Here is a 142,473-nt window from a genome sequence, read left to right as displayed (position 1 = left end):
CCGCAGATTTACTGTGGGGTTTTTTTTTGCATTTTTTTGTGCGGATTCCACCTGCGGTTTCACACCTGCACATTCCTATTATAGAGCCGGTGTAAATCGCTGCGGAATCCGCACAAAGAATTGACATGCTGCGGAATAAACAACGCAGCGTTTCCGCAGTTTTTTTGCGCAGCATGTACACAGCGGATTTTGTTTTCCATAAGTTTACATGGTACTGTAAACGCATGGAAAACTGCTGCGAATCTGCAGCGGCCAATCCGCTGCGGATCCGCAGGGTGTGCACATACCCTCACACTGTGACCATAAACGATCTAAAGTAAAAAAAAAAAAAAAGGTAGATACTCTGGAGTAAGTAAATAATTAGTAACACGTATAAAAAAAAATAGGTTACTAAGTAGCCATATTTATCAAAATTAGATAAACAAAATCGCACAAGACAATTGGGTGATGGCCTTTTAGGTACAAGGAAAGTAAAAGGGAGGTGCTCACCTGAGCAGGTTGGGTGCTCACCTGAGCAGGTTGGGTGCAGGCACAACTCCTATGAACGCCCGATGGTGTCAGTTGCTGCAGACTTGTGGCGGAGGGGGGGGGAGATGGGATGATCTCTTCTGGGTAGTTGCCCAATTTGGACGATAAAACTATATCCGGCTGCCATCAGATTATATAACAATCTGGTTACAGATGGTCTTTGGTTATACATATGCTAAAAAAAAATGGCCACCTGACCTTGGCCGTGGCTTGGTTCACATAGATTGCTAGATTTATTGCAGTGGCTCATGTGGTGAGATCAATCTGTCATACTTCTTTAACGTCCAATGACTGATGTATCCGACATTGGACGCCTCCCGCTGTTTGGTGCGGGCTCCGGCGATGAGTCCGTACCTTTTCCGGCACCATCTGATCAGCTGTCATGTGCCCCTAACAGCCACGGGTGGAATCACGATCAGTTAACATGTTAAATGCTGCTGTCCAACTCTGACAAGCGACATTGAACATGCATGCCCAGGAAGCGCGTCTTTTAACCCCACCCATCGGCACCTGTGTCACATGACCGCGGGTCGCCGATGGGTTGGCATGCAACCCAGGGTCTGCAGGAGACTCCTGTGGTGGTCATTGCTGGATCGCTATGAGCTACGCACAATGGTCGGCGCTCCTAGTTGATGAGCATTTCTGCTATATAAATATATATAAATGTTTTACTTTGAATTTGATTTGAACAAAAAAAATACACATATTTGGTATCGCCGCGTTCAAAATCTCCCAATCTATTAATCTATATATATAATTGTCTAAGGGTTTTTCCGTCCGTCTGTCTGTCTGTCTGCCCTGGAAATCCCGCGTCTCTGATTGGTCGAGGCCGCCGGCACAGCATCGACGTAGAAATCCCGCGTCTCTGATTGGTCGAGGGCAATCAGCAACAGGCACAGCGACGATGATGTCATAAAGGACGTAGACATCTCACGTTTCTGATTCAGCGACGGGAACAGTATCGACGTAGATGTCATAATGGTTGCCATGGCGACGATGATGTCATAAAGGTTGCCTCAATCAATCAGCGACGGGCACAGTCTGCCGCGAATTCTGGGATCATCATTGTCCATATACTACGGGGACATGCATATTCTAGAATACCCGATGCGTTAGAATCGGGCCACAATCTAGTATATAAAAAGAATCCAATCAGTAAACGGCATAGAGAAAAAAAATGAAAACGTCAGAATTACATTTTCCTATCGCCACGACAGCACCTACGAGAGAGGGGATCCGCCCACCTTCCGGACAGGAACCTACAGGATTTAAAGGGGCGGTCCCCCTCACCAATCCAGTTTGGGTTCCTGTCCGGACGGCGGGAGCCTGCAGCAGCAGTCTTACCCGGGCCTCCATGCCTCTGTGCGGTATCTTCAAAGAACGGCAGAATCGGGGGCTCGGAAGCAGCGTCGGGGGTGTCCTGCGCGCAGACCCCCCCTCGTCTGGCCATGTGGAGCGCGTCCCAGGAGTCAGGCAGTGCCGTCCTGGTCCGCAGTTGAGCGCGGTGTGCAGCATCCACACCGGCGCTGGTGAACCCGGAAGTAGTTAGTACACTTCCGGGGTAAGCCGGGGGAGGAGCGCTGCAGCGCTGTAAAAGAGCGGCGCCTATGGAATGAGTTGTGCAGCCATGTCCTCAGTAGGGGACGCCGAGCACCCTCATGGAGAGGGAACGGAGCAGCGCAGTAAGAGTGGTAGCAGCCGCTCAAGGAGAAGCAGCAGCAGCGTGGTACGGGGGCAGCAGCGTCACATTTGGATCCCACTCCTCCAGAACCGGTATTCACAGAGTCAGCCTTAATGGTGAGTGTCAACTAAACACCTGGTGCTGATATGGTCTGTTATTTGTGCTTTGTTTTAGGGGAAAAAAAACAACTAAATCTAAGCACAAGCAATGTGCTCTATGCATGACTCCAATGCCTGACAGTTATACCAAGAGGCTGTGTCAGGCTTGCATCTGTCAGACCTTAGAAGAGGAAGCTCCCCTTCGGTCATCAGACCTTAGAGCGGTCATCAGGGAGCAACGAAGTTATTCCCTTAGAGGCAGCCGCCAGGAAAGGTCGGGCAGGGACTTATCTCCAGGATCTAGTCTGTCCCTGCAAGAAGGGGAATGTTCCCGCTCCTCATCTCCATCCTCCTCAGATGAAGAGGGAAGGCCTTGTTTCTCGGTGGAGAACATCGACATGTTAGTTAAAGGAGTCCGAGCTACCATGGGTGTTGCAGAGAGCAAGGAACCAAGGTCCGCACAGGACATAATGTTTGCGGGCTTGTGCCAGAGGAGTCGTAAGGCATTCCCGGTTGTGGATACAGTTAAGTCCCTTATAAAGCGGGAATGGGATAAGCAGGATAAAGGTTTCCTGCCGTCATCAGCCAAGAGAAGATATCCCTTTGACGACGATGATCTGGCAGAATGGATGAAAGTTCCAAAAGTGGATGCAGCGGTGGCTTCTACGTCTAAAGCCGGTGCTTTGCCGCTGGAGGACGTGGGCCTTCTGAAAGATCTGTCAGATAGGAAGGCGGATATGTATTTGAAAAAAGTATGGGAGTCATCTGCAGGGGCGTTCAAACCTGCCGTCTCTAGCACGTGTACGGCTAGATCCGCCATGGTGTGGATATCTCAGCTGGAGGAACAGCTAAAATCCAAGGTGCCCAGAGACAAGATGCTGAACTCCCTTTCGCAAATACGGGAAGGGGTGGCGTATTTAGCGGATGCATCAGTGGATTCTTTAAAACTAGCTGCAAGATCAGCAGGCCTCTCAAACGCTGCTCGCCGAGCCTTATGGCTTAAGACCTGGAAAGGAGATGCCCAGGCGAGAGCTAAACTGTGTACAATACCGTCTAGGGGTGAGTACCTGTTTGGCCCGGTATTGGATGATATCCTAGCTAAGGCGGAAGATAGGAAGAAAGGTTTTCCTAAAGCTTTCAATCCTACCTTTAGGAATACCTTCAGGAGACGCTTCCAATACCGAAGACCTTACCACAACCGAGACTGGGAATTAACAGACCCGAAAAAGAAAGGTTCGGACTTTAATGCCTCATCATCTTCCTCAAGAAGAAGAAATTATCGCTAGTAAAGATCTTCCAGTAGGGGGCAGGTTAAAATATTTCTATGCGCAGTGGGCTAAAATAACTGCGAGTAATTGGGTTTTAGGTATAATTGATTCAGGGTTAAAATTAGCGTTTCGGGAAAAACCTTCTGATTTTTATACCTTAACTGCCTTTGATTCCTTAGACCAACAAAAGGCCCTTGAAAAAGAGGTACATATGTTAAGACGGAAGAAAGTTATAGTGGAGGTTCCAAAACATCAGCAGGGGAAAGGGTTCTATTCCCCTTTATTTTTAATCTCCAAGCCAGATGGATCCTTTCGAACCATCATAAATTTACGGAGATTGAACAAACATCTAGAGTATCATGCCTTTAAGATGGAATCTATTAAAACGGCAACTAAACTTCTTTTTCCCAGATGTTATATGACAGTCCTGGATTTAAAAGATGCGTATTACCATCTGCCCATTCACCAGGATCATCAACAATTCCTCAGAATGGCGGTGCGCTTAAACGACCAGGTCAGACACTTTCAGTTTACTGCAATGCCATTTGGTCTATCTATGGCACCGAGGGTGTTTACTAAAGTCATGGCGGAAGTAATGGCCCATGTCAGAGAACAGGATACATTAATTGTACCCTACTTGGATGACTTCCTAGTAGTGGGAAATTCGTTTTTTCAGTGTAGTACTCGCCTAAATCATGTAATATCTTCCTTACCGGACTTGGGGTGGATAGTCAATATGGAAAAATCGAGATTGGAACCTTCAACAACTCAGACCTTCCTGGGTATTCTGCTAAATTCGGAAGAGCAACAATGTTTCCTTCCGGAAGACAAAAAGCAGAAGATTGTGCACAAAGTCAGTACGGTAACAAGGAAGCCAGATCTGACTTTAAGAGACGCTATGTCCCTTCTGGGATCCCTAACGTCTTGCATACCAGCCGTCCAGTGGGCTCAATTCCACACTCGGGTGTTGCAGGCCCAAGTCTTGGATGCAGAGAGGAGTCTTCAAGGGCAATTAGGCGGAAGACTCAGGCTGTCCACCGCCACTCTACACGGTCTGAGATGGTGGTTAAACAGGAGGCATTTAGAAAAAGGAGTACGCTGGAGTGTAGTACCAGACAACACGGTCACAACCGATGCCAGTCCAATAGGTTGGGGAGCTCATATAGGAGATGTTTGGACTCAAGGGCAATGGTCTCTCTTAGAGGCTCAAGAGTCCTCAAATTGGAAAGAGCTCACAGCAGTAAAGAAGGCCTTACTCAGGTTGCTTCCATCTCTGCAGGATTCACATGTAAGAGTCCAGACAGACAACACAACAGTAGTGGCGTATCTCAACCATCAAGGGGGTACAAGGTCAAGATCCCTAATGAACACCGCCACAGACATACTCAAAGTAGCCGAAGCCCACTTTCGCTCTCTATCAGCTGTTCACATTCGGGGAGAGCTCAACACAGAGGCAGACTACCTCAGCCGTCATTCTCTACGTCAGGGAGAATGGGTTCTGAATCGACGGGTGTTCAATCAGATAGTAGACCTATGGGGGTTGCCCGTTATCGATCTATTTGCAACGAGAGAGAACAGACAGACCAGGAAGTTCGCTTCTCTTCAGGTGGCGGACAAGCCCTGTATAATAGACTCCCTTCAAATACACTGGGATTTCTCTCTGGCTTATGCGTTCCCCCCCATGTGTCTGATCCCTATAGTCCTCAGGAAGATCAGGGAGGAGAGAGCGAGAGTGATCCTGATTGCCCCCTTTTGGCCCAGGAGGGCATGGTTCTCGTTACTCAGGGCAATGTCTGTGTCCGACCCCTGGGTACTGCCGACCAGCCCGGAGCTTCTTTCTCAGGGTCCATTCCGTTACCCCAATGTGGAATCCCTGCATCTGACGGCGTGGAATTTGAGAGGGAGTTACTGAGGAGAAGAGGGTTTTCAGAGGCTCTCATATCTACCCTTTTAAATAGCCGGAAAGAAGTTACCACTAAAATCTATGCTAAAACTTGGAAAAAGTTCCTTGCCTTCTACCAAAATCCCTTTTCTGGCAAGGTCCCAATTCCGGCTATTCTGGAGTTTTTACAGAAAGGCCGAGAATTGGGCTTGGCGGTAAATACCCTTAGAGTCCAAGTATCAGCTTTGGGAACTCTATTAGAGTACCTACACAAGAGAAAAACCAAAATAACAATAGCCAAAGTCTATTATTCAACAGAAAAAAACAAAAAACTGACACAAGACCTAAAACAATGAATTTTAATTTTTTGAATTTTAATTAGATAATTAAAAATATCAAGAAAAAAATATAAAAAATATCAAATAGACCAGTAAGAGGGATCTTACGGGAGAGCAGGGTCTCTGGTATATATCAAAAAATGCCAGAAAAAATATATGCAAATATATATGAAAAGACCAGGGAAGATAGATGTGCCTATCCCTAAAAAAATTCCCTTCCTGACAGCGGAGGTTGGCACCCTGGGATACGATGTGGCGCCCCCGCTCAACAAAGACTGACCCTGAAGTCCCTAAAAAGGAATCCCTCAAAAAGAAGCCACCACCAATAATAACACCACAAAAAAAACAAAACAAGTGAAAATAAAAGTAGAATACCTGTGCTGCTATAGGCTGACTATAGAAACAATAATATAAAGCTGATTATACAGACTGGCATGTATTGTGAGCTAAAGATGTACTCTAGGGAGAGGGAGGAGAAAAAAAAAAAAGGGGGGAGACAGTGTTATAAAAGATGTTTAAACACTGTAGCACCTCTCAAAACAATATAGTAATGATACTGAAAAGATAGCAATAACGTAGGGAAATAAAACATAGATCCCTCAGCAAATACAGGGTACACAAATAGGGAATCCCTGCAATGCAGTAGGACAGTATCATTAGAGTACCGGACACCCCAAATAGAGGGTCACAAACATAGCCACAAAATAGAGGGTCACAAAAATAACCAAACATAGAGGGTCACAAAAATACCCACTGAGGGTATTGATATCGATATCGTGCCCTCTACGTTCCTTTTTAGAGCGTGTTAGATGATACAGTAGCTCTTATTGACTTAGTTTAGTCACAGTAGGTGCTAAGGGTAGATATGCTCTAGTAGCATATTAAGGAACGCACCTAGTGGTGAATTGACTCTTATCAGCCTATAATCAATAGTGCTGTGTATTCAGAAGAATATCGATAGAAGAGGGTTACAGATATGGTTATAATATCCTCATGGCATCACTGCCAGAGGAGGCAAGTTGATATTATTCTTGTGTCTCTAAGGTTCAGTAAGGCAAGTCTTGTGGTACACTCACTCTCATCAAGCTCATTTCAGTAGTGTCACGTACTTAAATAGATAAAAGAGTAGAGTAACCTGTACATAATTAGTGACCTAATAGTGTCACCGCCAGACAGGACATTTAATGAGTACAGGATGTAGCCAGAAACTCAAAACAAACGCCAGAGATATATAAAGCGTTAATACTCAATAGCCCATGTCCAGTTTAAATATCAAAAAGAGTAAACACTCCATAAGCCTCGCAGCATGCAGGTATAAATGAAAAATCACTTATCTCGTGGAGACAAATGTCTCTTCCCTACGCGTTTCGCCCCACATGGCAATACAGGGGGGCTCATCAGGGGAATTGCCGTTAATGGGCGCGGAAGCCGCAGATAATGAGAGCGCCGCACGCAGTCCGGAAAAAAGCCCTACACAAGACAGAACCATGGAGGCAGAGTAGGGCTCTGTTTGTCTCCTTTCAGAATCCAAGGAAAGGGGCGAGTGTAACTAAAGCGTCTATCGCCAGATGGATAAGAGATGCCTTATATCTTGCTTATACTGCTAAAGGCCAGACACCACCAGATGGCATCAGGGCCCACTCCACTCGAGCCATGGCCTCATCCTGGGCGGAAAGAGCAGACGTCTCCATAGATGTAATATGTAAGGCGGCAACGTGGTCATCTCCTTCCACCTTTTATAGACATTATCGTCTTGACTTATCTTCAGAGGCCAATTTAGTTTTTGGCCGTACAGTACTTAGTGCTGTAGTCCCTCCCAGGTGATTGATCTTTGAAAATCTCTCGTAGGGGTGCTGTCGTGGCGATAGGAAAACCGGTTTTTACGTACCGGTAATAGGATTTTACGGAGCCACGACAGCACCCGCACATTCCCCCCCGTAGTTATTCACTGGTTTCTGCACCCTTTGGGGAAAGTGTGCTTGTTAAAAAATCACTCTTTAGAAGGTGATGGTATTTAGTAATGTTTAAGTATATATGTTATGTACTAACTCAATGGCGGTGTCCCTTATACTCTGAAACACAAACTGGAGTGGTGAGGGGGACCGCCCCTTTAAATCCTGTAGGTTCCTGTCCGGAAGGTGGGTGGATCCCCTCTCTCGTAGGGGTGCTGTCGTGGCTCCGTAAAATCCTATTACCGGTACGTAAAAACCGGTTTTTGGTCGCTACAACATAGCAATAACAGGCAATCTAAAAAAAAATCGTATGTACACCTAAATGGTAGCAATAAAAATGTCAGATCGACATGCAAAGAATAAGCCCTCACCCGGACCCAGATCCCGAAAAATGGAGATGGTACGGGTCTCGAAAAATAGCGCCTTTTTTCTTTTGAAACTTTGGATTTTTTGTTACCACTTAAATAAAATATATATATAATTTGTTAGCTCACTGTTTGTCTTAGTCCCAGGGAAGACAGGCAGTTTAACCCCGAAGGTGGTTTGCGCGTTAATGACCGGGCCAATTTTTACAATTCTGACCACTGTGCCTTTGAGGTAATCACTCTGGAACGCTTCAACGGATTCCGGTGATCCTGAGATTTTTTCGTGACATACTGTACTTAATGATGGTGGTAAAATTTCTTTGATATGACTTGCGTTTATTTGTGAAAAAAATCGGAAATTTGGCAAAAAAAATTAAAATTTCGCCATTTTCAAACTTTGTGTTACATAGCTCTGTGATTTAAGGGCATAAAAATACAAAGTAGTTAATAAATAACATTTCCCACCTGTCTACTTAACATTAGCACAATTTTGGAACAAATGTTTTTTTTAGGAAGTAATAAGGGTTAAAAGTTGACCAGCGATTTTTAATTTTTCCATCAAAATTTACAAAACCATTTTTTTTAGGGACCACATCACATTTGAAGTCACTTTGAGGGGTCTATATGATATAAAATACTCAAAAGTGACACCATTCTTAAAACTGCACCCCTGCACATTCAAGAAGTTGCTTCACAGGAATTTTTGGAATGTGTGAAAAAATGAACATTTAACTTTTTTTCACAAAAAATTTACTTCAGATCCATTAAAAAAAAAAAAAAAAACAGGTTAAAATTAACCCCAAAATTTGTTGTGTAATTTCTCCTGAGCATACAGTTACGAAATGTGAGGGAGAAAACCACGGTTTGGGTGCACTGCAGGGCTCAGCAGGGAAGGAGCGCCATTTGACTTTTTGAATGCAAAATTTGCTGGAACAATTGGAGGACGCCATGTCACATTTGGAGAGCCCCTGATGTGTCTAAACAGTGAAAAAAAAAAACCCCAAGTGACACCATTTTGGAAACTAGACCCCTCAGGGAACTGATCCTAAATCTGTGGTGAGCACATTGAACCCTCTGGTACTTCACAGAAGTTTATAACTTTGAGCTGTGAAAATGAAAAAAAAATCCCATTTTCCCCACAAAAATGTTATTTTAGCCCCAAATTTTGCATTTTCATAAGGGTAACAGGAGAAAGTGCGTCATACAATTTGTTGTGCAATTTCTCCTGAGTACGCCAATACTCAATATGTGGAGGAACACTTTTGTGAGGCACAGCGCAGAGCTCAGAAGGGAAGAGGCGCCACATTGAAGTTCAGATTTTGCTGGAATGGTTTGAGGGAGCCATATCGCATTGGCAGAGCCCCTGAGGTACCAGAACAACAGAACCCCCATAAGTGACCCCATTTTACAAACTACACCTCTTAATGAATTCATCTAGAGCTGCAGAGATCATATTGACACCACATGTGCCTCAGAGTTTTATACCATTGAGCGGTGAAGAAAAAATAAATGACATTTTTACCACTATAATGTTGTTTTAGCCCCAAGTTTTTAATTTTTCTAAGGGTTAATAGGAATTTTTCCTGAGTGCGCCAATACCCTACATGTAATCGGGAAATATTTTTCAGGCACAGTGCAAAGCTCAGAAGGGAAGGAGCTCCATATTATAGTGCAGATTTTACTGTTATTGTTTGTGGGTGCCAGGACCCACTGGGAGAGCCCATGAGGTGCCAGAACAGCAGAATGCCCCATTTTAAGTGACCCCATTTTACACATTACACCTCTCAATGAACTCATCTAGGGGCGCAGTGATCATATTGACGCTATAGGTGTCACCAAATTTTATACCATTTGTCAGTGAAGAAAAATAGCTAAGTTTTTACAACCAAAATTTTGTTCTAGCCCCAAATTTTACATTTTCACACAAGTGGATAAAAATGGCACCATAATGTGTCCTGCAATTTCTACTGAATGTGGCAATACCCCATATGTGGTTGTACAGTACTACTTAGCCATAGAATGGTAGGGTTGGAAGGGACCTCCTGGGTCATCTGGACCAATCCCCTGCTCAATGCAGGATTCACTAAATCATCCCAGACAGATGTCTTTCCAGCCTCTGTTTGAAGACTTCCATCGAAGAACTCTCCACCTCTCATGGCAGCCTGTTCCATTCATTGATCACCCTGTCAAAAAGTTTTTTCTAATATCTAATGTCTCCTCCCATTCAGTTTGATCCCATTTCTTCTAGTCTTTCCTTGTGCAAATGAGAATAAAGATGATCCTTCTACAGTATGACAGCCCTTGAGATATTTGTAGACGGCTATTAAGTCTCCTCCTAGTCTTCTTTTTTGCAAGCTAAATATTCCCAAATCTTGTAACCGTTCCTCATAGGACATGGTTTGCAGACCAGTAACCATTCTGGTCGCTCTTCTCTGAACTTGCTCCATTTTTTTGATGTCTTTTTTAAAATGTGGTGCCCAAAACTGCACACAGTATTCCAGATGAGGTCTGACCAAAGAGGAGTAGAGGGCAATAATGACTTCGCATGATCTAGATTGTATGCTTCTGTTAATACATCCCAGAATTGTATTTGCCTTTATTTTGCTGCTGCTGCAAAGTACTACATCTGGGCAATAAAAATGAAAAAAGCATTTACAGAATGGGAGGCATAGGGCTAAACAACAGCACATGTGAAAAAGACGGGTATACTAATAGATCATAAACTGAACATGAGTCAACCGATGTTTGACTCATGTTCAGTTTATGATCTGTTAGCAATAATGACTTCACGTGATCTAAACTGTATGCTTCTGTTAATGCATCCCAGAATTGTATTTGCCTTTTTTGCTGCTGCATCACACTGTTGACTCATGTTCAGTCTGTGATCTATTAGTATACCCAAGTCTTCTTCACATGTGCTGTTGCTTAGCCCTATTCCTCCCATTCAGTATATGCCTTTTTCATTTTTATTGCCCAGATGTAGTACTTTGCATTTTTCCTTGTTAAAAACCATTGTTAGTTGCTGCCCACTGCTCCAGTTTATATCTTTTTGAATCCTCTCTTCTCTAGTATTAGCTATCCCTCCTAGCTTTGTGTCATCAGCAAATTTAATCAGTGTACCCTCAATTCCTTCATTTAAATCATTGATAAAGATGTTGAACAATACAGGGTCCAGGACAGAACCCTGTGGTACCCCACTTGAGACATTCTTCCAACTGGATGTGCAGCCATTTACGACCACTCTTTGGGTCCGATCAATAAGCCGTTATGAATCCACCTAACGGATGCCTTGTCCATTCCATACTTAGTCATTTTTTCAATAAGACTGTGTGATCCTTTGTCAAATGCTTTGCTGAAGTCAAGATAAACTATATCTACAGCATTTCCCTGATCCACCCAGTCAGTGATTCTGTCATAGAAGGAAATTAAGTTAGTCTGACATGACTTATTAGTTACAAACCCATGCTGACTCTGGTTAATCACTTCATTCTAATCCAGGTACTTACATACATGTTGTTTAATAATTTGTTCAAGGATCTTTCCTGGTATAGACGTCAGACTTACTGGCCTATAGTTCCCTGGGTCCACCACCTTCCCCTTTTTTGAAGATAGGAGAGTCCCAGGAGGAATGGGGCGCTATTTGCCTCCTGGAGCGCAGCTTTTCTTAGAACAGTTTGCGTACTCCATATACAGAGTCCTCAATTGCTAGAAGAGCAGAATCCCCATTCAGGTGGCCCCATTTTGGAAATTATACCGCTTTGGGAATTTATCTACAGGTGTAGTGCCAATTTGGGCTCCATACGTATTTTCCAGAAACAAGCAGCAATGAATGTTGCAGAGTGAAAATTGCAAACTGCCACTGTAGTGACCAGTACATTGTAGTCACCAGTACATTATGCACAGCCAGTACTTCTGGAGACATGCCACTGTAGGTTAGGTGGGCTCTCATCACTTCAAAAATGCCAAACGTGGACGCTATATGTGGTTTAGGTACACTGTGGGGCTCAAAACGAAGGGGGCATTTGGATTTGGGAGCTGAGAATTTGCTGAATTTCTTTTGGAGGGTGAGGAGCCATTTCACTTTTCCAGAGCCTTTGTACTATCAGTAACGTGGAAGCCCCCTATGTTGCCACTAATGACAGACCTGAGTGGGGACTTGCTTTTTTGTGTGGATTGAGTTGAATCTTTTATTGGGAACATTTTAACCCCATTCTGCCTTCGGATGGAATAGTACGTCCAATGGCAGTACCCCCGCTTTGATGTGGGCTCCGGCAGTGAGCCCGCATCAAAGCCCGGACATGTCAGCTGTCGTGCCCGCAATAGGCACGGGCGGAATCGTGATCTGCCTGCACATATTAACAAGTGCTTCTGGCCATCGGGCTGGAAATGCGCACATCGGAGACCTCCGTCATGTGATCGGAGGTCAACGGTGTGTCTGAATAACAACCAGAGGTCTCCAGCAGACCTCTATGGATGTGGATGCCAAATTGCTATGAGCGCCACCCAGTGGTCGGCGATCTGAGCATCTCCCCTATGTAGCAGAGCCAATCGGGCTATGCCAGCTTCTAGCCTCCCGTGGAGGCTATTGAAGCATGGCAAAAATTTTAAAAAATGTTTTTAAAAATATGAAAAATAAAAATATAAAAGTTCAAATCACCCCCTTTAAAATAAAACAATTAAAAAAAATCAAACATGCACATATTTGGTATTGCTGCGTTCAGAATTGCCCGAACTATTTTTTTTTTTTTTAGCAAACTTTGGAATTATTTTCATCACTTAGGGTACCGTCACACAGTGGCACTTTGATCACTAGGACGGCATGATCCGTGACATTCCAGCGATATCGTTACGATCTCGCTGTGTCTGACACGCTACTGCGATCAGGGACCCCGCTGAGAATCGTACGTCATAGCAGATCGTCTGAAACTTTCTTTCGTCGCTGGATCTCCCGCTGACATCGCTGAATCAGCGTGTGTGACGCCGATTCAGCGATGTCTTCACTGGTAACCAGGGTAAACATCGGGTTACTAAGCGCAGGGCCGCGCTTAGTAACCCGATGTTTACCCAGGTTACCAGCGTAAACGTAAAAAAAACAAACACTACTTACCTTCAGCTGTCTGTCCCCGGCGCTCTGCTTCTCTGCACTCCTCCTGCATCCTGTGTCAGCGCCGGCCAGCCGGAAAGCACAGCGGTGACGTCACCGCTCTGCTTTACGGCTGACCGGCGCTGACAGTGCAGAGGAAAGCAGAGCGCCGGAGGACAGACACGGAATGTAAGTATGTAGTGGTTTTTTTTTTTTTACGTTTACGCTGGTAACCAGGGTAAACATCGGGTTACTAAGCGTGGCCCTGCGCTTAGTAACCCGATTTTTACCCTGGTTACCGGGGACCTCGGGATCGTTGGTCGCTGGAGAACTGTCTGTGTGACAGCTCTCCAGCGACCAAACAGCGACGCTACAGCGATCGACATCGTTGTCGTATTGCTGCAGCGTCGTTTCAGTGTGACTGTACCCTTAGACACCAATGATGTCTAGGTTCTTTTTTATCTATGGACACGTAATGACCTGGTGAATCATCATGGCAGGTCCGTTTTAGCATTTAGTGAACCTAGCAAAAAAAGCCAAACAAAAAAACAAGTGTGGGATTGCACTTTTTTTTTGCAATTTCACCGCACTTGGAATTTTTTTCCTGTTTTCTAGTACTCTATATGGTAAAACCAATGTTGTCGTTCAATAGTACAACTCATCCCGCAAAAAATAAGCCCTCACATGGCCATATTGACAAAAAAATAAAAAAGATATGGCTCTGGGAAAGAGGGGAGAAAAAAAGGAAAAAACAAAACTGAAAAAAAGCTCTGATCATGAAGGCTATGTGCACACGTATATTGGTCCACTGCAGATTTTTCTACAGCGGATTGGATAAATCTGCAGGGCCAAAACGCTGCGTTTTTGCTGCAGATTTATCGCGGATTCACTGGTTTTTCTGCGGATTTCACTGCGGTTTTCTATAGGAGCAGCTGTAAAACCGCTGCAGAATCCGAAGGAAGTGACATGCTGCGGAATGTAAACCGCTGTGTTTCCGCACGTTTTTTTCCGCAGCATGTGCACAGCGTTTTTTGTTTCTCATAGGTTTACATTGTAATGTGAACTCATGAGAAACTGCTGCGGACCCGCAAATTCGGAAATGCTGCGGATCCGCAGCGTTTTCCACATCGTGTGCACATAACCCAAGGTGTTAAATAACGTTTGGGATCACATTTATCCATTGCTCTATGCTGAGCACTTACGTTGGGGTCTCCATCTAAATTTCTGAGTTATGTGATTCAGATGACACCCCCGAGGTATGTATAGTATAGTTACTCTGGACTCCATCTGATCTCTGTTCAGCGGTGTACTACTTTACAGAACTGCACAAAACTGTGGCCGATGGCTTTTATGCAGTCCTAAAAAGACGGACACCGTCGGATCACAGGTCAGACAACGTCCACAGGGGGTCCATGTGCCTCACTATAGGGAATCTTCCGTTGAAAGTTCCGTCTGAATCATGTATTTGAGATTTACACGGAAATCCCGGTGCAGAATGCAGGATAAGTGTGCACCGAGCCTAAGGCTGCCGTCACACTATCAGTATTTGGTCAGTATTTTACATCAGTATTTGTAGCCAAAACCAGGAGTGGAACAATTAGAGGAAAAGTATAATAGAAACAAGTCACCACTTCTGCATTTATCACCCACTCCTAGTTTTGGCTTACAAATACTGATGTAAAATACTGACCAAATCCTGATAGTGTGACTGCAGCCTTACTGCGATCATTGGAAAGCAGAATGAAAAATCAATAGGTGAAAAATTTGTTTATTTTTTTATGCTGTTTCTTGTGTGGTATAAGTGATTACGTAATATTCTTCGGGTCGGTGCAATTACAGCGATACCAGATTTATATCGGGTTTTTATATTCGGCTGCGGTGACACACTAACAGACGCTTTTTTTATTGCGTAATTTTTTTTTTTTTTTTGCATCACCACATTTTGTTATAATTATTCCATATTTTGGCCCACAGTTATGTGAGGGCTTGTTTTTTGTGGGATGAGTTGACATTTTTGTTGGTACCATTTTTAGACACGTGACATTTTTTGTCCACTTCTATACCAATTTTTGGGCAGCAGAATGAACAAAAACCAGCAATTCAGGATTTTTTTTCTGTGTGTGTGTGTGGGGGTTATAACATTCTGCGTGTGGCAAAATTGATAAGGCAGCTTTATTTGGGTCAGTACTACTACAGCGATATTGCATTGATATTGTTTTTTTTATGTTTTTGCATCACTTTATTCTGAGAGCTATAAGGGTATGTGCACACGCTGTGGGTCCGCAGCAGTTTCCCATGTGTTTACAGTACAATGTAAACCTATGAGAAAAGCAATCCGCAATGCACATGCGTAAAAAACGCACAGAAACACAGCGGTTTACATTCCGTAGCATGTCAATTCTTTGTGCGGATTCCGCAGCAGTTTTACACCTGCTCCATATAGAAAACCGCAGGTGTAAAACCGCAGTGGAATCTGCACAAAAACAGCTGTAAATCTGCAGGAAAAAAAGCAGTGCTTTTACCCTGCGGATTTATCTAATCCCTAGTGGACCTTTCTACGTGTGCACATAACCTAAATTTATTATTCCACTGATGGAGCTGTATATGGCAGATTGTTTTTTGCTGGACAAGATGATGTTTTTTAGAGGTGATTATTTATATCCGTCTTTTTGATTGTGTTTTATTCCACTTTTGGTTCAGGGGTATGATAAATCATTGATTTCTCCTGTACCGTGCCCAGCACACCCCTGTGTAGGTAATTGCTCCCTGTACCGCCCATGTAGGTGATTGCTCCCTGTACTGCCACCCCCCCCCCCCCCCCCCGTGTAGGTGATTGCTCCCTGTAACGCCCCCGTGTAGGTGATTGCTCCCCGTACCGCCCCCCGTGTAGGTGATTGCCCCCTGTACGGCCCCCGTGTAGGTGATTGCCCCCTGTACCGGCCCCCGTGTAGGTGATTGCTCCCCGTACCGGCCCCCGTGTAGGTGATTGCTCCCCGTACCGGCCCCCGTGTAGGTGATTGCTCCCCGTACCGGCCCCCGTGTAGGTGATTGCCCCCTGTACGGCCCCCGTGTAGGTGATTGCCCCCTGTACGGCCCCCGTGTAGGTGATTGCTCCCTGTACCGCCCCCCGTGTAGGTGATTGCCCCCCGTGTAGGTGATTGCCCCCTGCCCGTACCGCCCCCCCCGTGTAGGTGATTGCTCCCCATACTGCCCCCGTGTAGGTGATTGCTCCCCGTACTACCCCCGTGTAGATGATTGCTCCCCGTACTGCCCCCGTGTAGGTGATTGCTCCCCGTACCGCCCCCGTATAGGTGATTGCTCCCCGTGTAGGTGATTGCTCCCCGTACCGCCCCCCGTGTAGGTGATTGCCCCCCGTACCGCCCCCCGTGTAGGTGATTGCTCTCCGTACGGCCTCCCGTGTAGGTGATTGCCCCCCGTACCGCCCCCCGTGTAGGTGATTGCCCCCCGTACCGCCCTCCGTGTAGGTGATTGCTCTCCGTACCGCTTCCCGTGTAGGTGATTGCCCCCCGTACCGCCCCCCGTGTAGGTGATTGCCCCCCGTACCGCCCCCCGTGTAGGTGATTGCTCCCCGTACCGCCCCCCGTGTAGGTGATTGCCCCCGGTACCGCCCCCCGTGTAGGTGATTGCCCTCCGTACCGCCCCCCGTGTAGGTGATTGCCCCCCGTACCGCCCCCCCCGTGTAGGTGATTGCCCCCCGTGTAGGGGATTGCCCCCCCGTACCGCCCCCCGTGTAGGTGATTGCTCCCCGTACCGCCCCCCATGTAGGTGATTGCCCCCTGTACGGCCCCCGTGTAGGTGATTGCCCCCCGTACCACCCCCCGTGTAGGTGATTGCTCTCCGTACGGCCTCCCGTGTAGGTGATTGCTCTCTGTACGGCCTCCCGTGTAGGTGATTGCTCTCCGTACCGCCCCCCGTGTAGGTGATTGCTCCCTGTACGGCCCCCGTGTAGGTGATTGTCCCCCGTACCGCCCCCCGTGTAGGTGATTGCTCTCCGTACCGCCCCCCGTGTAGGTGATTGCCCCCCATACCGCCCCCCGTGTAGGTGATTGCCCCCCGTACCGCCCCCCGTGTAGGTGATTGCCCCCCGTACGGCCCCCGTGTAGGTGATTGCTCCCCGTACCGCCCCCCGTGTAGGTGATTGCCCCCCGTACCGCCCCCCGTGTAGGTGATTGCCCCCCCGTACCGCCCCCCGTGTAGGTGATTGCCCCCCGTACCGCCCCCCGTGTAGGTGATTGCTCTCCGTACGGCCTCCCGTGTAGGTGATTGCCCCCCGTACCGCCCCCCGTGTAGGTGATTGCCCCCCGTACCGCCCCCCGTGTAGGTGATTGCCCCCCGTACAGGTGATTGCTCCCCGTACCGCCCCCCGTGTAGGTGATTGCCCCCCGTACCGCCCCCCGTGTAGGTGATTGCCCCCCGTACCGCCCCCCGTGTAGGTGATCGCCCCCCGTGTAGGTGATTGCCCCCCGTACCGCCCCCAGTGTAGGTGATTGCCCCCCGTACGGCCCCCGTGTAGGTGATTGCCCCCCGTACCGCCCCCGTGTAGGTGATTGCTCCCCGTACCGCCCCCCGTGTACGTGATTGCTCCCCGTACCGGCCCCCGTGTAGGTGATTGCCCCCCGTACCGCCCCCCATGTAGGTGATTGCTCTCCGTACCGCCCCTCGTGTAGGTGATTGCCCCCCGTACCGCCCCCGTGTAGGTGATTGCCCCCTGTGTAGGTGATTGCTCCCCGTACCGCCCCCCCCCCCACCGTGTAGGTGATTGCTCCCCGTACCGCCCCCCGTGTAGGTGATTGCTCCCCGTACCGCCCCCCGTATAGGTGATTGCTCCCAGTACCGCCCCCCCCCACCGTGTAGGTGATTGCTCCCCGTACCGCCCCCCGTGTAGGTGATTGCTCCCTGTACCGCCCCCCCGTGTAGGTGATTGCTCCCAGTACCGCCCCCCCCCACCGTGTAGGTGACTGCTCTCCGTACCGCCCCCCGTGTAGGTGATTTCTCCCCGTACCACCCCCCCCCCCGTGTAGGTGATTTCTCACCGTACCGCCCCCCCCCCCCCCGTGTAGGTGATTGCTCCCCGTACCGCCCCCCGTGTAGGTGATTGCTCCCCGTACCGCCCCCGTATAGGTGATTGCTCCCCGTACCGCCCCCCGTGTAGGTGATTGCCCCCCGTACCGCCCCCCGTGTAGCTGATTGCTCCCCGTACCGCCCCCCGTGTAGGTGATTGCCCCCGGTACCGCCCCCCGTGTAGGTGATTGCCCCCCGTACCGCCCCCCGTGTAGGTGATTGCCCCCCGTACCGCCCCCCCGTGTAGGTGATTGCCCCCCGTGTAGGGGATTGCCCCCCGTACCGCCCCCCGTGTAGGTGATTGCTCCCCGTACCGCCCCCCGTGTAGGTGATTGCCCCCTGTACGGCCCCCGTGTAGGTGATTGCTCTCCGTACAGCCTCCCGTGTAGGTGATTGCTCTCCGTACGGCCTCCCGTGTAGGTGATTGCTCCCCGTACCGCCCCCCGTGTGATTGCTCCCCGTACCGCCCCCCGTGTAGGTGATTGCTCCCCGTACCGCCCCCCGTGTAGGTGATTGCCCCCCGTACCGCCCCCGTGTAGGTGATTGCCCCCCGTACCGACCCCGTGTAGGTGATTGCCCCCCGTGTAGGTGATTGCTCCCCATACCGCCCCCCGTGTAGGTGATTGCCCCCTGTACGGCCCCCGTGTAGGTGATTGCCCCCCGTACCGCCCCCGTGTAGGTGATTTCCCCCCGTACCGCCCCCCGTGTAGGTGATTGCTCTCCGTACGGCCACCCGTGTAGGTGATTGCCCCCCGTACCGCCCCCCGTGTAGGTGATTGCCCCCCGTACCGCCCCCCGTGTAGGTGATTGCTCTCCGTACCGCCCCCCGTGTAGGTGATTGCTCCCCGTACCGCCCCCGTATAGGTGATTGCTCCCCGTACCGCCCCCCGTGTAGGTGATTGCCCCCCATGTAGGTGATTGCTCTCCGTACCTCCCCCCGTGTAGGTGATTGCCCCCCGTACCGCCCCCCGTGTAGGTGATTGCTCGCCGTACCACCCCCCGTGTAGGTGATTGCCCCCCGTACCACCCCCCCCCGTGTAGGTGATTGCCCCCCGTGTAGGTGATTGCCCCCCGTACCGCCCCCCGTGTAGGTGATTGCCCCCCGTGTAGGTGATTGCCCCCCGTACCGCCCCCCGTGTAGGTGATTGCCCCCCGTACGGCCCCCGTGTAGGTGACTGCCCCCTGTACGGCCCCCGTGTAGGTGATTGTCCCCCGTACCGCCCCCCGTGTAGGTGATTGCTCTCCGTACCGCCCCCCGTGTAGGTGATTGCCCCCCGTACCGCCCCCCGTGTAGGGGATTGCCCCCCCGTACCGCCCCCCGTGTAGGTGATTGCCCCCCATACCGCCCCCGTGTAGGTGATTGCTCTCCGTACGGCCTCCCGTGTAGGTGATTGCCCCCCCGTACCGCCCCCCGTGTAGGTGATTGCCCCCCGTACCGCCCCCCGTGTAGGTGATTGCCCCCCGTACAGGTGATTGCTCCCCGTACCGCCCCCCGTGTAGGTGATTGCCCCCCGTACCGCCCCCCGTGTAGGTGATTGCCCCCCGTACCGCCCCCCGTGTAGGTGATCGACCCCCGTGTAGGTGATTGCCCCCCGTACCGCCCCCAGTGTAGGTGATTGCCCCCCGTACGGCCCCCGTGTAGGTGATTGCCCCCCGTACGGCCCCCGTGTAGGTGATTGCTCCCCGTACCGCCCCCGTGTAGGTGATTGCTCCCCGTACCGCCCCCCGTGTACGTGATTGCTCCCCGTACCGGCCCCCGTGTAGGTGATTGCCCCCCGTACCGCCCCCCGTGTAGGTGATTGCCCCCCGTATCGCCCCCCCATGTAGGTGATTGCTCTCCGTACCGCCCCTCGTGTAGGTGATTGCTCCTCGTACCGCCCCCGTGTAGGTGATTGCCCCCCGTGTAGGTGATTGCTCCCCGTACCGCCCCCCCGTGTAGATGATTGCCCCCCGTACCGCCCCCCGTGTAGGTGATTGCCCCCTGTACCGCCCCCCGTGTAGGTGATTGCCCCCCGTACCGCCCCCCGTGTAGGTGATTGCTCCCAGTACCGCCCCCCTCCCCACCACCGTGTAGGTGATTGCTCCCCGTACCGCCCCCCCCCCCCGTGTAGGTGATTGCTCCCAGTACCGCCCCCCCCCCACCGTGTAGGTGACTGCTCTCCGTTCCGCCCCCCGTGTAGGTGATTGCTCCCAGTACCGCCCCCCCCCCACCGTGTAGGTGACTGCTCTCCGTACCGCGCCCCGTGTAGGTGATTGCCCCCTGTACCGCCCCCCCCCCGTGTAGGTGATTGCCCCCCGTACCGCCCCCCGTGTAGGTGATTGCTCCCAGTACCGCGCCCCCCCCACCGTGTAGGTGATTGCTCCCCGTACCGCCCCCCCCGTGTAGGTGATTGCTCCCAGTACCGCCCCCCCCCCCCCCGTGTAGGTGACTGCTCTCCGTACCGCCCCCCGTGTAGGTGATTGCTCCCCGTACGGCCCCCCGTGTAGGTGATTGCTCCCAGTACCGCCCCCCCCCCCACCGTGTAGGTGATTGCTCCCCGTACCGCCCCCCGTGTAGGTGATTGCTCCCCGTACCGCCCCCCCGTATAGGTGATTGCTCCCCGTACCGCCCCCCCGTATAGGTGATTGCTCCCAGTACCGCCCCCCCCCCACCGTGTAGGTGACTGCTCTCCGTACCGCCCCCCGTGTAGGTGATTTCTCCCCGTACCGCCCCCCCCGTGTAGGTGATTGCTCCCAGTACCGCCCCCCCCACCGTGTAGGTGACTGCTATCCGTACCGCCCCCCGTGTAGGTGATTGCTCCCCGTACCGCCCCCCCCCACCGTGTAGGTGATTGCTCCCCGTACCGCCCCCCGTGTAGGTGATTGCTCCCCGTACCGCCCCCCCGTGTAGGTGATTGCTCCCAGTACCGCCCCCCCCCCCCCACCGTGTAGGTGACTGCTCTCCGTACCGCCCCCCGTGTAGGTGATTTCTCCCCGTACCACCCCCCCCCCCCCCGTGTAGGTGATTTCTCCCCGTACCGCCCCCCCCCCCCCGTGTAGGTGATTGCTCCCCGTACCGCCCCCCGTGTAGGTGATTGCTCCCCGTACCGCCCCCGTATAGGTGATTGCTCCCCGTACCGCCCCCCGTGTAGGTGATTGCTCCCCGTACCGGCCCCCGTGTAGGTGATTGCTCCCCGTACTGCCCCCCGTGTAGGTGATTGCTCCCAGTACCGCCCCCCGTGTAGGTGATTGCCCCCCGTACCGCCCCCGTGTAGATGATTGCCCCCTGTGTAGGTGATTGCTCCCCGTACCGCCCCCCGTGTAGGTGATTGCTCCCCGTACCGCCCCCCCGTGTAGGTGATTGCTCCCAGTACCGCCCCCCCCACCGTGTAGGTGACTGCTATCCGTACCGCCCCCCGTGTAGGTGATTGCTCCCCGTACCGCCCCCCCCCCACCGTGTAGGTGATTGCTCCCCGTACCGCCCCCCGTGTAGGTGATTGCTCCCCGTACCGCCCCCCCGTGTAGGTGATTGCTCCCAGTACCGCCCCCCCCCACCGTGTAGGTGACTGCTCTCCGTACCGCCCCCCGTGTAGGTGATTTCTCCCCGTACCACCCCCCCCCCCCCCGTGTAGTTGATTTCTCCCCGTACCGCCCCCCCCCCGTGTAGGTGATTGCTCCCCGTACCGCCCCCCGTGTAGGTGATTGCTCCCCGTACCGCCCCCGTATAGGTGATTGCTCCCCGTACCGCCCCCCGTGTAGGTGATTGCTCCCCGTACCGGCCCCCGTGTAGGTGATTGCTCCCCGTACCGCCCCCCGTGTAGGTGATTGCTCCCAGTACCGCCCGTGTAGGTGATTGACCCCCCGTACCGCCCCCGTGTAGATGATTGCCCCCCGTGTAGGTGATTGCCCCCCGTACAGCCCCCCCGTGTAGATGATTGCCCCCCGTACCGCCCCCCGTGTAGGTGATTGCCCCCCGTGTAGGTGATTGCCCCCCGTACCGCCCCCCGTCTAGGTGATTGCTCCCAGTACCGCCCCCCCCGTGTAGTTGATTGCTCCCAGTACCGTCCCCCCCCCACCGTGTAGGTGACTGCTCTCCGTACCGCCCCTCGTGTAGGTGATTGCTCCCAGTACCGCCCCCCCCCCACCGCGTAGGTGACTGCTCTCTGTACCGCCCCCCGTGTAGGTGATTGCCCCCCGTACCGCCCCCCGTGTAGGTGATTGCCCCCCGTACCGCCCGTGTAGGTGATTGCTCCCAGTACCGCCCCCCACCGTGTAGGTGATTGCTCCCCGTACCGCCCCCCCCCCCGTGTAGGTGATTGCTCCCAGTACCGCCCCATCACCGTGTAGGTGACTGCTCTCCGTACCGCCCCCCGTGTAGGTGATTGCTCCCCGTACCGCCCCCGTGTAGGTGATTGCTCCCCGTACCGCCCCCCGTGTAGGTGATTGCTCCCAGTACCGCCCCCCCCACCGTGTAGGTGATTGCTCCCCGTACCGCCCCCCGTGTAGGTGATTGCTCCCCGTACCGCCCCCCCCCCCCGTGTAGGTGATTGCTCCTAGTACCGCCCCCCCCACCGTGTAGGTGACTGCTCTCCGTACCGCCCCCCGTGTAGGTGATTGCCCCCTGTACCGGCCCCCGTGTAGGTGATTGCTCCCCGTACCGGCCCCCGTGTAGGTGATTGCTCCCCGTACCGGCCCCCGTGTAGGTGATTGCTCCCCGTACCGGCCCCCGTGTAGGTGATTGCCCCCTGTACGGCCCCCGTGTAGGTGATTGCCCCCTGTACGGCCCCCGTGTAGGTGATTGCTCCCTGTACCGCCCCCCGTGTAGGTGATTGCCCCCCGTGTAGGTGATTGCCCCCTGCCCGTACCGCCCCCCCCGTGTAGGTGATTGCTCCCCATACTGCCCCCGTGTAGGTGATTGCTCCCCGTACTACCCCCGTGTAGATGATTGCTCCCCGTACTGCCCCCGTGTAGGTGATTGCTCCCCGTACCGCCCCCGTATAGGTGATTGCTCCCCGTGTAGGTGATTGCTCCCCGTACCGCCCCCCGTGTAGGTGATTGCCCCCCGTACCGCCCCCCGTGTAGGTGATTGCTCTCCGTACGGCCTCCCGTGTAGGTGATTGCCCCCCGTACCGCCCCCCGTGTAGGTGATTGCCCCCCGTACCGCCCTCCGTGTAGGTGATTGCTCTCCGTACCGCTTCCCGTGTAGGTGATTGCCCCCCGTACCGCCCCCCGTGTAGGTGATTGCCCCCCGTACCGCCCCCCGTGTAGGTGATTGCTCCCCGTACCGCCCCCCGTGTAGGTGATTGCCCCCGGTACCGCCCCCCGTGTAGGTGATTGCCCTCCGTACCGCCCCCCGTGTAGGTGATTGCCCCCCGTACCGCCCCCCCGTGTAGGTGATTGCCCCCCGTGTAGGGGATTGCCCCCCCGTACCGCCCCCCGTGTAGGTGATTGCTCCCCGTACCGCCCCCCATGTAGGTGATTGCCCCCTGTACGGCCCCCGTGTAGGTGATTGCCCCCTGTACCACCCCCCGTGTAGGTGATTGCTCTCCGTACGGCCTCCCGTGTAGGTGATTGCTCTCTGTACGGCCTCCCGTGTAGGTGATTGCTCTCCGTACCGCCCCCCGTGTAGGTGATTGCTCCCTGTACGGCCCCCGTGTAGGTGATTGTCCCCCGTACCGCCCCCCGTGTAGGTGATTGCTCTCCGTACCGCCCCCCGTGTAGGTGATTGCCCCCCATACCGCCCCCCGTGTAGGTGATTGCCCCCCGTACCGCCCCCCGTGTAGGTGATTGCTCCCCGTACCGCCCCCCGTGTAGGTGATTGCCCCCCGTACCGCCCCCCGTGTAGGTGATTGCCCCCCCGTACCGCCCCCCGTGTAGGTGATTGCCCCCCGTACCGCCCCCCGTGTAGGTGATTGCTCTCCGTACGGCCTCCCGTGTAGGTGATTGCCCCCCGTACCGCCCCCCGTGTAGGTGATTGCCCCCCGTACCGCCCCCCGTGTAGGTGATTGCCCCCCGTACAGGTGATTGCTCCCCGTACCGCCCCCCGTGTAGGTGATTGCCCCCCGTGTAGGTGATTGCCCCCCGTACCGCCCCCCGTGTAGGTGATCGCCCCCCGTGTAGGTGATTGCCCCCCGTACCGCCCCCAGTGTAGGTGATTGCCCCCCGTACGGCCCCCGTGTAGGTGATTGCCCCCCGTACCGCCCCGTGTAGGTGATTGCTCCCCGTACCGCCCCCGTGTAGGTGATTGCTCCCCGTACCGCCCCCCGTGTACGTGATTGCTCCCCGTACCGGCCCCCGTGTAGGTGATTGCCCCCCGTACCGCCCCCCATGTAGGTGATTGCTCTCCGTACCGCCCCTTGTGTAGGTGATTGCCCCCCGTACCGCCCCCGTGTAGGTGATTGCCCCCTGTGTAGGTGATTGCTCCCCGTACCGCCCCCCCCCCCACCGTGTAGGTGATTGCTCCCCGTACCGCCCCCCGTGTAGGTGATTGCTCCCCGTACCGCCCCCCGTATAGGTGATTGCTCCCAGTACCGCCCCCCCCACCGTGTAGGTGATTGCTCCCCGTACCGCCCCCCGTGTAGGTGATTGCTCCCTGTACCGCCCCCCCGTGTAGGTGATTGCTCCCAGTACCGCCCCCCCCCACTGTGTAGGTGACTGCTCTCCGTACCGCCCCCCGTGTAGGTGATTTCTCCCCGTACCACCCCCCCCCCCCCCGTGTAGGTGATTTCTCACCGTACCGCCCCCCCCCCCCCCGTGTAGGTGATTGCTCCCCGTACCGCCCCCCGTGTAGGTGATTGCTCCCCGTACCGCCCCCGTATAGGTGATTGCTCCCCGTACCGCCCCCCGTGTAGGTGATTGCCCCCCGTGCCGCCCCCCGTGTAGGTGATTGCTCCCCGTACCGCCCCCCGTGTAGGTGATTGCCCCCGGTACCGCCCCCCGTGTAGGTGATTGCCCCCCGTACCGCCCCCCGTGTAGGTGATTGCCCCCCGTACCGCCCCCCCGTGTAGGTGATTGCCCCCCGTGTAGGGGATTGCCCCCCGTACCGCCCCCCGTGTAGGTGATTGCTCCCCGTACCGCCCCCCGTGTAGGTGATTGCCCCCTGTACGGCCCCCGTGTAGGTGATTGCTCCCCATACTGCCCCCGTGTAGGTGATTGCTCCCCGTACTACCCCCGTGTAGATGATTGCTCCCCGTACTGCCCCCGTGTAGGTGATTGCTCCCCGTACCGCCCCCGTATAGGTGATTGCTCCCCGTGTAGGTGATTGCTCCCCGTACCGCCCCCCGTGTAGGTGATTGCCCCCCGTACCGCCCCCCGTGTAGGTGATTGCTCTCCGTACGGCCTCCCGTGTAGGTGATTGCCCCCCGTACCGCCCCCCGTGTAGGTGATTGCCCCCCGTACCGCCCTCCGTGTAGGTGATTGCTCTCCGTACCGCTTCCCGTGTAGGTGATTGCCCCCCGTACCGCCCCCCGTGTAGGTGATTGCCCCCCGTACCGCCCCCCGTGTAGGTGATTGCTCCCCGTACCGCCCCCCGTGTAGGTGATTGCCCCCGGTACCCGCCCCCCCGTGTAGGTGATTGCCCTCCGTACCGCCCCCCGTGTAGGTGATTGCCCCCCGTACCGCCCCCCCGTGTAGGTGATTGCCCCCCGTGTAGGGGATTGCCCCCCCGTACCGCCCCCCGTGTAGGTGATTGCTCCCCGTACCGCCCCCCATGTAGGTGATTGCCCCCTGTACGGCCCCCGTGTAGGTGATTGCCCCCTGTACCACCCCCCGTGTAGGTGATTGCTCTCCGTACGGCCTCCCGTGTAGGTGATTGCTCTCTGTACGGCCTCCCGTGTAGGTGATTGCTCTCCGTACCGCCCCCCGTGTAGGTGATTGCTCCCTGTACGGCCCCCGTGTAGGTGATTGTCCCCCGTACCGCCCCCCGTGTAGGTGATTGCTCTCCGTACCGCCCCCCGTGTAGGTGATTGCCCCCCATACCGCCCCCCGTGTAGGTGATTGCCCCCCGTACCGCCCCCCGTGTAGGTGATTGCTCCCCGTACCGCCCCCCGTGTAGGTGATTGCCCCCCGTACCGCCCCCCGTGTAGGTGATTGCCCCCCCGTACCGCCCCCCGTGTAGGTGATTGCCCCCCGTACCGCCCCCCGTGTAGGTGATTGCTCTCCGTACGGCCTCCCGTGTAGGTGATTGCCCCCCGTACCGCCCCCCGTGTAGGTGATTGCCCCCCGTACCGCCCCCCGTGTAGGTGATTGCCCCCCGTACAGGTGATTGCTCCCCGTACCGCCCCCCGTGTAGGTGATTGCCCCCCGTACCGCCCCCCGTGTAGGTGATTGCCCCCCGTACCGCCCCCCGTGTAGGTGATCGCCCCCCGTGTAGGTGATTGCCCCCCGTACCGCCCCCAGTGTAGGTGATTGCCCCCCGTACGGCCCCCGTGTAGGTGATTGCCCCCCGTACCGCCCCGTGTAGGTGATTGCTCCCCGTACCGCCCCCGTGTAGGTGATTGCTCCCCGTACCGCCCCCCGTGTACGTGATTGCTCCCCGTACCGGCCCCCGTGTAGGTGATTGCCCCCCGTACCGCCCCCCATGTAGGTGATTGCTCTCCGTACCGCCCCTCGTGTAGGTGATTGCCCCCCGTACCGCCCCCGTGTAGGTGATTGCCCCCTGTGTAGGTGATTGCTCCCCGTACCGCCCCCCCCCCCACCGTGTAGGTGATTGCTCCCCGTACCGCCCCCCGTGTAGGTGATTGCTCCCCGTACCGCCCCCCGTATAGGTGATTGCTCCCAGTACCGCCCCCCCCCACCGTGTAGGTGATTGCTCCCCGTACCGCCCCCCGTGTAGGTGATTGCTCCCTGTACCGCCCCCCCGTGTAGGTGATTGCTCCCAGTACCGCCCCCCCCCACTGTGTAGGTGACTGCTCTCCGTACCGCCCCCCGTGTAGGTGATTTCTCCCCGTACCACCCCCCCCCCCGTGTAGGTGATTTCTCACCGTACCGCCCCCCCCCCCCCCCCCGTGTAGGTGATTGCTCCCCGTACCGCCCCCCGTGTAGGTGATTGCTCCCCGTACCGCCCCCGTATAGGTGATTGCTCCCCGTACCGCCCCCCGTGTAGGTGATTGCCCCCCGTGCCGCCCCCCGTGTAGGTGATTGCTCCCCGTACCGCCCCCCGTGTAGGTGATTGCCCCCGGTACCGCCCCCCGTGTAGGTGATTGCCCCCCGTACCGCCCCCCGTGTAGGTGATTGCCCCCCGTACCACCCCCCCGTGTAGGTGATTGCCCCCCGTGTAGGGGATTGCCCCCCGTACCGCCCCCCGTGTAGGTGATTGCTCCCCGTACCGCCCCCCGTGTAGGTGATTGCCCCCTGTACGGCCCCCGTGTAGGTGATTGCTCTCCGTACAGCCTCCCGTGTAGGTGATTGCTCTCCGTACGGCCTCCCGTGTAGGTGATTGCTCCCCGTACCGCCCCCCGTGTGATTGCTCCCCGTACCGCCCCCCGTGTAGGTGATTGCTCCCCGTACCGCCCCCCGTGTAGGTGATTGCCCCCCGTACCGCCCCCGTGTAGGTGATTGCCCCCCGTACCGACCCCGTGTAGGTGATTGCCCCCCGTGTAGGTGATTGCTCCCCATACCGCCCCCCGTGTAGGTGATTGCCCCCTGTACGGCCCCCGTGTAGGTGATTGCCCCCCGTACCGCCCCCGTGTAGGTGATTGCCCCCCGTACCGCCCCCCGTGTAGGTGATTGCTCTCCGTACGGCCACCCGTGTAGGTGATTGCCCCCCGTACCGCCCCCCGTGTAGGTGATTGCCCCCCGTACCGCCCCCCGTGTAGGTGATTGCTCTCCGTACCGCCCCCCGTGTAGGTGATTGCTCCCCGTACCGCCCCCGTATAGGTGATTGCTCCCCGTACCGCCCCCCGTGTAGGTGATTGCCCCCCATGTAGGTGATTGCTCTCCGTACCTCCCCCCGTGTAGGTGATTGCCCCCCGTACCGCCCCCCGTGTAGGTGATTGCTCGCCGTACCACCCCCCGTGTAGGTGATTGCCCCCCGTACCACCCCCCCCGTGTAGGTGATTGCCCCCCGTGTAGGTGATTGCCCCCCGTACCGCCCCCCGTGTAGGTGATTGCCCCCCGTGTAGGTGATTGCCCCCCGTACCGCCCCCCGTGTAGGTGATTGCCCCCCGTACGGCCCCCGTGTAGGTGACTGCCCCCTGTACGGCCCCCGTGTAGGTGATTGTCCCCCGTACCGCCCCCCGTGTAGGTGATTGCTCTCCGTACCGCCCCCCGTGTAGGTGATTGCCCCCCGTACCGCCCCCCGTGTAGGTGATTGCCCCCCGTACCGCCCCCCGTGTAGGTGATTGCCCCCCCGTACCGCCCCCCGTGTAGGTGATTGCCCCCCATACCGCCCCCGTGTAGGTGATTGCTCTCCGTACGGCCTCCCGTGTAGGTGATTGCCCCCCCGTACCGCCCCCCGTGTAGGTGATTGCCCCCCGTACCGCCCCCCGTGTAGGTGATTGCCCCCCGTACAGGTGATTGCTCCCCGTACCGCCCCCCGTGTAGGTGATTGCCCCCCGTACCGCCCCCCGTGTAGGTGATTGCCCCCCGTACCGCCCCCCGTGTAGGTGATCGACCCCCGTGTAGGTGATTGCCCCCCGTACCGCCCCCAGTGTAGGTGATTGCCCCCCGTACGGCCCCCGTGTAGGTGATTGCCCCCCGTACGGCCCCCGTGTAGGTGATTGCTCCCCGTACCGCCCCCGTGTAGGTGATTGCTCCCCGTACCGCCCCCCGTGTACGTGATTGCTCCCCGTACCGGCCCCCGTGTAGGTGATTGCCCCCCGTACCGCCCCCCGTGTAGGTGATTGCCCCCCGTATCGCCCCCCCATGTAGGTGATTGCTCTCCGTACCGCCCCTCGTGTAGGTGATTGCTCCTCGTACCGCCCCCGTGTAGGTGATTGCCCCCCGTGTAGGTGATTGCTCCCCGTACCGCCCCCCCGTGTAGATGATTGCCCCCCGTACCGCCCCCCGTGTAGGTGATTGCCCCCTGTACCGCCCCCCGTGTAGGTGATTGCCCCCCGTACCGCCCCCCGTGTAGGTGATTGCTCCCAGTACCGCCCCCCTCCCCACCACCGTGTAGGTGATTGCTCCCCGTACCGCCCCCCCCCCCCCCGTGTAGGTGATTGCTCCCAGTACCGCCCCCCCCCCACCGTGTAGGTGACTGCTCTCCGTTCCGCCCCCCGTGTAGGTGATTGCTCCCAGTACCGCCCCCCCCCACCGTGTAGGTGACTGCTCTCCGTACCGCGCCCCGTGTAGGTGATTGCCCCCTGTACCGCCCCCCCCGTGTAGGTGATTGCCCCCCGTACCGCCCCCCGTGTAGGTGATTGCTCCCAGTACCGCGCCCCCCCCCACCGTGTAGGTGATTGCTCCCCGTACCGCCCCCCCCCGTGTAGGTGATTGCTCCCAGTACCGCCCCCCCCCCCCCCCCGTGTAGGTGACTGCTCTCCGTACCGCCCCCCGTGTAGGTGATTGCTCCCCGTACGGCCCCCCGTGTAGGTGATTGCTCCCAGTACCGCCCCCCCCCCCCACCGTGTAGGTGATTGCTCCCCGTACCGCCCCCCGTGTAGGTGATTGCTCCCCGTACCGCCCCCCCGTATAGGTGATTGCTCCCCGTACCGCCCCCCCCCCACCGTGTAGGTGACTGCTCTCCGTACCGCCCCCCGTGTAGGTGATTTCTCCCCGTACCGCCCCCCCCCGTGTAGGTGATTGCTCCCAGTACCGCCCCCCCCCACCGTGTAGGTGACTGCTATCCGTACCGCCCCCCGTGTAGGTGATTGCTCCCCGTACCGCCCCCCCCCACCGTGTAGGTGATTGCTCCCCGTACCGCCCCCCGTGTAGGTGATTGCTCCCCGTACCGCCCCCCCGTGTAGGTGATTGCTCCTAGTACCGCCCCCCCCCCCACCGTGTAGGTGACTGCTCTCCGTACCGCCCCCCGTGTAGGTGATTTCTCCCCGTACCACCCCCCCCCCCCCCGTGTAGGTGATTTCTCCCCGTACCGCCCCCCCCCCCCCGTGTAGGTGATTGCTCCCCGTACCGCCCCCCGTGTAGGTGATTGCTCCCCGTACCGCCCCCGTATAGGTGATTGCTCCCCGTACCGCCCCCCGTGTAGGTGATTGCTCCCCGTACCGGCCCCCGTGTAGGTGATTGCTCCCCGTACTGCCCCCCGTGTAGGTGATTGATCCCAGTACCGCCCCCCGTGTAGGTGATTGCCCCCCGTACCGCCCCCGTGTAGATGATTGCCCCCTGTGTAGGTGATTGCTCCCCGTACCGCCCCCCGTGTAGGTGATTGCTCCCCGTACCGCCCCCCCGTGTAGGTGATTGCTCCCAGTACCGCCCCCCCCCCCACCGTGTAGGTGACTGCTATCCGTACCGCCCCCCGTGTAGGTGATTGCTCCCCGTACCGCCCCCCCCCACCGTGTAGGTGATTGCTCCCCGTACCGCCCCCCGTGTAGGTGATTGCTCCCCGTACCGCCCCCCCGTGTAGGTGATTGCTCCCAGTACCGCCCCCCCCACCGTGTAGGTGACTGCTCTCCGTACCGCCCCCCGTGTAGGTGATTTCTCCCCGTACCACCCCCCCCCCCCCCGTGTAGTTGATTTCTCCCCGTACCGCCCCCCCCCCCGTGTAGGTGATTGCTCCCCGTACCGCCCCCCGTGTAGGTGATTGCTCCCCGTACCGCCCCCGTATAGGTGATTGCTCCCCGTACCGCCCCCCGTGTAGGTGATTGCTCCCCGTACCGGCCCCCGTGTAGGTGATTGCTCCCCGTACCGCCCCCCGTGTAGGTGATTGCTCCCAGTACCGCCCGTGTAGGTGATTGCCCCCCCGTACCGCCCCCGTGTAGATGATTGCCCCCCGTGTAGGTGATTGCCCCCCGTACAGCCCCCCCGTGTAGATGATTGCCCCCCGTACCGCCCCCCGTGTAGGTGATTGCCCCCCGTGTAGGTGATTGCCCCCCGTACCGCCCCCCGTCTAGGTGATTGCTCCCAGTACCGCCCCCCCCCGTGTAGTTGATTGCTCCCAGTACCGTCCCCCCCCCACCGTGTAGGTGACTGCTCTCCGTACCGCCCCTCGTGTAGGTGATTGCTCCCAGTACCGCCCCCCCCCCACCGCGTAGGTGACTGCTCTCTGTACCGCCCCCCGTGTAGGTGATTGCCCCCCGTACCGCCCCCCGTGTAGGTGATTGCCCCCCGTACCGCCCGTGTAGGTGATTGCTCCCAGTACCGCCCCCCACCGTGTAGGTGATTGCTCCCCGTACCGCCCCCCCCCCCCCCGTGTAGGTGATTGCTCCCAGTACCGCCCCCTCACCGTGTAGGTGACTGCTCTCCGTACCGCCCCCCGTGTAGGTGATTGCTCCCCGTACCGCCCCCGTGTAGGTGATTGCTCCCCGTACCGCCCCCCGTGTAGGTGATTGCTCCCAGTACCGCCCCCCCCACCGTGTAGGTGATTGCTCCCCGTACCGCCCCCCGTGTAGGTGATTGCTCCCCGTACCGCCCCCCCCCGTGTAGGTGATTGCTCCTAGTACCGCCCCCCCCACCGTGTAGGTGACTGCTCTCCGTACCGCCCCCCGTGTAGGTGATTTCTCCCCGTACCGCCCCCCCCCCGTGTAGGTGATTGCTACCAGTACCGCCCCCCCCCACCGTGTAGGTGACTGCTCTCCGTACCGCCCCCCGTGTAGGTGATTGCTCCCCGTACCGCCCCCGTGCAGGTGATTGCTCCCCGTACCGCCCCCCGTGTAGGTGATTGCCCCCGTACCGCCCCCCCGTGTAGGTGATTGCCCCCCGTACCGCCCCCCGTGTAGGTGATTGCTCCCAGTACCCGCCCCCCACCGTGTAGGTGATTGCACCCCGTACTGCCCCTCCCCCCCCGTGTAGGTGATTGCTCCCAGTACCACCCCCCCCACCGTGTAGGTGACTGCTCTCCGTACCGCCCCCTGTGTAGGTGATTGCTCCCCGTACCGCCCCCGTGTAGGTGATTGCTCCCCGTACGGCCCCCCGTGTAGGTGATTGCTCCCAGTACCCCCCCCCCCCACCGTGTAGGTGATTGCTCCCCGTACCGCCCCCCCCCCCCCCCCCCGTGTAGGTGATTGCTCCCAGTACCGCCCCCCCCCCCACCGTGTAGGTGACTGCTCTCCGTACCGCCCCCCTCCCCCGTGTAGGTGATTTCTCACCGTACCGCCCCCCTCCCCCGTGTAGGTGATTGCTCCCAGTACCGCCCCCCCCCCGTGTAGGTGACTGCTCTCCGTACCGCCCCCCGTGTAGGTGATTGCTCGCCGTACCGCCCCCGTGTAGGTGATTGCTCCCCGTACGGCCCCCCGTGTAGGTGATTGCTCCCAGTACCGCCCCCCCCAACCCCCCCGTGTAGGTGATTGCTCCCCGTACCGCCCCCCGTGTAGGTGATTGCTTCCCTTACCGCCCCCGTCTAGGTGTTTGCTCCCCGTACGGCCCCCCGTGTAGGTGATTGCTCCCAGTACCGCCCCCCCCAACCCCCCCGTGTAAGTGATTGCTCCCCGTACCTCCCCCCCCACCGTGTAGGTGACTGCTCTCCGTACCGCCCCCCGTGTAGGTGATTGCTCCCCGTACCGCCCCCCCCCCCACCGTGTAGGTGACTGCTCTCCGTACCGCCCCCCGTGTAGGTGAATGCTCCCAGTACCGCCCCCCCCCCCCCACCGTGTAGGTGACTGCTCTCCGTACCGCCCCCCGTGTAGGTGATTGCTCCCCGTACCGCCCCGTGTAGGTGATTGCTCCCCGTACGGCCCCCCGTGTAGGTGATTGCTCCCCGTACCGCCCCCGTGTAGGTGATTGCTCCCCGTACGGCCCCCCGTGTAGGTGATTGCTCCCCGTACCGCCCCCCCCCCCCCCCCGTGTAGGTGATTGCACCCAGTAACGCCCCCCCCCACCGTGTAGGTGACTGCTCCCCGTACGGCCCCCCGTGTAGGTGATTGCTCCCAGTACCGCCCCCCGTGTAGGTGATTGCTCCCCGTACCGCCCCCCCCGTGTAGGTGATTGCTCCCAGTACCTCCCCCCCCCCCGTGTAGGTGATTGCTCCCAGTACCGCCCCCCCCCCACCGTGTAGGTGCCTGCTCTCCGTACCGCCCCCCGTGTAGGTGATTGCTCCCAGTACCGCCCCCCCCCACCGTGTAGGTGACTGCTCCCCGTACCGCCCCCCGTGTAGGTGATTGCTCCCCGTACCGCCCCCCCCACCGTGTAGGTGATTGCTCCCAGTACCGCCCCCCCCCCACCGTGTAGGTGACTGCTCTCCGTACCGCCCCCCGTGTAGGTGATTGCTCCCCGTACCGCCCCCGTGTAGGTGATTGCTCCCCGTACGGCCCCCCGTGTAGGTGATTGCTCCCAGTACCGCCCCCCCCCCCACCGTGTAGGTGATTGCTCCCCGTACCGCCCCCCGTGTAGGTGATTGCTCCCCGTACCGCCCCCCCGTATAGGTGATTGCTCCCAGTACCGCCCCCCCCCCCCACCGTGTAGGTGACTGCTCTCCGTACCGCCCCCCGTGTAGGTGATTTCTCCCCGTACCGCCCCCCCCCCCGTGTAGGTGATTGCTCCCAGTACCGCCCCCCCCCCCACACCGTGTAGGTGACTGTTCTCCGTACCGCCCCCCGTGTAGGTGATTGCTCCCTGTACCGCCCCCCCCCCCACCGTGTAGGTGATTGCTCCCCGTACCGCCCCCCGTGTAGGTGATTGCTCCCCGTACCGCCCCCCCGTGTAGGTGATTGCTCCCAGTACCGCCCCCCCCCCCCCCGTGTAGGTGACTGCTCCCCGTACCGCCCCCCGTGTAGGTGATTTCTCCCCGTACCGCCCCCACCCCCCCCGTGTAGGTGATTGCTCCCTGTACCGCCCCCCGTGTAGGTGATTGCTCCCCATACCGCCCCCGTATAGGTGATTGCTCCCCGTACCGCCCTCCGTGTAGGTGATTGCCCCCCGTACCGCCCCCCGTGTAGGTGATTGCTCCCCGTACCGCCCCCCGTGTAGGTGATTGCCCCCGGTACCGCCCCCCCGTGTAGGTGATTGCCCCCCCGTACCGCCCCCCGTGTAGGTGATTGCCCCCCGTACCGCCCCCCCGTGTAGGTGATTGCCCCCCGTGTAGGGGATTGCCCCCCGTACCGCCCCCCGTGTAGGTGATTGCTCCCCGTACCGCCCCCCGTGTAGGTGATTGCCCCCTGTATGGCCCCCGTGTAGGTGATTGCCCCCCGTACCACCCCCCGTGTAGGTGATTGCTCTCCGTACAGCCTCCCGTGTAGGTGATTGCTCTCCGTACGGCCTCCCGTGTAGGTGATTGCTCTCTGTACGGCCTCCCGTGTAGGTGATTGCTCTCCGTACCGCCCCCCGTGTAGGTGATTGCTCCCCGTACCGCCCCCGTGTGATTGCTCCCCGTACCGCCCCCCGTGTGATTGCTCCCCGTACCGCCCCCCGTGTAGGTGATTGCTCCCCGTACCGCCCCCCGTGTAGGTGATTGCCCCCCGTACCGACCCCGTGTAGGTGATGGCCCCCCGTGTAGGTGATTGCTCCCCATACCGCCCCCCGTGTAGGTGATTGCCCCCTGTACGGCCCCCGTGTAGGTGATTGCCCCCCGTACCGCCCCCGTGTAGGTGATTGCCCCCCATACCGCCCCCCGTGTAGGTGATTGCTCTCCGTACGGCCTCCCGTGTAGGTGATTGCCCCCCCGTACCGCCCCCCGTGTAGGTGATTGCCCCCCGTACCGCCCCCCGTGTAGGTGATTGCCCCCCGTACAGGTGATTGCCCCCCGTACCGCCCCCCGTGTAGGTGATTGCCCCCCGTACCGCCCCCCGTGTAGGTGATCGACCCCCGTGTAGGTGATTGCCCCCCGTACCGCCCCCAGTGTAGGTGATTGCCCCCCGTACGGCCCCCGTGTAGGTGATTGGCCCCCGTGTAGGTGATTGCTCCCCGTACCGCCCCCGTGTAGGTGATTGCTCCCCGTACCGCCCCCCGTGTACGTGATTGCTCCCCGTACCGGCCCCCGTGTAGGTGATTGCCCCCCGTACCGCCCCCCGTGTAGGTGATTGCCCCCCGTATCGCCCCCCATGTAGGTGATTGCTCTCCGTACCGCCCCTCGTGTAGGTGATTGCCCCTCGTACCGCCCCCGTGTAGGTGATTGCCCCCCGTGTAGGTGATTGCTCCCCGTACCGCCCCCCCGTGTAGATGATTGCCCCCCGTACCGCCCCCCGTGTAGGTGATTGCCCCCTGTACCGCCCCCCGTGTAGGTGATTGCCCCCCGTACCGCCCCCCGTGTAGGTGATTGCTCCCAGTACCGCCCCCCTCCCCACCACCGTGTAGGTGATTGCTCCCCGTACCGCCCCCCCCCCCCCGTGTAGGTGATTGCTCCCAGTACCGCCCCCCCCACCGTGTAGGTGACTGCTCTCCGTTCCGCCCCCCGTGTAGGTGATTGCTCCCAGTACCGCCCCCCCCCCACCGTGTAGGTGACTGCTCTCCGTACCGCGCCCCGTGTAGGTGATTGCCCCCTGTACCGCCCCCCCGTGTAGGTGATTGCCCCCCGTACCGCCCCCCGTGTAGGTGATTGCTCCCAGTACCGCGCCCCCCCCCCCACCGTGTAGGTGATTGCTCCCCGTACCGCCCCCCCCCCCGTGTAGGTGATTGCTCCCAGTACCGCCCCCCCCCCCCGTGTAGGTGACTGCTCTCCGTACCGCCCCCCGTGTAGGTGATTGCTCCCCGTACCGCCCCCGTGTAGGTGATTGCTCCCCGTACGGCCCCCCGTGTAGGTGATTGCTCCCAGTACCGCCCCCCCCCCCCACCGTGTAGGTGATTGCTCCCCGTACCGCCCCCCGTGTAGGTGATTGCTCCCCGTACCGCCCCCCCGTATAGGTGATTGCTCCCCGTACCGCCCCCCCGTATAGGTGATTGCTCCCAGTACCGCCCCCCCCCCCACCGTGTAGGTGACTGCTCTCCGTACCGCCCCCCGTGTAGGTGATTTCTCCCCGTACCGCCCCCCCCCCGTGTAGGTGATTGCTCGCAGTACCGCCCCCCCCCCCCACCGTGTAGGTGACTGCTATCCGTACCGCCCCCCGTGTAGGTGATTGCTCACCGTACCGCCCCCCCCCCCACCGTGTAGGTGATTGCTCCCCGTACCGCCCCCCGTGTAGGTGATTGCTCCCCGTACCGCCCCCCCGTGTAGGTGATTGCTCCCAGTACCGCCCCCCCCCCCCCACCGTGTAGGTGACTGCTCTCCGTACCGCCCCCCGTGTAGGTGATTTCTCCCCGTACCACCCCCCCCCCCCGTGTAGGTGATTTCTCCCCGTACCACCCCCCCCCCGTGTAGGTGATTGCTCCCCGTACCGCCCCCCGTGTAGGTGATTGCTCCCCGTACCGCCCCCGTATAGGTGATTGCTCCCCGTACCGCCCCCCGTGTAGGTGATTGCTCCCCGTACCGCCCCCCGTGTAGGTGATTGCTCCCCGTACCGGCCCCCGTGTAGGTGATTGCTCCCCGTACCGCCCCCCGTGTAGGTGATTGCTCCCAGTACCGCCCCCTGTGTAGGTGATTGCCCCCCCGTACCGCCCCCGTGTAGATGATTGCCCCCCGTACAGCCCCCCCGTGTAGATGATTGCCCCCCGTACCGCCCCCCGTGTAGGTGATTGCCCCCCGTGTAGATGATTGCCCCCCGTCTAGGTGATTGCTCCCAGTACCGCCCCCCCCCCCCGTGTAGGTGATTGCTCCCAGTACCGTCCCCCCCCCCACCGTGTAGGTGACTGCTCTCCGTACCGCCCCTCGTGTAGGTGATTGCTCCCAGTACCGCCCTCCCCCCACCGCGTAGGTGACTGCTCTCTGTACCGCCCCCCGTGTAGGTGATTGCCCCCCGTACCGCCCCCCGTGTAGGTGATTGCCCCCCGTACCGCCCCCCGTGTAGGTGATTGCTCCCAGTACCCGCCCCCCACCGTGTAGGTGATTGCTCCCCGTACCGCCCCCCCCCCCCCGTGTAGGTGATTGCTCCCAGTACCGCCCCCCTCACCGTGTAGGTGACTGCTCTCCGTACCGCCCCCCGTGTAGGTGATTGCTCCCCGTACCGCCCCCGTGTAGGTGATTGCTCCCCGTACGGCCCCCCGTGTAGGTGATTGCTCCCAGTACCGCCCCCCCCCACCGTGTAGGTGATTGCTCCCCGTACCGCCCCCCGTGTAGGTGATTGCTCCCCGTACCGCCCCCCCGTGTAGGTGATTGCTCCTAGTACCGCCCCCCCCACCGTGTAGGTGACTGCTCTCCGTACCGCCCCCCCGTGTAGGTGATTTCTCCCCGTACCGCCCCCCCCCCCCCGTGTAGGTGATTGCTACCAGTACCGCCCCCCCCCACCGTGTAGGTGACTGCTCTCCGTACCGCCCCCCGTGTAGGTGATTGCTCCCCGTACCGCCCCCCGTGTAGGTGATTGCCCCCCGTACCGCCCCCCGTGTAGGTGATTGCCCCCCGTACCGCCCCCCCCGTGTAGGTGATTGCCCTCCGTACCGCCCCCCGTGTAGGTGATTGCTCCCAGTACCGCCCCCCACCGTGTAGGTGATTGCTCCCCGTACTGCCCCTCCCCCCCCCCCGTGTAGGTGATTGCTCCCAGCACCACCCCCCCCACCGTGTAGGTGACTGCTCTCCGTACCGCCCCCCGTGTAGGTGATTGCTCCCCGTACCGCCCCCGTGTAGGTGATTGCTCCCCGTACGGCCCCCCGTGTAGGTGATTGCTCCCAGTACCGCCCCCCCCCACCGTGTAGGTGATTGCTCCCCGTACCGCCCCCCGTGTAGGTGATTGCTCCCCGTACCGCCCCCCCGTGTAGGTGATTGCTCCTAGTACCGCCCCCCCACCGTGTAGGTGACTGCTCTCCGTACCGCCCCCCGTGTAGGTGATTTCTCCCCGTACCGCCCCCCCCCCCGTGTAGGTGATTGCTACCAGTACCGCCCCCCCCCACCGTGTAGGTGACTGCTCTCCGTACCGCCCCCCGTGTAGGTGATTGCTCCCCGTACCGCCCCCCGTGTAGGTGATTGCCCCCCGTACCGCCCCCCGTGTAGGTGATTGCCCCCCGTACCGCCCCCCCGTGTAGGTGATTGCCCTCCGTACCGCCCCCCGTGTAGGTGATTGCTCCCAGTACCGCCCCCCACCGTGTAGGTGATTGCTCCCCGTACTGCCCCTCCCCCCCCCCCCCCGTGTAGGTGATTGCTCCCAGCACCACCACCCCCACCGTGTAGGTGACTGCTCTCCGTACCGCCCCCCGTGTAGGTGATTGCTCCCCGTACCGCCCCCGTGTAGGTGATTGCTCGCCGTACGGCCCCCCGTGTAGGTGATTGCTCCCAGTACCCCCCCCCCACCGTGTAGGTGATTGCTCCCCGTACCGCCCCCCCCCCCCCGTGTAGGTGATTGCTCCCAGTACCGCCCCCCCCCACCGTGTAGGTGACTGCTCTCCGTACCGCCCCCCGTGTAGGTGATTTCTCACCGTACCGCCCCCCTCCCCCGTGTAGGTGATTGCTCCCAGTACCGCCCCCCCCCCCCCCCCGTGTAGGTGACTGCTCTCCGTACCGCCCCCTGTGTAGGTGATTGCTCCCCGTACCGCCCCCGTGTAGGTGATTGCTCCCCGTACGGCCCCCCGTGTAGGTGATTGCTCTCAGTACCGCCCCCCCAACCCCCCCGTGTAGGTGATTGCTCCCCGTACCGCCCCCCGTGTAGGTGATTGCTCCCCTTACCGCCCCCGTCTAGGTGTTTGCTCCCCGTACGGCCCCCCGTGTAGGTGATTGCTCACAGTACCGCCCCCCCAACCCCCCCGTGTAGGTGATTGCTCCCCGTACCTCCCCCCCCCCACCGTGTAGGTGACTGCTCTCCGTACCGCCCCCCGTGTAGGTGATTGCTCCCCGTACCGCCCCCCCCCCACCGTGTAGGTGACTGCTCTCCGTACCGCCCCCCGTGTAGGTGAATGCTCCCAGTACCGCCCCCCCCACCGTGTAGGTGACTGCTCTCCGTACCGCCCCCCGTGTAGGTGATTGCTCCCCGTACCGCCCCCGTGTAGGTGATTGCTCCCCGTACCGCCCCCGTGTAGGTGATTGCTCCCCGTACGGCCCCCCGTGTAGGTGATTGCTCCCCGTACCGCCCCCGTGTAGGTGATTGCTCCCCGTACGGCCCCCCGTGTAGGTGATTGCTCCCCGTACCGCCCCCCCCCCCCCGTGTAGGTGATTGCACCCAGTAACGCCCCCCCCCCCCACCGTGTAGGTGACTGCTCCCCGTACGGCCCCCCGTGTAGGTGATTGCTCCCAGTACCGCCCCCCGTGTAGGTGATTGCTCCCCGTACCGCCCCTCCCCCCCGTGTAGGTGATTGCTCCATGTACCGCCCCCCCTCCCCACCACCGTGTAGGTGATTGCTCCCCGTACCCCCCCCCCCCCCCCCCCGTGTAGGTGATTGCTCCCAGTACCGCCCCCCCCCCACCGTGTAGGTGACTGCTCTCCGTACCGCCCCCCGTGTAGGTGATTGCTCCCAGTACCGCCCCCCCCCCACCGTGTAGGTGACTGCTCCCCGTACCGCCCCCCGTGTAGGTGATTGCTCCCCGTACGGCCCCCCCCCCACCGTGTAGGTGATTGCTCCCAGTACCGCCCCCCCCCCCACCGTGTAGGTGACTGCTCTCCGTACCGCCCCCCGTGTAGGTGATTGCTCCCCGTACCGCCCCCGTGTAGGTGATTGCTCCCCGTACGGCCCCCCGTGTAGGTGATTGCTCCCAGTACCGCCCCCCCCCCCCACCGTGTAGGTGATTGCTCCCCGTACCGCCCCCCCGTATAGGTGATTGCTCCCAGTACCGCCCCCCCCCCCACCGTGTAGGTGACTGCTCTCCGTACCGCCCCCCGTGTAGGTGATTTCTCCCCGTACCGCCCCCCCCCCCCCGTGTAGGTGATTGCTCCCAGTACCGTCCCCCCCCCACACCGTGTAGGTGACTGCTCTCCGTACCGCCCCCCGTGTAGGTGATTGCTCCCTGTACCGCCCCCCCCCTCACCGTGTAGGTGATTGCTCCCCGTACCGCCCCCCGTGTAGGTGATTGCTCCCCGTACCGCCCCCCCGTGTAGGTGATTGCTCCCAGTACCGCCCCCCCCCCCCCCCCGTGTAGGTGACTGCTCTCCGTACCGCCCCCCGTGTAGGTGATTTCTCCCCGTACCACCCCCCCCCCCCCCCGTGTAGGTGATTTCTCCCCGTACCGCCCCCACCCCCCCGTGTAGGTGATTGCTCCCCGTACCGCCCCCCGTGTAGGTGATTACTCCCCGTACCGCCCCCCCCCACCGTGTAGGTGACTGCTCTCCGTACCGCCCCCCGTGTAGGTGATTGCTCCCCGTACCGCCCCCGTGTAGGTGATTGCTCCCCGTACCGCCCCCGTGTAGGTGATTGCTCCCCGTACGGCCCCCCGTGTAGGTGATTGCTCCCCGTACCGCCCCCGTGTAGGTGATTGCTCCCCGTACGGCCCCCCGTGTAGGTGATTGCTCCCCGTACCGCCCCCCCCCCCCGTGTAGGTGATTGCACCCAGTAACGCCCCCCCCCCCCCCACCGTGTAGGTGACTGCTCCCCGTACGGCCCCCCGTGTAGGTGATTGCTCCCAGTACCGCCCCCCCGTGTAGGTGATTGCTCCCCGTACCGCCCCTCCCCCCCGTGTAGGTGATTGCTCCATGTACCGCCCCCCTCCCCACCACCGTGTAGGTGATTGCTCCCCGTACCCCCCCCCCCCCGTGTAGGTGATTGCTCCCAGTACCGCCCCCCCCCCCACCGTGTAGGTGACTGCTCTCCGTACCGCCCCCCGTGTAGGTGATTGCTCCCAGTACCGCCCCCCCCCCACCGTGTAGGTGACTGCTCCCCGTACCGCCCCCCGTGTAGGTGATTGCTCCCCGTACGGCCCCCCCCCCCACCGTGTAGGTGATTGCTCCCAGTACCGCCCCCCCCCACCGTGTAGGTGACTGCTCTCCGTACCGCCCCCCGTGTAGGTGATTGCTCCCCGTACCGCCCCCGTGTAGGTGATTGCTCCCCGTACGGCCCCCCGTGTAGGTGATTGCTCCCAGTACCGCCCCCCCCCCCACCGTGTAGGTGATTGCTCCCCGTACCGCCCCCCGTGTAGGTGATTGCTCCCCGTACCGCCCCCCCCGTATAGGTGATTGCTCCCAGTACCGCCCCCCCCCCCCACCGTGTAGGTGACTGCTCTCCGTACCGCCCCCCGTGTAGGTGATTTCTCCCCGTACCGCCCCCCCCCCCGTGTAGGTGATTGCTCCCAGTACCGTCCCCCCCCACACCGTGTAGGTGACTGCTCTCCGTACCGCCCCCCGTGTAGGTGATTGCTCCCTGTACCGCCCCCCCCTCACCGTGTAGGTGATTGCTCCCCGTACCGCCCCCCGTGTAGGTGATTGCTCCCCGTACCGCCCCCCCGTGTAGGTGATTGCTCCCAGTACCGCCCCCCCCCCCCCCGTGTAGGTGACTGCTCTCCGTACCGCCCCCCGTGTAGGTGATTTCTCCCCGTACCACCCCCCCCCCCCCGTGTAGGTGATTTCTCCCCGTACCGCCCCCACCCCCCCGTGTAGGTGATTGCTCCCCGTACCGCCCCCCGTGTAGGTGATTACTCCCCGTACCGCCCCCGTATAGGTGTTTGCTCCCCGTACCGCCCTCCGTGTAGGTGATTGCCCCCCGTACCGCCCCCCGTGTAGGTGATTGCTCCCCGTACCGCCCCCCGTGTAGGTGATTGCCCCCGGTACCGCCCCCCCGTGTAGGTGATTGCCCCCCCGTACCGCCCCCCGTGTAGGTGATTGCCCCCCGTACCGCCCCCCCGTGTAGGTGATTGCTCCCAGTACCGCCCCCCCCCCCCCCCGTGTAGGTGACTGCTCTCCGTACCGCCCCCCGTGTAGGTGATTGCTCCCCGTACCGCCCCCGTGTAGGTGATTGCTCCCCATACGGCCCCCCGTGTAGGTGATTGCTCTCAGTACCGCCCCCCCCAACCCCCCCGTGTAGGTGATTGCTCCCCGTACCGCCCCCCGTGTAGGTGATTGCTCCCCTTACCGCCCCCGTCTAGGTGTTTGCTCCCCGTACGGCCCCCCGTGTAGGTGATTGCTCCCAGTACCGCCCCCCCAACCCCCCCGTGTAGGTGATTGCTCCCCGTACCTCCCCCCCCCACCGTGTAGGTGACTGCTCTCCGTACCGCCCCCCGTGTAGGTGATTGCTCCCCGTACCGCCCCCCCCCCCACCGTATAGGTGACTGCTCTCCGTACCGCCCCCCGTGTAGGTGAATGCTCCCAGTACCGCCCCCCCCCACCGTGTAGGTGATTGCTCCCCGTACCGCCCCGTGTAGGTGATTGCTCCTCTTACCGCCCCCGTGTAGGTGATTGCTCCCCGTACCGCCCCCGTGTAGGTGATTGCTCCCCGTACGGCCCCCCGTGTAGGTGATTGGTCTCAGTACCCGCCCCCCCAACCCCCCCGTGTAGGTGATTGCTCCCCGTACCGCCCCCCGTGTAGGTGATTGCTCCCCTTACCGCCCCCGTCTAGGTGTTTGCTCCCCGTACGGCCCCCCGTGTAGGTGATTGCTCCCAGTACCGCCCCCCCAACCCCCCCGTGTAGGTGATTGCTCCCCGTACCTCCCCCCCCCACCGTGTAGGTGACTGCTCTCCGTACCGCCCCCCGTGTAGGTGATTGCTCCCCGTACCGCCCCCCCCCCCCCCCACCGTGTAGGTGACTGCTCTCCGTACCGCCCCCCGTGTAGGTGAATGCTCCCAGTACCGCCCCCCCCACCGTGTAGGTGACTGCTCTCCGTACCGCCCCCCGTGTAGGTGATTGCTCCCCGTACCGCCCCGTGTAGGTGATTGCTCCTCTTACCGCCCCCGTGTAGGTGATTGCTCCCCGTACCGCCCCCCGTGTACGTGATTGCTCCCCGTACCGGCCCCCGTGTAGGTGATTGCCCCCCGTACCGCCCCCCGTGTAGGTGATTGCCCCCCGTACCGCCCCCCATGTAGGTGATTGCTCTCTGTACCGCCCCTCGTGTAGGTGATTGCCCCCCGTACCGCCCCCGTGTAGGTGATTGCCCCCCGTGTAGGTGATTGCTCCCCGTACCGCCCCCCCGTGTAGATGATTGCCCCCGTACCGCCCCCCGTGTAGGTGATTGCCCCCTGTACAGCCCCCCGTGTAGGTGATTGCCCCCCGTACCGCCCCCCGTGTAGGTGATTGCTCCCAGTACCGCCCCCCTCCCCACCACCGTGTAGGTGATTGCTCCCCGTACCGCCCCCCCCCCCCCCCGTGTAGGTGATTGCTCCCAGTACCGCCCCCCCCCCCCACCGTGTAGGTGACTGCTCTCCGTACCGCCCCCCGTGTAGGTGATTGCTCCCAGTACCGCCCCCCCCCCACCGTGTAGGTGACTGCTCTCCGTACCGCCCCCCGTGTAGGTGATTGCCCCCTGTACCGCCCCCCCGTGTAGGTGATTGCCCCCCGTACCGCCCCCCGTGTAGGTGATTGCTCCCAGTACCGCGCCCCCCCCCCACCACCGTGTAGGAGATTGCTCCCCGTACCGCCCCCCGTGTAGGTGATTGCTCCCCGTACCGCCCCCCCGTGTAGGTGATTGCTCCCAGTACCGCCCCCCCCCCCCCGTGTAGGTGACTGCTCTCCGTACCGCCCCCCGTGTAGGTGATTGCTCCCCGTACCGCCCCCGTGTAGGTGATTGCTCCCCGTACGGCCCCCCGTGTAGGTGATTACTCCCAGTACCGCCCCCCCCCCCACCGTGTAGGTGATTGCTCCCCGTTCCGCCCCCCCGTATAGGTGATTGCTCCCCGTACCGCCCCCCCGTATAGGTGATTGCTCCCAGTACCGCCCCCCCCCCCCACCGTGTAGGTGACTGCTCTCCGTACCGCCCCCCGTGTAGGTGATTGCTCCCCGTACCGCCCCCCCCCCCACCGTGTAGGTGATTGCTCCCCGTACCGCCCCCCGTGTAGGTGATTGCTCCCCGTACCGCCCCCCCGTGTAGGTGAATGCTCCCAGTACCGCCCCCCCCCCCACCGTGTAGGTGACTGCTCTCCGTACCGCCCCCCGTGTAGGTGATTTCTCCCCGTACCACCCCCCCCCCGTGTAGGTGATTTCTCCCCGTACCGCCCCCCCCCCCCGTGTAGGTGATTGCTCCCCGTACCGCCCCCGTATAGGTGATTGCTCCCCGTACCGCCCCCCGTGTAGGTGATTGCTCCCCGTACCGGCCCCCGTGTAGGTGATTGCTCCCCGTACCGCCCCCCGTGTAGGTGATTGCTCCCCGTAGCAGCCCCCGTGTAGGTGATTGCCCCCCGTACCGCCCCCCATGTAGGTGATTGCTCTCCGTACCGCCCCCCGTGTAGGTGATTGCCCCCGTACCGCCCCCGTGTAGGTGATTGCCCCCCGTGTAGGTGATTGCCCCCCGTACAGCCCCCCCGAGTAGATGATTGCCCCCCGTACCGCCCCCCGTGTAGGTGATTGCCCCCCGTGTAGGTGATTGCTCCCAGTACCGCCCCCCCCCCCCGTGTAGGTGATTGCTCCCAGTACCGTCTCCCCCCCTCCCCCCGGGGAAGGTGACTGCTCTCCGTACCGCCCCCCGTGTAGGTGATTGCTCCCAGTACGGCCCCCTCCCCACCGCGTAGGTGACTGCTCTCCGTACCGCCCCCCGTGTAGGTGATTGCCCCCCGTACCGCCCCCCGTGTAGGTGATTGCCCCCCGTACCGCCCCCCGTGTAGGTGATTGCTCCCAGTACCGCCCCCCCCCCCCCCGTGTAGGTGATTGCTCCCAGTACCGCCCCCCTCACCGTGTAGGTGACTGCTCTCCGTACCGCCCCCCGTGTAGGTGATTGCTCCCCGTACCGCCCCCGTGTAGGTGATTGCTCCCTGTACGGCCCCCCGTGTAGGTGATTGCTCCCAGTACCGCCCCCCCCCCCCCACCGTGTAGGTGATTGCTTCCCGTACCGCCCCCCGTGTAGGTGATTGCTCCCCGTACCGCCCCCCCGTGTAGGTGATTGCTCCCAGTACCGCCCCCCCCCACCGTGTAGGTGACTGCTCTCCGTACCGCCCCCCGTGTAGGTGATTTCTCCCCGTACCGCCCCCCCCGTGTAGGTGATTGCTCCCAGTACCGCCCCCCCCCCACCGTGTAGGTGACTGCTCTCCGTACCGCCCCCCGTGTAGGTGATTGCTCCCCGTACCGCCCCCGTGTAGGTGATTGCCCCCCGTACCGCCCCCCGTGTAGGTGATTGCCCCCCGTACCGCCCCCCGTGTAGGTGATTGCCCCCCGTACCGCCCCCCCCGTGTAGGTGATTGCCCCCCGTACTGCCCCTCCCCTCTCCCCCCCCGTGTAGGTGATTGCTCCCAGCACCACCCCCCCCACCGTGTAGGTGACTGCTCTCCGTACCGCCCCCGTGTAGGTGATTGCTCCCCGTACCGCCCCCGTGTAGGTGATTGCTCCCCGTACGGCCCCCCGTGTAGGTGATTGCTCCCAGTACCCCCCCCCCACCGTGTAGGTGATTGCTCCCCGTACCGCCCCCCCGTGTAGGTGATTGCTCCCCCTACCGCCCCCGTGTAGGTGATTGCCCCCCGCACAGCCCCCCCGTGTAGATGATTGCCCCCCGTGTAGGTGATTGCCCCCCGTGTAGGTGATTGCCCCCCGTACCGCCCCCCGTGTAGGTGATTGCTCCCAGTACCGCCCCCCCCCCCCGTGTAGGTGATTGCTCCCAGTACCGTCCCCCCCCCCCCACCGTGTAGGTGACTGCTCTCCGTACCGCCCCCCGTGTAGGTGATTGCTCCCAGTACCGCCCCCCCCCCACCGCGTAGGTGATTGCTCCCCGTACCGCCCCCCAGTGTAGGTGATTGCTCCCCCTACCGCCCCCGTGTAGGTGATTGCCCCCCGCACAGCCCCCCCGTGTAGATGATTGCCCCCCGTGTAGGTGATTGCCCCCCGTGTAGGTGATTGCCCCCCGTACCGCCCCCCGTGTAGGTGATTGCTCCCAGTACCGCCCCCCCCGTGTAGGTGATTGCTCCCAGTACCGTCCCCCCCCCCACCGTGTAGGTGACTGCTCTCCGTACCGCCCCCCGTGTAGGTGATTGCTCCCAGTACCGCCCCCCCCCCCCCCCCCCCGTGTAGGTGATTGCTCCCAGTACCGTCCCCCCCCCCACCGTGTAGGTGACTGCTCTCCGTACCGCCCCCGTGTAGGTGATTGCTCCCCGTACGGCCCCCCGTGTAGGTGATTGCTCCCAGTACCGCCCCCCCAACCCCCCCGTGTAGGTGATTGCTCCCCGTACCGCCCCCCGTGTAGGTGATTGCTCCCCGTACCGCCCCCCGTGTAGGTGATTGCTCCCCGTACCGCCCCCGTGTAGGTGATTGCTCCCCGTACGGCCCCCCGTGTAGGTGATTGCTCCCAGTACCGCCCCCCCAACCCCCCCGTGTAGGTGATTGCTCCCCGTACCGCCCCCCCCCCCCACCGTGTAGGTGACTGCTCTCCGTACCGCCCCCCCCCCCCCCCGTGTAGGTGAATGCTCCCAGTACCGCCCCCCCCCCCACCGTGTAGGTGACTGCTCTCCGTACCGCCCCCCGTGTAGGTGATTGCTCCCCGTACCGCCCCCGTGTAGGTGATTGCTCCCCGTACCACCCCCCGTGTAGGTGATTGCTCCCCGTACGGCCCCCCGTGTAGGTGATTGCTCCCCGTACGGCCCCCCGTGTAGGTGATTGCTCCCCGTACGGCCCCCCGTGTAGGTGATTGCTCCCCGTACCGCCCCCGTGTAGGTGATTGCTCCCCGTACGGCCCCCCGTGTAGGTGATTGCTCCCCGTACCGCCCCCCCCCCCCACCGTGTAGGTGACTGCTCCCCGTACGGCCCCCCGTGTAGGTGATTGCTCCCAGTACCGCCCCCCGTGTAGGTGATTGCTCCCCGTACCGCCCCCCCCCCCCCCCCCGTGTAGGTGATTGCTCCCAGTACCGCCCCCCACCGTGTAGGTGACTGCTCCCCGTACGGCCCCCCGTGTAGGTGATTGCTCCCAGTACCGCCCCCCCCCCCCCGTGTAGGTGACTGCTCTCCGTACCGCCCCCCGTGTAGGTGATTGCTCCCCGTACCGCCCCCGTGTAGGTGATTGCTCCCCGTACGGCCCCCCGTGTAGGTGATTGCTCCCAGTACCGCCTCCCCAACCCCCCCGTGTAGGTGATTGCTCCCCGTACGGCCCCCCGTGTAGGTGATTGCTCCCAGTACCGCCCCCCCAACCCCCCGTGTAGGTGATTGCTCCCCGTACGGCCCCCCGTGTAGGTGATTGCTCCCAGTACCCGCCCCCCCCCCCCCGTGTAGGTGACTGCTCTCCGTACTGCCCCCCGTGTAGGTGATTGCTCCCCGTACCGCCCCCCGTGTAGGTGATTGCTCCCCAAACCGCCCCCCCCCCCCGTGTAGGTGATTCCTCCCAGTACCGCCCCCCCCCACCACCGTGTAGGTGACTGCTCCCTGTACGGCCCCCGTGTAGGTGATTGCCCCCCGTACCGCCCCCCGTGTAGGTGATTGCTCCCAGTACCGCCCCCCCCCCCACCACCGTGTAGGTGACTGCTCCCTGTACGGCCCCCGTGTAGGTGATTGCCCCCCGTACCGCCCCCCGTGTAGGTGATTGCTCCCCGTACCGCCCCCCTCCCCCCCCCCCCGTGTAGGTGATTGCTCTCCGTACCGCCCCCCCGTGTAGGTGATTGCTCCCCGTACCGCCCCCCGTATAGGTGATTGCTCCCCGTACCGCCCCCGTGTAGGTGATTGCTCCCCGTACGGCCCCCCGTGTAGGTGACTGCTCCCCGTACCGCCCCCCGTATAGGTGATTGCTCCCCGTACCGCCCCCGTGTAGGTGACTGCTCCCCGTACCGCCCCCCGTATAGGTGATTGCTCCCCGTACCGCCCCCCGTGTAGGTGATTGCTCCCCGTACCGCCCCCGTATAGGTGATTGCTCCCCGTACCGCCCCGTGTAGGTGATTGCTCCCCGTACCGCCCCCCGTATAGGTGATTGCTCCCCGTACCGCCCCGTGTAGGCGATTGCTCCCCGTACCGCCCCCCGTGTAGGTGATTGCTCCCCGTACCGCCCCGTGTAGGTGATTGCTCCCCGTACCGCCCCCCGTGTAGGTGATTGCTCCCCGTACCGCCCCCCGTATAGGTGATTGCTCCCCGTACCGCCCCCCGTGTAGGTGACTGCTCCCCGTACCGCCCCCCGTGTAGGTGACTGCTCCCCGTACCGCCCCCGTGTAGGTGATTGCTCCCCGTACGGCCCCCCGTGTAGGTGATTGCTCCCAGTACCGCCCCCCCAACCCCCCCGTGTAGGTGATTGCTCCCCGTACCGCCCCCCGTGTAGGTGATTGCTCCCCGTACCGCCCCCCGTGTAGGTGATTGCTCCCCGTACCGCCCCCGTGTAGGTGATTGCTCCCCGTACGGCCCCCCGTGTAGGTGATTGCTCCCCGTACCGCCCCCCCAACCCCCCCGTGTAGGTGATTGCTCCCCGTACCGCCCCCCCCCCCCACCGTGTAGGTGACTGCTCTCCGTACCGCCCCCCCCCGTGTAGGTGAATGCTCCCAGTACCGCCCCCCCCACCGTGTAGGTGACTGCTCTCCGTACCGCCCCCCGTGTAGGTGATTGCTCCCCGTACCGCCCCCGTGTAGGTGATTGCTCCCCGTACGGCCCCCCGTGTAGGTGATTGCTCCCCGTACCACCCCCGTGTAGGTGATTGCTCCCCGTACGGCCCCCCGTGTAGGTGATTGCTCCCCGTACGGCCCCCCGTGTAGGTGATTGCTCCCCGTACGGCCCCCCGTGTAGGTGATTGCTCCCCGTACCGCCCCCGTGTAGGTGATTGCTCCCCGTACGGCCCCCCGTGTAGGTGATTGCTCCCCGTACGGCCCCCCGTGTAGGTGATTGCTCCCCGTACCACCCCCGTGTAGGTGATTGCTCCCCGTACGGCCCCCCGTGTAGGTGATTGCTCCCCGTACGGCCCCCTGTGTAGGTGATTGCTCCCCGTACGGCCCCCCGTGTAGGTGATTGCTCCCCGTACGGCCCCCCGTGTAGGTGATTGCTCCCCGTACCGCCCCCGTGTAGGTGACTGCTCCCCGTACGGCCCCCCGTGTAGGTGATTGCTCCCAGTACCGCCCCCCGTGTAGGTGATTGCTCCCCGTACCGCCCCCCCCCCCCCCGTGTAGGTGATTGCTCCCAGTACCGCCCCCCACCGTGTAGGTGACTGCTCCCCGTACGGCCCCCCGTGTAGGTGATTGCTCCCCGTACCGCCCCCCGTGTAGGTGATTGCTCCCCGTACCGCCCCCGTGTAGGTGATTGCTCCCCGTACGGCCCCCCGTGTAGGTGATTGCTCCCAGTACCGCCCCCCCAACCCCCCCGTGTAGGTGATTGCTCCCCGTACCGCCCCCCCCCCCCCACCGTGTAGGTGACTGCTCTCCGTACCGCCCCCCCCCCGTGTAGGTGAATGCTCCCAGTACCCGCCCCCCCCCACCGTGTAGGTGACTGCTCTCCGTACCGCCCCCCGTGTAGGTGATTGCTCCCCGTACCGCCCCCGTGTAGGTGATTGCTCCCCGTACGGCCCCCCGTGTAGGTGATTGCTCCCCGTACCACCCCCGTGTAGGTGATTGCTCCCCGTACGGCCCCCCGTGTAGGTGATTGCTCCCCGTACGGCCCCCCGTGTAGGTGATTGCTCCCCGTACGGCCCCCCGTGTAGGTGATTGCTCCCCGTACCGCCCCCGTGTAGGTGATTGCTCCCCGTACGGCCCCCCGTGTAGGTGATTGCTCCCCGTACCGCCCCCCCCCCCCACCGTGTAGGTGACTGCTCCCCGTACGGCCCCCCGTGTAGGTGATTGCTCCCAGTACCGCCCCCCGTGTAGGTGATTGCTCCCCGTACCGCCCCCCCCCCCCCCGTGTAGGTGATTGCTCCCAGTACCGCCCCCCACCGTGTAGGTGACTGCTCCCCGTACGGCCCCCCGTGTAGGTGATTGCTCCCAGTACCGCCCCCCCCCCCCCGTGTAGGTGACTGCTCTCCGTACCGCCCCCCGTGTAGGTGATTGCTCCCCGTACCGCCCCCGTGTAGGTGATTGCCCCCCGTACCGCCCCCCGTGTAGGTGATTGCTCCCAGTACCGCCCCCCCCCCACCACCGTGTAGGTGACTGCTCCCTGTACGGCCCCCGTGTAGGTGATTGCCCCCGTACCGCCCCCCGTGTAGGTGATTGCTCCCCGTACCGCCCCCCCCCCCCCCGTGTAGGTGATTGCTCTCCGTACCGCCCCCCCGTGTAGGTGATTGCTCCCCGTACCGCCCCCCGTATAGGTGATTGCTCCCCGTACCGCCCCCGTGTAGGTGATTGCTCCCCGTACGGCCCCCCGTGTAGGTGACTGCTCCCCGTACCGCCCCCCGTATAGGTGATTGCTCCCCGTACCGCCCCCGTGTAGGTGACTGCTCCCCGTACCGCCCCCCGTATAGGTGATTGCTCCCCGTACCGCCCCCCGTGTAGGTGATTGCTCCCCGTACCGCCCCCGTATAGGTGATTGCTCCCCGTACCGCCCCGTGTAGGTGATTGCTCCCCGTACCGCCCCCCGTATAGGTGATTGCTCCCCGTACCGCCCCGTGTAGGTGATTGCTCCCCGTACCGCCCCCCGTGTAGGTGATTGCTCCCCGTACCGCCCCGTGTAGGTGATTGCTCCCCGTACCGCCCCCCGTGTAGGTGATTGCTCCCCGTACCGCCCCCCGTATAGGTGATTGCTCCCCGTACCGCCCCCCGTGTAGGTGATTGCTCCCCGTACCGCCCCCCGTATAGGTGATTGCTCCCCGTACCGCCCCCCGTGTAGGTGACTGCTCCCCGTACCGCCCCCCGTGTAGGTGACTGCTCCCCGTACCGCCCCCCGTGTAGGTGACTGCTCCCCGTACCGCCCCCCGTGTAGGTGATTGCTCCCCGTACCGCCCCCCGTATAGGTGATTGCTCCCCGTACCGCCCCCCGTGTAGGTGACTGCTCCCCGTACCGCCCCCCGTGTAGGTGACTGCTCCCCGTACCGCCCCCCGTGTAGGTGATTGCTCCCCGTACCGCCCCCCGTATAGGTGATTGCTCTCTGTACCGCCCCCCGTGTAGGTGACTGCTCCCCGTACCGCCCCCCCGTATAGGTGATTGCTCCCCGTGTAGGTGACTGCTCCCCGTACCGCCCCCCGTATAGGTGATTGCTCCCCGTACCGCCCCCCGTGTAGGTGATTGCCCCCCGTACCGCCCCCCGTGTAGGTGATTGCCCCCCGTACCGCCCAAGTGTAGGTGACTGCTCCCTGTACCGCCCCTAGCGGCCCCCCGGTCACGTCCAGCAGATAATCGCTTCTCTGCCCTTTCCTAGCTGGCGGTAATGCCCGGCACTGGCCCGCTCCTCGCCGCCACACTGAGGTGTCTCCCTGCCTCTTTAAATGACCGCCACATCCGCAGATCTATATGTCACGTGACATGCCGCTGCCTCAACACAAAAGATGGAGATTTCTCCACAGTAACCGCATAACCAGCTCGCGGCCAAACAACGCGAGATCTCCCGGCGGTTCGGCGCTATGACGACGCCCCTGTGTAGAACAGCTCGAGTCCGCCACGGTAACTGCCGGTTGCTCTCTGTGCGCCCCGGTATCTGCGGCCCGCACAGTCCCGTCACTGTGAAGCCCCAGAAGGGACTTTCGTGGTCGCAATCCTCTCACAACCGCCTCCTCGTAACCCTTGACCCCTCCCACACACTGCAGCATCTCCCATCGTCCCTTACGCACTCTGGACTACATTTCCCAGTGAGCCTCGGGCCGTTGTGTGACGTCACAATGCCTATAAGTGGACGCATTGTAACGTTCTCAGCCCATTGTTACCGATGTACGGAGCCGGGGCGGATAGGGCAGAACGTGGCCGCTTTCCCCGGATTCTCTACTTTTGAGGTGAACCTGGGACGTGGGAAAAAAAGCCCGTCATCTCCTGAGCAGCAGCAGAAATAAACCAATAAACGCCCTTTCTTTGTGACTGATCTGCTCAGCAGGACTGTCCCCATCCTCCGTGTACAGGACACCGACGAGGAGATGACATTCGTGCGGTCTGCAGCAGCTCCGGCCCCCGCCGCTTATTACGCGATTTAATGCACCGACCCTTCCGCCCCGGCTTCGCCTGAACTCCCCAATAACCAATGCTGTTGTCATCCAGTCACTGTCACCCCCGATCTGCCACACACCCTTCTATCAGATCGGGTCGTGATTCGTGTGCTGCATAAACCCCCTAAAGGGACACATCCCCACCCCCTCCTCCACAATCACTAGGACTTGCCCTTTAGAAAAAGAGGAAAATAAACATCATCAGATCACCAAGCGGACCCGGCGATCACCAGACTAGAAGGAAGCTCGCCTAAAAAGTAGGTAATGTCCATGTGTTGTGTGATCTGCTGCTCCCGGGAGGACTGGGCTTTAAATCCCAGTGTGGAATGCGGGGCTGGGCTGCAGCTTGTGGTGTGTGATGCCTGAGTGTGTGATGGTTGTGGTGTGATGCTTGAACTGTTTGATGGTTGTGTTGTGGTTTATGGTTGTGGTGTGTTGGTTGTTGTGTGATTGATGTCCAGAAAGAAGGAAAAATGAATGGCACTGAGATTAAATGTAATGAGTTACTTACTGGTATGGAGGGGTACACTCTGAATCATTGGCACATTGTGGGAGTGGAGTCACTTGGTGGAGGGTGCTTGCCAGAAATAAAACATGTAGGTAAATCCAAAGGAAGAAGAAAGCAGCAACACTTCCGTTATGTGACAACGAAACCTTAGTCCTTTATTTCCAATATAAATTCATGGACAAGGTAATAAGAGCAGGGACAGTGCAAGTAAAAGGACGACGGCTGTTTCGCGTTATACAGGTCCAGATAAGATTGTGATTGATGGTTGGTTGTTGTGTGATTGATGCTTGGGTGTGGTGTGTGATGGTTGTGGTGTGATGCTTTGTTGTGTGATGGTTGTTGGCTCTGGTGTGTGATGGTTGTGATGTGATGCTTGGCTGTGGTGTGTGATGGTTGTGGTGTGTGATGGTTGTGATGCTTGGCTGTGGTGTGTGATGGTTCTGGTGTGTGATGGATGTGATGCTTGGCTGTGGTGTGTGATGGTTGTGGTGTGTGATGGTTGTGATGCTTGGCTGTGGTGTGTGATGGTTGTGGTGTGTGATGGTTGTGGTGTGATGCTTGGCTCTGGTATGTGATGGTTGTGGTGTGATGCTTGACTGGTGTGTGATGGTTGTGATGTGATGCTTGGTTGTGATGTGATGGTTGTGGTGTGTGATGGTTGTGGTGTGATGGCTGTGGTGTGTGGTGGTTGTGGTGTGTGATGGTTGTGGTGTGTGATGGTTGTGATGTGATGCTTGGTTGTGATGTGATGGTTGTGGTGTGTGATGGTTGTGGTGTGATGGCTGTGGTGTGTGATGGTTGTGGTGTGTGATGGTTGTGGTGTGATGGCTGTGGTGTGTGATGGTTGTGGTGTGTGATGGTTGTGGTGTGTGATGGCTGTGGTGTGTGATGGCTGTGGTGTGTGATGGTTGTGGTGTGTGATGGTTGTGGTGTGTGATGGTTGTGGTGTGATGGCTGTGGTGTGTGATGCTTGGTTTTGTGCAGCTTCTCTGGATGACATATCAGGATTGTACATCTGCTATTTCTGCCACAACATCCCATCTAGTGATAATATATCTTCTGCCCGGTCAGATCTTGTGCGTTGCTCATGTATGACATTTCATATTGTGATTTCATGAAGAGACGTAAGATCATATTGGTGCAATGTGGTTATATATCAGCTGCTGCAGAACTTCTTGAGCAATGGCCTGCCTCTTGTAAGTGAAGTCGTTGATCGAAATGATTACTTTGCAATGGTTACCTCATTGATGAAATCCTGTAATGTTGACCAGGCCTATTCTGGGGAATGAAGCCCTCCGGGTTATATGACCGGTTTCTGACCTCCCCCTGTATTACTACAGTTCTGCGTAACCAGGACCACAGGGGGACCCTTTTAATTGTAAGACTGACACGGTGACACACAGGATGTGGTAGGAGCTTCCTACAAATGTCATTTTTATTGTCTGGAGCATTCAGTGTTTTCTTCTGTTGGTCGTTTGAGATGTAGGGGTCCGACACGTCCCTTTTATGAATCTTCTAGGTGATAGTAATACGTTAAATGTGGGAAATATTTTCTCTTGATGGAATACTAGATCCAGAGAGGGCGATTATCTCTTACAGAATACATCTCCTTGTCACCAACACATCTTGGCTTTTTTGCTCTGTAAGGGCCACCAAGGCCGAGCGTCTACACAGCACAAATCCTCATTTTAGTATTTATTTTTTACTAAGAAAATGGACTTCTAGGAATTCCTCATCAGCGTTACCATATTTGTAGGATTTGGGGGTCTATTTTAAGCTTCAGTTCTCCTCTTCTGGCATTGGGAGCAGCAATTGTTACCGATTTCTGCTTGACCAGTGGTCCTTGTAAGATGTGGCCTCAAATCCTATTCATCTGGAATGTGAGATATGTCTGGGAAGCTTGCCAAGGATTAGATGTATAGGATGTGAGCGGACATTTTCACTACCACCATGTGATGTGCGTCCCTCCTCCCAGAATATATGGATTGTGCCGATTCCTGTTCCTTGACCACTTCTAGGTATGGCACATCCCAGTAAGTAATAACTTCTACCTGCACGTCATTTACGACATGTCCCTTCTCTGTGGAGATAATAAATCCTCATTACAGAAGCCTCAGTGCCTGCTGAATGGTTGGTATGATGCCATGTGCGCCACTTCATAGGATTTTTGATTAATTGACTATGCTGAGGCCTTCTCATCAGTTCTGTTGGTATTGGTTTTGGATAGATAATTCGGCATTGCAGATTGATTACCGCTGAATCTGTCAGTGCCATGGGAAACGATTAGGTCACTACATGTCTGGTGCCAGTACAAGGCTGGTAATAGTGGGCGAAGAACATGTTGTACAATATGGTAAAGAATATATAAGCTGAATATTTTGTAAAATATATATTATCAAATTTGCATGTATTTATCAAAGACCGACCGAAACAAGACAGGAGACTATAACCAGTGCACAGTTGCCTATACCAACCAATTCTCCACAAAGACGTCTTGGCTTTTTAAGGTCTTCCAAGGCCGAGTGTCTTCACAGCACAGTCCTCTTTTGTAGCAAGTTCAATGGAAATTTTGTCTTTCTCATATTTAACTTTACTAAGAAAAGATACTTCTTGGAATCCCATATCAGATTTACCATCTGATGCATTTACATTTGTTCTCCGTTTTTGCTTCACCATTGGTCCGTGTAGGATGTGACCTCAAATTATATTCTTCTGGAATTGAACTGAACTGCTCCCCTGCTGTCTGCTGGCATTGTGCGTTCCAGGGCCGAGTCCACATGTTGGGCCTCATTCATTATTTCATGTTTTGAACAGATGCAGCACATACTTGTTGTAGGGCATGTTCACACCTTCCTTTTTTTGCAGAGGAAGTGAGCACAAATTTTTGATGCGCCAGTTCAAGTGAAAGTTGACAGTTCTCGGATTCCATCCTCTTGGCTCTCGAGTACTGTAGTTTTTTTCCTCGTATAATGGGTTGGAGAGGCTTGGAATTGTTTTTTTTGCATATGAGAAAATGCCATACTTATAAAACCAGACACACAGACTAAAAATGAATGAAAATTTGGATCCATCACACAGTAAGACATTACTGCAAATTTAAGGTTAATTTGATGCCAATTTGAAAAGTTGGAATTTTATTAACTTTATTGTAACAGTCAAAATGAATGGTTTCTCCGATTTCCTCCAACACTCCAAATACATACTGATAGAGAAACTATATTGTGAGCCCCGATGGGGTCAGTGATCGTCTGGAAAGCGCTGTGGAATATGATGGTGCTATATAAGTGAGTAAAAGATATGTGAAGTAGTATATACACACTTGTAGATTGTGAGCCCTGGCGGGCAGGATCTTCCCTTCTGTACTAGTTGATGACTCGTCTTGTTTAAGATTATTGTACTTGTTTTCTATGTATACCCCTTCGCACATGTAATGTAAAGCACCACGGAATAAATGACGCTATAATAATAATACAATGCATTTTCATGACACCTGACTGGCAGTGATTATGGAGCAAGATGTGTATTATCACATCGGAACTCGATCCTGAAGCCATTGATCTTTTTCTATGAGAAACCACACAATTTGTTTACGTTTGGTGAAAGGTCTGCAAAACTGGCATCGACAAGGCTTGTTCTGCATAATATAGGCTTGTTTGCGCAGTGGCTTGACAATACGTCTGTGTCCACACAGGTTGGATATGGTGCAGATTTTCTAGAAATGGTGCAAACTCTGGCGCTGTTGGTCTCTGCATGGCAAAGGGGAAATCACTCAAAAAAAAACAGGAAAAGGAAGGACTATAGGGGGCCAAGATGACTAAACTGCGAAAAATAAGCCCCATTAAAAGCTGAATCTTTATTGGCTATACATTAAAGGGAGCCTGTCATGTCCTTTTTGTGTTTTATAATGCCCCCAGTGTGTGTTCTTACAGGAAAGCTCCCAGTATATACAGTGCCTACAAGTAGTATTCAACCCCCTGCAGATTTAGCAGGTTTACACATTTGGAATTAACTTGGCATTGTGACATTTGGACTGTAGATCAGCCTGGAAGTGTGAAATGCACTGCAGCAAAAAAGAATGTTATTTCTTTGCTTATTTTTTTTTAAATTGTGAAAAGTCTTTTCAGAGGGTCAATTACTATTCAACCCCTCAACCCACCAGAATTCTGTTTGGTTCCCCTAAAGTATTAAGAAGTAGTTCAGGCACAAAGAACAATGAGCTTCACATGTTTGGATTAATTATCTCTTTTTCCAGCCTTTTCTGACTATTTAAGACCCTCCCCAAACTTGTGAACAGCACTCATACATGGTCAACATGGGAAAGACAAAGGAGCATTCCAAGGCCATCAGAGACAAGATCGTGGAGGGTCACAAGGCTGGCAAGGGGTACAAAACCCTTTCCAAGGAGTTGGGCCTACCTGTCTCCACTGTTGGGAGCATCATCCGGAAGTGGAAGGCTTATGGAACTACTGTTAGCCTTCCACGGCCTGGACAGCCTTTGAAAGTTTCCTACCGTGCCAAGGCCTGGCTTGTCCAAAGAGTCAAGGCTAACCCAAGGACAACAAGGAAGGAGCTCCGGGAAGATCTCATGGCAGTGGGGACATTGGTTTCAGTCAATACCATAAGTAACGTACTCCACCGCAATGGTCTCCGTTCCAGACGAGCCCGTAAGGTACCTTTACTTTCAAAGCGTCATGTCAAGGCTCGTCTACAGTTTGCTCATGATCACTTGGAGGACTCTGAGACTGACTGGTTCAAGGTTCTCTGGTCTGATGAGACCAAGATCGAGATCTTTGGTGCCAACCACACACGTGACATTTGGAGACTGGATGGCACTGCATACGACCCCAAGAATACCATCCCTACAGTCAAGCATGGTGGTGGCAGCATCATGCTGTGGGGCTGTTTCTCAGCCAAGGGGCCTGGCCATCTGGTCCGCATCCATGGGAAGATGGATAGCACGGCCTACCTGGAGATTTTGGCCAAGAACCTCCGCTCCTCCATCAAGGATCTTAAGATGGGTCGTCATTTCATCTTCCAACAAGACAACGACCCAAAACACACAGCCAAGAAAACCACAAGGCCTGGTTCAAGTGGCAAAAAATCAAGGTGTTGCAGTGGCCTAGTCAGTCTCCTGACCTTAACCCAATTGAAAACTTGTGGAAGGAGCTCACGATTAAAGTCCACATGAGACACCCAAAGAACCTAGATAACTTGGAGAAGATCTGCATGGAGGAGTGGGCCAAGATAACTCCAGAGACCTGTGCCGGCTTGATCAGGTCTTATAAAAGACGATTATTAGCTGTAATTGCAAACAAAGGTTATTCCACAAAATATTAAACCTAGGGGTTGAATAATAATTGACCCACACTTTTATGTTTAAAATTTATAAAAATTTAACTGAGCAACAAAACTTTTTGGTTTGTAAGATTTATGCATCTGTTAATAAATCCTGCTCTTGTTTGAAGTTTGAAGGCTCTAACTTATTTGCATCTTATTAAACCTGCTAAATCTGCAGAGGGTTGAATACTACTTGTAGGCACTGTACATGCAAAACCACTGTATATCATTAGTAGATTGCATCACATACCTTTCGTTTCTGGCATTGGGAAGGAACTATTTACTGCTTCAATCACGGTCAGTCATGGTCCTGTTCAAAATCATTCACGCCCGCCGCATTGTGATTGATTGCCGTGACAGGTCGGACGTTACGGCAACAGTGTCAGAAATCCCGCGATGGCGCACTGCCCATCGGTTCCCTGGCATGCACACTGAATCTGGGTGTTTTCTTGTCACATGTGCGCATGCTCTAGAGCCGCTTTGAGGCAATAGCCACATGATAGGTTGTGAGATTGCCTTGTGCAGGCATGTACTACGGAGGACAGAGAATGAACTTCAGTCCAATATTGCAGCCAGCATGCAGCCAGCGGGTAAGGAAAGGGTGAATCAAACACCCAAAAACCCCGCCTCCATGGCTGAAGATTGTTCCCTCCAAATTCAGGTGACAGTGTCCCTTTAATTTCAAATGCCAGGGCTGAATTTCAGCTCCCGTCTGTACCTGATGGGTGCCAGTGTCTTTCTCCTAACCACCACGGAGCATGCCCATGAGTGAAAACAAGCTGGGGACGTACACCCAGATTCAGTGAGCATGCCCGGGGAGCCGATGGGCAGTGCACAATCGCAGGATTTCCAAGGACTTTACCGTAACCCATAAGAAAAAGATAATTATATGAGGATATATAATTGTAATATAAACCTAATTCCAAATGAAAAATGTTAAAGTCCATTATTCCAATAGATAATGGGCATTATGTCATGAAAAAAACCATTTTGATATGGTCCTTTACACTGTGCAAAAAGTACTTGGCTGTAAGAGATTTTTGGGGTTCATCAGGGGACTTGTTTGTAAAAATACAGAGGGAGCTGCGCTGTCAGTGAGCACTAGGAAGAACCCTTGGCTGTGAGGTCTAGAGGTGAAGTGCAGATTAGTATTTTTCATTTGTGTTTAGTTATTTATTGGACACTATGGTTTACTTTGAGGCAGTGATCCAATTGACGGTTGTTGTATTTATGGTATTTCAGATTATTTCTGTATATTCCCTATGTGGCATTCACTTGCATGCTATTTTTTGGGGCATATTATTCATTTGAAAAAATGGTCCTATTGTTTTAATGGATGTTGTGCTCAGTTTTGGGATCTACTATATCTGTAAATGAGGGACAGTGATTAATTGTGGCTATACTCTAGGTCTGTTTATATGGCTCTGCTTTCACTCCTTCATAATTACACGAGTTCTCTATATATCAGCAGTTAACTGACACCTTTTTGTCCAATACACTGCTCAAAAAATAAAGAGAACACATAGACAACACAATGTAACTCCAAGTCAATCACACTTCTGTAAATCAACCTGTCAAGTTATGAAGCAACACTGATTGTGAATCCATTTCTCCTGCTGTTGTGCAAATTGAGCAGACAACAGGTAGAAATGATAGGCAATTAGCAATACAATCCCTATAAAGTAGTGGTTCTGCAGAGGGTGACACATACCATTTCTCTGTTCTCATCCTTTTTGGCTGTTGTTTTGGTCACTTTTGCATTTTGTCGTTTTTCTCACCCCTAGAGGTACAGTAGCCATCCCGCAGAAGTTGCTCATGTAGTGCAGCTCATCCAGGTTGGCACATCAATGCAAGCTGTGGCAAGAAGGGTAGCTGTGTCTGTCAGCAGTGTCCAGAGCAAGGAGCAGATACCAGTAGACAGGCCTGTACACCAGGAGACGTGGAGGGGATCATAGGTCAACAACCTAGTAGCAGAACCTCTACCTCCTCCTTTGTGCAAGGAGGAACAGAAGGAGCAGTGCCAGAGCCCTGCAAAATGACTTCCAGGAGGCCACTAACATCCATGTGTCTGCACAAACTGTCAGAAACGGAGTCCATGAGGTTGGTATGAGGGCTCGCCTTCCACAAGTGGGTATTGTGCTTCGAGCTCACAATGCGAATGGCATTTGCCAGAGAACACCAAGATTGGCCAATTCGACATTGGCACCCTATGCTCTTCACGGATGAGAGCAGGTTCACAACTGAGCACATGTGACATTCTGCTGTCTGCAACATTCTCCAGCATGACCGGTTTGGCAGTTGGTCAGTAGTGGTGTGGGGAGGCATTTCTTTGGAGGGCTGCACAGCACTCCATGTTCTAGCCAGACGTACCCTGACTGTCATTAGGTACCGGGACGAGATCCTCGGACCCATTGTGAGACCATATGCAGGTGCAGTGGGCCCTGGGTTCTTTCTCATGCATGATAACGCTAGGCCTCATGTGGCTGAAGTGTGTCAGCAGTTCCTGCATGATGTAGGCATTGATGATATGGACTGGCTTTCCTGTTCCCCAGACCTGAGTCCAATTTAGCAAATCTGGTGCATCATGTCTCATTCCACCCACTCACGCCACATTTCACCACAGACTGTCCAGGAGTTGACTGATGATTTAATCCAGGTCTGGGAGGAGATCCCTCATGAGAACATCCACTGCCTCATCAGGACCATGCCCAGGCATTGTAGGGAGGCCACACACACTACTGAGCATCACTTCCTTGTCTGGAGCAGGGGTGTCAAACTGCATTCCTCGAGGGCTGCAAACAGGTCATGTTTTCAGGATTTCCTTGTACTGCACAGGTGATAATTTAATCACCAACTCATTATTTGTGTAGGTGATTAAAGTATCACCTGTGCAGTACAAGGAAATCCTGAAAACATGACCTGTTTGCAGCCCTCGAGGAATGCAGTTTGACACCCCTGATCTGGAGGCATTTCCACTGAAGTTGGATCAGCCTGTAGTTTGATTTTCCACTTTGATTTTGAGTATCATTCCAAATCCAGACCTTCATGGGATATTAATTTTGAGTTACTTTGATCATTTTTATGTTTTATTGTTCTCAACACATTCCACTATGCAATGAATACAGATTTGCAACTGGAATATTTCATTCAGTGATATCTAGGATGTGATATTTTAGTGTTCTCTTTATTTTTTTGAGCAGTGTGGTTTGAAAATATTTTAAAATATTGATGCTATGTTAGCTACCTTAGGGCCAGTCCACAATTGTTTTTAGTATAGAAAGGTAGGAGACAAAAAAAGCGCAAATAGGGTCTTATCCCCAGGATTGTTTCCAATCAATTATGAGAGAACTGCTCACCTGGTGGTACACAATAAAGGCATGTAGTTGTCAGCTGCTGCAGAGCCACAGGTCGGCGATGTGACCTCTCAGAACCGTTATAATAGATGAATGTGGATAAAATCCGGGCTGCTGCAACAAATGATGGATCCAGATATAGTTATAAGATATTCGGGTGGTTTATTCAACGCGTTTCGAAGCTCATGACTTCTTCTTCAGGAAGTTTCCACAGAAAGATATCATGAGCTTCGAAACGCGTTGAATAAACCACCCGAATATCTTACAACTATATCTGGATCCATCATTTGTTGCAGCAGCGCGGATTTTATCCACATTCATCTTTTATAACACAATTGTTTTTAGTGATTTGATACTTTTAGCATATACCTAATAAAGATTCATCTTGTTAGTGGGGTTTATTATTCATAGTCTGGTCAGAGGTGAAATCCACATTGAAAAACCGCAGCAAAATGACAGGACAGGTTGTGAATGTCTAATCTGCAACGCTGTTCAATTTCCCATACACATTTTCTTCACATGGTGCAGATTAGATTTCATAATAATCTTTTCTACGACTCTAGAACAGTAAGGCCACGTGCACACATTGAGTATTGGGTGAGTTTTTTTACCTCAGTATTTGTAATTCAAAACCAGGAGTGGGTGAAATATACAGATGTGGTATCGTGTTTCTATTTTACTTTTCCTCTGATTGTTCTTTTCTTGGTTTTGACTTGCAAATACTGAGGTAAAAAAACGTACCGAATACTCAACATGTGCACGTGTCCTTACATTAATACCTCAGCTAAGCGGCTCAGCAGGCCACGTTCACATGTTGAGTATTTGATGATTTTTTTTTTACCTCAGTATTTGTAAATCAAAACCAGGAATGGAACAATCAGAGGAAAAGTGAAATAGAAACACATCACTACTTCTGCATGTATCACCCACTCCTGATTTTGGCTTACAAATACTGAGGTAAAAACTCACCAAATACTCACATGTGCACGGGGCCTCATACAGAGCAGATTCTGGAAAGTCTGCTACATATGTGACAAGCGTGAGCATATCATAAACTGTGCCTCAGTTTTGTAGCCTTAATATCAAGTAGATTGAAAGAGAAAAAAGACAGAGGCACCATTGTATTCCCATGTCATTTTTGCTCCTTTTTTTACTTATTGCTAGTCTGCACCACTGTCAGTATTCAACTTACCTGTGCGTCTGCAGAATTATTCCTTCATTGAAAATTATTTTTGCACACAGAATAATTCACAGTATATCTGATAACGATCACAATGCAGATTTGCATGAAGGAGTCCTTTTGATTATAATTCTCTATGTAAGCACCAACATACTCCGCAGCACTTTACAATTGAGCGGGACATAGACTCATAGAATGGTAGAGTTGGAAGGGACCTCCTGGGTCATCTGGTCCAACCCCCTGCTCAATGCAGGATTCACTAAATCATCCCAGACAGATGCCTGTCCAGCCTCTGTTTGAAAACTTCCATGGAAGGAGAACTCACCACCTCTCGTGGCAGCCTGTTCCACTCATTAATCACCCTAACTGTCAAAAAGTTTTGTCTAATATCTAATGTGTCTCCTCCCATTCAGTTTCATCCCATTGCTTCTAGTCTTTCCTTGTGCAAATGAGAATAAAGACGATCCTTCTACATTGTGACAGCCCTTGAGATATTTGTAGACAGCTATTAAGTCTCCTCTCAGTCTTCTTTTTTGCAAGCTAAACATTCCCAAATCCTGCAACCGTTCCTCATAGGACATGGTTTGCAGACCGGTCACCATTCTGGTGGCTCTTCTCTGAATTTGCTCCAGTTTGTTGATGTCTTTTTTAAAATGTGGTGCCCAAAACTGGACACAGTATTCCAGATGAGATCTGACCAAAGAGGAGTAGAGAGCAATAATGACTTTGCGTGATCTAGACTGTATGCTTCTGTTAATACATCCCAGAATTGTATTTGCCTTTTTTGCTGCTGCATCACACTGTTGACTCATGTTCAGTTTATCTATTAGTACACCCAAGCCTTTTTCACATGTGCTGTTGCTTAACCCTATGCCTCCCATTCTGTAAATGCTTTTTTCATTTTTATTGCCCAGATGTAGTACTTTGCATTTTTCCTCTCTCTCTCTCTTTAGTATTAGCTATCCCTCCTAGCTTTGTGTCATCAGCAAATTTAATTAGTGTACCCTCAATTTCTTCATCTAAATCATTGATAAAGATGTTGAACAATACAGGGCCCAGGACACAGCCCTGTGGTACCCCACTTGAGACATTCTTCCAACTGGATGTGCTGCCATTCACGACCATTCTTTGGGTCCAATCACTAAGCCAGTTCTGAATCCACCTAACAGTTGCCTTGTCCATTCCATACTTAGTCATTTTTTCAGTAAGGATTGTGAGATACTTTGTCAAATGCTTTGCTAAAGTCAAGATATACTATATCTACAGCATTTCCTTGATCCACCCAGTCAGTGATTCTGTCATAGAAGGAAATTAAGTCAGTCTGACATGACATATAAAGGCAATGTCCAACACATTGTTCAACAGTTACAGGAGTGAGGACCCTGCTTACATTCTATAGAGATGGGGGCAGACACAATACATAGAACGTATTTGTCATATATGATATAAAGCTGCAGGATCCAGTCATCAGCCGGTATCTGTGTAAGTGCAGTAACCAAGTGCTATTCGGTGCATGGAATGATGTGGAGACAGATGAATAAGGGAGGAGATTCTTACTAAAAATTACAAGGTAGAACAGAGGATAAGTAAGTGAAGTGAGGTGATGGGTCTGTCCAAAGAGATGTGTTTTTAAATCACACTTAAAAATGTTGGGGATAGGTACTAATAGGATTTTCTGTGCTAGTGCATTCCCCAAAAACTGGCGCAACACACAGAAGTCTTTGGTGAAAGAAGTGGGAGGTTCAGATTATGGAGGATGTTAGTCTAAAGGTACCTTCACACTCAGCGACGCTGCAGCGATACCGACAACGATGTCGATCGCTGCAGCGTCGCTGTTTGGTCGCTGGAGAGCTGTCACACAGACAGCTCTCCAGCGACCAACGATGCCGGTAACCAGGGTAAACATCGGGTTACTAAGCGCAGGGCCGCGCTTAGTAACCCGATGTTTACCCTGGTTACCATTGTAAAAGTAAAAAAAAAAACACTACATACTTACCTTCCGCTGTCTGTCCCCGGCGCTGTGCTTTCCTGCACTGACTGTGAGCACAGCGGCCGGAAAGCAGAGCGGTGACGTCACCGCTGTGCTTTCCGGCTGGCCGGCGCTCACAGCCAGTGCAGAGAAGCAGAGCGCCGGGGACAGACAGCGGTAGGTAAGTATGTAGTGGTTTTTTTTTTTTACTTTTACGATGGTAACCAGGGTAAACATCGGGTTACTAAGCGCGGCCATGCGCTTAGTAACCCGATGTTTACCCTGGTTAAGAGTGAAGACATCGCTGAATCGGCGTCACACACGCCGATTCAGCGATGTCTGCAGGGAGTCCAGCGACTAAATAAAGTGCTGGACTTTCTGCAGTGACCAACGACATCACAGCAGGATCCTGATCGCTGCTGCGTGTCAAACTGAACGATATCGCTAGCCAGGACGCTGCAACGTCACAGATCGCTAGCGATATCGTTCAGTGTGACGGTACCTTTAGATCAGTTGAAGAACACAGGGCACATGTAGGAGGATATAGATGAGGGAGGAGATTTATGTGGATTGCTAACTAGTCTAATGGCTGGCACAGGTTGGATGCATTGGTGTAGGGGCTGGACAAATACTATTATGAGTGCCGCATTCAGGACTAATTGGAGAGGAGAAAGTTTGGTAAGGGGAGACCTATCAGAGTTGCAGTAGTTAAGACAAGAATTAATAAGAGGCTCAGTAAGAGTTTTTCCTATTTAAAGGTGAGAAAAGGAAAAGGTCCGATTCTGGAGATTTATTTTTTTTTTTTTATTGGAGAGACCACAATTAATAAACAAGAATTTTCCATGAAGGACCTGTTTTGAAACCAAGAAAACGCCTAATTATTGTTTTGTATTTTTCTTTGTGAAGCCAGTTTTTCTGTGAGGTATATATATCCTGACTCCCATAGACTGTCATTTCTGACTATGTAGTCTGCATTTCATCACTTATGGGACGTGCTTGCAGCCTCTGTTCCTAGCCCTTCAAGGCTGTCAGGTTAGTTGTAATGTAGCCAGTTTTACTCTATGGGGCTGTTATAAGTTAACTTTCAACATCCATAAACATAGATTACTTATATTGTTTTATTTCACTTGCTGCATCACATTTGAACATGCTGTTAAGGAGGCTTTCCACAGCCTAGATTCTAGAACATAACTCTTTTTAGAAGTTCAATGAAGTGGCATGTGCCATGTAGCCATGCCAGCTCTAAGATTTCTAATATGGTACCTCTTCCTGGACTTTTTCATGTAAACTCAGTACTTCCACCAATTTCTGCTGCTCCACTCCAATAATTCTGGAACAGTGTTATTTTTCTCCTGTAGTGATGCTGGCCAATCAAATTATGGCTGCGTCATATAGAGGGGGGAAAGCAAACGCCCACTGAGGTGATAGCTGCAGCCTGGCTCAGTGTGTTTTCTTGAGATGAGTTTTTCTTGCATGAAAATGATCCTTTCCTTCTATTGCAACACAGGAGAGCAAGAGCACAGGAGAGTGCATAGCCGTGGCCCTGTACCAAATCGTGTTACAGGTGATGCGCTGCTGCTCTCCTGTGCTACGATAGCAAGAAGGGACGTGGCGATTTGAGTTCTCACTGTGATCACATGATACAAATCTCTTTGTCAGGAGAGTCACTGAGTCAGGCTGCAGCTGTGATCTCAGTGGGTATTTGCTTTTTCCCCTCTATGATGTTTTGATTGGCCTGTGTTATAAGGGTGAAAAAGCAAAGTTCCACAGAGAAGTTCTGTGGTATATGCCCAGTTGGTTGAAGTGAAAATTTGGGCACTCTTTATTACTGGGGGCTTAACTTTGGAATGGAGGGGCATAGATAAACTGTTCCCAAACCAGTGGAACAGCAGCAATTGAAGGAGCTACTAAAAGGTTTTTTTTTTTTTTAAATCCAGTGAAAGGTCTTCTGTGATTAATTTCTGGTTGTAACAGAATCTAATATAAATAACTCTCCATTTCTCCACAGACTTTTTAGTGATCGGCTCATCCATAGGGATTACGAAATGCTAACCGTGTCATCATGTGGGCAGAACAGGGCAGAGGAGTCACCAGTTTCTACTGAGCCGCCTCCTAGACAGTGACACATTTACCTTTCAGCATGGTTGTTTGTTAGTAAGTGGCTGTGTATGTCTTGTAGTGTAGTGTCTTTGGGAGTATCAGGGTTGTGGCTCTGCTCTACCCATGACACACATTATAAGTGCTAAATCCTTTATATATCAATTAATAAATGTGCATAAAAGGTTTCTTTTTGCGGTATTTTACAGATGCAGCAGAGCAGCGTTTGATATTTTGCTCACCTTGTGGTGATGCGTTTTGCATCTCTGGTTTTATTCAAAGAGTTTATTAGCAAAGATGTGAGTATATCAGGTAAAGCCAATGTAATAATAAAAACATCTGACATAATATCCTGCGGCAGATATAAGCTAGTCCATATAATGCAAGTTTTTTTTTTTTGCTACACACCAATACAGTAGATCAGACAAAGATATACAAGGACTACAAGTTTCTAAGCAGAGCGAGGGCCATCACAGCACGTTACACCCCGGTGCCTGATTTCATTTTGCTGAACCTATTATTTTGCCCCCACCATTTCTACAAGTGGTGTCATTCTGTAATTGAGTACTAGGGCTTGTTCACACATTACAGGTTTCCTGTGGATTTTTTAATCAACAAGAAGTTCTAATCCTAGGGCCATGATGGGCACCGAGACAACAAATACAACCAAGACAAAAAAAAAGTGCCAGTACAAAATGTTGTAATGCAAATTACCATAAAATATATACCGTACTTTATTAAATACGAATATTTAAAACCTTGCAGACAAAATGTGAGAAGTGGGTGAGCAGCAGTGGGGAACCCCAATAATAAAGTAGTTATTTTATGGTAATTTGCATTATTGACACTTGCAAAGGATTTTTAAATCCATAGCAAGTTAATTCTTTCTCCAAATTTTGCAATTTAGGCTGTGTGCACTCGATGCAGATTTAGTGTGGATCCGCAGTGGTTTTTTCCGCGCAGAAAAAATGCTGTGCTAATGGTGCGGAAAATTCGTCATGAAAAACGCTGCGGAACAAAAGTAGTAGCATATCACGTCTTTTGTGCGGATCTGCAGTGTTTCTGCACCCTTCCATTATAGAAATCCGCACTGGTAAAAAATGCATGAAATCCGCATAAAAACGCATCAAATCTGCACCTGCGTTTTCTATCAGGAGATGCTGATTTTGTGCAGAAAATTCTGTATCCCAATCCGCAACGTGTGCACATAGCCTAAGAATGTAAAATCCGCAATAGAATTTGCAACAGTTTTTTTTCTCTCATATGATGTGGAGATATTACTCTCACTGGAGCAGACTGCAGTAGTTTGAGTTGCAGTTTTACAATTTTTAAAGTAAAGATTGATTATGTACAGGTTATTGATCCATAATAAAGTGGCTATATAATTATCAGCTAATTGTGTACTTTCATTTACATTGAACCTGATGTGTGGTAGTAACATCTGCTGCGTGTTGTAACACCAGCATCCCTGCATGCCGCTGCTCCTCCCAGCCGGCAGGGATGCCGACTTACTCACCGCCCAGGCCATCCTGCTGCATCTCCTGCTTCGCCTTCCATGTCCCAGGGTCTGGCAGAGTGCTTAGGGCACACGTGCACTTCTGTCTCTTATAGAGACAGTGCACACACTCCTAATGTGTCCTCAGTTCATAGATTGGAGGCACTTAATACTTAAAGCCCCTCCACCTGTTGGAGATGCCTGAGCAACAAGTGTAGTTAGTCATCACGTGGAACAAATGTAGCAAAAAAGGGAAAATCCAGCTTCCAAAAAAATGCCAAATTTATTGTGAATAAAACATGAAGTCCGGTAGGATGAATTCACATGATAGTGAGTAACAGATTATGCATTTCGAACAACAGCTTCTTCTTTCTCAAAGCTCAAGTAGTTAATCAGTCTGCCAGTTTGTTACTAGGTTCCTGTACCAGTCCAGTTAAACATGCATCCGTACCAGTTCTTCTTTCCAGCATTCGTCTGAGACAATCCTGAAACCGCTCCTGTGGTACCTGGAATCCACGCTGCCTATACCAGTAACTTCTGAACCAGTGTCTACTTCATTACCATCTCTATCCTGTCCTGTCTTGGACTCAGTCAATTTCTGCTATTCTGACCCTTGGAGTCAGCTTCTGCAGTATCGGGGCCTGCCCTAGGAGTGGTACCTGGCGGCTACTTGCAGCTCAAGCCTAACTCCACCATTAGGCGCTTTAGTGAATACTAGATAGCTGCAGGTAACTAGCGTAACTACAGGTAAGGAAAGCCCATGGCACATTAGGTCCGCAATCCACCAGCGTGACACTTGCATTAGAATAATGATGGTCAACTTGGCACTTGAAGAGGTTGTCCTCTACTTTTTCTTTGATGACTGCAAGCGAGTATTTCTGATCAGCGGCCCCCGACACCGAGAACAGCTGATTGGCCCAGGTGTCGGACCCCAATTGATCAGACATTGATGACCTATCCTTTTGGATAGATCATCAATGAAAAAGTAGTGGACAACCTCTTTAATAAAGGGCTCAAATGCAAACCTTGACCCTGTCGAAGAGATGATAAACACATGTACAGCAATTATGCGCATCTTAAAGGGATTATCGAGGCATACTGTGCTGCTCATTGTGGCTTCTGTTGTAAATTGGCTGCACAGTTGCGTAGGCAGTCATTCCATACCCAATAAGTACCATGCACTGGTGTTGGATTAGACCCACTCACTGAGCGTTGGCTGATTTGTCTTGGCAACTGTACCATCCAATGTGCCCCTTGATAATGACCCCAAAAATAAGTATACTGTGTGCACTAAACAAAAATATATTTGCAACATTATGGTATATTTAGGGTATGTGCACACGTTCAGGATTTCTGATGTTTTTTCTGCGTTTTTTCTCGATAAAAAAGCATAAAAAACACATACATATGTATCGTATGATTTAGAATGCATTCCGCAATTTTTGTGCACATTGCGGTAAAAAAAAGCAGCATGTTCAATAATTTTGCGGATTTTTCGCGGTTTTCCCGCTATTTAATGCATTGGGAAAGCTCCGGAAAAAACGCGCAAAAAAACGCACGCGGATTTCTGGCAGAAATGTCCGTTTTTTGTCAGGAAATTTCTGCAAGAAATCCTGAACGTGTGCACATACCCTTAAAGAGAAAAAAAAAATATTTGGGGAGGAATAAAATAAGGGACAAGCAAGATACTTTTGAGCTGCTGACAGGGCCTCTATAAAGAGCAATATGGCGTCTGAACATTAGGAAAAAATGAGACGCTTTGCACATAATTTGGCCAATTCATGCCTGCCCTCTATAAAGCAATTGGCAATTAATAATTTGCATTCCCACCCAAATTTTATCTGTAATTACCGTCCTTTGTGTAGCGATCATTACATGTGTTTTGTATCATTGCTTTTCTTATGTAAATTCAGTTTATGGCAATGAGGCAACGAAGGAACGTGCGGTAGTGCAGAGGTGTAATGGGATTCCCATGCAATATCTGGGCATGTGTGGCTCTAACTACAGGGCAATTGGGCTTTCTCCGGGACCTCTTTGTGTTAAAAGTAGATTTGAAGAGTAGTTTCCTGAAGTAAATGTTTACTAAAATTGGTACAGCTAAAAAGGCAATAGGCGCACAAGTAAAGGTACCTTCACACATAACGATATCGTTAACGATATCGTTGCTTTTTGTGACGTAGCAACGATATCGTTAAGGAAATCGTTATGTGTGACAGCGACCAACGATCAGGCCCCTGCTGGGAGATCGTTGGTCGCTGAATAAAGTCCAGAACTTTATTTCGTCGCTGGATCTCCCGCTGACATCGCTGGATCGGCGTGTGTGACGCCGATCCAGCGATGTCTTCACTGGTAACCAGGGTAAACATCGGGTTACTGAGCGCAGGGCCGCGCTTAGTAACCCGATGTTTACCCTGGTTACCAGCTTAAACGTTAAAAAAACAAACACTACATACTTACCTTCTGCTGTCTGTCCCCGGCGCTGTGCTTCTCTGCACTCCTCCTGCATCCTGTGTCAGCGCCGGCCAGCCGGAAAGCACAGCGGTGACGTCACCGCTCTGCTTTCCGGCTGACCGGCTCTGACAGTGCAGAGGAAAGCAGAGCGCCGGAGGACAGACAGCTGAAGGTAAGTATGTAGTGTTTTGTTTTTTTAACGTTTACGCTGGTAACCATGGTAAACATCGGGTTACTAAGCGCGGCCCTGCGCTTAGTAACCCGATGTTTACCCTGGTTACCGGGGACCTTGGGATCGTTGGTCGCTGGAGAGCTGTCTGTGTGACAGCTCTCCAGCGACCAAAAAGCGACGCTGCAGCGATCGACGTCGTTGTCGGTATCGCTGCAGCGCTGCTTAGTGTGAAGGTACCTTAAGGCTATGTGCACACGTTGGAAAAGAGGTACAGAATTTTTGTGCACAAAATCCGCATCTCCTGGCAGAATCCGCAGATTTGATGCGGATTTTGCTACTTCGGATTTTTAACATGGGTGCAGAAACGCTGCAGATCCGCACAAAAGAAGTGACATGCACCTCTTTGAAATCCGCAGCAATTCCGCACTGATTTTTCTGCACAGCTATTTTTTTTCCCCATTGAATAACATTGTACTGTACATCACAGTGCGGATCTGCAGCGTCTCTGCGCACATAGCCTAATAGTGCACCATAAGGACAAGGATGATGCAAGGATAACCTATTTTTTTCTCTCTTTTTTTAGAAAGGCAGCATTTATACTTACAGATTTGAGAATGAATTCTGTTATTCATAATGTTGTTACCTAAAAAAGGACGAAAAAAAACTTCCAAAAATATTAAAACTTCAGAAGTTGCAATATTAAAGCTCCCCCATTTGTGCAATGGATGTGATTTTGCTTCTGACCTACAATCAGTTGTCAACATCACAGGCGCAGAGCTTGGAAAGCTGGAGAAAATGAGAAGTTATGTGTCATGGAGGCCATGAAAGGGATGAAAAGACAGGATGTTATTGAGTCAGGAGTGAAACTTTATCCTCGGCTGTGGGATACCGGAGCGTATTTCTACAGCAGGTTATTGCGCACATGTCCTTGGTTAACCCTTACTCTTAAAAGTTCCCTGCACTCTTCTCATAAAATTCATGATTGGTGTTGTAATTTAACCCTTTACAAGCCTCGGTTGACAATATTGCAAAACTGCATTGCTCAAATCTAACATTGTTTCTAGTGGAGATTAATACATTTTATTCAGCTGGACCCCCTGAGAAAGCAGACGGTGAAACTGTGAAATATGCACCAGCTCTGTGTTGGTTACGCTTTTCTGACTCTGAGCATGGGGTTTGTATAAATGTTGCTGTGAATATATACACACACAGTCTACTTGGTTATAATATACATCTATAGTTGACTGCTTAGTCACCTCTTTCTTGGATTATAATGCCTTTAAAATTGAAGGTTTGAACTTTAAATATATACATTTTATTTAGTTGTATTGAACCCTGACCATCACCTATAAGATCTTGATGGTCATTTGTTTTGTGATTTATGAATAAAGCTATTGAATTGCATTTGTCTGCGTACGTTTTGGATAGTGTGCAGCCAAATGCTATTGCTCGTGCTGTCAAGCATTAGATACTAGACCAGGGGTCCCCAACTCCAGGCCTCGAGGGCCGCTAACAGTGCAGGTTTTCAGGATTTCTTTAGTATTGCATCGGTGGTAATGTGATCATCTGCACAGGTGATGATTCCAACCCCTGTGCAATACTAAGGAAATCCTGAAAACCTGCACTGTTGGCGGCCCTCGAGGCCTGGAGTTGGGGACCACTGTACTAGACGGTTAGGCTAGATTCACACACAAGTTCTCTCTTCTGAGCACTTACAGTTGTTTTTCCATCAGAATTCCTGAAAAACAGGATTATGATGGAACCATTTACTTATGAGCCCTGCAGAGTCACTGTGGACGCTGTCCAGGAACAGTCACGGCAGTGTTAGTCTTTTTCAGGCCTGCACAAAATTGTGGTAGACCATGGTTTTGTGCATGTTGTATACACTGCCAGACAGCATCCAAAGTGACACCGTTTGCTGTGTAACAGTGAATGGTCCTGTTGGAATCTTTGTTTTTTGGGGGATTCCGATGGAAACCCTGAAGATGTTCAGCAGAGAGCCCTGTATGTGTGTGACTGAGCGTAGCCTTATAGGTCATACAGGTCATGGAGGCTTTTAGTTGGGAGATCATTGGCACCCCATTGGTTGCACTCAATAACTTCAAATGTATAGATTTTATACAGTCAATCAATTGCAATCACACATTGTGACTCTGAGACCTTTATTGATTTATTTAGATAGTTTAGAACTGGAAATGTTGGTCCCACCTTCTGATCTGAATCAATTCTGCAGGTATTAGTGCATACACAAGGCTGTATGTCAGTAATTCGTAGGGGGGAAAATAATCCCATGGGAAAGTGGGATTGTCCACTATCAAACCTAATGGGTCTCATTGTTCCATTGACATATGGAAACCTTGCCCTACCGGAGGCCAGCCCAACCATGGGTGATCCATTTGCTGCCGCTCCGCTAAAACCATATGAATGTTTTATGTAGCAGCATTAATCTTTACAGTTTGGTCTTTTATCATTTGAGATCAGAGTTTACCCACTTTCGCCCCACTTACCGTTCATTGATGGCTACTTCTATTTGTCGACTGTGTTTTAGCTCATCAATCTGCCGTCATTCTGTGCTGCTCTACAGGAGGATTTGGCATCAGTTCTGACATGTCAATCTTTAGTAAAAAAAAAAAAAAGAATTGTTTTGGTACCTTATTAGTCAGTTAAAAAAAAAAAAAAAGATAGATTACTTTCAGTTAGGGATCGTTCACACAACTATGTTTTTGGTCCAAGTGACATCCGTGGAAAATGGACCAGTGTGAATCAGTGGGGCAGAATGCATTGGCTACTGTCGTGTGTCGTATGAGTCTTGTCTATTCAAGTCTATGGGTGCGTAAGAAAGAATGATTCCTTATGGAGTATTGGTATGACATCTGATTTTTTTTTTAGATGTATTGCTATTCTTTAACATGGGAAATTGTATTTGGTCTTGTACATTTTTTAATTGTTGCTTTATAAAACCAAAAGCCATACAGATGACAAATGAGTTATCTGGATGAAACTGCATATTTTTTATTTTGCGCTAGTGTGACCCTAGCCTCAGAAATGGGAAAATAATAAGTTTGTCCATAAACCTTTTAATGGCTAACAAAAATAAAATAAATTGTTAACAAGCAAGTTTTGAAGAGTACTTACAAATATGACAGTCTTTGTTTGATGCACTCCACACAGGACTACATCTGTCACAAGGATTTACGGTATGTCTTACTACAACGTCTGAGGAACCTGGCTCAGAGATAGTGGGGGCATCATGTCTCTGATCTTAAGTCAATTTTGGAACAGTAAAACTTTCACACCACTTATCTTAACTAATTAAAGATATAGGACCGGATTCATCAAAGCTTCTGGCATAAAAAGATTGGAAAAGTGGCAACATTTCTGGAACAACTCAAGTCTGCGCTAAAGACTGTCCGGAGTGATGACTTGGACCTTATTCTCCAAGCTCATTTTTGTTTTTTTAAATGAACATTTATTATGCCATATGTCTGCTCTTTGTTATTCCATGTCTGATGAAGAGCCCTAAGTTGTCAGGAAAGCTTGCTTTGGTATATCATTTATCATTTTATTATTGTTAATAAACGGTATAAATTGGTAATAAAAGGTATATTTACGAGATGGTTTTTGTTTCTCTTACTGGGAGCAATCAATTATGTTCAGTAAATACTTATATTTCCCTTTAAATAACAATTTGTATATATTTTCATAAAGCTTTTGCTATTCTACTATTATTCCTCCTGAAAGTGTTTGAATAAATGTAAAACTTGGGGTTGCCATTACCTATTCAATGGGATATATCATTAGACATTCGATCATTCTACAATGGGAAAGGTGATGGTCAGTTGCCTGTTTTAAACACACATTTTCTTAGAATAATGGCTAAAGATAGTTTTCTTAAGCATATTCTAGGATTGATAAGTCATATAACCCCTTCACGACCTTGGCATTTTGCGTTTTGTTTTGTTTTATCGTACAGTGCACTGGGAAACAGAAGAAAACATTCCAAATGCTGTGAAACTGCAAAAAAGTGCAATGCTACAAATTTTTTTTTTTTTACCATGTTCATTAAATGCTAAAACTGACCTACCATTATGATTCTCCGGGTCATTACAAGTTTATAGACACCAAACATGTCCAGGTTCTTTTTATTTAAGTGGTTAAAAAAAAAGGTTGTAAAATAAAATTTTAAAAAAAGCGCCATTTTTCAAGACCTGTACCATTTCCATTTTTAGGGATCTGGGACTGGATGAGGGCTTATTTTTGTTGCACGATGAGTTGATATTTGTATTGATACCATTTTTGGGGTAGGTATGAGGATTTGGTCGCCTGATATTGTATTTTAGTACAATGCTGCCGTGGCCAAATACCGTAAGGCTACTTTCACACTAGCGTCGTACGACGCACGTCGCAATGCGTCGTTTTGGAGAAAAAACACATCCTGCAAAGTTGTCTGCAGGATGCGTTTTTTCCCCATAGACTAACATTAGCGACGCATTGCCACACGTCACAACCGTTGTGCGACGGTTGCGTCGTGTTGTGGCGGACCGTCGGAACAAAAAAACGTTACATGTAACTTTTTTTTATGCGTCGTGTCCGCCATTTCCAACCGCGCATGCGCAGCCGGAACTCCGCCCCCTCATGCGCGGCCGGAACTCCGCCCCCTCCTCCCCGCAACTCGCATTGGGGCAGTGGATGCGTTCTAAAACTGCATCCGCTGCCCCCGTTGTGCTGCGTTGTCACAGGATGTATCAGTACATCGGCCTTATTATAGCATTTTTATTATTTTTCTCATGCCATTGACTGTTTTTATATTTTGATTGTACGTTTCTGTTCAATATCAGATGTGTATTTTTGATTTTTTTTTTTTTTTAATTGCTTTACTTTGAATGGAGCAAAAGGGAGGTGATTTGAATGTTTACATTTTTAACATTTTTTGGGGAAATATTTTTAAGCTTTTTTTTTTTCTACTTTTTAATTGCTACAATAGTCCCCTTAGGAGTCTTGAAGCTGCAATCTTTTGATCACTTGTGCTACACATAGCAAGGCTCCAGCCCTGTCATGTGTGGCAAAAATCATCTATGAATGCCGGCCATAGGCTGCCTGTGAAGGATTACCCCTTCCTCCCACGTCACCAATCCGTGACGTCACTACACAGGCCCAGCTCTCCGGCGCCCCCTTGGTCTCTCAGGTCAGTAAAGGAACTGCACCTAGAGACAAATGGCCGCCGGGGAGACTGCCCTGTTACCCACACTGGGTATTCTAGGATTCGCAATCAGAGTAAAAGGATCAGCCCAAAATTAATCTATGATTTAATTGCCTTAAGGGCGCACTAGATAATTACAAGAAATATACAATCACAATATATCAAGAGTTACAGTCAGAGTACAATATAACAATAATAATACAAGGCTTAAAAGTATAAAGCTGGGGGTCAATTTACCAGGGTGAAGGTCGCTTGTGGAAGCCGGGGGGGCATAGCATTCCGCAGGTCCAAAAACTTAGTTGCCGGGCAGCCCCCAGAAAGCATGTGCTTGCTCCCCTCTGTCTGGCATACCCTGTTCCTTAAGATGTCATCATCATCATCTTCTGTGGAGTGAGTCCCTCCCAGTGACCTCAGCTTCTTCTTATACCTGGCTGAGCCCCCCTGCCTGCAGCTGGGTGGGCTTAGCAATCTCCACCCCCTCTGCCTCCCTGCAAGATTTATTCCCATATCTAATAAATGGGATAACTTCTCTCAGGATGATCGGATCAGCACACGGGCAGTACCAGCGCCTGTGGTTTGTTCTGCCGGTCGTACTGGGATCAAACCTGGACCCATTCGGTCCCTGTGGGAGGCTGATCCCTATATCTCGGGTTTCAGACCTTCCACCGTCACGGGAGTCACACTGTTGGATGCACAATTTCTTTAGGGCAAGGAGAATATTTTTTATGAGCCTGTACCTCGGACGATGCGTCCATAATTCACAATTCCATGTTGGAGACGGTTCGGCTGGGCTGCCATAATAGATGTGTACCCAGTGGCCACTTGGCATGCGTGTTTTAATTAAGTCCCCAAGCATTTCCAAGCCCCCTGGTGGCGTGGTTTCCTCATGGAGCTTTGAAATGCCGTCTACAGTTTACACTGAGCTCAGCCCGTTAGCATACTAATAGGAACTCTATTCATTGCAAAGGTGGGGGCCAGGGGCCAGGAGCACTCCTGTGACCAGGAGACAAAATGGAGTCACGCCAATCTGTAAGTATGCCTGTTCCAAGATGGCGGCTGTTCCCTCATCACACCTCCCTGCTTTAGAGGGCGCTAGGGGGCATCACATTCCTGTGTTCCCCCATGCGCCCTTCCACACCTTCTCCTTGCCGGGACAACCCATCAGCATTACCATGGTTTCTGCCACTTCTGTGGCGGATGCTGAAGTGATACTGCTGGAGAGCCAGGCTCCAGCGTAGCAACCTCCCATTCGTCCCAGAGACCGAGTGTAACCAGCTGAGGGGGTTGTGGTCTGTTTCCACGGTGAAGTAGCGTCCGTACAAGTATGGCTGCAGACGTTGCAGGGCCCATACAATTGCCAGACATTCCTTCTCCATCGTGGAATAGGCCACTTCCCTCGGCAGGAGCTTCCGGCTCAGGTACAAAACGGGGTGTTCATGTCCCGTAGTGTCGACCTGGCTGAGCACAGCACCGAGGCCAAAGTCACTGGCGTCGGTCTGTACTACGAACGGCCGCGTGAAGTCGGCTGCCTGTAGTACAGGAGAGCTAGACAAGGCGGTTTTGAGCGCCTGGAAAGCTGTCTCGCAGGCGACTGTCCAGTCGACTGCGACGGGCAGCTTCTTCTTGGTGAGGTCTGTCAGGGGCTTGGCCAGGGTGCTATAGTGTGGAACAAACCTCCTATAGTACCCGGCCGTCCCCAAGAAGGACATCACCTGCTTCTTGGTCCTGGGGGAGGGCCAGGAGGTGATGGCATCCACCTTCCCGGGCTCTGGCTTCAGAGCTCCCCCACCTACCCGGTGTCCCAGGTACTGGACCTCACTCATACCCAGCTGGCACTTTTCCGGCTTAATGGTCAACCCTGCCCTCTGGATCCTCCCCAACACCTGCGCCAGGTGCTGTAGGTGATCTTCCCAGGTGGGACTGAAGATGGCAATGTCATCCAGGTACGCAGTCGCATACCCTTCCAGTCCCTTGAGCAGCGTGTTGACCATCCGCTGAAAAGTGGCAGGGGCATTCTTCATGCCGAAGGGCATCACCGTGGACTCGTACTGTCCAAATGGGGTGATAAAGGCAGAGCGTTCCCGTGCCTTAGGGGTCAGGGGAATCTGCCAATATCCCCTGCTCAGATCCATGATGGTCAGGTACTTGGCCCCGGCCAGCTGATCGAGCAGGTCATCGATGCGCGGCATTTGGTACGCATCGGTGACCGTCACAGCGTTGAGCCCCCGGTAGTCCACGCAGAACCGCGTAGTCCGGTCCTTTTTGGGGACAAGGACTACCGGTGAAGCCCACGCGCTGTTGGATGCTTGGATCACCCCCAGCTTCAGCATCTCGTCTATCTCTTGGCGCATGTGCTGCTGCACCTCGAGAGAGACCCGATATGCTGAACGCCGGATCGGGGGGTGATTGCCGGTATCCACATCGTGGACGGCTGCCTCAGTCCTTCCGGGCAGGCTGCTAAACAGCTCCCGGAAGGGGTGTAGGGTGACCCCCAGCTGGGAACGTTGGTCCTCCGAAAGCTGGTGGCCAACCTCCACATCCTCGATGGATCCACCCGCCTTGACTTGGGTAAGCAGATCCAGGAGGGTTTCTACCTCCCCTTCCTCCGGGAGGTTGCACACTGGGTGGGCACAAGCCTCCCGCTCATGATGTGCTTTCATCATGTTCACGTGGAAGGCCTTCCTCCTTCCACGGGCGTGGTCCAGGGTGACCAGATAGGTGACGGCGTTGAGCTGCTGGTGCACGAGGTATGGACCCTCCCAGGCTGCCTGAAGCTTGTTTTGTGGGACGGGGACCAGTACCCACACCTTTTGACCCACCTGGTAGGTCCTTTCACAAGCATTCTGGTCGTACCACCGCTTCTGGTCAGCTTGGGCCTGGGCCATATTGTCATGCACCAGCCGCGTCAAGGCCGTCATTCTGTCCCGGAAGCGCACAACATACTCAATGGCCGACACTCCAGGGGTGGCCAAATCTCCTTCCCACGCTTCCTTCACTAGAGCAAGGGGCCCCCGTACTCGTCGCCCATACAGGAGCTCAAAGGGGGAGAACCCCGTTGAGGCCTGTGGAACCTCCCGGTAGGCAAATAGAAGGTGTGGGAGATACCGCTCCCAATCTCTCCCGTGGGAGTCGACCAACATCTTAAGCATCTGTTTTAAGGTGCCGTTGAACCGCTCACACAGGCCATTGGTCTGTGGGTGATACGGGCTGGCTACCAGATGTTGCACCTGGATCTGCTTACAGAGAGACTCCATCAGCTGGGACATGAACTGGGTCCCTCGGTCGATGAGCATTTCCTGGGGAAACCCCACTCTGGAGAAGATCTCCAGTAAGGCAGTGGCCACTTTGTCAGCCCGAATGGATGACAAAGCGACCGCCTCCGGGTACCGAGTGGCATAGTCCACTACCGTTAATATGAAGCATTTCCCGGAGCGACTGGGAGTGGACAGAGGTCCAATGAGATCCACAGCCACCCTCGAGAAAGGCTCTTCAATGATGGGCAGAGTTACCAGTGGGGCTTTGGGGCGCCGCCCCGCCTTCCCCACCCTCTGACAGGTGTCACACGAACGGCAGTAGGCAATTACCTCGGTCCTCATTCCAGGCCAGTAGAAATGCTGCGCTAGCCTGGCCCTGGTCTTAGCGATCCCTAGGTGTCCGGCCATGGGAATCTCGTGGGCTATCCGCAACAATTCCGCCCTGAACGGATAGGGTACCACTAACTGTCGGTCCCTGGGCCACGCCTCCGGTGAACCCTGCTGGACCGATACCCGGTACAGCCGTCCCTGGTCCCAGACCACCCGCTCGAGGTCTGACTCCCCAGGAGGCTGTGCCGCCTGCTCCTTGAGAGCTATCAGGCTAGCGTCGGCTTCCAACGCTGCCTGAAATCCCTGACTCGATGTGGCGAGAATGGACGACACCGCCACATCCGCTGTCAGCTCCCCGGGATCTGTCTCCTGGCCGCTGTCTGACTCGGCAGCCACTTGGTCAGAGAGGGGGAATCCGTCGGACCTCTGCAAGGCTCCTTGGGCTCCGGCGCTCCCACTCCGGGTGACAGCGGCCACGACCGCTGTGCCCACGGGTAGCGCCTGCTTCCCCCCAGCTCCTGACCAAGTCGCCGGGTCAGGCAGACTTCCCTGCCCTCCTGACATCCCGGGTGTGGGGAACTCCTGCCCTGGGGTCTTACCTGGTGGCTCCTCTCCCGGGACGCCCCCTCCCCCCATGGCCTGTTCCTCTTCCTGCAGGGGCCCTAGACTCAGCCGGCTGGATTCACTTAGGGGCCCTACACTGCCCATAGCAGCCCCTCCCTCCACCTCTGAGCTCTCCCCTACAGTCTCCTCACCTGTCCTCCCCGTGAGCCCGGTGTGTGTGGTGTCAGTGTATGGAGTACCCTCAGGTTTCACTCCCTTCCCCACTGTTGGAGGCACATTCAACACATTCAAAATTAATTTCGGGCTGATCCTTTTACTCTGATTGCGAATCCTAGAATACCCAGTGTGGGTAACAGGGCAGTCTCCCCGGCGGCCATTTGTCTCTAGGTGCAGTTCCTTTACTGACCTGAGAGACCAAGGGGGCGCCGGAGAGCTGGGCCTGTGTAGTGACGTCACGGATTGGTGACGTGGGAGGAAGGGGTAATCCTTCACACTGCCGTCCAAAGGAGATCTGAAATAGCAAGCACCGGGAGTCTTCTGCAGACATCCGGTTGTCATGCCAACCAATCGGTGCCCCGCAATCATGTGACAGGGGTGCCAATGGGCAGGATTGGTGACATGGTTCCTGTAAGCATGAATTAAATGCCGCTGTCAGAAATCGACAGCGACAATTAACATGGTAACAGCCGCGGGTGGACTTTGATTCCAATTGCGGCCGTTAGTCACATGACAACTAGTCAAATCGGCTGTAATGTGCCTGAAAAGATGCGGGCTCAACACCAGAGTCCGCATCAAATACCGGGACACAACCTATGACGTATCTATAGGTTGTGGAGGGGTTAAAAAAAAATGTTTCAAGGCGGTATAATGCTTAGGATATGCTTCATATAAAATTGCAAAATTTTTATTGACTGTGAAAATGTAAAAAATATTGGCAAGATATTTTTCATTGACCTAAAGATACCGTGCAGAGACAATGATTTCTTCTCCGTGGTCACTGGCTGCTGATGTCATACTTGGCACAGCGCACTGATGAGCAGCCCTGCAGAGTCATCCCCTTGGCAGATAATTTCCTGGTCACAATGAGTATCCGGATCAAAGAGTTGGATGCGCTTGCTTAGAATAAATGAGGAGATGGGTAATTAAATGGGCTTTGGCTCAGAGGAAGCTGTTGATGCGTTTACAAGCCAACACTATGCAAAGTAGTTATGAGCGGATGTTCTGGAATGTTCCTACAAGTAATAAATCAGAGCTGTATGAAATGTAACTTGTAAAAAGTGATGACTATTTCTGACAAGGGTTTAATATATCATGAGACGATAGTTAATTAGCAGTGGGTTAATGACATCTAGGCACAACGGTCTTCAGTCTTGCCCTTAGTCTATGTGCACACGATGCGGATTTAGTGCGGATCCACAGTGGATTTTTCCGCACAGAAACGCTGCTGATCCGCACTGTGATTTACAGTACCATGTAAATCAATGAGAAAAAAAAAGATGGTGCGGAAAAATCCCCGCTGAAACGCTGCGGATTTAAAAGAAGGGCATGTCACTTCTTTTGTGCGGATCTGCAGTGTTTCTGCACCTTTCCATTATAGAAATCCGCAGTGGTAAAATGTCCATTACTCTGCATACCTGTGTCTTCTCTCACTGTGCTGTCAGGATCTTCTCTGTGTTGCTGTTATCGGCTTCACATGAATTGAGACACAGTCCATTGCATCTTTTAACTGAACAACTTTACTGACTTCAGGACACCGCACATTCATTGCCATAATGGCATTAATACCATGTTTCACTCTTCTTCCATTTCTTCCACTTTCCCTGCTCTCTTCCCTTTGCACTAAGCACGTTCCCTGGTCGGTCCGTATCATACGGCTCCTCAGTGTCTTTCCTGTTCAGCCCTACTCCTATTGGGAGTTTCCTTTTCTGTTTAGCCCCGGATTCGAGGGCATCAACTCACAAAGTATTACTCAACATGAGTGTTCTGCCCATCTGTTCTGCTGTGACCACACTGAAGCTCCAGCTTATTCACTCCCTGTCAATGTTATTACTGTTGCCACTGTTGTAGTCTTCCCGACTGGCCCTGGATGGCTGCACTTACATTTGTATGTTGCGGTGTCACTACGTCATCCCCAGGGCTATAAGCCCTTCTAGTTGGTACGTGCTCCCTGGCCCCAACTGACTATAATCAGGAAGTCCTCCTGTCTTAACCATAGTGACCCCTCCTATATTAACTATTTACAGTGCTATATCTAAAACTATACCCCATCTTGTGGTAAAACTTGGGTACTACACTTTTCCTATCACAACACTGAACATCCTCATACAAAGGAGTATTAAATATGTACATTATGAAACATACACAATAGCAGTAGTCAAAGGTAAGACATACCATTATACAATAACATATATTATAACATACGGTACCAGGACGGACAAGAAAAATACAAGGACGTAATGCACCCCCTTACACATACTTCTTTCCCCTCATTGTTTGGGTGCACTCAGACATCTGTATAAATCGGCCCGATATCGTTTCTCATTGCATAAGCTAGCTGCTGGTCTCCCGACCTGAACGTGACGGGTTCATATATTTTTTATGGAGATATTACACTCAGGTCAGGAGACCCTCAGCCAGTCCGTGCATTGCGGTCCGATCTCAGACTGATTTATATCTACGCCTGAATACTCCCTTCTTGTAAGTAGTCATTGATTCAGAAAGGTTTTCCACTACCCCAATATGATCTGCTCTGCACACGCTAGAAGCCTGTTTTTGTTGGCTACTTTACATTTTAAGAGGTTAATCAGTGGAGACAATTATACTCACTATTTTTGTGTTATTAGAGAGCAGTATGTAAAGAAGCTCACTGATAACAGGTTTTTTTTTGTTTTTTTTTAAACGTCTTAATCAAATTGCAGTAAATTGACTGAGGTCCTTTTGCTTCTTTTCTGACTGAACAATACATCGTATTATGCACTAATAATTAATTGCTGTGGCAGTATACAATAAAACTGGATAATTTTTTGGGTGCAGACTAAATGTATGCCTTAATGGGTTCTTCAGTGTAGTTATGTAAAGTCGGTCAGGTGATTTCTGCTTGGAAGACATTTTGTTTATTCATATAGAGTGACTTTAAGGGAATTTGACAGCTGATACAAGCTGTCCTATCCACGGGAAGCATGTATCTGGCACACTGCGGCAATGCAGAGAAAAACATTTTAAGGCCAGTCTCACACGTTCAGATTATTCCGGTACCGGAATCATCCGTGTCCGTGTGCCCATGCGTTTGTGGCACATCAGTGTGGCACACATGCGGCACACGTGTGCCGACTGGGTACCACATGGAGCGTGCAGGAGACAGCGCTAGAGATAAGCGCTGTCCCCTGCATCTGGTGCTGAAGCCGCCATTCATATCTTCTCTCCAGCAGCGTTCGCTGGAGAGAAGATATGAATAATCCTTTTTTTTTTTTTCTCGTGTTTAAAATAAAGATCCTTGTCCCCAAAACCCCCCCTGTGGGAGGTGGAGCCGCATATTCATGACTGTAATCAGCGGCACCACGTGACCACTCATACAGGAGAAGCTGCGGCGAGGACAGGACACTGCGAGGGAGCCGGGTGAGTATCTTATTAAGGCTACGTTCACATTTGCATTGTGCGATGTTGCGTCGGAGACGCAACGCAAAACGCACGCGTCCTTTTTTGCCGAATTTTGGACGCAAAAAAAATGCAACTTGCTGCGTTTTCTGCGCCCTACGCTTGCAGCAAAAAAACCGCATGCGTCGCAAAACGCAGCACAACGCATGTCCATGCACCCCCCATGTTAAATATAGGGGCGCAAGACGCATTCGTCGCCGCGGCTGCGCCCGACGCAGCCCGGCAGAACGCAAATGTAAACGTAGCCTAACAGCGGGCAGGCGCACAGGGCGTGGGAGGGGGGTGGGGACAGAGATCTTTATTTTAAACACGAGAAAAAAAAAAAAAGGATTATTCACATCTTCTCTCCAGCGAACGCTGCTGGAGAGAAGATATGAATGGCGGCTTCAGCACCATGTGAGGGGGACAGCGCTTACTGTAGCGCTGTCTCCTGCACTGCACACGGACAGCGTCCGTGTGCGGTACGTGTTTTACACGGACCCATTGACTTTAATGGGTCCGTGTAATCCGTGCGCTCCCACGAACACTGACATGTCTCCGTGTTTTGCACACGGACTCACGGTCCGTGAAAACACGCTGACATGTGCAGAGACACATTGATTTCAATGTGTCTACGTGAGTCAGTGTCTCCGGTATGTGAGGAAACTGTCACCTCACGTACCGGAGCCACTGACTTGTGAAACCGGCCTAAAAGCTACCGGGGACCAATAAACTTGGTTGACTTTTTGGACAGTGCGTCCCCGGCTACTTCTCCCCACCCGCTACCCTGGAATGACAGGTCTCACCTTTATACAGGTCCTTCTCAAAAAATTAGCATATAGTGTTAAATTTCATTATTTACCATAATGTAATGATTACAATTAAACTTTCATATATTATAGATTCATTATCCACCAACTGAAATTTGTCAGGTCTTTTATTGTTTTAATACTGATGATTTTGGCATACAACTCCTGATAACCCAAAAAACCTGTCTCAATAAATTAGCATATCAAGAAAAGGTTCTCTAAACGACCTATTACCCTAATCTTCTGAATCAACTAATTAACTCTAAACACATGCAAAAGATACCTGAGGCTTTTATAAACTCCCTGCCTGGTTCATTACTCAAAACCCCCATCATGGGTAAGACTAGCGACCTGACAGATGTCAAGAAGGCCATCATTGACACCCTCAAGCAAGAGGGTAAGACCCAGAAAGAAATTTCTCAACAAATAGGCTGTTCCCAGAGTGCTGTATCAAGGCACCTCAATGGTAAGTCTGTTGGAAGGAAACAATGTGGCAGAAAACGCTGTACAACGAGAAGAGGAGACCGGACCCTGAGGAAGATTGTGGAGAAGGACCGATTCCAGACCTTGGGGAACCTGAGGAAGCAGTGGACTGAGTCTGGTGTGGAAACATCCAGAGCCACCGTGCACAGGCGTGTGCAGGAAATGGGCTACAGAGAAGCAGCACTGGACTGTTGCTAAGTGGTCTCAAGTACTTTTTTCTGATGAAAGCAAATTTTGCATGTCATTCGGAAATCAAGGTGCCAGAGTCTGGAGGAAGACTGGGGAGAAGGAAATGCCAAAATGCCTGAAGTCCAGTGTCAAGTACCCACAGTCTGTGATGGTGTGGGGTGCCATGTCAGCTGCTGGTGTTGGTCCACTGTGTTTCATCAAGGGCAGGGTCAATGCAGCTAGCTATCAGGAGATTTTGGAGCACTTCATGCTTCCATCGGCTGAAATGCTTTATGGAGATGAAGATTTCATTTTTCAGCACGACCTGGCACCTGCTCACAGTGCCAAAACCACTGGTAAATGGTTTACTGACCATGGTATTACTGTGCTCAATTGGCCTGCCAACTCTCCTGACCTGAACCCCATAGAGAATCTGTGGGATATTGTGAAGAGAAAGTTGAGAGATGCAAGACCCAACACTCTGGATGAGCTTAAGGCCGCTATTGAAGCATCCTGGGCCTCCATAACATCTCAGCAGTGTCACAGGCTGATTGCCTCCATGCCACGCCGCATTGAAGCAGTCATTTCTGCCAAAGGATTCCCGACCAAGTATTGAGTGCATAACTGAACATTATTATTTGTTGGTTTTTTTGTTTGATATTAAAAAACACTTTTATTTGATTGGATGGGTGAAATATGCTAATTTATTGAGACAGGTTTTTTGGGTTATCAGGAGTTGTATGCCAAAATCATCAGTATTAAAACAATAAAAGACCTGACAAATTTCAGTTGGTGGATAATGAATCTATAATATATGAAAGTTTAATTGTAATCATTACATTATGGTAAATAATGAAATTTAACACTATATGCTAATTTTTTGAGAAGGACCTGTACATGCAGGACGACCTGTCACTCCAGAGGAGCTGGCGGGGAGAAGTGGCGGCTTTTAAAATGTTTCTCCCTGAAACACAGCAGTGTCTCGGTCAAACATACCTGGCTGAAATTATACAGCCGGGGTCTGGTACCTACATGCTGCCCGATCCTGGCAGGTTCCCTTTAGTGAGGACCTTTCACCAGTTTGAGCATATTAAACTGGACACCTCATAGAATAGTGGCTGCAGAGCTGAGTAAAACATAGTTCTTCGTTAATTTCTCATCTTCTTTGCAGCGATATTGTCTTATAAAGATTAGATTATAATTTGGAAATCAAGGGCAGTTACCACAGATCCATCTCTGGTGGCGTGTACTTTGCCCCTGCATTACACTAACCAAGGATAAGCAGGAGGTGTTATGCAGTTGGAAAAACACTTACAGAATATCAGAACTACATTACTTATCCTGTGAGATGATACACAGCCCTGCTCTCGGCCCCGATCTATACAACTACTATATAAAAGCTAAGTATAATTACAAACACGTCTATGAGCCCACAACAGTCAGTGTGGGTGGGGTGGTTGACGGTAGAGCAAAGCGGAGAGTGATTACCAACACTGCCATCTCAAGTCAGTGCTCCACTCCATCCCATTCCCCACACTGTCAATAGAGCTGGATGCTTTTATATAAGCACACTTAGCACTGCTACAAGTGCTTCTGTAGAGATCACATAGGAGAAAGGGCTATTTTGTCATCACATCTCACACAGGAGAAAGCCTGCTCTAAGCTTATCTACGGACATGCTTTCTGCATGACGCCACCTGCTTATGATTGGTTGGCATCAGGCAAAGGGAACAGTACACACTCTCAGAAAAGAATCTCTGTGTAACTCTTTCTTGGGCTTATAAATTTTAACCTAGGCTTTACAAGCCAATATCTCCACAGTGGAGATGATAAATGTAAAAAATATACGTTTTACTCAATTCTGCAGACACTATTCCATAAGGCGGCCAGTTTAGCATGCTCCAACTGGTGAAAGGTCTTCTATATGACGTTACAAAGACGTTCTTAAAAGTACAACAACTAGAACGTGCTTCCTGGTGCTGCATTTTTGCAGTAACTGATCCTGATCCTCACATGACCATGACAGAACATTTCAAAGCTTCCCTGTCCTAGACTGAAACTTGTTCCTGAGAACTCTTCTTTTGCTCACATAAGTAGCATTTCATAATATGTGTATTACGCACTGTTTTTCATACATTGCTCTGGCCTTGTGAGATCATTCAATTGTTAAGCTTCCATGTTAACCCATTCCTACAGAAGGACCTTGTATTCATTTATTGGGAAGGGGCCCTCTGGTGTAAAGAGGGATCCGGAGCGGAGCTTCCTGCTCATGAGGCAACAAAAGCAACAAATGTACCATATAGGAAATACGGCAGCTCTCAGTCACATGACCTGTCTATTATGTGTATGTGTGAGCTAATATATACTGCCAGGGGGGAGGGCTTCCTGTTGGCTGGGGATTTATCAGGCTGCCAATTTAGCTTACAAATACTGAGGTAAAAATACTGACCGAATAACGTGTGAACGCGGTCTAATACAGGAGGAGATGACATACAGATATATACTATATACAGGGGAGATGACACACAGGTATATACTATATACAGGAGGAGATGACACACAGGTATATACTATATACAGGAGGAGATGACACAGGTAAATACAATATACAGGAGGAGATGACATACAGCAGGTATATACTATTTACAGGGAAGATGACATACAGGTATATACTATATACAGGAGGAGATGACATACAGGTATATACTATATACAGGATTAGATGAAACACATGTATATAGTATATACAGGAGGAGATGACACACAGGTATATACTATATACAGGAGCAGATGACACACAGGTATATACTATATACAGGAGGAGATGACTTACATGTATATACTATATATACGAGGAGATGACATACAGGTATATAGTATATACAGAAGAGATGACATACAGGTATATACTATATACAGGAGGAGATGACACATAGGTAAATACAATATACAGGAGGAGATGACATACAGCAGGTATATACTATTTACAGGGGAGATGACATACAGGTATATACTATATACAGGAGATGACATACGGGTGTATACTATATAGACCAAAAGTTTGGACACACCTTCTCAATTAAAGATTTTTCTGTATTTTCATGAATGACTATGAAAATTGTAAATTCACACTGAAGGCATCAAAACTATAAATTCACACGTGGAATTATATACTTAACAAAAAAGTGTGAAACAACTGAAAATATGTCTTATGTTCTAGGTTCTTCAAAGTAGTCACCTTTTGCTTTGATGAATGCTTTGCACACTCTTGGCATTCTCGTAGAAAATCGCAGCATGCTGGGTTTGTCAGTGTATTGCACAAAAAATCCGACAATGAAAGTCTATGGGGGCGAGAAAAATACGGATTACACACAGACCATCAGTGTGACTTGCGAGAAATACACATCGGTGTTCTATATAAAATCACACTGACAGGTTAGAATAGAATAGATAAAATGAATGTCTACACATAGAATAGGTATAAATATATATATATATATATATATATATATATATATATATATATGTGTCATTGAGATATATATTTAATACAGCCCTAGATAGCATAAAGCCGGTAATTCAATTGCCGGCTTTTGCTATCTCCTTATCAATCTCGACAGGATATGAGACATGGTTCATATACAGTAAACCATTTCATATCCCTTATTTTTTTTTTACATATTCCTCACTACTAATGTTAGAAGTGTCTCTGTGTAAAATTTGGGGGCTCTAGCTGTTAAAATAAAGGGTTAAATCACGGGAAAAACTGTTGTGGGCTCCCGCGCAATTTTCTCCGCCAGAGAGGGAAAGCCAGTGACTCAGGGCAGATATTAATAGCCTAGAGAGGGACCATGGTTTTTGCCCCCCCCCCCCCCCCTTCCTGGCTAAAAACATCTGCCCCCAGCCACCCCAGAAAAGGCACATCTGGAAGATGCGCCTATTCTGGCACTTAGCCTCTCTCTTCCCACTTCCAAGTAGCGGTGGAATATGGGGTAATAAAGGGTTAATGTCACCTTGCTAATGTAAGGTGACATTAAGCCTGGTTAGTAATGTAGAGATGTCAATAAGACACCTATCCATTATTAATCCAATAGTAGTAAAGGGTTAATAACACACACACATTATGAATAAAGTATTTTAATTAAATAAATACACACATGGGGTTGTAAAATCTTTATTATACGCTTAATCCACCTGAAGACCCTCGTTCTGTAAAAGAAAAAAAACAACAATATCCCATACCTCTCTGGCGTTCAGTCATGTCCCACGCTGTAAATCCATCTGAAGGGGTTAAATAATTTTACAACCAGGAGCCTGCTAATGCAGCTGTTGCTCCTGGTTGTAAAAACTGGGGAATTAATGGAATGCAGGGGACCATAGCATCATAGACTTGTGGTGATACGCCCCATGCTGGCATAAACTCATATGAACTCTGGCGTGGGAATTTTTCAGAATATTTTCTTGGGTGACTGGGGGCAGATGTTTTTAGCCAGGGGGGGCAATAACCATGGTCTCTCTCTAGGCTATTAATATCTGCCCTCAGTCACTAGCTTTCCCACTCTGGCAGAGAAAATTGCGCAGGAGCCCACGGCAGTTTTTTCCGTAATTTAACCCTTTATTAACAGCTAGAGCCCCCAAATTTTATACACAGACACTTCTAACATTATTAGTGAGGAATATGTAAAAAAAATAACGGATATGAAATGGTTTAATGTATGTAAACCATTTCTCATATCCTGTCGGGTTTGATAAGGAGATAGCAAAAGCTGGCAATTGGATTACCAACTTTTATGCTATCTAGCTCTGTATTAAATATACTTATATGTCTCACTGATATATATATACACACACACACACACACACACACACACACACACACACACACACACACTAGATGGTGGCCCGATTCTAACGCATCAGGTATTCTAGAATATGCATGGCCACGTAGTATATTGCCAACCACGTAGTATATTGCCCAGCCACGTAGTATATTGCCCAGTCACGTAGTATATTGCACAGCCCACGTAGTATATTGCCCAGTCACGTAGTATACAGTACAGAGCCACGTAGTATATTGCACAGCGACGTAGTATACAGCACAGAGCCACGTAGTATACTGCCCAGTCACGTAGTATATTGCCAAGCTACGTATGTCACAGGTTAAAAAATAAACATATACTCACCTTCCGAGGGAGCCCTTGAAGTCATGTCGCCTGTGTGTGCAGTGCGCTCGGCAGCTTCCGGTCCCAGGGTTGGTAGCGCAGGACCCGTGATGACGTCGCAGTCACATGACCGTGACGTCATGGCAGGTCCTTCTCACGCAGGACCTGTGATGAGGTCGCGGTCACATGACTGTGACGTCATGGCAGGTCCTTGTCACATACCATCCTTGCCACCGGAACCTGCCACTTGCATGGAGCGGTTACCGGAGCGTAGCGAGGAGCAGGAAAGGCGGCGGAAGGTGAGTATATAATGATTTTTTATTTTTTTTTTATTATTTTTAACATTAGATCCTTTTACTATTGACACTGCAGAGGCAGCATCAATAGTAAAAACTTGGTCACACAGGGTTAATAGCGGCGGTAACGGAGTGAGTTACCCGCGGCATAACGCGGTCCTTTACCGCTGGCATTAACCCTGTGAGCGGTGACTGCGGGGAGTATGGAGCGGGCGCCGGGCACTGACTACAGGGGAGTAGGGAGGGACTAATCGGACTGTGGCCGTCGCTGATTGGTCGCGGCAGCCATGACAGGCAGCTGGCGAGACCAATCAGTGACTTGAATTCCATGACAGACAGAGGCCGCGACTGTATATATGTTTTCACGAATATTTGAGCCCATGGATTCATTATATGTCAATTTTGCAAGCCGGGGAGAAAATCTTGCTGTCCGGATGCCATACGGATTACATACCGAGGTTTACATGCGCATAATACTCAGCCACACCCTGCCTACGAATGACATACGGATCACTGTTTTGGGATTATTTCTGCGTATTACGCCTGTGAAAAATGGACCATATTTCCCTACGCTAAGTGTGATGCCGGCCTCATATTTCCAGGTAATTTTTACCGCACAATGAATACCGTGAAAACAAAACCAAAAGAACAATGGTGGAATATCATTTATTCCTTCTAGTGATGAGCGAGTATACTCGTTGCTCGGGTTTTCCAGAGCACGCTCGGGTGATCTCCGAGTATTTGTAACTGCTCGGAGATTTAGTTTTTGTTGCCTCAGCTGCATGATTTACAGCTGATAGACAGCTTGAATACAGTACATGTGAGGATTCCCTGGCAACCCCCACATGTACTCAGGCTGGCTAATAGCTGTAAATCATTCAGCTGCGTCAACAAAAACAAAATCTCCGAGCAGTTACAAATATTCGGAGACCACCCGAGCAATGAGTATACTCGCTCATCGCTAATTCCTTCACCATTTGATCTAATTTTACTTTATTTTTTTTCCTCAAGCTGTAGTACGTTATAAGGTAAAATGAATGGTGCAATTAAAAATTACAACTTGTCCTGCAAAAACAAGCCCTTACACATGTATCAATGGAAAAATAAAACAAAATGATGGCTCTTGCAAAGAAGGCAAGGAAAAAACAAAGCTGCAAAAAAATCCTGGTACTTAAAAAGGGTAATTGGCTCATTCTTGGAGGTTTAATATAGGAAGTTTTTGTGGTCACTGGTGGCTTTGGCTGTGGTTCTCTTGGACAACACCTCCAGGTGCCACCTGATGACTGTAGAGCTGTGACTCCTGTGTGATCTCTCCATAGAGTTGATCTGAGTCCATGATGGCTCCTGGCAGTCAGCCTGGAGATTGCCAGCAGAGCCAGGGTTCTGCATTGTGCCTTTCTGCCAGACTCTTCCTCTGCATGTTCAGTTCCTGAGAAACAAGCAGGCAAGTCTGGCTTCATCTATCAAGGCTTTGTCATTTCTTTCAATGTCTTTCTCACGTTTTATTTTAGAAACGATTAGAAATGTTCTATTCCGAGGACTTTTGTTTTCTAGTCCTCTGCAGAAAAAGCTCCATACACATTTTAGATTAAGTACCATTTTTCATTGTTGCTTTAAATATAGAAATTAATCACAGGAGGAAGATGAAACGAGTCAATAGATCCATTCATGGCCAACAAAAGTCAACTAGGGCAATGGGAGTGCCTGCTGCAGCTGTCACTATTGTCATTGTGTCACAATGCTAGATTGGTGAGATCTATACAAGGATAGCTACACTATGAACAGCATTTGTACAACTAGACATTTTTTTCAAAAGCGCATTGGCGTCCCACACTCTTCCGCCCCCCCCCCCCCCAAAAAAAAAGTTAATATACACTCAGACAATGGTGGTCTTTGGGCATGTGGGGTATACACAAAGTCTAGCGGGACACCTACGAGAGACAAATCAGAGCTTCGGAGCAGATTGGAAACTGCTTTTCATGGTGTCAAGGAATGAAGATTGTGGCGTGAAACTTGGGTTACGTTTATTCCTGTTTCCACAGGTGGATATTGTCAAATAATGCTGGAAAAAAACTCAGGTTTGCAATTTGCGGCTTATTCATATTGACACTTTTCCTTTGTTAGCTCATTGCCTACGAGACCGACCACCGCTGCAGCGGGCCAGAAGTAGGAGGTAACCGCATGCTCCAACCATCCTGCTCAGTTTCCAAACGGTGCTTACAAGCTGACTAGGAACTGTGTGCTAGCAGTGGTGGTCGGTCTCCAAAGCAACGAGCTGTGAACAAAAGTGTTAATCTATCAAAAACGGTTACAAATTTGAATAAGCTGTAAATTGTTACATTACTTGTATAGACCAGCACAATCCGGCAACACCTTTATACATACGGTACATTTATGTAGATGGAATGACCCTTTAAGTGGATTGTCATCTCATTTAAAGAGGTTGTCTGGTTGTAAACACAAGTCTGCAGTCACGCTATGTGACTGCAGATTTGTGAATCTTCACATCGCGCACACTGCGCACTGTTAGGATTCTCTGGTGCCGACGCCAAGTATACAATATGCATAGTCCCGGCCACATTCCGACTAGACTGATTCTGGCCTCAGTCAATCCACTTGCATTGAATGAGGCCGCACTTATTTAGTCAGAATGTGGCTAGAAGTCTGCATTTCGCTTACTTGCCACATGACCGCCGCTTCCGGCAGCGGAGAATCCTGACAGCGTGCAGTGCACGTGATGTGAGGATTCACAAGTCTGCAATCACAGACAATCCACTTAAAGGGTCATTCCCATCTTTATAAATGTATATATAATGGTATTGTTGGATCGTGCTTGTAAATACAAGCAATTTTGCAATTTACTAATTGATACAATTTTCAGTCACTTTTGAGAACGCTTTTGTTTACTTCTCATTGCCTTGGAAACCAAACACCGCTGCTAGACAGCAGAACATGGTCAGTGCTTACAAGCTTATTTCTGTTGAGCTTGGAAATACTGTTTTGAAGCTAGCCAGTATCGCTAGTGCACGGTTACCACCTAAGCAGCGGTGGTCGGTCTCCTAGATTACGAGCTGTAAATAAAAAATAAAAAAAAGGAATATTTAAAGAAAAGCTGCATATTTTAATAGGCAGTAAATTGCCAAAACGCTTGACTTAACAAGCACGATCCAAAAAATAACCATCTATGGAGACGGGATTAACTATTTAAGTTGGTATAATAAATTAGTAGATGTCTAGATTTATCAGAAATGTATCTGTATAGACAAACATATTGCGCCATACATTGATAACTTGCTTGAATTGCTCACTTAGGCTGGTTTCACATTTGCGTCTGTCCGCGCAGCGTACGATCTGCATGCGTCATGCTTACCTATCTTTAACATGGCGTACACATGGACATGCATTTATATGCGGCCGCATGCTTTTGCGTATGCATGCGTTTTTTCGCTGGGCGCGGCGAACGCAACATGTTGCATGTTTTTGAAGCGTCAAAAATCAGTCAAATATGCGCAGGCATGCGAATGAGTTAGTTAAAAAACGCATGACTGTCTATGGGAACGCATAGGACATGCGTATGCATGTGTTTGATGCGCTTGCGTACTTCGGACTGCGCATGTCCAGGAACTGATTTAGAAGCGCCCATTGAGACACACCCTCCAGGAAATATTGAACGCATTCGCATAAAAAGCGCAAACGCATGCAAAAACGCAAACACATGCAAATGCTGCGGTTTTTGCCATCATGTGTAAGCTGATGCGGATAAAAAACGCTGCGTTTGCATGTGTTTTTGCATGCGTTTGCGGATGATACGCTGCGCATATAGACGCAAATGTGAAACCAGCCTTCGATGATAAAGAGCATAAAGCATATTCTATTAGTATGGGAAATACACAAATTCACAGGCAGCTTTCTCTGCCATTTCCTTGTAAGGCTGTGTGCACGCGTTGCAGGTTTTTTGTGGGGGTTTTTTTGTGGCTTTTCCCGATTAAAACGCTATAAAACCGCAAAAAAACTGCATACAATAAGCATCCCATCATTTAGAATGAATTCCGCATGTTTTGTGCACATGTTGCGTTTTTTTTTCGCGAAAAAACCGCATCGCGGTAAAAACCGCAGCATGTTCATTAATTTTGCAGGTTTTTTTTTGCGGATTTCCCACTACTAAGGGCATTGGGAAGTGTCCGGAAAAAAACGCGGCAAAAACGCATCAAAACCACGGCAAAATCGCAGCAAAAACGCATGCGGTTTCTTGCAGAAAATGTCCGGTTTTCTCAGGAATTTTCTGCGAGAAAGCCTCAATGTGTGCACTTAGCCTAAAAGTCACCAGTTTCATGTTGCCTAGCAACGTGTCTTTTTCTTTATTTTCTCCTCACTAAAATCGTGAGCGATAGAACGTGTACGTCGTCCACATAGGTGAGCCGCATGTTTAGCTAAGGCTGAAGCGGTAATCTTGTATGACCCATCCGTACTTGTGGTGGTACCTTGTGTGTGCTCAGGCTCATGGATGATGGCACTTCCGCAGCCCACCTACAGTGTAATCTGTTGCCGGCGATGCCAGGCCATGCCGGGCTGTTGTCCTGGATCCAGTCACTTACTGTTATATAATTTGTTAATTCTCCCCCATCTGCTATAGCTGCCGGCAAACGCATCCCGGATTGTCACGTTCATCGGGTTAAACTCCAATATTCTGGGCTTCTCTCATTGTTTTCTGTTTGATGTCTTTGAAATGTGTGAATAATATTTATAATTATCTCTAGTTTCTTGTCGATATTAATACCTTCATCTTAAAGACAGGCCACAAATTCTCTAAGTGATAAGAGAAAACCATACTTGTGTATTCACATCCCTGTCAATTTAAAGGGGTTCCCACATTGCCATAACTAGAGTCTGATGGGGCCCCTGTGCAAGATTTGGACAGGGCTCCCCTCATCCTGAAAATATACAGTCATGGCCAAAAGTATTAACACCCCTGCAATTCTGTCAGATAATACTCAGTTTCTTCCTGAAAATGATTGCAATCACAAATTCTTTGTTATTATTATCTTCATTTAATTTGTCTTAAATAAAAAAACACAAAAAGAATTGTCCTAAAGCCAAATTGGATATAATTCCACACCAAACATAAAAAAGGGGGTGGACAAAAGTATTAGCACCATTCGAAAAATCATGTGATGCTTCTCTAATTTGTGTAATTAACAGCACCTGTAACTTATGTGGCACCTAACAGGTGTTGGCAATAACTAAATCACACTTGCAGCCAGTTGACATGGATTAAAGTTGACTCAACCTCTGTCCTGTGTCCTTGTGTGTACCACATTGAGCATGGAGAAAAGAAAGAAGACCAAAGAACTGTCTGAGGACTTGAGAAAACAAATTGTGAGGAAGCATGAGCAATCTCAAGGCTACAAGTCCATCTCCAAAGACCTGAATGTTCCTGTGTCTACCGTGCGCAGTGTCATCAAGAAGTTTAAAGCCCATGGCACTGTGGCTAACCTCCCTAGATGTGGACGGAAAAGAAAAATTGACAAGAGATTTCAGCACAAGATTGTGCGGATGTTGGATAAAGAACCTCGACTAACATCCAAACAAGTTCAAGCTGCCCTGCAGCCCGAGGGTACAACAGTGTCAACCCGTACTATCCGTCGGCGTCTGAATGAAAAGGGACTGTATGGTAGGAGACCCAGGAAGACCCCACTTAATACTCCGAGACATAAAAAAGCAGGCTGGAGCTTGCCAAAACTTACCTGAAAAAGCCTAAAACGTTTTGGAAGAATGTTCTCTGGTCAGATGAGACAAAAGTAGAGCTTTTTGGGCAAAGGCATCAACATAGAGTTTACAGGAGAAAAAAAAGAGGCATTCAAAGAAAAGAACACGGTCCCTACAGTCAAACATGGTGGAGGTTCCCTGATGTTTTGGGGTTGCTTTGCTGCCTCTGGCACTGGACTGCTTGACCGTGTGCATGGCATTATGAAGTCTGAAGACTACCAACAAATTTTGCAGCATAATGTAGGGTCCAGTGTGAGAAAGCTGGGTCTCCCTCAGAGGTCATGGGTCTTCCAGCAGGACAATGACCCAAAACACACTTCAAAAAGCGCTAGAAAATGATTTGAGAGAAAGCACTGGAGACTTCTAAGGTGGCCAGCAATGAGTCCAGACCTGAATCCCATAGAACACCTGTGGAGAGATCTAAAAATGGCAGTTTGGAGAAGGCACCCTTCAAATATCAGGGACCTGGAGCAGTTTGCCAAAGAAGAATGGTCTAAAATTCCAGCAGAGCATTGTAAGAAACTCATTGATGGTTAACGGAAGCGGTTGGTCGCAGTTATTTTGGCTGAAGGTTGTGCAACCAAGTATTAGGCTGAGGGTGCCAATACTTTTGTCTGGCCCATTTTTGGAGTTTTGTGTGAAATGATCAATGTTTTGCTTTTTGCTTCATTCTCTTTTGTGTTTTTTTCATTTAAGACAAATTAAATGAAGATAATAATACCAAAGAATTTGTGATTGCAATCATTTTCAGGAAGAAACTGAGTATTATCTGACAGAATTGCAGGGGTGTTAATACTTTTGGCCATGACTGTATATATGTATATGCCTCTCATCCTTGGCCCCATCCTGGTATGTTCCATATTGTGCCGCTGTTATTTAATGAATAGAAAAAAATAAACTATTATTCTCACCGTTGGTGTACATAGAAGCCCCATAGCAGAAGTACTGTATAATGCACTCCCCATAGTTCTCCTTATATTATAATGTACCTCCATACATAATGCACAGACCATAGTCCTCCATATTAGCATAATACACAGCCCATATCCTTCATATAATATAATGCACAACCCATAATCCTTCATATAGTATCATGCCCTCCCCATAGTCCTCCATATAGTATAATGTACCTTCATAGATAATTCACAGCCCATAGACCTCCATATAGTATAATGCACAGCCCACATTCCTCCATATTAGCATAATACACAGCCCATATGCTTTAATATGAAATAATGCACGGCTCAAAGACCTTCATATAGTATAATGCACAGGCCATAGTCCTCTATGGTTTAATGCACAACCCATAGTTATCCATATGGTATAGCCTCTGTGTGCTCACTGATTTATTTATTATTTTTTATTAAACCTTCCCTCTGCTCCCCTGCTGTATGCCGTCTTCTGAAGCCGTCAGCTGACTTCACTGCCATGCAGACCCAGTTACCTTCACGTTGACATCAACTATTGGCCTGCAGCATGTATTGCTGTGAACACACCCAATGGGTCTGTGTGCAACAATACTCTTCAACTGGATGTGCATCCGAGGATGCACATCCAGTTGAAGTGTCTGCTAGCGTCAGCGGGCTGCCACCCGATCCTCCCCCTGCCATGGACTTTTGCAGCGACTTATGACTCATTAGGAAAACTGACCTCCTGTTTCTACATAGAGCTTAGAAGGATTTACGTAGTCGGTTTTTAAAGGGAACCTGCCACCAGTTTTGCCTCTTATAATGTATGCCCATCACCTTTTAATAATAAGAATGGGGTTCCTGCAACCTCTTCATATTTTCAGACGTGCCCCTGCATACTTCAGAAAAAGTGTTTTATTTTTGCCCTGCATGTAAATTGAGCAGTCTGGTCGAATGGGTGTTTACATACTCTCATCAGCTCTGCCCTGCTCCCGTAACACACCACCTCTTCACTTATATAGCGCCATTAACTTGACAGCACTTTACTGATATCATCACTGTCCCCATTGGGACTCACAATCTAGATTCCCTATCAGTATGTCTTTGGAGTGTGGGATTAAACTGGAGAACCCGGAGGAAACCCACCCAAACACAGGGAGAACATACAAACTCCATGAAGATGTTGTCCTTGGTGGGATTTGAACCCAAAGACCCCAGTGCTGCAAGGCTGCAGTGCTATCCACTGCGCCACCGTGCTGCCCAAACTTCTAACTGCATGTATGTGAATGACATCTCTCTGTCATCCATGTAGAGACGGAGAGATGTCATCCACTTATATGCAGTTAGAAGAGGTGACATTTGAGGGGACCAAGTCGGCGATGATCATAATCTGCAAACACCCATCGGTCCCGACCACGCAATTTACACGCAGCACGGGACAAGTGTAAAACATTTTCTGAAGTTTGCAGATGCATGTCTGAGGAAATAAAGGGACTGCAGGAACCCCTTTTTTATGATCTTAAAGGTGAAGGTGATGGGCATAGTTTATAAGTGACAATACTGGTGACCAGTTCCTTTTTAATCATGTGATGTCATAGACCTAATGGAAAAGAGAAGAATTAACTGGGTAGAAAGGCAAGATGAGCAATTGTAAGAATACAGTGCTGTATAATCTGATGACTGCAGTATAATGAGAGGATACACGCTGTGATGGGCGGAGGGCTTCTTTACATGCACTGGACACTTTCCCGTTTGGGTAGTGCAAACACTTCTGTTTATCCTGATGTGTCTGGTTAATGACAATGCAAAAACCGTAGTGATGTCTGAGCAGAGTCAGTGAGCTGGAAAGAGGAAGCAATCAAGTACGGTAAATGCCATTCAGGGTCTGTGGCAAACATTAGTGTTTTCTATATTTGGACACTGCCATCTGTTACCCACATTGGTGATCGCGATATTTCAGAAATAAATGAACTTCAGTAATCAGGACATTTCCAAAGCTTTATTTTGAGGAATTGGGGATATTGTGGGGGCGCTGTGATGAGCTGTCCATACCTTAATGTACATATTTTGCACATAGACGGTTTTCTCTTATCACGTGTGTTCGGCTTATCTGACAACTGTATATCTAGTGATACTTGTAAAATGTATTAGAAAGCGTAACCAGCTAGCTAAGTGATGGTGTAATGAGCTGGAATATGGACGGTTTCTAATGGTAAGCAGATGGTCAGTCCTCACCCAGCTCCCATAGGCCTGGTCTACATACCACCTGCAGGTGCTTATGCCACGGGGGTATACACCGTGCCCATATTAATGTGAGAAGCGATTGCATACATTTGCCTATGTAATTTAGGAAATCCAAATGTACTGATAGAAATGTATGGTTTTCTTAGATTTCTCAAACACTATTATAGAGACTAGAACTACTTAAAGAGAATGTATCATCAGAAAATAACCTATTCTTTTATCCCTTCACAACCTCTGACGTACATTTACTTCAAAGGTTATGTCCCTGCCTTTGATTCGGGCTCTCATGACGAGCCTGCATATTTCCTCGCACATGGTGGTTGATTTAATCAGTCATCTTGTGCCTTTAATAGCTGCTGGGGAGTGGAGCCCTCCCCCCCCCCCTGCAGCTTGTTAACCAGATAAATCCCACTGTCAATCGCTGACACCGGGGTTTAACATGTGCCAGCCGGAAGCTCGTCATTCATCCCGCCCATTGGCGAGCCTGTAACGTGATCACAAGGTGCAGCCAGGAGTCTACTGATGACCTCCGTGCCTATCATTATGATCCTCCTGAGAACGCCGGCCTGTGGCTGGCATTCATGGATCATGATTTCTGCTATACATACCTGCTATGGATAGCACAGGAGATCAGTCGATTGCAACTTCAAGTCTCCTAAGGGCACAGTAAAAAGTGAGAAAAAAAGTTCTCAAAAATAATAAACACAAGTTTTTCCCCAATAAAAAGTCCTATCAAAACATATAAAATAAATTAATCAGATAAGTAAACAGTGTAACGAGAAAAAATCAAAACGCCAGTTGCGTTTTTTTTGGCCACCACAACATTGCAATAAGAGGCAATCAAAACATTGTTTCTACCCCAAAATGGTATCAGTAAAATTGTCAGCTCAGGGTGCAAAAAATGAGCCCTCACACATCCCCAGAGCCCGAAAACTGAAAATGTTACGGGTCTTGGAAAATGGTGACATAAGCAAACTAAAAATTTTCTTACACATTTCAGATATTTTTTTTCAACCACTTAAATTAAAAAAAGCTATACATACTTAGTATCTACGTACTGTTATTGACCTGGAGAATTCGATTTCCATTTCAGTTTTACCATATAGTAAACCTGGTAAATAAAAACAAACAAACAATTGTGGAATTGCACCTTTTTTGCAATTTCATCACAGTTGGAATTTTATTCCTGCTTTCCAGTGCATCAGATGATAAAATCGAAGATGTAATTCAAAACAACAACTTGTCCTGCAAAAAAAAAGTCTTTATATGGTTATGGGGATGGAAAAATAAAAAAGTTATGGTTCTTGGAATAAGGGGAGGAAAGAACGAAAGCGCAAAAAAATGGAAAATCTCAAGGTCATTGTGACGACACAGCATTTAATCTTAATTGTCCAGACATCTATTTTAGTTGGTCAAGAACCATAGACTATTGTCAAATGAGTCTTAAAGGTTGAAACTTGATATTTTTGAATGGTTGCTGTTTGCCTCTTATCATAAAATCATAGAATGTTAGAGTTGGAGGGGACCTCCTGGGTCATTGTGTCCAACCCTCTGTTTAATGCAGGATTCACTAAACCATCTCAGACAGATGTCTGACCAGCCTCTGTTTTGAAGCCTTCCATTGAAAGAGAACTCACCACCTCTCGTGACAGCCCGTTCCAGTCATTGATCACCTTCACTGTCACAAAGTGTTTTTTCTAATATCTAATCTGTATCTTCTCCCTTCATGCCACTGCTTCTTGTGTTTCCATTTGCAAATGAGAATGATGATCCCTCGACACTGCGACAGCCGTTCAGATATTTGTAGATACCTATCAAGCTATTATATCTGCTCATACAGCTTATTGTTTGCTGTCTTTGCAAAACAGGGTCATTGAACAATCAATGTTTGATATGTTGATTGACCTTTGAGTGGGACCCTGTGGCTTGATTACTTGCAAAACTATGAAAACAACTATGCAAATTGATTAAATACTCAAACAATGAGAGTTAAACACATTCCACTTGCCCCCTGACCTCTGGATTATAACGTGAAATACAGATGTAGGTGTGAAAAAAGGATTTCTATCTTTCTCCAAGGAGAAGCAAAGACTCTATACAGAACCACAGCCAGGAACACTCTATAGATTAACAGTCAGCACATCATGGCTCCATCACGAGGGACACAGATTTGACTTTCTATAGAATGTCAATTTAGGGGACCACAGCCCTGGCTGAAAGAATACGGATCTGCTCCATTGACAATCACTGAACCAATGGAAACGTTTGGGGAAGCCAGGATTGGGACCCACCAGTCATTTTGGCTCCATGGAGACATTCGGAGAAGCCAGGTTGTGACTATCTGGTCAGCTTCCTAAACTTGTCGTTACCTCCTCTATGTGGGTGTCACAGGTGGGGGTTGTCTGCCCTGGAAGCCACGGAGTCGCAGCTGCTATAATCCTGGCGAGTCAGTGGAAGGTTGAGACTCTGTAATTTTGCACCAACTCAGTAATTTTGCACCATCTTGGATATTTAGCTGGGACCAGAGGCGTAGCTAAGGGTTCAGCTCAGGGGGGAGCGAAAAATCTGGGTGGGCCCCTAATCGGTAACCCTGATTACAACTCAGGTGGCGCACTCTAGTCGTGGGTATTGAGGAATATCAGCAGATGAGAGAGCTGTAACTGACAAAAAATCTCTACAATGGCCAAGACTGATATTACTACCACATGTTGACCATATACTGGTAGATACTAGTGCTGCAGAATATACAAGAGTTTACAATACAGTTACAGATAATAACTTACAGGTGACGTTTTTTCTGATAGTCGTTCACTTTGACATCTTACTTAAACCGACATGACAACTTCTCCAGCCAGTACTTGTATGCACAGATTACAACAGACACATCTAACTTCTCACATTTCCAGCACCATCTCATCTATTCCCAACCTGTACAAACGCCTCAACGTGCTGTCACCCCAATACTGAGCCGCCGCTACCATATGTGTCCCTATTACTGCACCTGATATTCCAATACTGAGCCGCTGCTGCCGTATGTGTCCCTATTACTACACCTGATACCCCAATACTGAGCCCAATATCTTCAGCCACGGCTCCGGCGCAGGCGTACTTTGCTCTGCCCTGTTGAGGGCAGAGGATAGTACTGCAGTGCGCAGGCGCCGGAAAGGTCAGAGGCCTGGCGCCTGCGCACTGCAGTACTTTGTCTGCCCTCAACAGGGCAGAGCAAAGTACGCCTGCGCCGGAGCCGTGGCTGAAGATCAGAAGACGACGTCTTGTAATGAACATGGGAGGCACCGCAGCGGACCGGAGACGCCCGTTTGACCTGACCAGCAGCGGGACCGCCCCTGGGTGAGTATAATATAACGTCTTTTTCTCCTCTTTCAGGTAACATCGGGGGCTTATCTACAGCATTACAGAATGCTGTAAATAAGCCCCTGATGCCGGTGGGCTTACCTCACCCGCGAATTTCGGGGTGACAGGTTCCCTTTAAGGGAATGTGCACATGTATTCTGGAGGACTGCGGATTTTTCCGCAGCGGACTTGGAAAAAACGCAGTGCAAAACCGCTGCGGTTTTTCCTGCGGATTTATCGCGGTTTCTACTGTGAATTCCGCTGCGGCTTTACACCTGCAGTTTTCTATTGGAGCAGGTGTAAAACCGCAGCGGAATCCGCACAAAGAATTGACATGCTGCGGAATGTAAACTGCTGCGTTTCCACGCGTTTTTTTCCGCAGCATGTGCACTGCGGATTTAGTTTCCCATAGGTTAACATGGTACTGTAAACTCATGAGAAAACGCTGCAAAATCCGCAGCAAAATCCGCAGCGTGTGCACATACCCTCATGGCGGCTGCATTGAACTCTTTAACACATATGGTGATTCTCCAGCGATTTGAATTGACAGATACCAATCTGTTTAAAAGTTCAACCAGCCAGCTATCGTGATCCAAGAAGTATCGTACTCCTGACGAGGGGCAGTACCCCGAAACACAGTGTCTGCAAATTGAGATTCTGGTTTGGCTATTATCCTAAGTCATGTGACAAGGCTCGTTAAAGGGTTGACATTGACTGTTAGGATTGCTACTTCCAATAGGTGGCACTAGAGTTCTAGTCCTCTTCCTCTCTGAAGAGACAATTTGCAACCAGCCAGCTATAAATCCACTGTGCTTCAGATAGCAAGACCCCAAACACAAGATAAGAAATCACCCAGGACTTGTCAGGATGTGATCAGCTTCCTGCCCCCTCCTCAATGCACAGACACCTCCCGGCCCGGGTGCAAGCAGAAGCCTGAGCTCCTACTTACAGCACCACAGTCTGTCCTTTCTCCTGCTCCTCTCAGCAGGAAGAAGCCGCCGCGCCCTGTGTGCGCCCTGCGCTGTGGGTGTGTCTGCAGCTTTGGCTACTTTCACACTAGCGTCGTACGACGCACGTCGCAATGCATCGTTTTGCAGAAAAAACGCATCCTGAACAGTTGTCTGCAGGATGTTTTTTCTCCATAGGCTTGTATTAGCGACGCATTGCCACACGTCGCAACTGTAGTGCGACGGTTGCGTCGTGTTGCGTTGGACCGTCGGCACCAAAAAACGTTGCTTGTAACGTGTTTTGGTGCGTTGTGTCCGCCATTTCCGACCGCGCATGCGTGGCCGGAACTCCGCCCCCTCCTCCCTGCAACTCACAATGGGGCAGCGGATGCATTGTAATAATGCATCCGCTGCCCCCGTTGTGCTGCGTTGTGAGAGGATGCGTCGGTACGTCGGCCCAATGCACTGCCCCCTCCCAACCAGGCATTTGAAACTAAAAGAGCCACCTTGTGCAGCAGTAATGCTGCATTCTGACAAGGTGGCTCTTTTAGTTATTGGTGCTGTAAATGCAGAAATAATCAGTTTTGTAATTTGCCCGAAATACCTGTCTTCAGTCCTGGAGGCAGGTCTTTCCCCCCCTGCTGCAGACACCACACAGCTATCACTCAAGTCTTCTTGGCGCTGGGCGCCGCCTTCTGTCTTCTGATTTATTCACACTGAGGGTCTGGGATTCACAGGCAGGGCGGCCGCACAGGCGCAGTCAGCTGGACTGCATATGAGGACAGAGGACGGGCAGCGCTCACTGCGCCTGCCCAAGGCATGACAAAAGAGCGCAGGCGCTGGATGATTTCAAAACAGCGCTGAGGAGGCGGCGCCCGGTGCCAAGAAGACTTGAGTGGCGTGTGCAGCAGGGGGGGGAAAGGCCTGCCTCCAGAACTGAAGACAGGTATTTTGGACAAATTACAAAATGGATTATTTCTGCAGTTACAGCACCAATAACTAAAAGAGCCACCTTGTCAGAATGCAGCATTACTGCTGCACAAGGTGGCTCTTTTAGTTTCAAACGCCTGGGGGCTGACAGGTTCCCTTTAACTACATCAGCGTGCTGTGCACGCCGATATAGTTAGCATTGGCAGTAGCTCCAGGTGGGCCCTGCGAGCAGTGGGCTCCGGGCGACCGCACCCTCTGCCCCCCTGGTAGCTACGCTCCTGGCTGGGACTGTTCTATATGTTATTGTCTGTTTGGTGGTTCAATAAAGTATTGCCGCACTTGTTTTTCCCTCACTCTGTGTTGTCTGAGTAGTATTATGCTCACGGTGAAAGGAGAGCGAGCGTTCAGTGAGATGAGCCCTGGTCCATGCCGTCTCGGGCCAGCGGACGACAGCACCCACTGACCCCCATGTCTTCACATTTTAATTAAATAAATCTTGCAATTTTCACATTGGCCACTTGGGCTGGTTTGGACTCATAGTTAATTGATTTTTTTTTTACAGAAGATTTCAGCAGTCCCCTCATCAAAAGCAGAATTGCAATAACAGGGAACCCTTCTCTATACACAGCTGAAAACACAGGCTCCACCGTTCGCAATAGGCGATGTCACAGACTCCCCTCCTTTCAGAATGACCTTTGCACACGCTCATTACATGCTTTAATACAAAAGATAGGTTCTGATTCGGTTTGTTGCTGCTAATGTACATGTGAATTTCCTAAAAGAAAAGGACTGGGGCTTATTAAGCCCCATTGTGAACATTGCTACGATTCAAATAATTTTTTTTTCATATAGATTTTAAAATGTTTGTTAATTTTGTTTTCATGTTACAAAGTTCTATACGTTTAACATAAAAACATGATTTAAACAGTCATTTCCTGATGACGCATTATCTTTAAAAAGGTTGTCCAGGCCAATATTCCTGATGCAATGGGTGGTCACGTGACCACCCGTATGCGATTTCCACGCTTGCATTTACATGCTGACTAGACTTATTTGGCTTTTATCTAAAGAAGTGAATTGAGAGAAGCCAGATAAGTCTAGTTGGAATGTGACCACAAGTATGCAAATTGTCACGTGACCACCCTCTGGCACTCGGAATAGAGGGAAGTCTTGGCAATGTGCGTACCAACGAGCTATCACGATTCGGTAGTCTGCAGTCACATGGGGCGACTGCAGACTTTGGTCTTAATCCTGGACAACCACTTTAACGGCTGTCCCACAGCCACCATTATTTATTTATTACTGAATTCTTCAAGAGAAGTTCTGCAAAGTTCAAATCTGACTACTATTCGTAGGAAATACTAGCGGGACATGATTATTCAGATTATGCAATTTTGCAAAATAAGGTTTGGCGACCTCAGACATTGCTTACATTCCAAACTAGATATATCGTTCGATGTTCCCAATGTTTCAATGTTTATGACCCTGTAATACTTTGCGGAGTAACTACCAGCCGACTGGAGAACCGGGACATAAAGTACAAATGAAAAACAAATGCAAATGTATAAGTAAATCGTACAAATCGCTTCTGCCCGGAATAAACAAATGTGACACCAGCGTCTCCATGCTGCGCGCTAACCAAACACTTTATATGCTGCTTTTGGTGGAATTTTTTCCATGGAATTACTGTTACATAATTCATGGCATATATTTATATTTTTCTTTTGTTCTTAAGGGTGATGACCGTGGTTTATAAGCAAAAAAAAATGTTGACGAGTTCCCTTTAAATAAAACTGGACGGAAAAAAAAAATGACTAACGGGAAAAAAAAACTACAATTTTTTTAGACATTAAATTTTAATTGATTTTATTTTTTACAAGGGACAAATAAGCGGCAGGAGAGCAGGGAACAAAATAATGTGTTATTCTCTCTGCAGCCACTGGTTTCCAGTCATGGGATCGGTGCAGGCAGTCGTGGCTCACTTTTCAGTAAGCGCGGCTGTTATCACGCCCCATCGTTTAGACTTCAGGCCGGCTCTACACACGTAATCAAAGTGCTGCGGAGTGATTGCACCTGCGCTCGCTGAAAAGTGAGCCACGACTGCCTGAAATTGCTCCCTGCGCCACTCCTATGACTGGAAGCCAATGGCGGCCAGGACAATAAAACATAATTTTCTCCCAGCCAGCGCTGTTCCCGGTAATCCAGCTAAACAGGATTTAAATGCTATGTACCTGGAGATTACTCCTATATTTGCAGGAAAATGGCATTTTTCAAGGTGACACGTGGTTCCCTTTAGTAATATCATATGCAAAAGACAAAACATAACATAAACCTTTAAAAATGGGAGAGATTGGAAAGAAAAGCATAAACTTACCAAGAAGCCAAATAATTTGTCAATGTGCCTGTTGCTCAATAGAAAAGAAACTTCAGGCTTTTCAGCACCAATCTATGGTGACGCTTAGGCCGGGTTCACACTGCGTTAGCAGCAGCCCGTTTAGCACATACGCTAACGGGCTGCTGTAACGCAAGTGCCGACGTTTGCATCGCGCTAGCGCAGATTGAGCATCTGCTAGCTCTATCTGCGCTAGCAGTGACGGACCCGGAAACGCTGCAGCCCGCGTCTCAGGGTTCGTCACTCAATGACGGCACATCCCTAGCGCACGCCCAATGTGGGCGTGCGCTAGCGATGCGTCCGACATTGCTTTCAATGGCGGCGTTAACGGACTACGTTACACCGTGTTATGCCGCGGTGTAACGTAGTCCGTTTAACGGACCACCATAACGCAGTGTGAACCCAGCCTTATGATGAAAAAAATAAAACGGAAGCCGAAGTGCGAAAGGAATGGGCCCTTGGAATAGTATATCTTATTGTATATGTATCTAATGTTAGGTCTGGGGTCCTACTTGATCTTATACATCGGTAATACGAAGTGTCACTTCCACAAAATAATCCTTTTGGGTCCCCACAGATCAGAAATTGACTAGACTTCGCTTCCCCACTGGTACTGCATCACCAGGGAGCAAAGGTGGGCAGGATTGTTTCATAGGTCGCCCTATTCTCAAAGAAATTGAGGGCAGAAATCAAGAATCTGGGATCTCCTTGCCATGGATTGAAAGGTCTTCTCATACGAGATAGCTTTTAGATTCGATTTCTGATCTCTGAGGGCAATGTCCATTTCTGCTTCAGATGTACAGCAGAGAAGGAACATTGTCCCCTGGGTGCTATGCTTTTTCCTAGTTAGGCTTTAATTTGTATTAACACTTTAGGGACCGGGCCATTTTTTTTCCTTTTAAATCTGACCAATAACTCTGGAATGCTTCAACACATCTCATTGATTTTGAGATTTGTTTTTTTTTCCTATGCAAATTGCCTCTTCTGAAAAAAAGAGGACTTAACTCTATAGCGCCACCTGTTGGAAGTAGTGATCCTACAAGTCACAATCAACTCTTTAACGAGTCGTGCAATATGACTAAGGGTATGTTTCCACGTGCAGGAAACGCTGCGTGTCTGACGCTGCATAGAGCCGCAGCGTCCATATGTTACAGCATAGTGGAGGGGATCGAATGAAATCCCGTCTCCACTATGCGTGGTAACACGCACGCGGCGGCCCTGCGACTCCGGACATGCTGCGCGTCTTTTCAGATCGCAGCATGTCCGTATATCTTGCGGCGACACTGCGTCGCCGCAAGATATAGCACAGGGCCCTATGGTGGGGAGCGATGATCCCGGATGTGTGCTATGAACACATCCGGCATCATAGTGTCCCAGAAAGGGGGCGGGGCTTACCGCAGAGCGGGTTTGCCGCTCCGACGATACCGCCGGCCATCCTGAACGTGGACACGCAGCCTTAGGATAAAAGCCAAATTAGTATCTCAATTCGCAGACACGGTGTTTCGGGCTGTTGGCCCTCGTCAGTGCGAAGCAAGAGAACTAATTTGGCTAGGTGAGAGGCTCTGGACTGGGGTCTAAGGGGTATCGTTTCTCCTTATGGAGAGTGACATACCATGTCCTGACACATAATAGTTTGATAATGGTAAATTGAGGTTGATATGTTTTGCAATTATTTATAATAAAAATAAGAGAAATTTTACAAAAATATGCAATTTTCAGACTTTGAATGATTATCCCTTTAATCCAGATGGTCATATCACACAAAATCAATAATAAAATAAATTTCCCTCATGCCTACTTTAGGTCAGGATCATTTGTAAAATGTCGCTTTATTTTGTTAGCATTTTAGAAGGTTTAAAAATGTAGCAGAAATTTTTCATTTTTTAAAGGAAGTGTACAAAAAGTATTTTTTTTAGGGACCTGTTCAGTTTTTAAGTGACTTTGGGGATCCTATACAGGGTGGTCCAAAAGTAGGTGGACAGAAAATAATAACATTTATTTTGATTTATTATTATTATTATTATTTATTTTGAATTTTTATTCTGTTAAACCAGAGAGTTATCTGACACAAAATAGTTAATAAATAACATTTCCCACACGTCTACTTTACATCAGCACAATTTTGGAAACAATTTTTGTTTTGAAGTTATAAGGGTTAAAAGTTGACCAGCGATTTCTCATTTTTACAACATTTACAAAACCATTTTTTTAGGGACCACCTCACATTTGAAGTCAATTTGAGGGGTCTATATGGCTGAAAATGCCCAAAAGTGACACCATTTTAAAAACTGCACCCCTTAAGGTGCTCAAAACCACATTCAAGAAGTTTATTAACCCTTCAGGTGTTTCACAGCAGCAGTAGCAACATGGAAGAAAAAAATGAACTTAACTTTTTAGTCACAAAAATGATCTTTTATCAACAATTTTTTTATTTTCCCAAGGGTAAAAGGAGAAAGTGGTCTGCAAAATTTGTTGTCCAGTTTGTCCTGAGTACTCCAATACCCCATATTTGGGGTAAACCACTGTTTGGGGACACGTCGTACCTCGGAACCGAAGTAGTGACGTTTTGGAAAGCAGACTTTGATGGAATGATCTGCAGGCGTCATGTTGCGTTTGCAAAGCCCCTGATGTACCTAAACAGTAGAAACCCCCCCACAAGTGACCCAATTTTGGAAACTAGACCCCCCAAGAAACTTATCTAGATGTGTGGTGAGAACTTTGAACCCCAAAAAACATGTTTGATAAATCTCCCCCTTCATAACCATATTCCATATACTGTCGACCTACTTTTGGACCACCCTATATATTGGAAAAAGCCCCAAAAGTGATTCAAAATTGTTTTCAGGTAGTTCATTAACACTTCAGATGCTTATCAGGAAATAATGCAAAGTAGCAGCATGACAGGAATGAAAAAGTTTATTTTTGCCACCTAAATTTTGATAACTTCTAAACAGGTCGCTATAGCCGGCAGACGTGAAGGCCATTATTTGGCCGTAAACTGCCATGGCAAACATCAGGACCACACAATCAAGATCTCGGGGTGCCTATGGGATTAAAGAGGACGCCCCCACACTCTGTTAACCATCTACAGTGGGGGAAATAAGTATTCGATCCCTTGCTGGTTTTGTAAGTTTGCCCACTGACAAGGACATGAACAGTCTATAATTTTAAGGTTAAGTTAATTTTAACATTGAGTGATAGAATATCAAAAATAAAATCCAGAAAATCACATTGCATCAATTTATTTGCATTTTGCAGTGAGAAATAAGTATTTGATCACTCTGGCAAACAAGACTTAATGCTTGGTGTCAAAACCCTTGTTGGCAAGCACAGCAGTCAGACATTTTTTGTACTTGATGATAAGCTTTGTGCACATGTCAGGAGGAATTTTGGTCCACTCCTCTTTGCAGATCATCTCTAAATCATTAAGATTTTGAGGCTGTCGCTTGGCAGCTCGGAGCTTCACCTCCCTCCATAAGTTTTCTATGGGATTAAGGTCTGGGGACTGGCTAGGCCACTCCATGATCTTAATGTGCTTCTTTTTGAGCCACTCCTTTGTTGCCTTGGCTGTATGTTTTGAGTCATTGTCTTCCTGGAAGACCCAGCCATGACCCATTTTTAATGTCCTGTGGAGGGAAGGAGGTTGAAAGTCAGGATTTTATGGTACATGGCTCCATCCTTTCTCCCATTGATGCGGTGAAGTAGTCCCATGCCCTTAGCAGAGAAACACCCCCAAAAAATAATGTTTCCACCTCCATGCTTGACAGAGGGGACTGTGTTCTTTGGGTCATAGGCAGCATTTCTCTTCCTCCAAACACGTCGAGTAGAGTTAATGCCAAAGAGCTCAATTTTTGTCTCATCTGACCACAGCACCTTCTCCCAATGACCCACGGAATCATCCAGATTTTCATTGGTAAACTTCAGACGGGTCTACACATGTGCCTTCTTGAGCAGGGGGACCTTGCGGGCACTGCAGAAATTTAAACCTTTACGGCATAATGTGTTACCAATGGGTGTCTTGGTGACTGTGGTTCCAGCTGCCTTGAAATCATTAACAAGTCCCTCCCTGTGTAGTTTTAGCTTGATCTCTCACCTTCCTAATGATCAAGGATACCCCACAAGGTGAGATTTTGCATGGTGCCCCAGATTGATGTCGATTGACAGTCATTTTGTATTTCTTCCATGTTCTTACTATTGTCTCCTTTTCACCCAGCGCCTTAATTGTGGTTTTGTAGCCCATTCCAGCTTTGTGCAGGTCTATGATCTTGTCCCTAACATCATTATATAGCTCTTTGGTCTTGCCCATGTTGTAGGTTAGAGTCTGACTGATTGAGTCTTTGGACAGGAGTCTTTTATAAAGGTGACTATGCAAGACAGCTGTCTTTAATGCAGGTAACGAGTTGATTAGGAGCGTCTAACTGGTCTGTAGGAGCCGGAACTCTTAATGGTAGGTAGGGGATCAAATACTTATTTCTCACTGCAAAATGCAAATAAATTTATCCAATGTGATTTTCTGGATTTAATTTTATGATATTCTATCTCTCATTGTTAAAATTAACCTACCCTTAAAGGGAACCTGTCCCCAGTTTTGGCCAATATAAGATACGGCCATCATCTTTCAGGGCTGATATACAGTATTCTATGATACTGTATATCTGCCCGCAACCCGACCTGTAAGAAAAGAAAAATAAGTTTTATTTTACTCACATGCGGGGAGGTCCGGACCGATGGGCGTCGCTGGTCTTGGTCCGGTGTCTCACTTCTTGTTACTATCCCCGTCCTCCTGCTTGCTTCATTTGGATGACGCGTTATCCACACAGTCTCCTCAGCACAGCGCTCCTGCGCAGCCGTACTCCTCTTCCCTGTCAAGGACAAAGCAAATTACTGCAGTGCGCAGGTGCCGGGGCTCTTTGACCTTTCCTGGCACCTGCGCACTGCAGTACTTTGCTCTGCCATCAACAGAGCAGAGAAGTATGCCTGCGCAGGAGCGCTGTGCCGAGAAGACGCGTCTACTACATGAAGCAAGCAGGAGGGTGGCATCGCAAGAAGAAGGGAGGTGCCGGACCAAAACCAGCGACACCCATCGGACCAGACCGCCCCACAGGCGAGTATAATAAAAGTTATTTTTCTTCTCTTGCAGGTCTGGTTGGGGGCAGATATACAGCATTATATAATGCTGTATATCAGCCCTGAAAGTTGATTGCTGTAACTTATATCGGCCAAAACTGGTGACAGGTTCTCTTTAAAATTATAGACTGTTCATGTCTTTGTCATTGGGCAAGCTTACAAAATCAGCAAGGGATCAAATACTTATTTCTTTCACTGTATATGCCGTAGTCACTATTGACAGCAGCAATTAAGGGGTTAAACAACCATAATCGGTGCCAACACTGATCGTGGCTGATGCATCAAGTTGTCAGCTATAGTGTACAGCCAGCGGCTGCTGGATTGTCACCTATCGGGTGATGCTTGTCTCTTTTATTGCAGGTCAGTAAAAAGATGTATTGGTGGTCACTAAGGGGTTAATGTACACAGGGTGACACCTAGGATCATGTATATTTAAGACCTGAATATCTGAAGTATGTCTGTTACCCTCTTAAAGGGAACCTGTCACCTCCATAATCGAAGGTGAGCTAAGCCCACCAGCATCAGGGTGGGCATCATTCTGTAATGCTGTAGATAAGCCCCCGATGTAACCTGAAAGATGAGAAAAAGAAGTTAGACTATACTCACCCAGGGGTGGTCCCGGTCCGGTTCTGGTCCGATGGGTGTCTCAGGTCCGAGGCCTCCCATCTTCTTACGATGATGTCTTCTTGTATTCATGCTCCGGCGCAGGTGTACTTTGTCTGCCCTGTTGAGGGCAGAGCAAAGTACTGCAGTGCGCAGGCGCCGGGAAAGGTCAGAGAGGCCCTGCGCACTGCAGTAATTAATTTAAGTATTGAGGAGAAGACAATGGCAGAACTAGAATGTCTCTTGCATTATTATAGAAAATGTTAGATAGAGAAATAAATAGTATGTTTGATGTCAACGAAATCTCATTTCTCAAGAATGGAGTTTTTTTTTTATTGTATAGTGTACTGCACATTAACTGGGTTACTGGCCACCCTGCAGTCACAGAGCGGCCAGTTACATTGGCAAGGAGTGCACTCTTCAATGCACCATCCTCCAACTAACAGGAAGCCCGGAGGCAGATGAGCGGTGTGCTCCTGAAGAAATACCAAGACACAAACCCCTTGACCTGTGATAGACTTGAGGACCAGGTCATTATAGTAGCTGAGGAGTATAAGATGCTCTTGATGGTAGAGTATTCGGCAGGACAGTGAAATTGATACTTGTCTATACCTGGCCACTTGGATAATGTCCATTACAATAATTTAATTCAGGAAAAAAAGATCATTGCATGTTGTTAAATTGAGCCCTCAGTGATTTAGTATTTAAATTGCTAACTGAGGAAATGAGAAATGGCAAAATTCATGTTTTTGTCGGCATCCGGCATGAGTCAACATATTTACATACAAAAGGACCTGTGAATAGTGCAGTCAATAGGACAGGTGGTAATGTAGTAGAGTTTAGTCTTGGCTCAAATATATATATATATATATATATATATATATATATATATAATATTATATTTTGGAATATAGCTGATGTTATATTCACATTAATACAGCGCTCTCTGCTGACCACTACATCAGGGTTTCTGTCAGAATCCAGACAGGATGCCACTGGAAACCCCACAGCCATTCATTTCAGTGAAGCCGACGTGGTCACTTTGGACTCTGGAAATTCGGTATAGGAGAAAACTGGCTCATCCATCAAATTACTCTAAAAATAAAAAACCTTTATTGAAAATTTAAAATGAATTTTCAGTAATGTTTTTTTTTATTTTATTTATAATTTGATGGATGTGCTCCACCAGCAGTATTGGCACCCACCTATGGAAGGTCTCGGTGTGTTTTATTGCCCTACTGCATTGTGAGCTCCATTTCCTACCTTGTTTTTTCCACTTTGGACACTGTCTATCTTCATCTTGGCAATCCATCTTTTTTAAGAGTAGACCTGCACAAAAATGTGACAGATGAGGTTTTTGTGGCTGTCAGAAAAAGACGAGTACTGGCAGGACGGAGGTCAGACATTGTCCAGTGACTCCACGAATGACTCTGTCGGGGATTCGAACACACCCCAACGCGGTTCTCAGCAGAGAGCACGGTTTGTGTGTGAACCCAGCCTAAGTAACATGTGTTGGAGATATCCGTGAATCAGACGATATGAGCAGAGCTGCTATTGTCAGGGTAGGCCGATCTCCTCACATCCATCCTGGTGTCTCTCTATTCTGACTTTCCAAACGGAAGACTGTTGCCTTGGCAACCAAGCCAAATGACTAGATGGGAGGCGAGTTTTTCTATTCCCAGTGTTGCAGCTGCTTTCCTATAACACAGGCAGATATCTGCAATGAACCGAGCAGAAAGATTGCTCCATCAGGGCCTGTATTCAGGGCTGGTAGCTATACACTATGTGGATCATATATTATTCTGCATATATACACATGTCCTCATATTGGTCTCTTTATTTTATACTGTAAGACGTTACTGATCAGTTCTCCTGGTGCATCATAATTGGTGGAGAAAGGTTCAACTCGATGGACCAGAGTTTTGTTTTTTTTTCAACCTATATATCATTGATATGGTATATGGTTAAATCCTGATGAAGTCGTCTGATGCCTTCGAAACGCGTTGCGTTGATAACGAAACCGCCTCAAGTCTACTTTCAGATGTCCATCAGCAACGCAGACGACCCACCTATTGGTTCAGGCATTTCAATGTCTTTTTAACCCATGGGACTACAGCAGCTGACAAATTTAAGCTTGATATTTGTTGTGTGATACACAAGTATACCAGGTGAGCCATTCCTGCCACGTTATTGTCCTTTATCGTCACATAAGACTTGATTGCGCTTCTTGCTATGCAGTTTTTCCTACAACAATAGTGTCGCAACACATTATTATTATTATTATTATTATACATTTTTATAGCGCCATTTATTCCATGGCGCTTTACATGTGAATACAGGGCAAATATAGACAATTACATTAAACATGAGCAGATAACAAGGCACACGAGTACATAAGGAGGGAGGACCCTGCCCGCGAGGGCTCACAGTCTGCAGGGGGTGGGTGAGGATACACTAGGAGAGGGAAGAACACATGATCATTGCAGCCTATATTTGGATGTAGCAGTAACGTTACATATCATTACTGGAGGCTGAAAGACATGAATTGGCAAGGGACCAAGCACCGCCATTAAAGGGGGGAGAAAGTGATTGTACTGTTATAATTTAGATTAAAAAGGTAAAAACCAGAGAAAAAAAAAACAAAATAAGCATATACCCCATAGTAAGTAAATGGTAATAGTACATGTAGATAACATAGGGAACTTAGTTAACACTATTTTGATAAAAAAAAAACGTAAAATCCATCTTGTCACAACAAGGTATACCCAATCATAACGGTCCTATCTATAGTATTAAAATTTCACCTTGTGTCAGCCGACTTCAATATAGATAAGGGCAGAGCAAGACCCAGGTCCGAATGTTCCAACACCTGCTTCTGTTTGTACAAAGCAGAAACAACAGCAAAAGCAAAGAAATGAGCCGGATTAAAATATTAAATTTAAATAAAATAAAAAAGTATTTTAGGGTTATGCTTGTCCACACTTGTGGGTTTACAGGTGTTCTGCAGAAAAAATTGCAACAATTAGAATTGTTTAACCTCCTTGTCAGAATGAATAGATCGGATTGAGAATTTGTTGCACTTTTCTTTCCTGTGATAACATCTGACATCCTTTGGATTCAATAATCCAATTTGCATTGATTTTGTACGAAAAAAAAAAATTGACCTGCAGCGTGTGTGGATGACATTTGTACAGATCTCATCCACTTTGTTTCTATTGTATGTCCCTGTGGATTTTTTTTGTTGTCAGGAAATTGGGATGAAAAATCTGCAGCATTTTACCGTACTTCAGGATGTACTTACACATACAGTTATAAGAAAAAGTTTGGGCACCCCTATTAATCTTAAGCTTAATGTTTTATAAAAATTGTTGTTTTTTTTGCAACAGCTATTTTAGTTTCATACATCTAATAACTGTTGGACACAGTAATGTTTCTGCCTTGAAATGAGGTTTATTGTACTAACAGAAAATGTGCAATCTGCATTCAAACAAAATTTGACAGGTGCATAAGTATGGGCACCCCACCAGAAATGTGACATTAATATTTAGTAGATCCTCCTTTTGCAAAAATAACAGCCTCTAGTCGCTTCCTGTAGCTTTTAATGAGTTCCTGGATCCTGGATGAAGGTATTTTTGACCATTCCTCTTTACAAAACAATTCCAGTTCAGTTAAGTTTGATGGTCGCCGAGCATGGACAGCCCTCCTCAAATGATCCCACAGATGTTCAATGATATTCAGGTCTGGGGACTGGGAAGGCCATTCCAGAACAGTGTAATTGTTCCTCTGCATGAATGCCTGAGTAGATTTGGAGCAGTGTTTTGGATCATTGTCTTGCTGAAAGGTCCATCCCCTGCGTAACTTCAACTTTGTCACTGATTCATGAACATTATTGTCAAGAATCTGCTGATACTGAGAGGAATCCATGCGTCCCTCAGCATTAACAAGATTCCCGATGCCGGCATTGGCCACACAGCCCCAAAGCATGATGGAACCTCCACCAAATTTTACTGTGGGTAGCAAGTGTTTTTCTTGGAATGCTTTGTTTTTTGGCCATGCATAACGTCTTTTTGTATGACCAAACAACTCAATCTTGGTTTCATCAGTCCATAGGACCTTCTTTCAAAAATAAATTGGCGTCTCCAAATGTGCTTTTGCATACCTCAGCCGACTCTGTTTGTGGCGTGCTTGCAGAAACGGCTTCTTTCGCATCACTCTCCCATACAGCTTCTCCTTGTGCAAAGTGCGTTGTATAGTTGACCGATTCACAGTGACTCCATCTGCAGCAAGTTGATGCTGCAGCTCTCTGGAGGTGGTCTGAGGATTGTCCTTGACTGATCTCACCATTCTTCTTCTCTGGATTTCTGATCTTTTTCTTGGCCTGCCACTTCTGGCCTTAACAAGAACTGTACCTGTGTTCTTCCATTTCCTTACTATGTTCCTCACAGTGGAAATTGACAGGTTAAATCTCTGAGACAGCTTTTTGTATCCTTCCCCTGAACAATTATGTTGAATAATCTTTGTTTTCAGATCATTAGACAGTTGTTTTGAGGAGCCCATGATGCCACTCTTCAGAGGAGATTCAAACAGGAGAACAACTTGCAAGTGGCCACTTTAAGTAGCTTTTCTCATGATTGCATACACCTGGCTATGAAGTTCAAAGCTCATCGAGGTTAGAAAACCAAAAATAGTGCTTTAGTAAGTCAGTAAAAAGTAGGTAGGAGTATTTAAAACAAGAAAATAAGGGTGCCCATACTTATACACCTGTCAAATTTTGTTTGAATGCAGATTGCATATTTTCTGTTAGTACAATAAACCTCATTTCAAGGCAGAAACATTACTGTGTCCAACAGTTATTAGATATATGAAACTGAAATAGCTGTTGCAAAAAAAATACAATTTTTATAAAACATTAAGATTAATAGGGGTGCCCAACCTTTTTCATATAACTGTAAGAAGTTACAAAGGATCTGAAAAGAGGAGACTCAAGTCACTTAATAAATACAGAAATAAATTTTAGCATAGGAAAACCACAGTTTTATTAAAGCAAAGGTAGGAGAATGGGTCATATTTGGCCCCAGTGAAGTTCAATTGTTGAGCTGATCAGATCATTCTATGGTTTGTCAGTCTATATTCAAACTAATTGACTATTAAAATTCAAGGGAATCTGACAGCATTATTTCACACACAAGCTAGCTCTTCAAAGACAAGTCCAGCCTTTCCGTTCCTCCATTACTGAGAAATCCGTTTTTGAAATAATATACAAATAAGGCTGAAGAACTATTCGTAGATCTGAAGCCTCTGTCACGCCAGGTCTATTCCCCGTCCTGCACCTCATCCTCCTCTTTCTTAACCGACAACTTCTGTACTGTATGACGTCAGGCAAAGGAGCCATCAGTCAAGCAGGAGGCGGTAGCATATGGTGGTGAATGGAGCTGGAGTGACAGCACATGGTGGGGAATAGAGCTGGTGTGACAGAGGCTTCAGTTTTTCAGCTTCATTTGCATACTAAATCAATCGCCGATTTCTCAGTAATGGAGGAACAGACTGGCCATGTAAAAGGTATTGTTGAGCTTGTCTTTGAAAGAGCTAAATGTGCACGTAAATAGTTTGGGTGATGGAATTCTGCTGACAGATTCCCGTTAAGATGACATTATTCCGAAATGTGTTGCAAAAAAAATCTTTGTAGGAAATGTTCTAATGCCTGCACTCAGCTAAAGCTGCATCATTGGAAAGCAAGAACAATGGCTTTATTTGGAGACTTTTGAATGAGCACTTTCATTTTAATTGACCTACACTTCTACCAGTTTTACTCTACCCAGTATGTATACAGTATTAGTTAATGGATGCCTTTAGATTATGTGCCAACCTACCTTTAGATTATGTGCCAACCTACCTTTAGATTATGTGCCAACCATTTGGTTCCCGGGACCATTACCATCATGCACATTTGTGGTACTATGCAGTATTTGTATGTCTAAACATGTAATTGGTCTAGAAAACCTAGCGTGAACATTTCTTTTAAAATGTTAATTCAATAGCTCGTTAAAGAAGTACAATAATTAATTGTATTCGCAATCATTCTTTCCCTAATATTTTTTCTCTGTGTAAAAGAGTCTTAAAAAAAGCACAAAACTTAAAAACTTATTTTATTGTCAATTTAGTTTAGTGGTTATTACAGTACTAGAGATGAGCCAATTTGATCTTGTCCCTGCTTATTCGGCAAGCTATAGCGCTTACTGAATAAGCTACAGGCGGAACCCGGATACATGGGGCGCGCCGGCTGTTCGGCTCCGCAGCTGCATGTGCCGCGTGTGGAGAGCCTGTGTGTTGTGACTGACACAGCCGCAATACATGCAGCTGCGGAGCCGAACAGCTGATCAGCCGGCGCGCGCTCCATGTATCCGGGTCCCTTAGTAAGCGCTATAGCTTGCCGAATAAGCAGGGACCCAATCAAATTCGCTCATCTCTAGTTACCACCTCCATTAATCAATGGATAAATGACTTGCCTTCCAGAGAGTACCCATCCTTTATGCAATCTATCCAGCCGTTTACATCTCTTATACAGGCTCATTTAGACGAGTGATTGTGTTAAAATGGGATTTGCTGCCGATAGGATATTCTGTATGCACAGAGTGATTGTATTAACAATTCTTCTGTGGGCATAGATTTGTGGTCTGCCTGTCTAAACAGGCCATTAAAAGATCTCTGATTGTCCTGTGTATAGACAATTGACCGTCGTTTGATGCCTGTGGTCGGCAGGTGTAAATGCACTTTAAAGGTCTGCAAACACATTAGAATAAAGTGGGCTGAACCCGCCAATATTGGGTAGATCGGCCAAAAGTCTAATGCATATGGGGGTTTCTCATTTCTCCTCGGACAGATGTATGGTGAGAAAAGGATCCCGTGTGTTGAATCTCAACACACGATAACTTTTTTTCAGGGTGTAGATAAGCTGGCAGCAAATCACTCCTAGAGAAAACAGGACCTCCCACCCGAAAGGTTGGGAGAAATAGGCATTGGATGAACGATTATTCATACAACAGCAAAATAATGTGTATGGGAGCCCAAAAATTTTGTGCAGACTACCTTACTTTCTGTCCATTTGCGATCCAACAAAACATCGGATCGCACTAAGATCCAGTTGTTTTCTATGTGGCCATTCACATGTCCAATTTTTTCCTCGGACCAAGTCTGTGTGAGGAAAAAATCCCAACGTGCTCGATTTGCATCCAGAAATGGGATTGCATTCTGCCAAGTCTATGGGTCTGTGGAAAACATTGGACCACACTTGGATGACATCAAAGGGCAGACAGACTTTCACAGATTAACGGAATGGAGAATTTTTTTTTCCATCTTTCCACATCTGATTGTGATCGGGAGTGTGATCTTGGATGAGAGAAAATATGGTTGTGTGACCCTAGACTGTAGGATAACAGACTATAGATCTAGGCTGGCTGCTGATATTTCATGATTTTGCCTAATTGATGGCACTGAGGATAGATCTGTCGGTGGCTTCATTTGTCCCACCCCCCCCATGACTTTCTCACAATCTCATGACGACGGTTTCTATACATGACAGGAAATGTGTACTGTGCCTTCAGTTCCCTGACATTTTGTGTGCCAGCCGTTAATTGCAATTTGCCAACGAGCTTGACAAGGATGCTTTGCTTTAAGCTGCTGAGAGGCCTGGCTTTGATGTTGACAATGTCGTAATTTGTAAAGGCACCTAGCAATGCTGCCTAGTCCATCACCAATTAGTTGGCTTAAAAAAAAATGTTTGAGGAGCCTTATAGACTGCCAGAATTCCAGTGCATTGTGTTTTATCTTTCTTACACATTTCTATCATTTCTTTCTGTCAGGCAAACCCTGAAACAAATGGATGCTGTGACGAGCAGAAGCCTGAAAAGAAAATTTGAAGAAGTAGATGCTGGCTCGCCAATTTCTACAGCAAAAGATTCTGATGATGAGATCTCAAACAGCGACAGTGCCGATAGCTGTGACAGCATTAATGCTCCTACCACCACTGAACTTATCCGTATGTTATTTTCGGGAATGCTATTGGGCGGTGTAACTGGATTGTTTTATTCTCATAGACATAATGCCTATTTAGACAGATTGATCATCTTAGAACTAGCATTCCGATTGTCCCGATTAACAGCTTGTCTAAGGCTGGTTTCATATTTGCGTTTAAAAACGCAGCGTTTTAAACGCAAACGCATTTGGTGAAAAAAACGCATTTAAACGCGTTTAAACGCTGCGTTTTTGCATGTTTTAATACAAACGCAGCGTTTTGACGCGTTTACATGCGTTTTTTCCTGCGTTTGCGTTTTTGAAACGCATGATGAGAAGTGTTTGAGAGTTGCCAATCATCAAAATCAACAAGAAAACCCACTACAAACAGAAATAGCTAGGGTTAGGGTTAGGATCCCTAGTAACCCTAGGGATCCTAACCCTAAGGGATCCTAACCCTAACCCTTGGGGTTAGGGTTAGGATCCCTTAGGGTTAGGGTTGGGGGTTGGCTTATCAGTGTGTATTCTTGTGTTTTTCTATTAAAACGCATGCGTTTAAAAACGCATGTGCTTAAAAACGCATGCGTTTACATAGACAGCAACACGTTTTTTTGCTGCAAAAAAAAAGCCGCTAGAAATTACTACATGTTGCATTTCTGCAACACAACGCATGCATAGAAACGACGCATGCGACGGCAAAACGCATGCAAAAAAAGCATGCGTTTTAAGTGCAGTGACATTGCAAAAAAAGTGCAATCCCACACTTGTTTTTTGTTTGGCTTTTTTGCTAGGTTCACTAAATGCTAAAACTGACCTGCCATTATGATTCTCCAGGTCAGTACGAGTTCATAGACACCTAACATGACTAGGTTATTTTTTACCTAAGAGGTGGAAAAAAATTCTAAACTTTGCTAAAAAAAAAATAAAAAATTGCGCGATTTTCCAATGCTTGTAGCGTCTCCAATTTTCGTGATCTGGGGTCAGGTGAGGGCTTTTTTTTTGCGTGCCGAGATGACGTTTTTAGTGATAGCATTTTGGTGCAGATACTTTCTTTTGATCGCCCGTTATTGCATTTTAATGCAATGTTGCGGCGACCAAAAAAACGTAATTCTGGCGTTTCGCATTTTTTTCTACGCCGTTTAGTGATCAGGTTAATGCTTTTTTTTAATTGATAGATCGGGCGATTGAGTGCGGCGATACCAAATATGTGTAGATTTGATTTTTTTTTTTTATTCATTTATTTTGATTGGGGCGAAAGGGGGGGTGATTTAAACTTTTATATTTTTTTTTATTTTTTTCATATTTTTTTTTACTTTTTTTTTTTTACTTTTGCTATGCTTCAATAGACTCCATGGGAGGCTAGAAGCTGGCATAGCACGATCGGCTCTGCTACATAGCAGCGATCTGCTGATCGCTGCTATGTAGCTGAAAATCAGGTGTGCTGTGAGCGCCGACCACAAGGTGGCGCTCACAGCTGCCGGGGATCAGTAACCATAGAGGTCTCAAGGACCTCTATGGTTACTATTCTCAAGCATCGCCGACCTCCGATCATGTGACGGGGTCGGCGATGCGATCATTTCCGGCCGCCCGGCCGGAAGTGGTAGTTAAATGCCGCTGTCTGCGTTTGGCAGCGGCATTTAACTAGTTAATAGGTGCGGGCAGATCGCGATTCTGCTCGCGCCTATTACAGGCACATGTCAGCTGTTCAAAACAGCCCGCATCAAAGCAGAGGATCTGACCTCGGACGTACTATCCCGTCCGAGGTCAGAAAAGGGTTAATGTTAAGTATAGAAAAAAAAGCATGCTTTTTTTGCGCTAAAACGCAGCGGCAAAAAACGCAAATGTGAAACCAGCCTAAGAAGGTTGGAAATCACCCGATGAATGAGCAAATTGCTTGTTCGTCTGATGCGATTTTTAAGTTGGGATCTATAGATCTTAACAGCTAATTTACATATTAAGAAAAACATTGCTATCTCTAGAATAAAATATCAGATTGAAGATATCAAGGTACTCATTTAGTAAATTTTCTGTGACCTACATGCCCATATAGATGGCTTAGGATTAGGAAGGATGATAATATTTTTTTTAGAGAAAATGGAAGATAACTAGCAATTACTGTCCATGAAGGACAGGATCAGTATAAGAAGAAAAGTTTGAGGATAATCAAAATTTCTAGAATGGTATATTGTCTGGCACATACACCACTCCAGCAATGTAACCTGTCAGTAGCACTGTTAGTCCTTCATGTTGTGTACAAAACTATTCCCATAAATGTCGTCAAATAGTCCTTTAACTTACCGTACCTCCTTTTTTTATCCTCTCCATTCATGTGAATGCTTTTCTCATAGTCAACCGTGCACATCATTCATCCATAGATAAAAAGCAAGAGAGTTCTGTCTGGTTCTTAAATTTATGTTATCTAGAAGTGATAGGAAACGTTACAGTGATTTTTATATGTTATAAAAGATATTTCAATAATTTTAAACTATATATTTTATTTTAGCAACATCCATCCTGAAGCGACAGAAACTTCTGAGACAAAAGAATGTCCGTTTTGACCAGGTCACTGTCTATTACTTCTCACGTCGCCAAGGATTCACCAGTGTGCCAAGCCAGGGCGGTAGCTCCTTGGGAATGGCTCAGCATCACAATTCTGTACAAAAGTACACACTGTGTGAGTTTGCCCAGGAACAAGAGGTGACACATCGGGAAATCCTGCGTGAGCACCTAAAGGAAGAGAAACTTCACACAAGGAAGATGAAGGTGGGTCACTGGTGTTTTCTGTCATGCCAACCTGGTGATGTCAGATTTCATTAATAAATTAATGTTCTGCATCAAGGACCTGATATGTTCACATGGCACATGTACAGATTGCAGCCGTTTCAAAGTTTACAGCCTCATCTGGCCATAAGACACGTTCTCTAGATAGAACACTTCATCTCCTTGTATTCCTTTTTAGTGGATTCATATGGGAAAATGTAGTATGCAGTAAATTTGATGAAACTTTAAATTAGTCTCAAACTTTACAAAGGGTAAAATGAAATATCCTCTAAGTACTCCTCAAAATGTACGGTAACTATAAGCAAAACTAGACAAAGGGGGTGAATGAGGGTAACCTCAGCATTCCAATCCAGTCAAGACCTACCTGTTCTTCTGAACACTGCCTTTGGGACGTGTATCTGGTCTGCACTTAGAATGCTCATCTTCCTTCTAGAAGTTTAGTTGGTGTTAGACTAGATTCCTTTCACAGATTAGGCAGTTGTGGTGTTTTATCAATATTGAAAAGACTAGGAAATCTCACTGAGTGTGTATGGTTTACGCTACTACACTGTTCGCCCACTTACAAGTTAGCAACGGTGTTCTACTAGTAGACAATATATCGAGGATGAGCCAATGTAATACAGGGTGGCGTAGTAGTTTACCAGTATGTTTCTGGGTTAATATCATGTAAGTGCAGGCTACTCAGTGTTATTTGCAGAATTTGTACCTCTAAACTGGTTAAATTAATGTGCTTCCCAGATTGCTTATACTTGGAATATTACACTTGCATCATGCATCTCCACTACCTTCAGGTTCTCTTCATTCCCTAAGGTGTGCGTGATGAAATGTCCCTATGGAGACTTAGTCTGTTGCTGACATCCTTGCCCTTTTAGCGAACACTTTTTAAATATATTGGATCCATTGAGACCATACTTAATTTTATAGAAAGGTTGTAAATTCACTACCTTCTTTTTTTTTTATAATATATTTTGAATGGAAACGGATTTGGGTGAGGCTTCAAACATATCGCTGTATTAATAATTGTCTTCAAGCAAATAGGGTCTAAATGAAAAGTCCCTTATTTTACAACCAAGCTACTTATGAGAGAAAATAAACACAGACACCAGGCACTCCAGTCCTCTGAACAACATGAAAGTTTGCTAGCAGAAGTTTCTAAACTCTTTTAGACCAGTGATCAGGTTAGATTCAGAAGGATGATGTAACAATCTTTTCTAAACTGATGTGTGGTTGATGTTTTCACCGAAATCTTTCAAGCTGTAGGCTTTCAGGAGACTCCTCGCTGATATGTATATATGGGTGGGTAGTCTCTTAAACGCCTACAGCTTGTCAGATTTAAGTTAGGACATCAACCACACATTATATATATATATATATATATATATATATATATTGTATATATCATGTGTACATATGTACACTGACGAGCAAAAGGATAACAATGTTCTGAACCTTTGACTTCAGGCTCCACATCTCACCATCCATTACTTCTTAGAACGTGAGACTACCATCATTTTATAGAAAATCATCTTGGCTATCTGATACATAAATTTGACTTGCTACTATTTAGCATATGATTAGTTATGCAGATTGTTGACATGTCACTGCATTGTTACGGTTTTTCTCCTGGTGGTGGAAAAATATTTTTTCTTCCTGAGTACTGCAAAATACAACCTGTTCTCACATTCCCTAGTAGCTCAGTGAATTATTAGGTGGATTCCCAAGCAAACGGTTGCTGGTTCGAATCGAGGAGCAGCCATGAAGAAGATTTCCCAAGAAAAGAGAAACCACATCTTCCAGCTCATCAATAGTGGTTTCTCGGCCAAGAAAATTGCCAAACTGCATCATGTGAGTGCCATGAGACAGTTGGAAAAACACAAAATGAAGTCCGTCCATCCATTCAAAAGCCAAGAGGTAGACATCCAGGCAAAATATCAGAGTCAACAAGTTGGCTCGTCACAAGGTCTATCCGTTCTGGCGCGGCAAACGTCCATATCTCACACGTTACACAAGTCTGGAATGGTGGCTGAAAAAAGGTAGAGAAGCCTTGACTTCAATATCATCATAAGAATCATTGGCTCGAGTTTGCAAAAAAAAGAGCAAAAAGTGGACAGTAGAAGATTGGAAACGGGTGACTTGGAGTGATGAGACAAAAGTCAGTAGAGTATACTCAGTACAAATGGGTCTGGAAGAAACAAGGGAAAAAAGGGCTAATGGTTTGAGAAATTGAGGGAACTGTCAGATACGGTAGAGGAAGCTTGATGATATGCGGTTGTTTCACAGCTAAAGGCCAAAGGCTTTGGATACTTGACCAGGATTGATGGTGGGCTCAATGCTGAGCTATATGTAAGTATCCTACAAGACCAGTTACTCAGTACACTCGAGTATTATGGGTATGAAAAAGACGATATAGTATTACAGCAGGACAATGACCCTAAGCATACATCGAAATTGGTGAAGAAATAGTTCAACGACCTTGAAACAGAGGTGCTGGATTTGCGCCCACAGTACCGAGACCTCAACCCAATCGAACACTTTTGGGTAGAGTTGAAGAAGAAGCTATATACATTCCCAAAGTAAGTCGACCAGTATGCACTAACTTGGAATCAGATTTCGGTCGAGACATGCCCGAATCTGGACTACAGCATGCCCATAAGGATTCACGCAGTGGTGGAAGCCAAAGGTCGATTTACAAAATACTAACAAAATAATAAAAAAATACATTTAGATTTTTAGGAGCAAAACAGTAACAATGCAGTGACATGAAAAGAATCTAAATAACTAATCATATGCTAAATAGTTGCAAGACAAATTTATGTTCAAAGCTGTAGTCAATGGTGAGATATGGAGCATGAAAGCCAAAAGTTTAAAACATTGTTACCCTTTTTATGTATGTAAATGTATTCACACAGACACACCATGAACCACAGATTAAAATGGTATCCTGACCAAAGACATTTCTAGCTAATCGCTCAGATGCTATGGAGATCTAAGGTTGGAAACCCTGTTCTAGAATCCAAGGTAGACAGCGATGACCATAATAGAAGGAAGAGTAGGATCTCCAGGCTATGCATGTGCGCACTTACAATGGGGTCCAGAAATATTTGGACAGTGACCGAATCTTTGTGATTTGGGCTCTGCATGTTATTAATTTTTTTTATTTAAAATGAAACAACTGAGATGCAACTGAAGTGTAGACTTTAAGGTTAATTAACGTGTTTGAAGGGAAATATCCTGTCAAACATTTAGGAATTGCACAAAGCTTCCTCAGAAGCTCAAAAGTAATTGGTCAAATGAACTTTACCATAAATAAAATGTTAATTTTAATACTTTGCAGAATCCTTTGCAGGCAACAACTGCTTGATGTTTAGAAGCCATGGAAGTCACCAAATGCTGAGTTTCTTCTTTTTGTGATGCTTTGCCAGACCTTTACTGCAGCTGACTTCAATTGTTGCTCGTTTGTGGGCCTTTCTGTCTTAAAGGGAATCTGTCACCTGATTTTGGCTCTATAAACTGCGGCCACCGCCATTAGGGGCTTATCTACAGCATTCTGTAATGCTGTAGATAAGCCCCCGATGTAACCTGAAAGATAAGAAAAGCAAGTTAGATTATACTCACCCAGGGGCGGTCCGCCGGTGCTGTCCGGGTCCGGCGCCTCCCATCTTCATGCGATGACCTCCTCTTCCTTGCTTCTGTCGCGGCTTCTGCACAGGCGTAATTCTCTAACCCTGTTGAGAGCAGAGCAGGCGCTGGGAAAGGTCAGAGAGGCCCGGCACCTGCGCACTGCAGTACTTTACACTGCCCTCAACAGGGCAAATCAGTAGGCCTGCGCAGGAGCTGCAACAGAAGCAAGGAAGAAGACGACATCGTATGAAGATGGCAGGCTCCGGATCTGCGACGCCCATCGGAACAGAACTGGGACCGCCCCTGGGTGAGTATAATCTAACTTGTTTTTCTTATCTTTCAGGTTACATGGGGGGGGGGAGGAGGGGGGCTTATCTACAGCATTACAGAATGCTGTAGATAAGCCCCTGATGGCGATGGCTGCAGTTTATAGGGCCAAAATGAGGTGATGGATTCCTTTTAAGCATGTGAAATGCTGCTCCATGGGTTTGAGATCTGGTGAATGACTCTGCCATTGCAGAATATTCAACTTCTTTGCCTCAAAAAACTCCTGGATTGCTCTCGCAGTATGTTTTGGGTCATTGTACTGTGAATCGCCTTCCGATCAACCTTGCTTCATTTGGTAGAATCTGAGCAAAGCGTATATACCTGTACACTTCAGAATTCATCTGGCCTCTTCTGTCATCAGTCACATCATCAATAAACATTAGTGACCCAGTGGAAGCAAGGCATGCCCATGTCATCACACTGTCACACTGCCTCCACCAGAGGATGTGGTATGGTTTGGATCATGAGCCATTTCAAGCCTTCTCCATACTTTCATCTTTTCATCATTCTGGTACAGGTTGATCTTAGTTTCATCTGTCCAAAGAATGCTTTTTCCAGAACTAGCTGTCTTCTTTAGATGTTTTTTTTGCAATGTCCAATCTAGTCTTTTTTTATTTTTATGGCTGATTAATGGTTTGCACCTTGTGGTGAATCCTCTGTATTTGCTCTCATAAAGTCTCATAAAGTCTTCTCAATATGGTAGACTACTGAAACACCTACTTCCTTCAGTGTTCTTCACTTGGGTGGATGTCTTGAAGGGGGTTTTCTTCACCATGAAAAGGCTTCTGCGATCAACCACCACTGTTGTCTCCCATGGATGTCCAGGCCTTTTTGAGTTCCCACGCTTACCAGTACGCTTTTCTTTTTTTTTTTTTTTGTTGCAGAAAGTATCAAACTGTTAATTTGCCCATTTCTAACATTTCTGCTATCTCTCTGATGGATTTCATCTTTTTTTTCTTTTTCAGCCTAATGATGGTCTCTGTTCTCTTCCATTGAAAGCACCTTTGACCCCATGTTGTGGGTTCACAGCAACAGCTTGCAAATGCCACACCTGGAATCTGCTCCAGACCTTTTGCTTGCTTATTTGATGATAGATTAACGAGTGAATAGCCAGTGCAGTCCATTAAATAGCTTTTGAGATAATTGTCCACTTACTTTTGGCCTGTTTAAACAGAGGCAGCTACATATTACAGAGCTGAAATTCCTAAACCCTTATTCCGATTAGGATGTGAATACTCTCTAGTTAAAGATGAGAGTCTGCACTTTAAGGCTGCCGTCACACTAGCAGTATTTGGTCAGTATTTTACAACAGTATTTGCAAGTCAAAACCAGGAGTGGGTGATAAATGCAGAAGTGGTGCATATGTTTCTATTATACTTTTCCTCTATTTGTTCCACTCCTGGTTTTGGCTTATAAATACTGATGTAAAATACTGACCAAATACTGATAGTGTGACGGCAGCCTAAGTCCGTATTGATTATACAACTGTATCTTGCATATGTTTTGGCAAACTGCTTTTCCAAAACTTGTCAGTTTCTAAATATTTCTGGACCTAACTGTATCTGCATTTAAGTTAATAGGACTTTGCGGAAACAGCCCAGTGCGCTTGCTCGTTGTGTGGTAAGACTGTGTGTGAATATACCTTTAATATTTTTTTTTCCACTTCTCTTATAAATATGATCATTCTCTGCTACATCCTCACAGTATTTGGCCACATGTTTGGCGTCAGATATATGAGTCTATATGGGAGATTAATAAACTGTTGTAAGGTGCCCGGAAATTTCTTTTTTTAACCCCATTTTATTCACAATTTTTATTCCTTGTTTTTTAATTTTTAATCTTCAGTTAACGAAAAATGGTACCGTAGAATCAGAAGAAGCTGAAGGCCTCACCTTGGAGGATGTGTCAGATGAAGATATAGATGTAGACAATGTTGAAGTAGATGATTACTTCTTCCTTCAGCCATTGCCAACAAAGAGGCGCAGAACTTTGCTCCGAGCAGCTGGTGTACATCGTATAGATGCCGAAGAGAAGCAAGAACTCCGAGCCATCCGACTCTCTAGAGAGGAATGTGGGTGTGATTGTCGACTCTTCTGCGATCCCGAGGCTTGTCCATGCAGTCAAGCTGGGATCAAATGTCAGGTGAGGAATAACATTGTGTTTGTCCTTGACTCTCCAGCCCCCATTTGGCATCATTAATACCTCATATGATAGTTTAAACATGGCTGCATGGAAGGTTTCTCAGTTTTCCATAGCAATTTGACTTTATTTTATTTTTTATTTTTTTTCAAAACTGTAATCAGAAATAAAACTTGAATTTTGATTTCTCAAAGACACAAGTGGCCCTAAGTGATTTAGAAATAGACCTATTTTTTTCACATTGTCATATTTCTTGGTGCTAAAAAATAAAATGTTTAGTTTATTTTTACAATATACGGTAGGTTGTATATGTTTTTTTTTTATAAACTGAAATCCCTTGCTGTAGATTATATAGTCACGTTATTAAAGGAGCATTCCTTGTTGATGTGCAGGTTTTCTTACACAAATCCTTCCTTTGTCTCTTCCCTGGTGTTCTCACACTAATAGGTGGATCGTATGTCCTTTCCATGTGGTTGTTCTCGGGACGGCTGCAGTAATATAGCTGGCAGGATAGAATTTAACCCTATACGTGTACGGACCCATTATCTACACACTATCATGAAACTTGAGCTGGAAAATAAGCGCCAGCAGCCACGACCTCCACCCCTTGAAGAGGAGCTTCCTCATGCCTCTCTTGCTGTCCATCCTCACCAGGAGACGCAGGATTTCCATGAATTCATTGCTGAGAACTATCACTTGGAGAACGAAGCTGCTGTCAGGCACCTGCAAAGTGCGGAGGAACGCCAGAGGCTCCTGGATGAGGGTGATGAGGCGTCTAGTCTCAGTCTTGACTCCAGCGTGGAGTCTCTAGATGTATGTCTTCTGGAGTCTCCTATCTCACTGCCACCATCCGCCTGCCATTCCTCCATAAATCCTGTTTTGTTGTCTTCTAGTTCTTCGGTCCTCTGCTATACCGATGAGGACTCTGGCAGACCAGCCACACCACCGGATTACTCTGATGGAAGTGTGGTGTCCATTTATGATCACAATTCAACAGGATTAGACACAGGGTCAGAAGTGACAGATTCTGTTCACTCTGAGGCCACCGAACCAGGTGACTCTGTAAAGATTACCAATGAGGTTTGCACTATATTGACCCCATGCTCTAAAGAGGTGGACCCACCCTCTGAGTCCGGGGGCAATTCCTCTGACTTGGCATCTCAGACTAACAATCCATTAGTCACCTGCTACAGTGAAGGGGGGAAGCTGCGAGAAGATCCTGAAAGCCAAACCTCCTGGTCAGGCCAGCCGTTTTCTGCAGAAAATACCCTGACCGCCTGACACTTTTCGGAAACGTTTTGCACAAGCCACTCCCAACTTTCCCCCTCCACTTATAATCCCATTCCTCCCTTGTCTTACTACCCTATGCGCACCTGTGAAAGAAATCTATTTATGCAGGATTTGTCCTCCTTTACTAAGGTCCATTTTTATTATGAGATTAAAAAAAACAATCCATTCGTGAGACGAAAAAAAGACCCCTGCCCAATTCTTTTCTTCAGTTACGCAATTACGACTTTTGTAAGTACCCTTTAAGCAATCTTTTGAACAAGCCAATAGAAGTTTTCGATATACATGGCTTTGAACTGATTTGGTTAATAGGGGTGACTTTTACCATTTTACTGGGTTTCATTGCAATATTTCCCCCCCGGTGATTTTAGGTGGATCACGCCATAATGTAAAACACTATTTGCAAACTAGCAGCCGTACAGATTTTGGTCTGTGAAGGTAAAATATGGTTCTGCTACCTGTTTCTGACTTTTAGGATCTATTCTTTCCTGGAGCCCTTTGTTGCCCCTTTGAGTCTCTACACATTTATAGGAACCTAATGTGTGACGAAGAGCTAACTTGCCCCAGTAGTACAGTGCTATGGAGTAGGGTTAGCGGTGCAGATGCACTTTAACTTCAAGGCAAGTCTTTAAGAACGGAACTAACCAACAGGACTCTCCTCCACTTAATAAAGCTGCTAATCTTTCCACCTGGACGATTTAAAGGGACAATTTCTCTCCAATGTGTTAGTCTTTTACCCGTATGGATCTATGGTATCTATTTCAAGCAGTGACCCCAGGGGTTGGTGCCTATGTGTAAACAAGCAGTATGTATAGAGCCCTTTTTTTTTTAAAACTAATTAGGTTTTTACATTTAATTATTGTGTTTTAAATTATAAAATTTGGAGAGATACAGAATATTTATTTCCAGATATTATTGATCAACCTGTTTTGATTTTTTATTTTGGCAAACGTTTAAAAGTAAGAAGCCATTGCCATGGAATTTAATGTGCCACAGATTGTGGTTCTCGCTGTCGTCCAACTTATCGGCCTAGATTTAATGGCGGAATTTAAAAACAAACAAACAAACAAACAAACTGACATTCTAATAGTCTAATAAGTCTGATCTAACAGGTTGGTTTAAAACTGGCTAATAAAAGGTTGCCACCTACCGCTAGGCTGGCACAGATCTCGGTCTTAGTGTGTTTCTTTTAGACTTATGTTTTTGATATTTTTTAGCCTACTCTAAAAATCATTATTAATTGTACAATGTGGGAATTTGGTGCATTATAAAGCATATCACTGCGCTGAAGCAGTGCTGGGGTGCGAGAGAGACTTTGGGGAGTTGCAATACATGGGAAAAATATTCGTATAGGAAAAACTATTTATGTAATTGATCCGGAAGCGTTCGCATTGGGTCAGGTGATATTCCCAATTCTCCTACTAGTTCATGTGTTGTCTTTTAAAAGAAAACTTCAGCCCAATGGAAAAACATCACCTACATTTGTAAGGCATCGTGCTTCTGTATTTGCGGTTTTAACATATTTTTTACGTTGCTTGTTATCTTTTATGGCATTTCCATAATGGCCCAGGTTATCGTTTGTCAGGTGCACATTGCCATGCTCCTGCTGAGCTTCCCCCCAGGGTGTAGGATGTGCTGCAAACTATTCACGTGACCTGCCGTAACTAAACTAATAGGCTAAAGTCACCTCAACATGTTCTGATATAAGTAACGGACGCCTTAGCAAGATGTCTAAGGTGTTGTCAGTCTTATGCTTCTGTGGTTACATTTATTTATATCATAAAATTAGGGATATGCACATTTCACTGTCATATAATAATCTATGCCCACCAGAAAATAACCTGGTATCTGAAGCGCAATGTACAATTTTTTTTGTTCAATTATTTTCTGCATAATTTACTTTCTATTTTTAACCCTTTAAAAGAATCTGTCAGTAGGTTTTTGCTACCACGTCTGAAAGCAGCGTGATGTAGGGTCAGAGACCCTGATTGCAGCAATGTATTACTTTAATTTACAGGGTGCTGCAGTTTTAATTTAAAAAAAAACTTTTCTCTGCTGTAGATGTAGCAGTTCTCTGAATGCTGAGCTCTGTATAACCCCGCCCACACCACTGATTGGCAGCTTGCTGGGCATAGGCAGAAAGCTGCCAATCTATGGAGGGGGTGTGGTTGGACTAACTGTTATCAGAACGAGGAGTCTTCTAGTGATAATCTCCTGCTGATAAAGCAGTGATTTTATCAAACCTACAGCAAGCAGCGCAGTAAGTGGCACATCGCTGGAATCAGGGTCTCTGTCTCTACATTATGCCACTCTCTGATTAGATAGCAAAAACCTGGTGTCAGATTCCCTTTTAGCATACACTAAATGCAATTTCAATTGTCCGACACTAAATTATAATCTTCCCAAAGAAGTGAGAAACGCACCTGTAACTAGAGACTAGTTTTTGGTAGTTGCATACAGAAAGGAGTGTGAAGTATTTAATGATGCAAGCGGTGCATTAATGAATGCTCCTGTTATCATCTGTCTGGAAACGCTCCAGGGTCAGGCTTCTCTTTAAAGTGTATGCATACCTTTGTGGGCAATTTTTTTTCTACTTAAAATAAATCTGTCTTCAGGTTTTTACCACCTAATCTGAGAGCAGCATAATGTAGAGACAGACTCTGATTCCAGAAATGTGTCACTTAGTGGGCTGCTTGCTGTTGTTTTGCTATAATAATTGTTTTATCAGCTTGAGATTATCATTAGAGGACTAGTGAACCTTCTGCCAGGTAGTCCAGCATATTCATGAGCTGTGTATAACCCCGCCCCCACCACCCATTGGCAGCTCTCTGCGTACTGTTCATGAGCAGAAAGCTGCCAATCAGTGGTGTGGGCGGGGTTATACAGAGCACAGCATTTAGTGCACTGCTGAATCTGCAGCAGAGAAAGCTGTGATTTTATCAAAATGACAGCAAACTGCTCAGTAAGTGACACATTGCTATAATCAGGGTCTCTGCCTCTATATGATGCTACGCTCAGATGGAGTAGCAAAACTTTTGGAGACAAGTTCCCTTTAAGTATATACATTTTTGACTGAAACTAAATTGTACAGTTAGGCTTCATTTCTAAAAATGTTGAATTGTTTCTAAAGCCTTGATGTATCACTACCGGACATAGCGGAAGGAGTTGACAGTGAATCCATCAGTAAACTGCTGATTCCTGACCTCTTCGTAGTTGACGTTTGGTCAAAAATCAGCTTAGAAGATGGTTCAGAAGAAGAAAGATAGGAGTCACAAACGCTGCTGTCAGATCATTAACTATTAACTTGTTCTTATTATATTACAAAAATGATTTTTGGCCACAGCTGAAAAATAAAAATAAAGGTTCCCCAGAATTTCTTTTACATTTGTGTCCTGCATCCAATCCTGCTCTTGGCATTCCAGTCCTGTCTTCAGTGTCCTCTGGTTATATACCGCTATTACATTGCTTCTCCAGATGAATGGCCATTTTTTGAGCCCTTGATGCGGCCTCCAAACAACGTAGTGTTATTGTCAATGATCGTGTATTACATCATTCTTGTCTGCGCTATGTCCGTATTTCCCATGGGGCTCCATGCTCCCATTTGCAAGTGATGTTTATGGAAATATTGGATAAAGGAGATGGTCATGGGCAAAAAATAGATTATAAAGCATTAACGGTTACACTTAGCAGAAGATGCTTTTTTTTTTTAGTATTTTCTGAAGATTTGGCAAGAAAGTAATTTAAATCAGCTTCCTAATGTATTCTGGGAAGAGTTTCTGGAAAGCGTAATTGTGGCTTTTGAAGATCGCTATTTTTATTTGCAGTGTGGGGGAGGCAAAGACAAATTAGGAGTTTACAAAGAAAGCAAATGAAAATGTCCTCCTTGTGTTCGTCTTCTAGAACTAGGTGACATTCTGCACTTCTAGACCATTGTTCTGTGGCTGTAATCCATAGGTGCATCGCACAAGCTATTCCTTGGTTTCCATAAGTCACAGATTTTGTAGTCAGAATGATGATTGTACTCGTTCACGCAAATATTATAGGAGGTCAAATTGGTGTGTTTCCAAGACTCGCCACTGATATTGAGCTGTCCCGATAGTCGGTGACGGCCATACATCTGTATAAGGCTATGTTCACATTTGCATTGTTGGGCACAGCATCGGCGACGCGACACAACCAACAATGCATGTACACAATGTAGCGTTTTGCGACGCATGCGTTGTCATAAGATCCTACAGATCAGGAATTTCGGCGCAGGGAAAACGCTACAAGTAGTGTCCTCTGCGCCCTGTCTTGTGCGTCTATATGACACATGCGTCGTAAAACGCAGTACAACGCATACCGGCGCATGTCCATGCGCCCCCCATGTTAAAGATAGGGGCACATAACGCATGCGTCGGTATGCGTCGATGACGCTGGGCCCAACAACGCAAATGTGAACGTAGCCTTAGCCGCTGCTAGCTACAGATACGTAGGGGTTAATGTGACACCGTGAGTTCTGCTCCATACAATCTGCAGATTCCCTTTAGTAGATTGTCACATTCTCTATGCTAAAAGATATTGTTGAGCGAGAGCAGAAAAGCAGCCATATTGCACTTGTACTCAGGACACTGGTCCTCTACAACAGCCGCCTCAAACCTGCGGCTCTCCAGCTGTTGAGAAACCATTGGCCTGATTCATCACTTGTGTTTTTTTAAGTCACCTTTCTTTTTTGTCTTCTAGCATTCATGCATTCTTTGTTTTTGTTTTTTTTCTTCAAAATGGTGCACACGGTTCATAAATTTTGCACAAAATCAAATTTTTTCTTTTTTTTGCCTTAAATCTCTTATGGCTTTTTGAGCTAGAGAGTGATACGTTCCGCTAAAATGTTTGCACACAAATTTCAGGCGTAACTAAAATCACTCCTGGCGAGGACTGGGAGTACACTTGCACAAAAATTTTTGCTACTTTTTAAAAAAAAAACATCTCGAAACCCCAAATTCTACCCACAATGATGTACATTAAAAAAATGAAAACAAAGGTGAGCGCCTAGAAAATGGAGCTTAAAAATGGCGCCAATTAAAAGAATAAGGCGTTCAAATGAAAACCAGCCACAAATGTAATCCCGAATCTGGGCCTAAGACTCCCACATAATGCTAGCGTTGCAGTTTTGGAACCACGGGAGCAAGTTTGAGATGACTACATTAGCTGATATTCCCACGGCTCAGGTTCCACAATAATACCACAACAAAGCCCACGGCGTCCAGCAACAAACAGCTCCATCCAAGGTTGGTAGTAGAGGGTCACTTTGGTTAAAAAGGGTATCAAGCTACAAATGTTATGAAGTACACAGCACTCTACTATTTCAAATTAAAGGGATTACAGAAAGTTTGGAAGTGATCCTCCATCCATAGGATAACGGGATATCTTGCTGATCACTGGGGTTCTAACCGCTGAGCCTCCCCCTGATCATGAGAACCAGGGCTCTGAAGATCCCGTGTGAATGAAGCGGTGATCGTTCATGCGCACTGTTGTTTCATTCATTTTAATGGAAGGACCAGAAGACCCTGCGGACACTGTGCTAGGCTATCTAGGGTGGGCCCATAAGGAATGAATGGAGCGCATGATCAACCAATGTTCCATTCATATGGGGCCCCCGGGTCTTAGGATCAGTGGGGGTCTCAGTGGTCGGACCCCCGTGATCAGGAAGTTAACCTTTACCCTATGGATAGGGAAGTACTTGCCAATTCTGTACAACCCCTTTTAGTTAATTATTTTACAATTTGGAAGGTATGATACACCTACTGGTGATATGTCCTGTGTAGCTGGCGGCTGGGCCCGTGGTACCTGTCACATGTAGCGTACAATTATTTAACAACTAGACTAAGGAACCTTGGCGTCATGGCTCCTGTTTTTACCAAAGCCATTTTATTCCTTTTCAACATCGTAAGGACTCCGTTCACACTCGCGTTCTATAGTTTATCATTCTTTACTGTTATTGCCATAAAATGTACTATAAAGTCTACGGTGCTGAAATTATATGTTTGTCCAAAAGATCCAGGTTTTTTATATGAAATCTGAAAGATCCAAATTGTTAGTTTTGGTTATATATATAAAAAAATCATTTGGCATAGTTAGTATGACTGGGCCTTTTAAAGAAGTTGTCCTGAGCTGAAGAAATATTGTATTTATTTCCAAAATGGTGTCGCTCATACCCATTCAAGTCATCCCTTATTAACTATTTTGGCTTTTTACTAATAAAATTGTAGAAAACTGGCACCTATTATACTGTACTCTGTAAATGCTAAGTCCAGGCCAAACCTCTGTGGACGTAGAACGCTGGTTACATATATCATGTAGGACGCTGGTTACACCAGGTACGTCCGCGGAGGTGTAAATAACTGGTGCAAGTGCTCTGGCAAATTCTGGATATGTTGTGTTCTGCTTTGCACAATGGCGGACACCCAGGCTTTCCTTTCGGTAAAAGTGATGATGATCTCTGCCATCACACATGACCGCTCGGCATTACAGGGACTAGGTAGGTAGTTCGATGATTCGGCTCCACGTCACTCCAGCCGGTGGTGGTAAAATACACAATTGCATTTGTGCCATACAGTGGGCTGTAATGAAGCTTCTGTGAGCCGCCGCACTAGGTAGATCACATTGTGCCTTTAAAGGGAACATGTCATCCCCAAAATTGAAGGTGAGCTAAGCCCACCTGTATCAGGGGCTTATGTACAGCATTCTGGAATGCTGTACATAAGCCCCCGATGTTACCTGAAAGATGAGAAAGAGAGGTTAGATTATACTCACCCAGGGGCGGTCCCGCTGCGGTCTGGTCCAGCGCCTCCCATCTTCTTACGATGACGTCCTCTTCTGGTCTTCAGGCTTCGGCGCAGGCGTACTTTATATGCCCTGTTGAGGGCAGAGCAAAGTACTGCAGTGCGCAGGCGCCGGGAAAGGTCAGAGAGGCCCCAGTGCCTGCACACTGCAGTAATTTGCTCTGCCCTCAACAGGGCAGACAAATCACGCCTGCGCTGGAGCTGCAGCGTGAAGACGAGAAAAGGACGTCATCGTAAGAAGATGGGAGGCCCCGGACCGGACCGCAACCCATCAGATCGCCCACCCAAGTGAGTATAATCTATCCTCTTTTTCTCATCTTTCAGGATACATCGGGGGCTTATCTACAGCATTCCAGAATGCTGCAGATAAGCCCCTGATGCCGGTGGGCTTAGCTCACCTTCGATTTTGGGGGTGACAGGTTCCCTTTAAGGAAAATGGCAGTTATGTCTTGTAAGAATAGAGACGAGTTGAGTCATATGAACCATCTGGATAGTGAGAAGGCAACAGCGTGCCATTTTGTGCCGCACAATGTCGAGCCGATGGAATTCACATTCACTACAATTTACAGCTGTAGTCCAGATCTGTACAAGGTAAATTCCAATTTTACTGTCGCCCACATACACATTCGAACCAAAGCGATGATCGGGTGAAAATGATCATTTCATCATTTTAGCCAAATGATGTTTGCGATGTAGTTGGCCGTGTTTTGATATTTTTTTCTTCCAAAAGCCGTACAAAGGATCTCGTTCATATGAAGATCGTTCCTTCTTTCTGGGAATGTTCCCGACCTTTCGTCAGTCGCACAATGTCCCCTGACGCTCGTGGTTTTCATTAAGTTACGTCCACTTTACTTGAACCGTTAAGCACAGCTGATATTGTGCACAGAGTAGTTTACGGTCTGTGGAAGCGTGTCCTTGTGCACGCGCGGTTTTCTACAGGACTACGAATTAACCAGTTACATCCATTTTGGATCAATCAATAAAAGGGAGAGTGAGTATTTAGGATTGTCCCAAGAAACCTTACAAGTGCCTGAGTCAGGTGACTATTGCTTAGTACTTACTAATAGTGATGAGCGAGTATACTTGTTGGTCAGGTTTTCTCGAGCACGCTCAGGTGACCTCTGAGTATTTATGACTGCTCGGAGATCTAGTTTTCATCTCCAGCAGCTGAATGATTTACAGCTACTAGCCAGGCTGAGTACATGTGGGGGTTGCCTGGTTGTTAGGGAATTCCCACATGTAATCAAGCAGGCTGGACCGCTGGTAGTCGCAAATCATTCAGCTGCTGTGGTGAAAACTAGATCTCCGAGCAGTCATAAATACTCGGAGGTCACCGAGCGTGCTGCAAGGAGTACACTCGCTCATCACTACTTACTAATGGTCCACGCCATAAACAGCTGCTGATTTCAGATACTGGCAGAAAGTTGTTTCTAGAGTTTGTTTTTATTCTTAGAGCTGAGGATGAGGAATGTGTACCCTGACAATGCATTGCGTCATGTTAGGTGGGCACTGGGTGGCAGAAGAGAAGGACCTTGGTGCCCTGGTGCATGCTATTGCCCAATATATCAATTTTTTGGGAACAAAAAAACAAATGTTTTAATTGTGCTAAATGGGGTTGGATAGTGTAAAAGTAGCATTATATCATCAACTGTGCACCCAAAATCTTTATATTACTTCATCCAAGACATCAGTGTATGAACACTAAAAAGAATCCTCTCGATCTCCATTTTCTGCAAGGTAATATTGATTTATTGGAATAAGGCTATGTTCATACATTGGGTTTTTTTTCTGCATATTTGCGTTTTTTCACCCATAGGAAACTATGGGTAAGTGCAAAAAATGCAGTAAAAAACCCACAGGTATCAGGTTTTGGTGCAAGAAAGAAAGTTGCATCATGATTTTTGACGGGGCACTAAGCTTCATCAGCATGCACAAGAGAACAAAATCGTAGCAAAACTTGTTTGTTTTTTTTGTAGCCGACTCAAGAAAGTTTTACCTGCAGAAAAAAACACTGGTTTAATCACACCAGTTTTTTTTTTCTGGCATTAAAATACTACAATTTTTCTTGTGGAAACCTCTTCACCAAACTCCTCCCTTGAGCACTTTTTTTAAATTTTTTTTTGGTTTCCTGAAACTGTTTTTTTTTTTTCTTGAAGCATTTTTTTGCCTAGCCTGGAACATTTTCTGGCAGAAGCCGCTTAGAAAAAGTGATGTGCTCTTTCTTTTCTTCTACCAGATGTTTCGGAAAGCCTGAAGTGCTCAAACAACTGAACATACGAACAGCAAGTCGGGTTTTTTTTTCCATAGAAATTATTAGGATTCTTTTGGTAAAAAAAAAAAAAAGTTGTCACGGGCTGTTTTGGTCTTTCGATTACATTAGTAATGCTTTATGGATGACAATCCAACAAATGGTCGCACCTTGGCCAATCCAAAATGGCTAAATCTAGAGGAGACCCCACCATAATAATAATCTTTCTCTTCTCCCCATATGCCATCCTTAGAGAGGCAACATATCTTTGTTTTTCTGGAATTTCAAGGGTTTAAACCTTCTTGTAAAATTCTTTGGTGAACTCCAGCCTCCAGTAATGGCTTCTACCCACCTGTCCGGGGTCTTGGCTGTCTGGGACGCAGCGTGCCTGACTTATACTTGAAATAGCTGTTACTAAAGTTTAATTCTTTTGTTGTATTAACAGAATGAAACTAAGCAAACAACGTTGTTGTAAATGAGCTATAAAAGATTGAGATTATAATGTCTGCGGTGTATGATGGCGCTATATAAGCATAATAAATAGTAATTGAGACACAACTTGCACAAAGAATAATGTGTTGCTAGGGCAGCGTGCAAGAATCTTCTACTGTATAGGCTTTGCTAGGTATTGCAAGAAGATGTAAAGACAGACGTATACTTGGAAACCAATACCACGTTTTCTATGACCACGCTCCATTGATTCTCTATTGGTGCTGTGAGCTGTAAACAGGGCAGGGTGGTCAGACGTGCACAGACTACGTCCATAGAATTTCAAGAGTCCATTGGGTTGATGTCGTTAGGGTGTTTTCTGATTTTTGGTTCCTCGCCAGGTGTCTAGATCGCGTGGATCTCCTGCTGAGCTTGCGATTAGTCTGTGTATTCCGATGTGATGGACGTGATACATGTCGCCACCTTGTGGGAGATATTATTTAATGCATTTAACACTCGGACGTCACAACTTTATTTCCATTTTGTAGTGTTAGCGTAATCGAATCTTCCCGGCTTGTGTAACTCATTCTCCATCCCTCTAATCTGCTTTTTTTTTTTTTTCTTTATTTTCAAACTGTACACAAAATGTATCATTTCAGTGTAAAATCCAAAGCTTGCCATGTTTCCCACGCTGTCTCATTTGAGTTTCTAGGATTTCTGAAATGTGACAATTCTGTATTTAAGAGAATATTTAAATGTAAAAATAAATAAAAAATTATGATCAAAGCAGTGATGCCGCCTGGTCGTGCTTGCTTTTAATCATATGCTTCTCTACAGATGTCGATATGACAGCATGCCCGTTAGATTGAATAACCGATTACTTCACTATAGCTCTGTGGATTTGGCCAGAAAATCCTGCAGTCGGCAGAAATAAACGGAGTATAGGATTTAAAAAAAAAAAAAAAAAAAAGGACATTTAGTACACGGGCTCTGGCGATATTGCATGTTTTCATTTCTCTAGGAGTCAAAGCAAATGCATCACTTATAGCTTCTGGCCCCCGCTGCCACACTTGTAACACGGTCCCCACCTAAAATGTGCCCTTTACAGTACTGGTGTTTTCTAATGAGACCGTTATGCAGATATTAGGGGCTAGGGATCAGCTGCGACATTTACACCACTTCTTCAAGGAGAGAAAAACTCTGAAAAAAAAAAATCATCTTATAAAACTCACTATAATTTATTTTCTTGTTACCTATACCTGTTAATTCAGAAGAAAAAAAAAATCTCTGTGAAGTCCGAGAAATAATAAGGTAAAACAGGACACGCGTATTGGTGTTGTAAAAATGTTTAGAGGGAATCTGTCAGCAGGTTTTAGCTATGGAATCTGAGGGCAGCAAGAGTTAGGGGTTAAAACATTAAATTCAATGATGTATCACTTAATCTGTGTGCTATTTACTTACAATGAAGGTATGATCGCTAGGACATTATCACTGCTGAGACTAGCTGTCTTGTGCCTAGTTGTTCAACTTTGCACCCTCCTGTGATTAGCAGCTCACTGTTTATAGACAATGTACATAGAGGCTGGTGTGTGCGGGGTTAGCTTTCTCAGCTCTGCTGCATTCTACGTCTAAGAACTACGATTGTATCACAACTGCTGCACCCAGTGATCTAAGTAATACATCACTGGACTC

At 49.4% G+C, this 142,473-nt stretch overlaps 1 protein-coding gene across 4 annotated transcripts; it reads left to right on the top strand.

Annotated features, from left to right (window-relative positions):
- The first annotated feature begins 51,666 nt into the window (after nt 1-51,666).
- On the top strand, nt 51,667-141,572 carry CSRNP2 (cysteine and serine rich nuclear protein 2). Of its 4 annotated transcripts, XM_069758616.1 has the most exons (7): nt 52,069-52,646; nt 66,745-66,890; nt 67,043-67,132; nt 120,978-121,153; nt 123,632-123,891; nt 129,703-129,999; nt 130,444-141,572. In XM_069758616.1, coding segments are annotated over exons 3-7 (1,569 nt in total). In that variant the 5' UTR covers nt 52,069-52,646; nt 66,745-66,890; nt 67,043-67,130; the 3' UTR covers nt 131,278-141,572. The 4 variants fall into 4 exon arrangements, with proteins under 4 accessions (XP_069614720.1, XP_069614717.1, XP_069614719.1 ...); XM_069758618.1 differs by lacking the exon at nt 66,745-66,890; XM_069758619.1 differs by lacking the exons at nt 66,745-66,890; nt 67,043-67,132 and having other exon boundaries at nt 51,667-52,646.
- The last annotated feature ends 901 nt before the right edge of the window (nt 141,573-142,473 follow it).

This window comes from Ranitomeya imitator, chromosome 3, assembly GCF_032444005.1.
Source record: "Ranitomeya imitator isolate aRanImi1 chromosome 3, aRanImi1.pri, whole genome shotgun sequence".
Taxonomy (NCBI): Eukaryota; Metazoa; Chordata; class Amphibia; order Anura; family Dendrobatidae; genus Ranitomeya; species Ranitomeya imitator.
Note: the sequence above shows the minus strand (reverse complement) of the source record. Positions and strands in the feature narration are given on the sequence as shown.

Coding starts and splice junctions, on each gene's coding strand:
- CSRNP2 (XM_069758618.1), top strand. Junction 123,892..129,702: donor TTCACACAAGGAAGATGAAG/GTGGGTCACTGG, acceptor TTTAATCTTCAG/TTAACGAAAAATGGTACCGT. Junction 130,000..130,443: donor AAGCTGGGATCAAATGTCAG/GTGAGGAATAAC, acceptor TCACACTAATAG/GTGGATCGTATGTCCTTTCC.